Source organism: Pogoniulus pusillus, chromosome 10 (assembly GCF_015220805.1).
Source record: "Pogoniulus pusillus isolate bPogPus1 chromosome 10, bPogPus1.pri, whole genome shotgun sequence".
Taxonomy (NCBI): domain Eukaryota; kingdom Metazoa; phylum Chordata; class Aves; order Piciformes; family Lybiidae; genus Pogoniulus; species Pogoniulus pusillus.
Genome location: NC_087273.1, coordinates 4,895,300 through 5,016,646, shown reverse-complemented (window position 1 = coordinate 5,016,646; position 121,347 = coordinate 4,895,300). Strand labels below are relative to the sequence as shown.

Genomic DNA, 121,347 nt, shown 5'->3' with positions numbered 1-121,347 from the left:
TGGCTGATGTAGTGCAGCCTTTTGCCAGAGGAGCCAAAATCTTTCCTAGGGTTTTCAGTCATCAGGCACCCCCAGAAAGAGGCCAAAGTGTCAGCTTCACTCAGAGGTCACTTTCTTCTGGGCTTTTGTGTAACCACAGTGCATTTCCAGAGACCTGCTGAAAAAGACTTGTAAGCACCAAAATCATCTCTCAGGGTATTCCCTCGTGGTGTTCTCTGGGATCTGGAAGGATCAAAACGTTTCTCAGCATGTTTTAATGCTGCTCTGCACTGGAAGCAGCAGCAGTTCTTCTGCAAACATGACAGTTAGGTGGCAGCACAAATAATCTCTTAGGCACCTTAAGAGCCCAGATGTCAGTTTCAGCTGACAAGCACAAACTTAGGCTGGGTGGAGAACGGATAAGAGAGCAGTGCTCAGGAGAAGGAGCTGGGGGTACTGGGTGGAGAATGGATAAGAGAGCAGTGCTCAGGAGAAGGAGCTGGGGGTGCTGGGTGGAGAATGGATAAGAGAGCAGTGCTCAGGAGAAGGAGCTGGGGGTACTGGGTGGAGAATGGATAAGAGAGCAGTGCTCAGGAGAAGGAGCTGGGGGTGCTGGGTGGAGAATGGATAAGAGAGCAGTGCTCAGGAGAAGGAGCTGGGGGTGCTGGGTGGAGAATGGATAAGAGAGCAGTGCTCAGGAGAAGGAGCTGGGGGTGCTGGGTGGAGAATGGATAAGAGAGCAGTGCTCAGGAGAAGGAGCTGGGGGTGCTGGGTGAGGAGCAGCTCACTATGAGCTGGTAGCCAGAAACCAGCCCTATGCTGGGCTGAGCCCCAGCAGCTTGGGCAGCAGGGGCAGGGAGCAGTTCTGCATCTCTGCTCTACTCAAACCACACTTGAACTGTGTCCAGCTCTGGAATCCTGACACTAGGACGTGGAATTGTTGGTCCTGACGAGGCCATGAAGATGATCAGAGGGCTGGAGCACCTCTGCTATGAAGACAGACAGTGAGAGCCTGGTTGCTCAGCCTGGAGAAGAGAAGGTTGCAGGGAGAACTTAGTATTTGAAGGAGGCTCCAGGAGAGGTGGAGAGGGACTTGTTCCCAAGGCATGCAGTGACAGGATGAGGGGGAACAGCTTCAAACTGGAAGAAGGTGGATTTAGATCAGATGTGAGGAAGCAATTCTTCCCCATGAGGATGGTGAGACACTGGCACGGGTTGCCCTGAGGAGTTGTGGAGGCTGCAACCCTAGAAGTGGTCAAAGGCAGGTTGGATGTGAGCTTGAGTGACCTGGTGCATGGGAAGTGTCCCTGCCCGTGGCAGAGGTTTGGAACTAGGTGATGCTTCAGGTCCTTTCCACTCCAACTCATTCTGTCAATCTGTGTGGTATGGGGGAAAAGAGATTGCATTTAGAGAGACAAAAATGGAATGAAGGTTTTGGTGTGGGTTTGAAATATGTTTTTGCTGGTTTTGTGTTTCCAGTCTTGTGAGGAGGAGGAGTTGGATTTGTGGGGTTTTATTTATTCCAATATCTTGGAACAAAATCCTGGATTCCATTTGTGGATTCTGCTGTGCATCTTTCTGCTTCTCCCCTCATCACTCAAAAATAAATACAGTAAACTCTGGATTTCTGTAGCTTACCCACTCCAACATGCTGTGCTTATTGAGAGCAGTTTCTCAGCACACTCACCCTGCCCATCCTATTGCTTGTGTCTGCTGTCCAGCTGTCATGAAAGTCCCTGCTGCCCTCTGTGCCTCCTCAGGACATTGGTGGTGCTGGCATGACACAGGTGACAGTGGCAGGACATTCCCTGTACCTCTGCATGCTTCTTCACTCTGCCTCTTCCAGTCTTCTCTTAGTATAAGGCAGAGCATGGGGAGAGCTTTCTGTGGAATGGGCTGCCCAGGGAAGTTGTGGAGTTGCCATCCCTGGAGGTGTTCAAAACAGATTGGATGAGGCACTTAGTGCCATGTTCTGGTTGCTTGGGCAGGGCTGGGTGCTAGGTTGGACTGGCTGAGCTTGGAGGTCTCTTCCAACCTGGCTGGTTCTATGATTCTGTGCTGCTGGTAGAGAGATCATTGAAGGTTCCTTGGGCTCCCCTCTCAGCTGCAGTCTTTGTTCTGGACCCCCCAATACAGGAAGGACATGGAACTGTTTGAGCCTGTCCAGAGTAGGCCACGAAGATGCTCAGAGGGCTGCAGCAGCTCTGCTATGAGGACAGGCTGAGAGAGTTGGAGCTCTGCAGCCTGGAGAAGAGAAGGCTTCAAAGAGACCTTGGAGTGGCCTTGCAGTATCTGAAGGGGGCTACAGGAGGGCTGGGGAGGGACTATTGACAAGGTCTGGTAATGACAGGATGAGGAGGAGTAGGTTTGAACTGGCAGAGGGGAGATTGAAACTGGATGTTAGAAGCTCTTTGCAGTGAGGTTGGGGAGACAGTGGCACAGGTTGCCCAGGGAGGTGGTGGAGCACAGAAGCACCCAATGTGATCTTTGATCACATTGGGTGATTCTGTGCTCCACCACCTCCCTGGAGGTGTTCAAGACCAGGCTGGACGAGGCCTTGAGAGACCTGTTCTAGTGGGAGGTGTCCCTGCCTATGGCACAGGGAGGTTGGCACTGGATGATCTTTGAGGTCCCTTCCAACCTAAACCATTCCATGATTCTTACCAGCAGTAGCTGCACAGATCACTGTGCTCAGTGGCCATGAAGGACTTGTGCTGTGGTATTGTCATTGCCCTCATCCTGCACTCCCAGCTTGAGCACAACATTTAAATGACTTTACAATATCAGGGGGGATCACGGTGGGGAAATGGACACTCATGGGGATGTTGGGGAGGAGATGCTTTCTGGGGGGAGATGGACACTCATGGGGATATTGAGGAGGAGATGCTTTCTGGGGGGAGATGGACACTCATGAGGATATTGAGGAGGAGATGCTTTCTGGGGGGAGATGGACACTCATGGGGATATTGAGGAGGAGATGCTTTCTGGGGGGAGATGGACACTCATGGGGATATTGAGGAGGAGATGCTTTCTGGGGGGAGATGGACACTCATGGGGATATTGAGGAGGAGATGCTTTCTAGGGGGAGATGGGTGCTGATAGGGATTTTTTTGAGGGGAGATGGGTGCTGATGGGGATATTGGTGAGGAGATGGTTTTTGGGGGGAGATGGGTGCTGATGGGGATATTGGTGAGGAGATGGTTTTTGGGGGTGAGATGGGTGCTGATGTGGATATTGGGGAGGAGATTTTTTGGGGGGATGATGGGTGCTGATAGGGATGTTTTTTGGGGGTGAGATGGGTGCTGATGTGGATATTGGTGAGGAGATGGTTTTTGGGGGGAGATGGGTGCTGATAGGGATATTGGTGAGATGTTTTTTGGGGGGAGATGGGTGCTGATGTGGATATTGGTGAGGAGATGGTTTTTGGGGGTGAGAGGGGTGCTGATGTGGATGTTGGCGAGGACATTTTTTGGGGGAAATAGATGCTGATGGGGATATTGGGGAGGAGATTTTTTGGGGGGATGATGAGTGCTGATAGGGATGTTTTTTGGGGGGAGTTGGGTGCTGATGGGGATATTGGGCAGGAGATGGTTGCTGGGGGGGAGTTGGGTGCTGATGGGGACATTGGGCAGGAGATGGTTTTTGTGGGGAGATGGGTGCTGATGGGGATATTGGTGAGGAGATGGTTGTTGGGGGGCAGATGGGTGCTGATGGGGATATTGGGCAGGAGATGGTTTTTGGGGGCAGATGGGTGCTGATGGGGATATTGGGCAGGAGATAGTTGTTGGGGGGGAGTTGGGTGCTGATGGGGATATTGGGCAGGAGATGGTTGTTGGGGGGGAGTTGGGTGCTGATGGGGATATTGGTGAGGAGATGGTTGTTGGGGGGGAGTTGGGTGCTGATGGGGATATTGGGCAGGAGATGGTTGTTGGGGGGGAGATGGGCGCTGATGGGGACATTGGGCAGGAGATGGTTGTTGGGGGGGAGTTGGGTGCTGATAGGGATGTTTTTTGGGGGGAGTTGGGTGCTGATGGGGATATTGGGCAGGAGATGGTTTTTGGGGGGAGTTGGGTGCTGATGGGGATATTGGGGAGGAGATGGTTGTTGGGGGGGAGTTGGGTGCTGATGGGGATATTGGGCAGGAGATGGTTGTTGGGGGGGAGTTGGGTGCTGATGGGGATATTGGGCAGGAGATGGTTGTTGGGGAGGAGATGGGTGCTGATGGGGATATTGGGCAGGAGATGGTTGTTGGGGGGAAGATGGGTGCTGATGGGGATATTGGGCAGGAGATGGTTTTTGGGGGGAGTTGGGTGCTGGTGGGGATATTGGGGAGGAGATGGTTGTTGGGGAGGAGATGGGTGCTGATGGGGATATTGGGCAGGAGATGGTTGTTGGGGGGGAAGATGGGTGCTGATGGGGATATTGGGCAGGAGATGGTTGTTGGGGGGGAAGATGGGTGCTGATGGGGATATTGGGCAGGAGATGGTTTTTGGGGGGAGTTGGGTGCTGGTGGGGACATTGGGCAGGAGATGGTTTTTGGGGGGGAGTTGGGTGCTGATGGGGATATTGGGCAGGAGATGGTTGTTGGGGAGGAGATGGGTGCTGATGGGGATATTGGGCAGGAGATGGTTGTTGGGGAGGAGATGGGTGCTGATGGGGATATTGGGGAGGAGATGGTTGTTGGGGTGGAGTTGGGTGCTGATGGGGATATTGGGCAGGAGATGGTTGTTGGGGGGAGATGGGTGCTGATGGGGATATTGGGCAGGAGATGGTTTTTGGGGGGGAGTTGGGTGCTGATGGGGATATTGGGCAGGAGATGGTTGTTGGGGAGGAGATGGGTGCTGATGGGGATATTGGGGAGGAGATGGTTGCTGGGGGGGAGTTGGGTGCTGATGGGGATATTGGGCAGGAGATGGTTGTTGGGGGGGAGATGGGTGCTGATGGGGACATTGGGCAGGAGATGGTTGCTGGGGGGGAGATGGGTGCTGATGGGGACATTGGGCAGGAGATGGTTGTTGGGGGGGAGATGGGCACTGAGCTTTTCCCCCCTGGCGCAGCAGCTAAGGCAAACAAAAGAGCAGCTCCGCACCGCTGCCTGCTCTCAGTACCAACCAGCTCCTAGTGCTGCGACTGCTGCCCTGGGCTAGAGAGGACTGTTCAGCTTCCCCTTCTCAGGCTGTTCTAACCCCCCTGCTTCACCAGGAGATGCCACAAGCCGCGGCTTGCAGCTTAGACTTCTTCCTTCCCTCCCTCCCTCCCTCCCTCCCCCTGCGAGCCCTCTGCGCGCTTTGACGTCATGTGTGCTCCTTTCAGTTGCCATAGCAGCTCCAGTCCCCAAGCTCTCTGCCTGGCTCCTCTGGTAGGTTCCACAATGGTACAGCCAGCATCACGCTGCACAATGGTTTCCAGGCAGTGAAAGAGCGTGATTCAGCAAGCCACTCTTTCCCCCCCCCCCCCCCCCTTTTTTTTTTTCCTGCCCCCCCTTCTTTTATTTCATTATTATCAGACATTTTGCCTCTCCTCTTTCTGTTCTCTTTCTCTTTCCCCTCTTCCCCCAGACTTTTATTTGCTTCTTGAAAGGAAAATCAGCAACTTGACTTGAATCCAGCTGCACATCTCTTTATTCTCTTTATTTATTACCACTCTACCCACCCATCTTTTCCACCCCATCCTCAGCACCGTTTGGAATGTGATTTTTTTATTATTATTATTCTTTTTCTTTTTTAAAAAACAAAATCCCAGCCCCAAGTGGCAGTTTTGGTGGGGGGGGGAAGGTCTCTGGACAAGGAGAGACTAGCTGGCGAGCACGGAATGGTAGGTGGCTGATGCTAATGTTCTCTGACTTACTGCTTTTGCAGGGTGGGGTGGGGGAGGTTGATTGCTGCTTTAAAAGAGAGCCAGAAATGGGGCAGAAGGAGAGAGGTTAATGATGTGAGCTGCTGGCTGTTTGGTAGCCAGACAACAACCTTTGTTTGCCTGTGTTGGGGGGGGGGGGGGGGTTTGTGTGTGTGAGAGCATTTCTGTTTGGGGGCTTTTTAGTGGCTGAGAGAGCAGTGTGGAGATGTGGAGGTGCATCGTGAGCGGGAGCATGATGGTGCTTCACCAGCTAGCTCATGTAAACAGTGGTGTTTGCCTCAGCCTCCTCACCTCTAGCACTGCTTCTGGAGGGCTTTGGGGGGGAAAGGAGCTGGCTTGGCTTGCAGCATCTGCTTGATGTGGATTATCTGCTCGGTACCAAGCCGTAGGAAAATGTGAATTTGTCACCCTTTGGATTGGGTAAAATGAAAGAGATGAGGAGGGGATGATGATAAGCAGCTGGGCACAAGCCTTGGCCTTTTGCAAGGTAGCTGAATGCCAGAAAATGAGAGCTGTGTGTGGGGCAAAGAGAGCATTTGACAAACTGTGGGATGTGTGAGTGAGGGTGGTCTGTAAGCAAGCGGTCTTTAGGGTGATGGTCGCTCTTCTGCCCTGCTCCCCACTGCAAGTGAGCAGCTCAGCCCAGCAGGTCTCAGGGAAGCACCAGGAGCTTTCAGGACAAGCATTTACAGCCTGCTTGTTTTGCCTAAGAGAAGTGATCTGTGAGATGCTGCAGTGAAATCAATGTTGCTTTGCAGGGCAATCCTCTGGCAGAACCAGCTCAGGGAGAAATGCTTCTGGGTTTTGCTGCAGAGAGGCCTGGTTAGAAAGAACACAAACGGGTCCAAACGTGGCTGCAGGAATCAGGTGTTCCAGGGGGGTTTAATCAGCAGGCAGTGCTTGCAGCGAGCCATGATGGGCATGTTTGACACCATCCCTGTGCTGCCTGGCTGTAGGCTTGTTTACATGGGGCTGTCTTTGCTGCAGAGCTTCACAACAGCCCCAATGCAGCCTTCCCTTCCTCACCGTGAGTGCTGCCAGGTGCTTGTTTAAGAGGCAAAGTGATGCTGGGTGAAAATGCACATTTTTGGTGGAGGTGATGGCAGAAAGTAGACAATTTTCGGGAGGAAAATGTAAATGAGTGGAGCATAAAGGACCAGGAGAAGCCTGAAATGAGCTTTTTGGAGGACACAGGGTTTGGCATGCAAAGGCAGCTTCAGAAGAAGAGGAAGGTTAAGGTAGAACAGGATGGTGTTGGTACTGCACAGAGCTGTTTGTCTTTGCCCACACTAAGCTATCTTTGGTTCCTGTGCCTGGGGGAAAGTGGAATGTACCAAATCTCTGTATTTATGGAACAAAGCTAGAAAGGGGGAGATTCAGACTGGGTGTTAGGAAGAAGTTCTTCACCATGAGGGTGGTGAGACCCTGGAACGGGTTGTCCAGGGAGGTGGTGGAAGCCTCATCCGTGGAGGTGTTTAAGGCCAGGCTGGATGAGGCTCTGGCCAGCCTGATCTAGTGTGAGGTGCCCCTGCCCATGGCAGGGGGGGGTTGAAGCTAAACGATCCTTGTGATCCCTTCCAACCCTGATGGATTCTCTGATTTTTAACCCTCTGTCAGAACAGTGCTCTGTGGTCCCTGGCCAGGAACACTGCAACAGTGTTTTCCTGTGGTGGTTCTGCTCTGCTTCTTCTTGCTAGGAGAGGTGGCACAGAAACACCTTTTCAGTTGGCTCAACTAATGACTTTCTCTGGAGAGGACGCAGCTGTGAATGACAAAGGTGATTTGACCTCAGCCATTAACTAATGTTCTTTCTCCCTGACTCTCAGGAAACTGCTCTCCTGTGCATTGCCCTCTCCTGCTGTTTCAGAGCAGGCATAATTTGCAAGGGTCCTGTTGTAATGATCGTTCTGCTGGAGGAGTATTAGGCTTTACAGGGATGTTCCTAAAGAGGATAAGGATAAAAATCATTTAGCATGAAGAATAAGTTGCCCTCAGCTGCCTGTCTGCATGCTTGGTATGAACAAATACTCCTCTCAGGGATAGAAATGTCTGTGCACTGAAGGGGCTTTTTAGGAGCAGATTTTGGGGCTGAGTTTTGTCTCGTGTTCTTTTTCTGCTGCTGTCAGTGGTTGGCATCTTTGAGCCATTATTTAGAGATTTTGTAGTAGTGGATCAATAATTGTAAGGCAGAATATCTTGCAGTGGTGCTCCACTGCCAGAGCTGGCTGGGGAAAGCAAAGGCAGAGCTGTCAAAATTTCTCTGCCGTGGTATTTGTTGGTGAAATTCATGAAGCTCACTTGGAGTTTGCAGTCCACTGCAGAACTCATGCAGTGTAAGGAGCAGCTGCCTCCCTGCAGCTGTTCAAGGCCAGGGTGGATGGGGCCTTGAGCAAGCTGGGCCAGTGGGAGGTATCCCTGCCCATGGCAGGGGATTGCAGCTGGATGATCTTTGAGGTCTCTTCCAACCCATTCCGTGAAGGAGGAGGTAAAGCAAGCCCCGAGAAGGAGGATATTCCAGCTTTGCTTTGGCAGACACCATCACAGTTTCAGTGAGAGTTAGAGGGGTGAAGGCTGTATTTAGGGAAAGGTCCCCAGCTTTAGAAGTGGTTCTCTCTTAAACTGTGGCTCAGTTGAAGCTACCCAGCTACTATACAACAACAAAAATAAAAGTTAGAGAGAGAAGATGATGCAGACTGAAGTGTTGTTTGAGTGGGAGAGCAGTGGCATAGTCATTCCCTCCCCATTCCCCCCCCCCCAACAAAAAAGATTAAAAAAAATGAAGTCAGACAGTTTCTAACACTCAGGATATGGTGGTCAAGGTTGGCCAGGGAGGTTGTGGGTGCCTTCTCCCTGGAGATGTTCAAAATCAGGTTGGATGAAGTGTGGATGAGGTTGGACAGAGTGGCTGAGAGCAGCCAGGCAGAGAGGAGCTGAAGAGGAGGCAGCAGTGTGCCAAGGTGGGCAACAGAGCCAATGGCATCCTGGGCTGGCTCAGGAGCAGTGTGGGCAGCAGGACAAGGGAGGTTCTTCTGCCCCTGTGCTCAGCACTGCTCAGGCCACACCTTGAGTGCTGTGTCCAGTTCTGGGCTCCTCCATTGCAGAGAGATGTTGCAGTACTGGAAGGTGTCCACAGGAGGGCGCCAAAGCTGGTGAGGGGCCTGGAGCAGAGCCCTGTGAGGAGAGGCTGAGGGAGCTGGGGGTGTGCAGCCTGCAGCAGAGGAGGCTCAGGGCAGAGCTCATTGCTGTCTGCAGCTGCCTGAAGGGAGGCTGTAGCCAGGTGGGGTTGGGCTCTGCTGCCAGGCAAGCAGCAACAGAAGGGGACAGAGCCTCAAGCTGTGCCAGGGGAGGTCTAGGCTGGATGTTAGGAGGAAGTTGTTGGCAGGGAGAGTGATTGGCATTGGAATGGGCTGCCCAGGGAGGTGGTGGAGTTGCTGTGCCTGGAGGTGTTGAAGCCAAGCCTGGCTGGGGCACTTAGTGCCATGGTCTGGTTGATTGGCCAGGGCTGGGTGCTAGGTTGGGCTGGCTGAGCTTGGAGCTCTCTTCCAACCTGGCTGATTCTCTGATTCTACTGCTTGTAACTTGAACACATTATGGTGGTACCAGAAGCAAATCATACAATCATTTTGGTGCAATGTGGAAACCCCAACATTCCAGATGAGTTCATCTTTCTGTGCCTATCATAGCTGGAAACTAACTCTCAGATATTTCTTTCTCTTTTTATTTGTCTGTGCTTAGGGCTAGTATTAGAAACCTGGAGCAGCAGCAGGCCAGACTCAAGTCCCAGCCATGGCAACCCATGCATGAAGTTGATGCCTTTGAACCATTTCCTATAGATGAGACATAGCAGACACTGTGGTGAGTCAACAGTGTGTTCTTCTATCCAGTCATACTCCTCTGCAAGTAAAAACAGTGCTTAAAGCCAACATGGGTGCTGGTTATTTTCATTTAAGGGCTCTGGTTTCTTTAGAGTTTGGGTTTGTTGCTTGCTTTGGGTTTGTTGTTTGGTTTGGGGTTTGGTTTGGTTCTTTGTGTCTTGGGTTTTTTTGTTTGCTTGTGTTATTTTTGAAGGAGAGAAACCTGAAAATGACAACTTGTTGGGGAATTTTGGTACATGCAAGCACAATGCTTTGCATTCTCTAACTGCCATTTTTATGTGCATCACTGCTGGATTTATGCCTGTGGCTGTCAGGAGTGGCTCGTTGGGAGTATGGCTTTGGTGAAAGTGTGGAGGTACCTGAATAATTTTCACAGTAGCCTACATCTGCAGTGTTCTGGAGTGAATCCATGCATTGCTTTACAGCATTTTGGTGTAAATCATGTCTTGCATCTCTTTATTTGAAGTAGGGAAGTGGAAAAGTTGAATTATTTGGTTGTCTGTTGGGTTGGTTGGTTATTTATTTATGTGGTTGTTAATGTGTTTGTTTATTTATATATCAGTCTGTTTGCTTATTTGTTTTCCCCTCTGAGATGACTGAAGATGATGAGGAATCCTAAAAGAAATTGTTTTGGACATCTCTTTATACTTGGGCAGGACAGTAAATTGTGGGAGTAGTAGTGGGAAGCAGATAAGCTTTGAAAGACTTCTCTGTGGCTTTGAACGCTCTCTAAGGCTGTGGTTCACTTCCATGCATGTTTCTGACATAAGTTGTTCTGCTCCTGGGAACTTGGAATCATAGAATGGTTTAGGTTGGAAGGGACCTCAAGGATCATCCAGTTCCAACCCCACTGTGCCATAGGCAGGGACACCTCCCACTAGAACAGGTCGCTCAAGGCCTCGTCCAGCCTGGTCTTGAACACCTCCAGGGAGGTTGTGGAGCACAGAATCACAGATTGTGATCACATTGGGTGATCCACCACCTCCCTGGGCAACCTGTGCCAGTGTCTCACCACCCTCACTGCAAAGAACTTCTTCCTAACATCCACTTTCAATCTCCCCTCTGCCAGTTTAACCCCATTACCCCTTGTCCTGTCATTACCACACCTTGTCATAGTCCCTCCTCAGCTCTCCTGTAGCCCCCTTCTGATACTGAAAGGCCACTAAAAGGTCTCCTTGAAGCATTCTCTTCTCCAGGCTGCAGAGCCCCAACTTCTGTAGTCTGTCCTCATAGCAGCACTGCTCCAGCCCATTGAGATGGCTTTGTTTTTCCTTTGGAAGATGAGCAGTTGGTTTTCAGATGTCCCTTGCATCATGAATATGGAATCTTGTAGCTCTGCAAGGCAAACAATTTGCTGTTCAGAACAAGTTAATACCAATTTTTCCTTCCCCTGCCCCCCAGTGCTGCTTAGATGTTGGTCAGCTGCAGTCACCACAACCAGCATGAACTGAGAGCTAAAGCCTTCAAAAGAAGCAACAGATCCAAGCAGACTTCCAGCAGGTCTTTTTTTTGTGATTTGGCCATGTCAGATATTATTCCTGGTGGTATCACCCCAAGCAGGTGGAGGTGGAGATCACCAAAATGCTTCTGGCATTTTGCTAGGAACTAGAACTCTGCTCTTTGTAAATCAGGCAGATATAGGAACCCATAATAGATGCTGGCTGGTGGGCAGGAGTGATAGGTGGCTAATAAAACAGTCATGAAATGAGTGCTGTGGTGGCAATTTCATTTTCATTCTTGATAGAGCTGCTGAAAAACATTGAGCAAGTGAGAGTCAAGGCAGTTTGATTCTGCTCTGTAGTGAAATGGAGAGAAAAAGGCATAGCAAAGGAGCAGATCCAGAGGAGGAGAACGAAAATGATTCAGGGGTTTGGAGAACCTCTGCTATGAGGACAGGCTGAGGGAGCTGGTGATGCTCAGCCTGGAGAAGAGAAGGCTGCAGGCAGAGCTCAGAGCAGCCTGCCAGTACCTGAAGGGGCTACAAGAAGGCTGCAGAGGGACTGTTCCCACAGGCCTGCAGGGGCAGGACAAGGGACAATGGTTTGAGATGAGAGCAGAGCAGATTGAGGTTGGATGTGAGGAACAAGTTGTGCACCAGGAGGGTGCTGCAACACTGCAGCAGGTTGCCTAGGGAGGTGCTTGTGACCCCATCCCTGGAGCTCTTCAAGGTGAGGCTGGACAGGGCTGTGGGCAACCTCATCCTAGTGGAGGATGGCCTTGAACACCTCCAGAGAGGGGGCAACCACAACCTCCCTGGGCAGCCTGTGACAATGTCCCCCCACCCTCACTGCCAAGAATTTCTTCCTCATCTCCCCTCTCAATCTCCCCTCTCCCAGCTCAAAGCCATTGTCCCTGATCCTGGCACTCCCAGCCTTTGTCAAAAGTCCCTTCCCAGCTCTCCTACAGCCCCTTCAGGTACTGGCAGGATTCTCTGAGGTCTCCCTGCAGCCTTCTCTTCTCCAGGCTGCACAGCCCCAACTCTCCCAGCCTGTCCCCATAGCAGAAGTTCTGCAGCCCTCTGATCATCTTTGTGATCTCCTCTGAACCCTCTCCATTAGCTTCAAGTCCTTCTTGTGCCAGGGATGCAGTGCTGCAGGTGTGGCCTGAACAGAGCAGAGGGGCAGAATCCCCTCCCTGTGCTGCTGCTTTCCCTGCTTTGGATGCAGCCAGCACACAGCTGCCTGCTGGGCTGCCAGAGACCTTTACCAGCTCATATTCCACAAGTCTAATTTTGTGAGATAGAAATGTTTCCCTTCTGTTAACAGTTCTGCTTCCTAACCCAACATTTTCTGCTCAGCTGCTGGTTTATGACCTCTTTTTGAAGTGCTCAATATCAGAAACGAGTCCTGCCTACGCTGACCTTCATGGGGTTCTGTTTGGTTGTTTTTAAATGTGATGTCAAGTGTGGCTATTAGTCCTATACCAGGGAAAAGTCTCCTTGTATGAACTGAGTGCATAACTGCAGGGACTTTGAGAGTACTATGAAGATAAAATAGCTTCCTGATAAGAAGTTCTGATTCGCTGCAGGTAAAAAAGTCATTGCTAAAGATTATGTTTATACAGCAGGCTCTGGAGTAATTTATCCTGTCTGTAGCTTGGTGCTTGCTGTCTCAAGCCAGTTCATCCAGATCAATGCTGCTTAGAGAACCATAGAATCCATTTAGGTTGGAAAAGGTCTTTGAGATCACAGAGTGTGACGAGTTGGAAGGGTCCCCCTGAAGTCAAGTGCCAGAGCAGCACCTCCTGGAGGTGGCCACTACCTGAAAGGAAGTTGTAGCCAGGTGAGGTTGGTCTCTTCTCCCAGGAACCCAGTGATGGAACAAGAGGACACAGTCTCAAGCTGTGCCAGGGCAGGTTCAGGCTGAACGTTAGGAAAAAGTTCTTCCCAGCAAGAGTGATTGGCATTGGAATGGGCTGCCTGGGGAGGTAGTGGAGTCCCCATCCCTGGAGGTGCTCAAGAAAAGCCTGGATGAGGCACTTAGTGCCATGGGGTAGTTAATTAGAAGGGTTAGGTGATAGGTTGGACTCGATGATCTTAAAGGTCTTTTCCAACCTGCTTGATTCTGTGAACACATCCAGGAGGGTTTTGAAAGTCTCCAGAGGAGGAGACTCCACCACCTCCCTGGGCAGCCCATTCCAATGCCAATCACTCTCTATGCCAACAACTTCCTCCTAACATCCAGCCTAGACCTCCCCTGGCACAACTTGAGACTGTGTCCCCTTCTTCTGTTGCTGCTTGCCTGGCAGCAGAGCCCAACCCCACCTGGCTACAGCCTCCCTTCAGGTAGCTGCAGACAGCAATGAGGTCAGCCCTGAGCCTCCTCTTCTGCAGGCTGCACACCCCCAGCTCCCTCAGCCTCTCCTCACAGGGCTCTGCTCCAGGTCCCTCCCCAGAAATACACCTTTAAAATATACTTTATTTCTTTAACCCTTTGAAGTGTTTCTGTTCCTGGATTGATGAGGAGGCAAGCAAAAAACAATGCTGCAGTTCTCGAAATCATTAAAAAAGGAACTTTAAAAAGCCTCTCTCTGAGCTGTTTCTGAAAAAAAAAAAAAGAAACTAAGTAATTTCCATGGCTTAATTGTGAACCATAATGCTCCTTAAATGCCTGCATTAGTTTTCTGTTAGATTTCAGGCATCAGAGTGTGGATAGATGCTTTTATGGCATCATGAATGCTTGATTTGCTGTCGTGCTTCACATTAATTTCATTATCTGCCAAGCAGCTTTAAAGAGAATCTACTGAATGTCTTCTGTGGCAGGATAATGGCAGAAAAATATTTATCCCTTTGTAGCAATGGCAATGATCTATAAATCCTGCCACAGGAACAATGGGTTTAAGGTGATGTATTTAACAACCATCATCATCCAACCCTCTGCTTGCCTGTTAAGGATTCAAAGCAACAAAGGTTTGGATATCTGCTGGGTTTGGGGGGGTTTTAGGTAGTTTTTAGTGGTAATTTTTAGTTGAGCTCCTGTGTGTAGACTCTAATCCCCTGCATAGTTACACTGATTGCAGTAAGGGTGAGATGATTTACACCAGTTGAGGTTGGCACTTTGTAGGTGTGCTGCAGTGGTGGTTTTCAAGTGCCACTACAGCTGCTACAGAACATTTCTCCTCTGATTCAGTGCAGGCTGAGGTTCTGACCTGCAAACCTTTTTGTTTGCTTCACATTCCTGAGCTCTTACACCTGCTTAATATAATGTGGGAAAGGACTTGGTGCTGGTGAGGGAGAAGGTGGACAGGAGGCAGCAATGAGCGCTGGCAGCACAGAAAGCCAAGGGCAGCCTGGGCTGCACCCAAAGCAGTGTGGTCAGAGGTGGAGAGAAGGGATCCTGCCCCTGTGCTCTGGGGAGACCTCACCTGCACTGCTGTGGGACTCCAACACAAGAAGGATGTGGCCCTGCTGGAGAGGGTCCAGAGGAGGCCACAAAGAGCATCAGAGGGCTGGAGAACCTCTGCTATGAGGACAGGCTGAGAGAGCTGGGGATGTTCAGCCTGGAGAAGAGAAGGCTCCAGGCAGAGCTCAGAGCAGCCTGCCAGTACCTGAAGGAGCTACAAGAAGGCTGCAGAGGGACTGTTCCCAAAGGCCTGCAGGGACAGGATGAGGGACAATGGTTTGAGATGAGAGCAGAGCAGATTGAGATTGGATGTGAGGATTCATAGAATCAGCCAGGTTGGAAGAGAGCTCCAAGCTCATCCAGCCCAATCTAGCACCCAGCCCTCGCCAGTCAACCAGACCATGACACTAAGTGCCTCATCCAGGCTTTGCTTGAACACCTCCAGGGATGGTGACTCCAGCACCTCCCTGGGCAGCCCATTCCAATGCCAATTGCTGTCTCTGAAGAACTTCCTCCTACCATCCAGGTGTCCCTCCCATGGCAAACAGCTCTCCACAAACTTCTCCAAGTAGCATGGCTAGGTTCTGCCCTATGGTCAGGGCAATCCTCCCCCACAATCCAAACTGCTTCATGAGCCTGATCTGGCTGACCATGTCCTTGCTCACTGCAGTGGGGCTGGACTAAATGACCTCTGCAAGGTCCTTTCTAACAGAAAGCATTCTGTGAAAAGACAAGAGCAGGCTAAGAGGCTGAGGAGGGTGCAAGCTCACAGCCCTGAAGCAGGACTAATGCTCTTGTGCAGCAGCTGTCTTCATCCAGCACCCTGCCCTAGCAGCTGCAGGCTTCCCCCTTCCTCACTACTGCCTCTTACAGGACATGATGGTGCCAAGCCTCAGGTTTTTGTACCCATCCCACTGAGTTGCAAAGCTGCTCCTGATCTTGTGATGGGAGCTGCTTGTGTTCCACCACCCACTCCACTCCTTGCTGCTCCAGATAACCGCTCCTGCTGCGCCAGCTCGGCGCTTCCAGCACTCCTCTTCAGACACACTTCACAACCAGCTCAGTGCTCTTGCACACAGGGAAGTGCTGAGGGGATTCTGCTCCATCATCATCTGCAGGGACTTCTGGTCTCATGCTCTTTGTCTCTCTTCCAAGATACTCTCTTTGGATTCATGGATTCACAGAATGGGGTAGGTTGGGAGGGATCTTCAAGATCATCCAGTTCCAACCCTTCTGCCATGGGCAGAGACACCTCCCACCAGCCCAGCTTGCTCAAGGCCTCATCCAACCTGGCCTTGAACACCTCCAGGCAGGGGACAGCCACAGCCTTCCTGGGCAACCTGTGCCAGTGTCTCCCCACCTTCGCTCTGAATTTCTTCCTCATCTCCACTCTCAATCTCCCCTCTCCCATCTCAAAGCCATTGTCCCTCATCTTGACACTCCCAGCCAGCCCTTGCCCAAAGTCCCTCCCCAGCATTCCTGGAACCCCTTCAGCTACTGGCAGGCTGCTCTAAGGTCTGCCTGGACTGACTTTCTGAAGAGTCAATCCATAGATACATTACACTGTCTTCAATACCACCTACAAGTCCTCAATTGTAAGCAAGCCACTTAAGGGGTTTTTCATTGTTGATGATGAAAGGAAGAGCTGTGCTGTCTGGGATTCCTGCCTAACATGGGAATCTTCTTACAACCCTGAAGTTGCTTTGGTGACTTTGTAAGGTGATCTTGGTCAGTCAGCCTATTTGTCAGGTTTGGAGTTGTGCCTGCCACAGTCATGTGTGGAGCTTAAATTGGTGGATTGCAAAGAGAATCATTTTGTGTGGAGGCAGTGGGTGCTGTTCCCTGCAGAACCATGGAGTCATAAACTTCTTTTGGGTGGGAAAAGGCTTCTGACATCATCCAGTCCAACCACCAACCCAACACCACCATGACCATCAAACCGTGTGACCATCAGCAGGAATGAAGGCAGCCCTCAGGCTCCTCTGCTCCAAGCTCAAGAGCCTCACCTACCTCAGCCTGGCCTCAGAAGGAATTCCTGTAGTTGGAAAAGCCCTCTAAGATCTCTGGGACCAACCTTCAACCCAGCACCCCTGTGGCCACTAAACCATGTCCCCAGGTGCCATGGCCCCACCTTTCATAGGGTCATAGAATTTGTGGAACACCTCCAGGCATGGGGACTCCACCACCTCTCTGGGCAGCCTCTGCCAATCCCTGACCACTCTTGCAGCAAACAAATTTTTTCTTCATCTCTAACCTAACCCATCCCTGGCACAATTTCAGGCCATTTCCTCTCATCCTGTCACCTGAGACTAGGGAGAAGAGCTCAACCCCCACCTGGCTGCAGCCTCCTCTCAGGGAGCTGCAGAGAGCAATGAGCTCTGCCCTCAGCCTCCTCTTCTCCACGCTGCACACCCCCAGCTCCCTCAGCTGCTGTTCTCCAAGCACTGCTTGATGAGGCACTGAATTTAATTTGCTGTTTCTTCTTACCTTCAGTGTGGGGGAAAAAAACCCACAAACATAGGATTTAGGAAAGTGGGGATGACTTCTAGCAAGATGCATTTAAAATCATCTTCTGCTGGTTGAAGAGTGAGCAAGTGCTGGCTTGCAACCCAGGGTTCATTTCTCTTTTGTGCTTATGTTAACAGCTTTCTAATTAAGCTTCACTTGTAATTTTGATGATAGTTTCCTTTTCCATTCAAGCATAACAAAACACTTAAGCAAGCATTAAGAAGCCTCACATCAAGGTGGGAAAAAATAAATCTTGCTGCCCCTCTTTTATTCTTGGGCAAAACATAATAGAGGGTGAGGGAGTTTCTCTGAAGTGGCAAATGCTGCAGAGGGCACCTCCCTCTACTACAGTAGTAGCAGAAGGAATAGTTGTGGAGAGTAAACTCTCTGCTACTCCAAGCTGTATGGATCACAGTGTTCAAGTGTGGATATCTGGATAGATCCTTCCATATTAAGCTTTAATAACAGCATCACAGAACTGACCAGATTGAAAAAGACCTTCCAGGTCATCAAGTGCAACCAAACACCTTCTAGTCAACTAAGCCATGGAACCAAGTGCCTCATCCAGTCTTCTTTTAAACACCTTCATGGGTAGATTCAGATTGGATGTCAGGAAGGAGTTCTTCACCATGAGGGTGATGAGAGCCTGGAATGGGTTGCTCAGGAAGGTGGTGGAAGCCTCATGCCTGGAAGTGTTTAAGGCCAGGCTGGATGAGGCTCTGGCCAGCCTGATCTAGTGTGAGGTGTCCCTGCCTATGGCAGAGGGGGTTGGAACTGGAAGATCCTTGTGGTCCCTTCCAACCCTGACTGATTCTGTGATCTCTGAGGTCTCTTCCAACTGGATGTGTTTTGTGATTCTGTGACTGAAGTATTTGCCATCAGTTTCTTCATCACCAGCACAGCTTACCTGGTACCATCAGACACACATTTACCTGTGCAGGGTTAACAGCAGGAAGGGGTAGAGCTGCTTTCCTCATCCATGCATCAAAGCATTCGTTGCTTTGGAGAATGGAAGGGCCACTTTGGTACAGGGGCTACTCCCCTGGGATTTCTGCTCCATGAGTCTGCCAGAAGCACAGAGAGATCCTCTTTTCCTCCAGTGTCACATGGGAAGCACAGAATCGTAGCATCAACTAGGTTGGAAATGACCTTTGAGATCACCCAACACCTTCTACTTAACCCCTGGCACTAAGTGCCTCATCCAGCCTCCTTTTAAACACCTCTAGGGATGGGGACTCCACCATCTCCCTGGTAGCCCATTCCAATGCCAATCACTCTTGCTGGCAAGAACTTCTTCCTAACATCTAGCCTAGACCTCCCCTGGCACAGCTTGAGGCTGTGTCCTCTTGTTCTGTCACTGAGTGCCTGGCAGAAGAGACCAACCCCACCTGGCCACAGCCTCCTTTCAAGTAGCTGTAGACAGCAATGAGCTCTGCCCTGAGCCTCCTCTTCTCCAAACAAACCAAACCAAAGGTGTTAATAGGAGATGTTGTGGCAGGAAGTGCTGAGCTGAGATTTTGGGGGAAAAGACAAGGACTTGATGGTTTGGCCTCAAACTCTGTCAGAGGAGGTTCATGGAACAGCAAGGTACCCTCGTGGCCAAAAAGGCCAAAGGCATCCTGGGGTGTGTTAAAGAAGAGTGTGGCCAGCAGCTTACTGTCAGCAGTGTTTCAGGATCCAGCCCTATCCACAGGAGTGAAAAAGGGAGAGCTTTGACAGGATAGAATCAATCATGGTTGGAAGGCACCACAAGGATCATCCAGTTCCAACCCCCCTGCCAGGGGCAAGGACACCTCACACTAGATCAGGCTGTCCAGAGCCTCATCCAGCCTGGCCATAAACACCTCCAGGGCTGCATAATTGCATGCATACTTTATTTTGAGCACCTGAATCATCCTAACAAAGCTAACTTCACCAGACTATTAACCTTAATCAGACTAAATTCAGGTGCTTGAAGTGAAGCACAGCATAAAGAACATTGCTACATTAAGTCTGAGCTCAGAAGAACAGAATTCCCACCCAGGAGAAAAAAAAATCCAACCCCAGATTTCCACTGGCAGAACTCAGAGTACATCTCTGACAGCCTCCCACATGCACACTTGTGTCTGCATCCTGGTGTTCTTCAGCCCTAGCTATATTCAGAGAGTCACAGAATGGGCTAGATTGGAAGGGACCTTAAAGATGATCTAGTTCCAAGCCCCCTGCCAGGGCTAGGAGAACATACCACTGAACCAGGTGGCTTAAGTCCTTGTCCATCCTGGCTTTGAACACCTCCAGGGAGAGGGTGTCCACAGCCTCCCTGGATCTTGGAATGAATCAAAAGCTTTGTGACTGGCAGCACAGGGACAGGATTCTGCTCCTCTGCACTCCTGATACCTCACCTGCAGCACTCTCCAGTTCTGGTGCCCCTGGCACAAGGGGGACCTGGAGCTGCTGGAGAGGGACCAAGAGGAGGCCATGAAGATGATCAGAGGGCTGGAGAACCTCCCCTGTGGGGATGGGCTGAGAGATTTGGGGCCTGAAGAGGAGAAGGCTGCAGAGAGACCTTAGAGCAGCCTGCCAGTACTTGAAGGGGCTCCAGGAGAGCTGGAGAGGGACTTCTGACAAGAGCTTGCAGGCAGGGTGAGAGGGAACCCCAGCTATACCAGCATGTTTGTGGGCTAGAGCTGCTGAGCTTTCCAGCTCTTATTGCTCCCCAGTATTAGGAACCAAGAGTGAAATAAAAGGCCTAAGTCTGAAACAGAGCTCTCATTATTAGATAGCAGACAGCTCTAATCCCATCTGTGTAGCTCCACAGCCAGCATCTGGGTCACATGAAATGCTCCCTGCCTCCAACCAGAAGCCCTCTAATGATTATTCATGATGAGTTTTAAAGAGAGCACTGCACTGTACTGCTAAGTGAGTGTCTGCAGACTCCTTCCCACTCAGCAGCATCTCAAGCAGCCATTCCTAGAACCATCCTGACAACTCCCTGATTAATCCTCAGCCATGTGTGTCAGGTATTATTAACACTTAGCTGCTCAGGGCTCACTCTTTACTCCTCTCTGGGCCGGTTTGTTCATGCAGTGCCTGAGTGAAGCTGTCATGTGTGTCACACTGTCAGGCTGGGCTGCACAACCCATTTCCACTTGGTAATTTGTTTACTGCTTTGCTGCAGAGTGCATCTGAAAAGGTGGTGGTGGTGATCTGAGCTGCTGGTGCAAGTGTTGGTTGTTGCCTCTGCTGCTCTTTAAGTGTGCTGTTGTAGATGCCACACAGCACAGGCCGAGGTGTTCCCTGCTCCTGTAGCCCTGGTACCTTGCTGATACCTCAGTTTGCTGTGGCTGTGCTGCTGGGCACCAGTGCTCCTTAAGTGCAGGTACTCTTGACCACAGAAGGTGACTTGGCTCTCCTGTCAGGAGCATTTGTCCTTCTGGTCCTCCTGCTGAGCTGTTGTCCTGTAGCAGATGCTGCTGTGGTCAAAATAGGTATTAGCAAAAGCAGCACGGCCAGAGCTGGAGAGGAGGGATCCTGCCCCTCTGCTCTGCTGAGACCTCACCTGCACTGCTGAGGCCAGCTGTAAGGCTCCCTACACAAGAGACAGGGACCTGCTGGGGTGGGTCCAGAGGAAGCCACAAAGATGATCAGAGAGCTGGAGAAGCCATCCTGCAAGGACAGGCTGGGAGAGTTAGGCATGTCCAGCCTGGAGAAGAGAAGGCTCCAGGCAGACCTTAGAGCTGCATTTCAGTATGTGCAGGCAGGCTGGGAAGGGACTGCTCAGAAGGACCTCTGGGGATAGGATGAGGGCAATGGTTTGGAACTGGAGCAGGGCAGAGTTAGTTTGGATATCAGGAGGAAGCTCTGCAGCATGAGAGTGGTGAGACACTGGAACAGGTTGTGGTTGAGGCCCCATCCCTGTTCACATTCGAGGTCAAAGTTGATGTGTCTCAGGGCATCCTTCTCTATCTGGAGGTGTCCTTGCTGCCTGCAAGGGGGTTGGCCAAGCTGACCTTTGAGTGTCCTTCCAACCCAATGCAACCTGTGAGTCCTCTGGTATCTCCTGCAGCTGGATCTTCTGAAACACTCCCTGCAATGCCAGGTCCAAAAGGGACTTGGAATTCCCTGGCTGCATTCTGTCAGATGAGATCATAGAACCATGGAATCAGTCAGGGTTGGAAGGGACCACAAGGATCAGCCAGTTCCAACCCCCCTGCCATGCCCAGGGACACCCTACCCTACAGCAGGCTGCACACAGCCTCATCCAGCCTGGCCTTAAACACCTCCAGCCATGGGGCCTCAACCACCTCCCTGGGCAACCCATTCCAGCCTCTCACCACTCTCCTGCTCAACAACTTCCTCCTCACATCCACTCTGACTCTCCCCACCTCCAGCTTTGCTCCATTCCCCCCAGTCCTCTCACTGTCTGACAGCCTAAAAAGTCCCTCCCCAGCTTTTTTGGAGCCCCCTTCAGATCCTGGCAGGCCACAAGAAGGTCACCTGGGAGCCTCCTCTGCTCCAGCCTGTACAGCCCCAACTCTTTCAGTCTGTGCTCACAGCAGAGCTGCTGCAGCCCTCTGAGCATCAAGAGGTCCAAGTGTCCCATACATTTGTCTTCTTTCCTGGCAAGCTAAGTTTTACCAGGGCAGACCTCAGTGTTTCCTGCTTGGGCCTTTGCCATCTCTAGCTTCAATCTCTGCCTGAACTGATACTCTCCTCATGTCAGCAGCTAGGATACAAATGCTGGCAGCACCTTCAGGTTTTTCTGTGCTCATTAGCACAAATACTTTGTCAGCTGATTCGATTGCCAAAAATATGTAGATGGAAAGCACTGATTTTAGTGTTCTTCATTTCACTTTCTTCCCCCTCAGCCCTTCAAAAGGCCGTGGCTCAGGCAGCTGATTATCTGAGCTCATTTGTCAGCATCTGTAGGGATTACTAAGTGTGTTTTCAGGAATCTGGCTGTGCTGGATGTCTGGAATGAGCACTGAGGGATGCTGTCTCAGGATGGGCTTGGGGAGATGTCTGTCTGGGCCCCTCAATTCAAGGGAGATGTTGAGGTGCTGGAAGGTGTCCAGAGAAGGGCAACAAGGCTGGTGAAGGGCCTGGAACACAAACCCTATGAGGAGAGGCTGAGGGAGCTGGGGGTGTGCAGCCTGCAGAAGAGGAGGCTCAGGGCAGAGCTCATTGCTGTCTGCAGCTCCCTGCAGGGAGGCTGTAGCCAGGTGGGGTTGGGCTCTGCTGCCAGGCAAGCAGCAACAGAAGAAGGGGACAGAGTCTGAAGTTGTGTCAAGGGAGGTCTAGGCTGGATGTTAGGAGGAAGTTGTTGTCAGAGAGAGTGATTGGCATTGGAATGGGCTGCCCAGGGAGGTGGTGGAGTTGCTGTGCCTGGAGGTGTTGAAGCCAAGCCTGGCTGGGGCACTTAGTGCCATGGTCTGGTTGCTTGGCCAGGGCTGGGTGCTAGGTTGGACTGGATGAGCTTGGAGCTCTCTTCCAACCTGGGTGATTCTGTGGTTCTATGAATCCTGTTCTTGCTGCATCTCTCCAGTTTTTGTCAGGCTGTAGTGTGGGGCTGTGTGCTTCATTCTGACTCCCTCCTTTTCTTGCATGCAGACATTCCCAGACTCAGATGAAAACAAGCATTAAGGACCTTTCTTTCCTGAAGAGAGGAAATCTCTCTCCACTAATGTGCCTGCCAGCATCAGGCTTCCTCTTAGAGACAGCAGCAGAGACAAAATTTGTGAACTAGAGAAATATCAGTAGCAAATTTAAGTAGTTCTGTATTGTGTACATTTGGTGCCTGTGGGTAGAGGAGGCTGAGAGGAGACCTCACTGCCCTCTACAGCTCTCTGAAAGGAGGCTGCACTGAAGTGGAATTGGTTTCTTCTCCCCTGTATTGAGTGGTAGGATGAGCAGAAATGGCCTGAAATTGTGCCAGGAGAGGATTAGGTTGGAGATGAGGAAAAATGTCTTTGCTGCAAGAGTGGTCAGGGATTGGCAGAGGCTGCCCAGGGAGGTGGTGGAGTCCCCATGCCTGGAGGTGTTCCAGAAAGGTGTGGGTATGGCCCCTGGGGATGTGGTTTAGTGGCCATGGTGGTGCTGGGTTGCTGGTTGGACTCAATGATCTTAGAGGTCTGTGGAAGCCAACAACTGAATGATTCTCTGATTGTCTGTGGCAAGGAAAGACCTAATTTACATTTTAGTGTGAGTATTGCTGCACTCACCTTCCAGGTGCTGTTGGACTTGATGATAGTAGAGGTCAAGGCAGTCCCAGGCACAGCTCCAGGCTGGGCAGGGAGTGGCTGGAGAGCAGCCCTGAGGAGAGGGACTTGGGGGTGCTGCTGGAGGAGAAGCTCCACAGGAGCCAGCAGTGTGCACTTGCAGCCCAGAAAGCCAAGCAGAGCCTGGGCTGCAGCAGCAGAAGTGTGGCCAGCAGGGCCAGGGAGGGGATTCTGCCTCTCTGCTGTGCTCTGCTGAGACCCCACCTGGAGTCCTGCATCCAGCTCTGGAGCCCCTGGGACAAGAGGGCTGTGGAGATGCTGGAGAGTGTCCAGAGCAGGGCCAGGAGGATGCTCAGAGGCTGCAGCAGCTCTGCTGTGAGCACAGACTGAAAGAGTTGGGGCTGTGCAGGCTGGAGCAGAGGAGGCTCCCAGGTGACCTTCTTGTGGCCTTCCAGGATCTGAAGGGGGCTCCAAAAAAGCTGGGGAGGGACATTTTAGGCTGTCAGGGAGTGCCAGGACTGGGGGAATGGAGCAAAGCTGGAGGTGGGGAGAGTCAGCCTGGATGTGAGGAGGAAGTTGTTGAGCAGGAGAGTGGTGAGAGGCTGGAATGGGTTGCCCAGGGAGGTGGTTGAGGCCCCATGGCTGGAGGTGTTTGAGGCCAGGCTGGCTGAGGCTGTGTGCAGCCTGCTCTAGGGTAGGGTGTCCCTGGGCATGGCAGGGGGGTTGGAACTGGCTGATCCTTGTGGTCCCTTCCAACCCTGCCTGATTCTATGAATCTATTATTCTAAGTCTCTTCCAACCAAAGCAATTCTTTGTTCCATGGTAAGAAGCAGGAATTGCATTGCATTTCCTGCTCCTGTGTGGTTTAAATCTGGGAAGGGCTTCTGCTTTACTCTGGCAGTTGGGTTATATCCTGCAGGAGGCTGATGGATTTGCATTGTTAATAGTCTGTGTTGACAAATTATCTCTTCCTTAAGAGCATTGGAGCACAATTGCATTTTAATGTCAGAATAACCACAGCTCCATTTAGTCATCTATAAATATCCTGCATTGCTCTCGTGCAGAATGTGCATAAATCACATTTCAAACAGGAGACAATCACCAGCAGTCAGTAAAAAGAAAAGACAAGAGAGATTTCCATGGCAACAGTTGCTAAATTAACCACTGCATCAGTCCCTCCTCCCTGTTTTGGTCCAGAAGCCTCTCTGATTTTAGCTGAGATAACCTGTACCTGACTGGTGAGCAAGAGAATGATCACACCTGCTGGGAAAGAATAAACTCAGACCTAGGAAAGAATAAATTCTCCACTGTCTGTGTAAAAGGAGTTATTAGAGCCAAAATTAGCAGCAGCTGCTTACTGCTGACAGTACCTGGGCATGGCCCTTTAAAATCTTGCACAGCTCTGACTCCCCATGCCTGGAGGAGATCAAAAGACCTCTGGATGTGGCACAGGACACAAAAACATAGAATGGCCTGGGTTGGAAGGGACCTGCAAAGCTTATCCAGTCCAACCCCTCTGCACTCAGCAGGGACTTCCTCAACTAGATCAGGTTGCCCACAGCCCTGTCCAGCCTAACCTTGAATATCTCCAGGGATGGAGCCTCAACCACCTCCCTGGGCAACCTGCTGCAGTGTTCCAGAACCCTCCTGGTGCACAGCTTGTTCCTCACATCCAACCTCAATCTGCTCAGCTCTCATCTCAAACCATTGTCCCTCATCCTGTCCCTGGAGGCCTTTGGGAACAGTCCTGCAGCCTTCTTGTAGCACCTTCAGGTACTGGCAGGCTGCTCTGAGCTCTGTCTGGAACCTTCTCCAGGCTGAATACCCCCATCTCCCTCAGCCTGTCCTCATAGCAGAAGTTCTCCAGCACCCTGATGACCCTCTCCATCAGCACCATGTCCTTTCTGTATTGAGAGCTCCAGATCTGGATGCAGTAGAGCAGGAGAGGTCTCACCAGAGCAGAGTAAATCTTGGTTCATGCTCCTCTGTTTCTTTGCACTGTTTCACCCCTTTTGGTGTTTGTCAAGAGCCAGGCTTCTTGGAGGCAGTCAGTGACAGCACAGGTGCCAGAAGTGTGTTTTGCCTGTCTCTGAAAGTGTGGGTTTGCTGCAAAGACCTCATTGATATTCTTGTCAGTGATGTGATGTTGAAATGTTGAGGGATGCCTCTGAGTGCAAGCTGACCTCTTGGCCTGATGCTGATATGCTCAGTGCCTCTCTAAGGCTTAGTAATGAGCAGAAGATGAAGAGGGTAGGCAGACACTTCAGCTTTGCATGTTTGTTTGTTTCTTGGCTCCAGGGACAGGAGGCAGTGAAAGCAAATAGGTAAGTGCTAGAAAGCTGTTGTGCAGCAGAGTCATAGAATCAACCAGGTTGGAAGAGACCTCCAAGCTCAGCCAGTCCAACCAGACCATGGCACTAAGTGCCTCATCCAGGCTTTGCCTCAGCACCTCCAGGCACAGCAACTCCACCACCTCCCTGGGCAGCCCATTCCAATGCCAATCACTCTCTCTGCCAGCAGCTCCCTCCTAACATCCAGCCTAGACCTCCCCTGGCACAACTTGAGACTCTGTCCCCTTCTGTTGTTGTTTGCCTGGCAGCAGAGCCCAACCCCACCTGGCTACAGCCTCCCTTCAGGTAGTTGCAGACAGCAATGAGCTCTGCCCTGAGCCTCCTCTGCTGCAGGCTGCACACCCCCAGCTCCCTCAGCCTCTCCTCACAGGGCTCTGCTCCAGGCCCCTCCCCAGCCTTACTGCCCTTCTCCGGACACCTTCCAGCACCTCAGCATCTCTCTTGAATTGAGGAGCCCATGATCAGAGGGCTGTAGAGCCTCCTTTATGGGAACAAGCTGGGAGAGTTGGGGCTGTTCTGCCTGCAGAGGAGAAGGCTGCAGGGAGACCTTATAGCAGCCTTCCAGTACCTGAAGAGGCTCCTGGAGAGCTGGGGAGGGACTTTTGACAAGGGCTGGGAGTGCCAGGATGAGGGACAATGGCTTTGAATCACCTCAGGCTGAGGCTGGGTTGGTTTAGATTGGACATTAGGAATAAAGTTTTTCACAGAGAGAGTGGTCAGGGACTGGCATGAGCTGCCCAGGGGGGTGGTGGAGTCACCCACCCTGGCTGTGTTTAAGGGTCCTTTGGATGTGGTGCTTTGGGCTATGGTTTAAGGTGAATCTTGCAGAGTTCTAGGTTGGACTTGGTGGTCCTGAGGAGCTTTGCCATCTGGCATGTTTCTGTGATCCTGGGCTGCTGGGAGAGGTGTCCCTGCTTATGGCAGTGGGCTGGAACTGGATGACCTTTAAGATCCCTTCCAACCCAAATGATTCTCTGATTGCAATAAGAACTTTTTTTTGCCTTTGAGTGGTTAAATGTTGTTTTGCAGAGGGAGCTTGGTTTGTCCTGGAGAGCACTCAGCTGTGCAGTGTGCTGTTGGAGATGAATCTCCCTCCTGTGCCTTTTCCCCCCTTGGAACAGCTGATGATATTTAAAAGGCAGCCAGAACCGTGGTCGCCTACGGCCCTTCCAAACGAGGCTTTCTGGGTTGCACCAACAAAGTGATGCTCTCTGTGTGCAGAAAGCAAGCAGAAGGCTGATGAAACAAGGCCAGCCTGGGAGATTTGTTCTCCATTTCACAGGCTCACAGGATATCAGGGGTTGGAAGGTACTCAAAGAGATCATGGAGTCCAATCCCCTTGCCAGAGCAGGACCATACAGTCTAGCTCAGGTCACAGAGAAACACATCCAGGCAGGCCTTGAAAGACTGCAGAGAAGGAGACTTGTGTTGATTCTGGGGCAAGAAGAACAGTCCAGAGCCAAAGGAGGATGAAAGTTTTCATTGCATGATACATCAGTGCCAGAAGGAAGAAGAATTGGTAAAGCAAGCCAAATGGTGGTGGTGGAGGCATCATTACCACAAGCAAACCATGGCCTTTCAAGTAAAGAGTGCCAAGAGTGCCTCACAAAGGACAGAGGCAAATCTCTGCACCTGGGGTGTGCTGTGCCTGTAATTTTGCCACCCAGAGTCACTGTTTTCAGTGAGACTGCTTTAGACAGTTGCCTGTGAAAAAAGGCAGGACCTCATCCTGGGATCTCAGCACCATCTGTCACACCCAGTTGCTCGTTCAGATTACCCAGTGAATATCCTCTCCTCTAAAGTGCTTTCTGCCATTACGTTGTAACTAATTAATTGTAAATGGAAATCTCTAGAGGAAGGGAGGAGTCTCGGGTCAGGAGTGCACTGATGCTCTGCTTCTGGCGTACTGGCCTTGACTGCTGCAAGCCAGGAGGTTCCTAAGCCTGTGAGAAATGCCACAGCAGTGAAGGTGAGGACTGTGGGCTGTGGAGTTAAGGCACAGAGGAAATGATTTTGTTGAATCCAGAGAGACCTGGGCAGACAGAGCTGGGCACAGAGGGACCAGATGAGGCTCAGCAAGGACAAGTGCAGAGTCCTGCACCTGGGGAGGAATAATAAACTGCAGCAGTCCAGGCTGGGAGGTGACTGCTGGAGGAGCAGCCCTGAGGAGAGGGACCTGGGGGTGCTGCTGGAGAACATCCATGGCACAGCAATGTGCCCTTGTGGCCAAGAAGGCCAATGGGATCCTGAGGTGCATTAGGAAGAGTGTGTCCAGCAGATCAAGGGAGGTTCTGCTCCCCCTCTACTCTGCCCTGCTGAGACCTCATCTTGAATACTGCCTTCAGTTTTGGGCTCCCCAGTTGAAGAGGGGCAGGGATCTGCTGGAGAGGGTCCAGTGGAGGGCTGTGAGGATGCTGAGGGGACTGGAGGGCATGGCTGATGAGGAGAGGCTGAGGGACCTGGGGCTGCTTAGTCTGGAGAAGTGAAGACTGAGAGGGGATTTGATAAATGGTTATAAACATCTGAGGGCTGCCAGGAGAGGGGGAACAGGCTCTGCTCACTGCTGCCTGGGATAGGACAAGGAGCAATGGGTGTAAGCTGCAGCACAGGAGGTTCCACCTCCACACAAGGAGGAATTTCTCTGGGACCCTTACAGCAAAGCACTGGCACAGGCTGCCCAGAGAGGCTGTGGAGTCTCCTTCTCTGGAGCCTTTCAAAGCCTGTCTGGATGTATTTCTCTCTGGTCTGTATTAGATTGTGTCCTGCTCTGGTAGGGAGGTTGGACTGGGTGATCTCCTTGGGTACCTTCCAACCCCTGCCATCCTGTGAGCCTGTGAACCAGAAGAGTGCAGATAAAATTATCCTTGCAATAGGGAGTGCTGGAGCAGGCTGCCCAGAGAGGTGCTGGTATCTCCATCTCTGCAGCCATTCAAAGCCTGCCTGGATGTGTTCCTGTGTGACCTTCTCCAGGAGCAGGGAGCTGCACTCAATGATCTCTCCAGAGGTCCCACCCAACACCTACCAATCTATGACTGTGTTTTTTTGCTGGGTGTTACATTGTAGGAACCAAGAGGATACAGCAGGTACTTTGAGTGGTTTCTTGTTAAAACCCAGCAATTTCTTTTGGTAGTAGTAGCAGCAGGAATTGTGACTGACAGAGTCAGCCATGACTGGGATAGAGATTGGTCTTTTCGTAGGTGGAAAGTAAATAGAGTTTGTGTCAGCATTGCCAAGTTGTTTGTTGCTTGTGTTTCTACTCAGCTTTAGGTATCACAGAGCCTTAGAGGTTGGAAGGGACCTCCAGAGATCATCCAGTCCAACCCCCTCCTGCCAAGGCAGGGTCACCCAGAGTAGTTCACACAGGAGGGTTTGGAAAGGTTCCAGAGAAGGAGACTCCACAACCTCTCTGAGCAGCCTGCTGCAGGGCTCCAGCACCCTCACTGTAAAGAAGTTTCTCCTCATGTTGAGCTGAAACCTTCTATGTTCCAGTTTGTAGCTGTTCCTCCTTGACTTTTTGCTGCTTACCACCCAAAAGAGATTGGCCCAGTCACTTGACACCCACCCCTCAGCTATTTGTATACATTGATCAGATCTCCTCTCAGTCTTTTCCAGGCTAAACACCCTGAGGGCTCTCAGTTTCTCTTCAAAGGGGAGATGCTCAGGTCCCCCAAAGGCCTGCAGGGACAGGGTGAGGGACAATGGTTTGAGATGAGAGCAGAGCAGATTGAGATTGGATGTGAGGAACAAGTTGTGCACCAGGAGGGTGCTGGAACCCTGCAGCAGGTTGCCCAGGGAGGTGCTTGTGACCCCATCCCTGGAGATATCCAAGGTGAGGCTGGACAGGGCTGTGAGCAACCTGATCTAGTGGAGGATGCCCCTGCTGAGTGCAGAGGGGTTGGACTGGATGAGCACTGGAGGTGCATTCCAAGCCATCCCATTCCATGATGCTCAGACCTTTATCTGCAAGGTGACTCCATGGTGGGCACTGGGACTTTACCTCTGGTCTTTGTTTTTTGCCCAAGGGTGGCACCGTTTGCTGCAGCAGCACTCCCCCTGAGCACGTTAGTGCTGTAGTGGTCTGCTCCTCCTAATCCAGGCTGGCAACTCTGCCAAACATCTTGGCAGTAGTTCAGCAGGACAGCCTTTGTGTTTGAGGGAGGTGATGCATTGTGAAAGCTGTCGTGTTCTGTTGTGCTGATGGAGGAGCCAACTGGAATTAGTGAGGGAGAGCTCTCTTCAATCACTGTAACCTGGCAGTTCTGAGCTGGAAAGCTTTTTGGTTTGTTTTTCAGGTCACTGAAAATGCATCTTTAGATACTTGGGAGCAAAACATGCTGCAAGTGCTCTCAGTGCTGCCCACCAAATGTTGGATGCATTCAGATCTTTCTCTGTGCAGGAACACTTCTTAATGCCTTTTTGTACAGGAGTTTAGTACACTATGAGGACTTCTGACTTTGGGCAAAGGCTGAGAGTGCCAAGATGAGGAGCAATGGCTTTGAGCTGGGAGAGGGGAGGTTGAGAGTGGAGATGAGGAAGGAAGTCTTGAGGGTGAGGGTGGAGAGACACTGGCACAGGCTGCCCAGGGAGTCTGTGGCTATCCCTTGCCTGGAAGTCATAGAATCAGGCAGGGTTGGAAGGGACCACAAGGATCATCTAGTTTCAACCCCCCTGCCATTGGCAGGGACACCCTACCCTAGATCAGGCTGGCCAGAGCCTCATCCAGCCTGGCCTTAAACACCTCCAGGAATGGGACCTCAACCACCTGCCTGGACAGCCCATTCCAGGCTCTCACCACTCTCATGCTGAACAACTTCCTTCTCACCTCCAGTCTGAGCCTACCCATCCCTGCTTCACTCCCTTCCCCCTAGTCCTGGTGCTCCCTGAGAGCCTATAAAGTCCCTCCCCAGCTTTTTATAGGTCCCCTTCAAATACTGAAAGGCTACAACCAGTGTTGAAGGCTAGGTTAGATGAGGCCTTGAGCAAGATGTGCTGGTGGGAGGTGTCCCTCCCATGGGCAGGCAGGTTGCAACCAGATGATCTTCGAGGTTTCTTCCAGCCCAATCCATTCTGTGGTTCCATGATAAACTCAGAAAGATGGGAAGAGTTACCTGGCTAATGTTTAAGCTGATGGTATTTAGATCAAACAGTTCCATTTCTGACTGACCTGCATTTTCTTGCTGAGTGTAGTCCAACACACACTTCTTGGCTGGAGAAAATGATCTGCTTACAGCCTTGAGACCTCATTCAGTTTGTGCTGCCACCACATTTCTCAGCAGCATTTATTGTCTGCAGTCCATTGCTGTGCTTGTGTAGTTTATGTGCAGGAAATAGAAGGATTATAGGAAGTCATGGCCTGAAGTTGTGCCAGGGGAGAGTTAGGTTGGAGAGGAGGTAATATTTCTTTGCTGCCAGAGTGGTCAAGGATTGGCACAGGCTGCCCAGAGAGATGGTGGAGTCCCCATGCATGGAGGTGTCCCAGAAAGGTGTGGCTGTGGCACTTGGGGCCATAGTTTGGTGGCCATGGTGGTGCTGGGTTGCTGGTTGGACAGGATGATCTTAGAGAGCTTTTCCAACCCAAGCAACTCTGTGACTGTGTGTGGTGAGAGGCCACATTCAAGTGGCAGGTTTGAATGCAGTGGGATGAGGCTTGGGCAATGTTTAAAGTGAGGTAGGTAACTATTAGCAATTTCATTGTGTCCTCCCTGCCCACACATCTTGGATGGATGGGAACTAGGTGAGGAAAGAGCATTATGGTCAGGAGGAGGCTTGTCTGTGACTGTCCTCTTCAGTGTTCCCTGTGCACCTTAATGAGTTCATGTGCTTTGCAGTTGCACTTTGTGACAGATCACAGCAGACTTGGCTCTCCCTTGGGAAGTCTGAGCTAGCTCCATGAGCATGTCAGGAGGTGCTGAGTCACCCCAGCACAGTGCTAGCTGCTTCCCTTGCTTTTGTAGCTTTCAGAAAGCTGGGGTGTAGTAATTGGTGGGATTGGGAGTGAGCTGGGTCGTTGAGCAGCCTGAGGGGGATCTCATCAATGCTGATCCATGCTTCAAGGGTGGGTGTCAGGAGAATGGGACCAGGCTCTGTTCAGTGGTGCCCTGTGAAAGGACAAGGGACACAAACTGGAACATCAGAAGTTCCATCTGAACACAAAGAGGAAGTTCTTAATGGGTGACAGAGCCCTGGAGTAGGCTGCCCAGAATGGTGATGGAGTCTCCATCTCTGCCTGGACATGTTCCTGTGTGACCTTCTCCAGGTGACCCTGCCTTGGCACAGGGGTTGGACTGAATGATCTTCAGAGGTGTCTTCCAACTCCTACTTTTCTGTAATGCTGCAATTTCCTTACTGCTTCTATTGCCTGTGGTACACACTTCACCCTCTGAGCCCTTTGACACCTTCAGCTGTGGCAGATGAGCAAGTAGCTCAGGTGGGTTATGGCAGGTGGGTTTATTTCTTCTTGAACAGGTGTGGAATGCTTTGGGTGACCTCAAAGATCATCTTGCTTCCACCCTCCTTGCTCGGGGCCTCATCCAACCTGGCTTTCAGCACATCCAGGGCTGGAGCCTCCACAACCTCTGTGGGCAACCTGTGCCGGTGCCTTGCCGCCCTTATGGGTAAAAATTGCATCCTCATGTCTCATCTGAACCCAGCTTCTTCCAGTTTGAAGCCATCAGCTCTCATCCTGCCACTCCATGCTTTTGTAGGAGTCCCTTCCCAGCTCTTCTGTTGCCCCTTCAGATACTGGAAGTCTGCTCTCCAGTCTGGAGCCTTCTCTTCTCCAGACTGAACAGCCCCAGCTCTCTCAGCCTGTCTTCAAAGCAGAGATGCTCCAACTCCTATTTGTTGTGGCCTCCTCTGGACCCATTTTATCAGGTCCATGCCCTTCTTCTGCCAGGGCTCCAGCACTTGACCCAGAACTCCAGATGAGTTCTCAGCAGAGGGGAGCAGAATCCCCTCTCTGCCCCTGCTGCTTACACTGCTGGGGATGTCGCCCAGCACAGGGTTGGTTTCTGAGCTGTCAGCACACGTTGCTGGCTCATGTTGAGCTTCTCACTCAGCACACTCTAAGCTCTCTGTCCTTTCTCCACCCAGACAGACCTTCCAAGCATCCTTTACCTGCAAGCTGCTATTTCTCAGGCAGTTTCTGTACTGTCTTGGGCTTTCAAAGAGCTACTCCATGGAAATACCACCTTGCTGTGTAGTGCTTTGCTTCTCATTCTGCTTAAAGCCTCACTCGTTGTTTCAAGCATTAAGAAACAAATCTTGTTTGGCATGTTACAAGGTCACAGCACACCTATAAAAGCAACCCCTAAGTCAGGCAGGATTCACCTGCTAGCAGAGATCAGGTAAAAAATAACCACATCAAGAGAAGACGAGAACCAGACAGGGAAACCAACTCAGAAGAGGTCACAACTGTGGCCCGAGGTAAATGAAATACAAGCCACAAATTTCACTTAGATGTTTCAGCTTTTAGCTGTTCTGCTGCTTTTCTTATGTAAAATGACTGTTCAAAAAGCAGAGAGGAAACAGAGCTTCAGGAGCTCTGCTGCTCATTCACATTTCTCTACCCATGCTTCCTGCAGACCTTGGTTTTGAGAGGGTGAGCTAAGACCTTACCCTATCTGCTAGTGTGAGCCCTGCAGCTGCTTTTGTAGTTCCAGCTTTTATCTTCTCAAATTATTAAATGATTTTTAAGAAAGATTCCTTTGAGATGTTTGGAAGTGGCTCAGGAACACACCTGGGGAGATGGTTTAATGGCCAGGGTGGTCTTAGGTTGGTGATTGGACTCAGTGTTTTCAGATGGCTGCTCCAACTGAAGCAGTTCTGAGAGAGCTCATGGGCTGTGTGCCTGAGCTGAAGCCACAACCCCCTGAGCTTACTGAGCATTTAGTGGCAGAATGCTGCACTCATTTTGGAGCTCAGGCTTGCTCTGCAGGCTGCAGCACAGCCTGAGACCTGGCATTGGACATTGGATTCATAACATGAGTTTGCCTTCCCCTGAGATCTGAAGGCTTTCAGGTTTTGTCTCACCTTCTCCTCCCTTCTCCTCCCTTCTCCTCCCTTCTCCTCCCTTCTCCTCCCTTCTCCTCCCTTCTCCTCCCTTCTCCTCCCTTCTCCTCCCTTCTCCTCCCTTCTCCTCCCTTCTCCTCCCGTATCTGGCAGGCTGGCAGTGTGCTGCTGTGCATGCAGCAGTGGTAGTGTGCAGTCTGAATTTTAATGAGAGGTCTTTTTTGTTCTCTTCTAGTTTTTTTTCCCCCCATAAGCCCAAATGCCTCAAGAAGACAAACACCTGACAGTAGAAAGAGGTAAAGGGCATGCACCTGTGTTTGCTCACTGTCAGGGAGGTTTCAAACCTCCTTGCCATTTGGTGAGCCTCATCCCACTGCAGAGGTGGAAAAGATGTAGTTTGATGTCTAGCATGAAGGAGCCAGCAGTAGGCAGAGAGAAGGAGCTGCATTAAAGCCAGGAAAGGCATTAAAATATCTCTCCTTTTGAATCTGCTGCAAATGTTGACTGAGTTCTTACTCTGTACCTTTAAAACTTTGCAAAGGCTGCTTCTGTCGTGCTTCCATCTGTGGAAAGGTCATGGAGCCAATTAGAGGAGTTGCTGTGGCCTGCCTGCAGTCCTCTTTACCCTGATTTTGCACAGGGTGTAAAGAAAGAAGTGGTTCTGGTAAATGGGGAGGCCAGCTCTCAACTTGGCATCTCCATGTTGCCTAGAGTGGTGGTCCTGGTGCTGCTGTTTCTGTGCCTTGCTTCAGGTAGCAGTTTTGTGTCTGTCCAGGACTCTGAAGACAAGTCACAGTCTGCAGAGGTTAGGGCTTCAGCTGCTGGAAAGCAGATCTATGGAGAAGGACCTGGAAGGACCTTGCAGTGCAGGTGAACAGTAAGTTATCCACAGGACAGCAAAGTGCCCTTGTGGTCAAGAAGACCAGTGGTCTGCTGGGGTGCAGCAACAAGAGTGTGGCCTTGTATCCAGCCTGAACCTCCCCTGGTGCTGCTTGGAACCATTCCCTCTGGCCCTGTCACTTGCCACCAAGGAGCAGAGGCTGCCCCCTCCTTCCTCCAACCTCCCTTCAGGGAGCTGTGGAGAGATCTCCCTTCAGCCTTCTCTTCTCCAGGCTGAACACCCCCAGCTCCCTCAGCCCCTTCTTGTAGCCTAGGTGCTCCAAGCCCTTCTCCAGCCTTGCTGCCCTTCTCTGGACACTCTCCGGCCCCTCAATGTCCTTCCTGGAGTGAGTGGCCCAGAACTGAGCACAGCACTTGAGGTGTGGCCTCACTTGTGCAAAGGAGTGAAACGTTTGCTTTGCTGAGAGTTGTTCATTGTCACACCAAGGCTCTGCTGCTCTGCTGGTAAATCCTGTGGACTTGAGGTGCTCACATTCCTCTTCTACTTCCCCTCACCCCTTCTCCCCTTCCAGCTCAAAGCAGACTTCTTGCAAACTCCGTTTCCATGCTGTCAGCAGTGGCTTTGTGCTCTGCTGACTCTGCATGTCTTTGAGGGGCTGAGCTTCAGAGATGCTCTTCCGTTGCCAGTCGTGGAAGTGCTCCTGCTGTGGAGCTGCTGCGGCACAGGAGCCAGGTTATTTTTATCCTCATGGAAATGCCCCCGGGAGTAGGCACTAAAATAGCTCAGTCACAGAGTGGCAGGGGCTGGGAGGCACCTCCAAAGCCCATCCAGTCCAACCCCCCTGCCAGAGCAGGGTCACCTACAGCAGATCACACAGGAACACATCCAGGCAGGTGTTGAATATCTCCAGAGAGGAAGACTCCACAACCCCCCTGAGCAGCCTGTGCCAGGCTTCTGTCAGCCTCACAGGGGAAAAAGTAACTTTCCTCATGCTTCTGTGGAACTTTCTATGCCTCATTCTGCCCAGGGCAGTGCTGGAGTCATTGTCTCTGGAGGTGTTCAAGCAGTGTGTGGACCTGGTGCTTATGGACATAGTTCAGTGCTAACCTGTCAGTGCTGGATTGAGGGTTGGACTGGATGAACTCTGTGCTTCTGTGACATTTCCACTCTTGGGTCCCCAGGATGTCATTTTAAGGTGATCTGCAGTGAAATAATGCTTGAGTGGTTACATATTCTTGTCACAAGGAAGAGCTCTGAAGCTCTGGCCCCACACACATCTCAGAATGTTTTGAAACTTCCAGCAGCAGTAAGTGTGCAGGTGACACCGAGCTAGGAGCAGCTGTGGAGCTGTTGGAGGGTAGGAGAGCCCTGCAGAGGGACCTGGCCAGGCTGGATGGGTGGGCAGAGGCCAATGGGATGAGACTGAACAAGGCCAAGGGCAGGGTTCTACACTTTGGCCACAACAACCCCAAGCAGCACTACAGGCTGGGGACAGAGTGGCTGAGAGCAGCCAGGCAGAGAGGGAGCTGGGGGTGCTGGGAGAGAGGAGCTGAAGATGAGGCAGCAGTGCCCAGGTGGGCAGCAGAGCCAATGGCATCCTGGGCTGGCTCAGGAGCAGTGTGGGCAGCAGGACAAGGGAGGTTCTTGTGCTCCTGTGCTCAGCACTGCTCAGGCCACCCCTGGAGTGCTGTGTCCAGTTCTGGGCTCCTCAAGAGAGATGTTGAGGTGCTGGAAGGTGTCCACAGGAGGGCGCCAAAGCTGGTGAGGGGCCTGGAGCAGAGCCCTGTGAGGAGAGGCTGAGGGAGCTGGGGGTGTGCAGCCTGCAGCAGAGGAGGCTCAGGGCAGAGCTCATTGCTGCCTGCAACTCTCTGAAGGGAGGCTGTAGCCAGGTGGGGTTGGGCTCTGCTGCCAGGCAAGCAGCAACAGAAGAAGGGGACACAGTGTGAAGTTGTGCCAGGGGAGGTCTAGGCTGGATGTTAGGAGGAAGTTGTTGTCAGAGAGAGTGATTGGCATTGGAATGGGCTGCCCAGGGAGGTGGTGGAGTTGCTGTGCCTGGAGGTGTTGAAGCCAAGCCTGGCTGGGGCACTTAGTGCCATGGTCTGGTTGCTTGGCCAGGGCTGGGTGCTAGGTTGGCCTGGCTGAGCTTGGAGCTCTCTTTCAACCTGCTGGATTCTGTGAGTTTCTTTGTGCTCTGTCTCTGAGGATGTAGAGGGCAGCTCAGCACAGGAGCACTTTGAGCACGCAGCTCTGGGTGCTGAGATCTTGGCGTTCAGAGGCTCGTGCCCGTTTCACATCTGTCAGCCTGCTGAGCCTGTTCCCTTCAGTTCCTGAATTTTCAGTGCTGCTTGATGTGTAAAATTACCCAGGCAAAATGTAATGCTGTTCCCTGGGTCATCTTCTCTTCAGAGATAGCCTCTCCAGCTGTAAATTACAAACACTACCTGGTGACAAAATGTTGGTGTGAATTAGAAAGCCTGGGAGACTGTGAAAGAGAACTGATCCCAGACCGAGCTTGGATGTGAGGAACAAGTTGTGCACCTGGAGGGTGCTGGAACGCTGCAACAGGTTGCCCAGGGAAGTGGTTTTGGCCTCATTCCTGGAGAGCTTCAAGGTGAGGCTGCACAGGCCTCTGGGCAACATGGTCTAGTGGAGGATGCCCCTGCTGAGTGCAGAGGGGTTGAACTGGATGAGCTTTGGAGGTCCTTTCCAACCCAGCCCATTCTGTGCTCAGATGGGGCTGGAGTAGGATGCCTCTGGTGCATCACAGCTCACTGTAATGGACTGGAACAATTCTCTCTGGTTGCTTCAGGGAATGTGTTTCACTTGAGTCACCCCAAGGCAAGCAAAGTAAAGGCAGCAGGCACACAGGATTCATCCTGACACTGGTGTTGTACAGCAGAGATACAGTGCAAGTTAGAGACACAGGCTAGAGCCAGGAGGAGCAGGACAGGCCATCTCTCCTGCTGTTCTGCTGCTTGAGTCTTGGTTTGGGAAAGTGAATCCTTTTATTTATGGTGCATTACTGCACGAATCTGTGTGTGCAGGGGCAATCAATAAAGGCTTTGAACTGCCTGGGTGGTGGGAATTAGGGCTGGAATGCTTTTAGAACGTCCTGTCTCGCCGCTCGTCTGCTGCAGTGGGTTTGCTGGGGCCATGAAGCATCCTGGAGGATGAGATGCCTGTGAACTCAATCCAGCAACACTTCAAGACTGGAAAAACTTGGTGTGCTCACTGTTTCTGCCCCCTTGATTAATTACAGTGTCAAAAGATAATCAATCCTGAATGGTGCATTAAGGAGAGTGTGGGCAGCAGGTTGAGGGGGGTTCTTCTTCCCCTCTGCTGTGCCCTGGTGGGGACTCACCTGGTGTATTGTGTTCAATTCCGGGTTACTCAATTCAAGAGTGACAGAGAATTGCTGGAGAGAGTGCAAGGGAGACTCCAAAGATGCTGAGCATCTCCCTGGGGAGGAAAGGCTGAGAGTCCTGTGGCTGTTGAGCAGCCTGAGAAGGGATATTCTCAATGCTGATCAGTATCTGAAGGCTGGGAGTCAAGAGGATGGGGACAGGCTCTTCAGTGGTGCCCAGTGGTAGGGCAAGGGGCAACAGACACACACTGGAACCAGGGAGGTTTTGCTTAAATCTGAGGAGAAACTTGTTTGGTGTGAGGGGAGTGGAGCCCTGGAACAGGCTGCCCAGAGAGGTTGTGGATTCTCCTTCTCTGTAGACTTTCAAAACCTGCCTGGATGTTGTGATCCTGGGCAAGCTGCTCTGCCTGACCCCATTTTAGCAAGAGGTTGGACTGGATGATCTTTAGAGGTCCCTTCTAAGCCCTTCCATGCTGGGATTCTGGGATTCTGTGAACAGCCAAGCTTTATTCCAGCAGGAAAACCAACCATAAAGCTTTCCACCTGCCATGACAGGGATTTGCATCCTGCTTGACAACGTCTGTCAGAGTTTACCTTGGGATGCTGCAGGACAAAAACTGCCTCAGTGTGCCCTGCTCCTGGTGATGAGCAGCTGCAGGTAGCCTTCACTGGAAATGCAGTGGTTGGTTGTGGCATCTTTCAGGTGTGCTGATGTTCTGATGCTGCAAGGCTGAAAACCAGGCTTGTGTGAGTCCCAGAGGGTTGGTTAGGCAGAAGAAGTCAAAGTCTGGAGCAAGAAAACAGCAGTGATGGTTAGCTAGATCTCAACCATGCCATGGTAACCAGAGTGTCCAGTTCTCATCTCCTTTTGTAACTACCATTAAACAGGATTGCATCAATTAAAGAGAAGCCTGGATGGGGCACTCAGTGCCATGGTCTGGTTGCTTGGATAGGGCTGGGTGCTAGGTTGGGCTGCATGAGCTTGCAGGTCTCTTCCAACCTGCTTGATTCTGTGATAGAGTCACACAATCATGGGCTCATAGGATGGGTTGGATTGGAAGGGACCTTAAAGATCATCTAGCTCAAACCTCTCTGCCACAGGCAGGGACATATGGGTCAGGTTGCTCAAGGTGCCATCCAGCCTGGCCTTCAACACTCCCAGACAAGGGGCAGCCACAACCTCTCTGGGCAGCCTGTGCCAGTGTCTCCCCATCCTCACTCAACAGTTTCTTCCTCATCTTCACTCTCAATCTCCCCTGTCTCAGCTCAAAGCCATTGTCCCTCATCCTGGTGCTCCCACCCCTTGTCAAAAGTCCCTTCTCAGCTCTCCTGGAGCCCTGTCAGGTACTGAGATCTCCCTGGAACCTCTTCTCCAGGCTACTCTTGTAGCCTTCTCCACAGGGCAGCTTCTCCAGCCCTTGGATCATCTTCATGGCTGCAGAGGGACTTTTCATAAGGGTGTCTAGAGACAGGATAAGGGGGAATGGTTTGAAGCTCACAGAGAACAGTTTTAGATTGGATTTTAGGAAGAAGTTCTTCAGTATGAGGGTGGTGAGACTCTAGAATATGCTGCCCAGGGAGGTCATGGATTCCTCCTCCCTGGGAGTGTTCAAGCCCAGGTTGGTGAGGCCTTGAGCAGCTAAGTCTAGTTGAGAGATGCCCCTGCCCATGGCAGAGAGGTTGGAAGTAGCTATCTCTAAAGTCCAACCTGAGCTGTTCTGTGATTATTGATTCACAGAACCATGAAGCCTCTTCTCTGTGAAGAAGTTCTTCCCATCTCTTTAGGGTTTAAATCAATGCAACCCAGAAAGTGTCACTATGTTGTCTGTGTTGATGGTGAGACTCAGTGCAGTGAGTCCTGCTTCTGCCCCTGAGCTGAGCAGTCCCAGCAGCAATTTTGTGATGGGAATAATTAACATTTTACAAATGTCAAAGCTTAGGAAGGGGAAAAGCTTTTCAGAAGGGAAGGGATCTGGACTTGAGCTGTTGGGGAAATAAGCTGCAGAGTTTGCAGTAATCTGCTCATGGGCACAGGCTCCTGCTCCACAGCTAAGCCTCTTAGGTTTGTGTGGTGGTAACAGTGCTCTTGGCTGTGTAGTTGCTGTGTTCATGTGGAAATGCAGACTGAGGCAGGGACTGAGCATCCTGACTCTGCAAGCTATGGAAGCAGCTCTCCTTGCTTTGAGCAGGGAGGTGGGGAAGGGAGGCTGTAGCCAGGTGGGGTTGGGCTCTTCTGCTCCCAGGCACCTGGCTACAGAATAAGGAGACAGTCTGAAGTTGTGCCAGGGGAGGTCTAGGCTGGATGTTAGGAGGAAGTTGTTGGCAGAGAGAGTGATTGGCATTGGAATGGGCTGCCCAGGGAGGTGGTGGAGTCGCCGTCCCTGGAGGTGTTGAAGCCAAGGCTGGCTGGGGCACTTAGTGCCATGGTCTGGTTGGTTGGCCAGGGCTGGGTGCTAGGTTGGACTGGCTGAGCTTGGAGGTCTTTTCCAACCTGCTTGAATCTATGAAACAGTTCCTAAGATCCCTCCAAATGGAAGAGGTTCTGTGGGTGGCTGAGGTGCATGCCTGAGTAATTCTGAGGTGTAGGGAAGGGATTGTGCCCCTGGACTCAGCGCTGCTGAGGCTGCACTTCAACTACTGGGTTCAGTTTGGGCCCCACACTACAGGAAAGATATTGAGGGGCTGGAGCAGGTGCAGAGAAGGGCAAGAAAGCTGGGGAAGGGTCTGGAGAAGAGGGTTGGGGAGGAGCAGCTGAAGGAGCTGAGAGTGTGCAGTGTGGAGAAGAGGAAGCTGAGGGCAGAGCTGATTGCTCTCTACAGCTCCCTGAGAGGAGGCTGCAGTCAGGTGGAGGTTGGGCTCTGCTCCCTAGTCTTGAAAGCAGAGCTTGGAAGGATCATTGAGCCCAACCCCTCTGCCAAAGCAGCATCACCTAGAACAGGTAACACAGGAGCTCATCCAGACAAGTCTTGAAAGCAAAGCTTGGAAGGATCACTGAGTCCAACTCCTCTGCCAAAGCAGCATCACCTAGAACAGGTAACACAGGAGCTCATCCAGACAGGTCTTGAAAGCAGAGCTTGGAAGGATCACTGAGTCCAACTCCTCTGCCAAAGCAGCATCACCTGGAACAGGTAACTTAGGAGCTCATCCAGACAGGTCTTGAAAGCAGAGCTTGGAAGGATCACTGAGTCCAACTCCTCTGCCAAAGCAGCATCACCTGGAACAGGTAACACAGGAGCTCATCCAGACAGGTCTTGAAAGCAGAGCTTGGAAGGATCACTGAGTCCAACTCCTCTGCCAAATCAGCATCACCTAGAACAGGTAACACAGGAGCTCATCCAGACAGGTCTTGAAAGCAGAGCTTGGAAGGATCACTGAGTCCAACTCCTCTGCCAAAGCAGCATCACCTGGAACAGGTAACATAGGAGCTCATCCAGACAGGTCTTGAAAGCAGAGCTTGGAAGGATCACTGAGTCCAACTCCTCTGCCAAAGCAGCATCACCTGGAACAGGTAACATAGGAGCTCATCCAGACAGGTCTTGAAAGCAGAGCTTGGAAGGATCACTGAGTCCAACTCCTCTGCCAAAGCAGCATCACCTAGAACAGGTAACACAGGAGCTCATCCAGACAGGTCTTGAAAGCAGAGCTTGGAAGGATCACTGAGTCCAACTCCTCTGCCAAAGCAGCATCACCTTAGAACAGGTAACACAGGAGCTCATTCAGACAGGTCTTGAGAGTCTCTGGAGAAGCAGACTCCACAACCTCTGGGCAGCCTGCTCCAGGGCTGTGCCCCCCCTACAGTAAAGTAGCTTTTCCTCAGCCTATTGATGCTTGTTTCATGCTATCTTGCATGTGAGCTGTGATCAGCAGAAAAACCTGCTTGGCCCTGCCCTACCTGGGCACCTGGCAGTGCCCTGCCTGCCCTACCTGGGCACTTGGCAGTGCCCTGCCTGCCCAGTTTCTCTGCTCTTTGCTCTTTCTTCTGTATCTCCTCTACAGACCTGTTCAGTGCCCCTCCTAAATTCTTTCATCTCTTTCTTTTCCCTCCCAGCACTTCAGCTTTAGAGCAGCTTGCAGGATGCTGGTGATGTTTTTTTGCCTCCCATCGCTTCTGATCCCGGTGGAAGATGATCTGCCTCTGCTGGGCTATAACCTTATTAATCACTCTGCTCACACCATTGATTTCCCCAGTTATTGCAAGAATAATTAAAAGGAGAGCACAGACACAACAGAGAGGCTCTCTCCCTCAGCAGAAGCACTCTCTTTATCTATTATTAATCCACTTGCAAATTTCACTTCGTCTTTAGCCTCTTGTCAGGCCTCAAAGCCTCTTGCCAAGCAGTGGCTCTCATGGAAGCTGCTCTTTTGTTGCTGCAGTGCTCTGAAGGAGATGTGGAGAGAAAAATAAAACAAGAAAGTAACCTTCTATACAAGTTGCTGCTCAGCCTAAAGGTCTGCTCTTTGCAGGCCACTTGGATGGGGTGGTTTGGGCTAGTGGGAAGTGTCCTTGCCCATGGCAGGGGGTTGGATCTGGATGGTCTTTGAGGGCCCTTCCAACCCTGACAATTCTGTGACAGGAGTTGTGAGACAATTAGTATCTTAGAATGATGGAATCAGTCAAGGTTGGAAGGGACCACAAGGATCTTCCAGTTCCAACCTCTCTGCTTTGGGCAGGGACACCTCCCACTGGATCAGGCTGGCCAGAGCCTCATCCAGCCTGGCCTTAAACACCTCCAGAATGAGGCTTCCACCACTTCCCTGGGCAACCCATTGCAGGCCTCACTACCTTCATGCTGAAGAACAACTTCCTAACATCTAATCTAAATCTCCCCTCCTCTAGCTTGGATCCATTCCCCCCAGCCCTGTCACTACCTGACACCTTGAAAAGTCCTTCCCCAGCTTTCTTGTAGCCCCCTTCAGATATTGAATGGCCACAATAAGGTCACCTCAGAGCCTTCTCCAGACTGAACAGCCCCAACTTTGTAAGTCTGTCCTCACAACAAATCATTCCCAACCCTCTGATCATCCTCGTGGCCCTTCTCTGGATGCCTTCCAGCACATCCACATCCCTCTTGTAACAGTGGCTCCAGAACTGGATGCAGTACTCCAGGCAGCATCTCACCAGTGTGGAGCAGGGTGGAAGGATCACTTCCCTCGCCCTGCTCAGCATCAGGCCACTTCTTTATGTGCTTTACACCAAGAGCTCTTCGGTGCCTGTAGTGAGGTGGTATCAGCTGGCAGCAGAGGAGGTGTTTATGGGCTGGGAATGAATGTTTCCTGCCTGAAGAAATCAGCAGTTGCATCCATGTGTGGTTATTTATGGAGCACCAAAGGAAGGGATTCATAGGAATTCTGTCTGCTAAGGTGTGCACTGCATGAAACATGAGCTGCAGTCTGCTCTGCCATGGCTCTCACAGACCTCTGTGCCACAGTGAGGGTCTTTAGGAGGCTGGGGAAGGGTCTGGAGAGCAGGGCTGGGGAGGAGCAGCTGAGGGAATTGTTCGTTCTGGAGAAGAGGAGGCTGAGGGCAGAGCTCATTGCTCTCTACAGCTCCCTGAGAGGAGGCTGGAGGCAGGTGAGGGTTGAGCTCTTCTCCCTAGCAGCAAACCATGGGAAGAGAGAAAATGGCCTCAGGGTGCCTCAGGGGAGGTTTAGGTTGGACAACAGAAGGAACTTCTTGGCTGAAGAGGCTCTCAAAGGCTGGCACAGGCTGCCCAGGGAGGTGGTTGAACGCCCACCCTGGAGGGGTTTGCAGTGAGGTGAAAAGGCTCTCAAAGGCTGGCCCAGGCTGCCCAGGGAGGTGGTTGAACGCCCACCCTGGAGGGGTTTGCAGTGAGGTGAAAAGGCTCTCAAAGGCTGGCACAGGCTGCCCAGGGAGGTGGTTGAATGCCCACCCTGGAGGGGTTTGCAGTGAGGTGAAAAGGCTCTCAAAGGCTGGCCCAGGCTGCCCAGGGAGGTGGTTGAACGCCCACCCTGGAGGGGTTTGCAGTGAGGTGAAAAGGCTCTCAAAGGCTGGCACAGGCTGCCCAGGGAGGTGGTTGAATGCCCACCCTGGAGGGGTTTGCAGTGAGGTGAAAAGGCTCTCAAAGGCTGGCCCAGGCTGCCCAGGGAGGTGGTTGAACGCCCACCCTGGAGGGGTTTGCAGTGAGGTGAGGGTGAGCCCGAGCTGGCCTCCTGTGCTTGTGTGAGTTTGGGTTGGTAACTGCAGTGCAACTCTTTGATTGCAGGTATTTATGAGCCGCCACTTCTTGTATTATTGTGGTGAACCTACTCTGGATGTGAAGATTGCCTTTTGTCAGGTGTGTGTTCCTTACAGGTAAAACAAGGTACAGTATGAGCTTGTACTTCCTTCTTCTAGTTCAATCCATAGAGAGAGAGGGAAAAGAGAAGTGAATCTTAGCAGCTCACTGCAGGGAACTTGTTCTCAGCTGAGAGTAAATAGAAAGAGAGAAAAGAATGCACCACCAAAAAAAAATTGCCTTTCCAAGTGCTTTGCCACTCAGATTGTAGTTTGTCCTCAGTCATTTCCATTTTGCCTAATGATGACATCACTTAGCCTTCTGAGGTGGTGCAGTCGCTGTCCCCGGGGGTGTTGAAGCCAAGCCTGGCTGGGGCACTTAGTGCCATGCTCAGGTTGCTTGGCCAGGGCTGGGTGCTAGGTTGGGCTGGATCAGCTCAGAGGTCTCTTCCAACCTGCTTGATTCTATGGTTCTATTAGCTGAGTTTACAACAAGAAACAGAATCACAGAATGGGTTGGCTTGGAAGGGAACTCAGAGGTCATTCTGTGCCAACCTCCATGCCATGGGCAGGGACACCTCCCACCAGCCCAGCTTGCTTGAGGCCTCATCCAACCTGGCTTTGAACACCTCCAGGGAGAGGGCATCCAGAGCCTCCCTGGGCAACCTGTACCTGTTTCTCACCACCCTGCCTCTCAGACTCCCACCCCGTTCCAGTCTCCCTTCATGGAGATGCAGAGAGCCTACCCTGAGCCTCCTCTTTGGAGGCCATAGCCACACCTTTATTGAACACCACCAGGGATGGGGACTCCACTAACTTCCTGGGCAGCCTCTTCCAATCCCTGAACACTCTTGCAGCAAAGACATTTTTCCACATCTCCAACCTAACCTTCCCCTGGCACAATTTCAAGACTTCTCCTCTCCTCCTGTCACCTGGGACCAGCGAGCAGAGCCCAACCCCACCTCACTGCAACCTCCTCTCAGAGCAATGAGCTCTACCCTCAGCCTCCTCTTCTCCACACTAAACACCCCCAGTTCTCTCATCTGCTCCTCCCCAGACCTCTTCTCCAGACCCTTCCTCAGCTTTGTTGCCCTTCTCTGGACCTACTCCAGCCTCTCAATGTCCTTATTGGCTCTGTCACCCTCACTCTAAAGAAGTTTCTCTTCATGTGGAGGTGAAACCTTCTCTGTTCCAGTTTGTATCCATTGCTCCTTGGCTTATTGCTGCTGAGCACCAAGAAGAGCTTGGCCCTCTCCACTTGACACCTACCCCTCAGATATTTGTACACACTGCTCAGGTCCCCTCTCAGCCCTCTCCAGACCGAACAGCTCCACAATCATAGAATCAACCAGGTTGGAAGAGACCTCCAAGATCATCCAGTCCAACCTAGCACCCAGCCCTGTCCAGTCAACCAGACTAAGTGCCTCATCCAGGCTTGTCTTGAACATCTCCAGGGACAGTGACTCCACCACCTCCCTGGGCAGCCCATTCCAATGCCAATCACTCTCTCTGCCATCAGCTTCCTCCTAACATCCAGCCTAGACCTCCCCTGGCACAGCTTGAGGCTCTGTCCCCTTCTTCTGTTGCTGGGTGCCTGGGAGCAGCAGAGCCCAACCCCACCTGGCTACAGCCTCCCTTCAGGTAGTTGCAGACAGCAATGAGCTCTGCCCTGAGCCTCCTCTGCTGCAGGCTGCACACCCCCAGCTCCCTCAGCCTCTCCTCACAGGGTTTGTGTTCCAGGCCTTTCACCAGCTTTGTTGCCCTTCTCTGGGCATGTTCCAGCACCTCAACATCTCTCTTGCATTGAGGGGATCCCGAGGGAATGAAAGGCACCCACCTCTGCTAAGGGGCTGTCCTCCAGAGCAGTCCTTTGTCTGAAATGAAGTGGAGGCCTGGAAGCTTCTGAGGAGCCATCAATGTTGCTAGCTCAAAGCATCCTCCCTTCTGCATCCTGCCTATCTGTGGGCACTGAGCCAACTGCAAATTAGGACTCAGCCTTTCAGTCTCCTTTTCCTTGCCCATATCCCCATATTTGGAGGCATTTAACTGGTTTCTGTAGCCTTGAGTAGAAGGGTCCTTGAAAGCTGAGGTGTGTTCCTGTGGGTATTTCTGTGTGTAGAGGGGGGGAAGGCTGCTCCTGCTGAGGGGAACCTCAGCTGGTGCCTGCTAAAAGACACTGTGACAGCTCTCATTGTCTTGGGAATGTGAAGGGGAGAGCAAATTAGCTGAAGCTGCCATTAGCACAGCCTGGATTTCTGCCAGCTGAGGTGTGTGACAACCTGAGCTGCAAGAAAGGGTGGCAATTTAGGCTCAGCAGTAATAGGAGGAGTGGTGCTCAGAAACAGAACTCTGCCAGTGGAATGTAATAAATACAGCTCTTTCTTGAGACAGAAAGCACAAACCCAGGCTGAGTGAGAAGTCTGGAGGAGAAGGGACTTGGGAGTGTCAGTTGGTGACAAACTCCCCATGGGCCAGCACTGGCAGCCCAGAAGGCAGCTGTGTGCTGGGCTGCATCAGCAAGGTGGATTTGAAGACCATGAGAAGAGCCTTTTCATTAGGGTTTGAAACTAAAACTGCCCCTGACATGCTCTGTTGGAAGAGCTTTCTTTCAGCTTCGTTTGAGAGTGAAACCAAGCTGCCATTTCCTTCTCCTCTGGCAAGTGGCTGCTTGATCAAGCTGGAGATGGTTGGTGGCTTGATGACTTGTCATCTCGTGTGAGGGTCTGCTAATGTGGTGAATCCAATACTGTTGTGAAGTCATGGAGTTAGGGGGGTGATTGAAATTTCAGTCCTGGCAAGGACAAAGTGATTCATCTCCTGGTAGTATAGAATCACAGAATGGACTGGGTTGGAAGGGACCTCTAAAAGAGGTGGCTGGGATTAAGCAAAGCTGTCCAGTGACAGTGGTCCTTCCAGTGAGATGGTGCACAGGGAAAGAATAGTCATTGTCCTACAGCAAACCTCAGGATGCAAGTTCTCAGCGAGGTCACTTACCTGTTTGTGGTGAGCAGCTTTGGGGAACACATGAATGATGTCACAGGCTCACAGGATGGCAGAGGTTGGAAGGGACCCAAAGAAATCATCCAGTCCAACCCCCCTGCCAGAGCAGGACCAGACAATCTAACACAGATCACAGAGGAACACATCCAGACAGGCCTTGAAAGGCTCCACAACCTCTCTGGGCAGCCTGTGCCAGTGCTCTGAGACCCTTACAGGAAAGAAGTTACCCCTTGTGTTGAGCTGGAACCTCCTGTGCTGCAGCTTACACCCATTGCTCCTTGTCCTGTCCTAGGGAGCAGTGAGCAGAGCCTGTGCCCCTCTCCTGACCCCCAGCCCTCAGATATTTACAGACATTTAAATCCCCTCTCAGTCTTCTCCTCTCCAGACTAAGCAGCCCCAGGTCCCTCAGCCTCTCCTCATCAGGCAGTCCCCTAATCATCCTCCTAGCCCTCCACTGGATCCTCTCCAGCAGATCCCTGTCCCTCTTCAACTGGGGAGCCCAAAACTGAACACAGTACTCAAGATGAGGTCTCAGCAGGGCAGAGCAGAATGGGAGGAGAACCTCCCTTGATCTGCTGGACACACTCTTCCTAATGCACCCCAGAATCCCGTGGGTCCTCTTGGCCACAAGGGCACATTGCTGTGCCATGGATGTTCTCCAGCAGCACCCCCAGGTCCCTCTCCTCAGGGCTGCTCTCCATCAGACACCTCCCAGCCTGTACTGGTGGAGTTTGTTATTCTTCCCCAGATGCAGGACTCTGCACTTGTCCTTGTTGAACCTCACTTGGTTCCTCTGTGCCCAGCTCTATCTGCCCAGTTCTCTCTGGATGGCTGCACAGCCTTCAGCTGGATCAGCCAAGCCTCCCAGTTTGGTGTCATCAGCAGACTTGCTGAGCAGACCCTGTCTGTCTGTCCCCTCATCAATGCCATTGATGAAGATGCTGAACAGCACTGAATCCAGCACTGATCCCTGGGGGACTCCACTGGTTGCAGCTCTCCACCTGGACCTAGCACCATCGATGTCCTCTTAGATAGCAAAAGTAAGGTACTCCAAATCAGCTTTACATCACTCCCAAAGCTCACTGTAGTTGTCCATAGTCTTGTAAGGGGGTTGATTGTTCAGGCTCACTTGGGGGGAGCACTGGCAGTAAATGCAGAGGCAGAGAGAGCTAAGTCTGGGGGCTGCTTCAGCTTACAGAAAGCATTTGGAAAAGCCTTGACTCCTGCTTTGCTCTCCTGAGAGGAGGCTACAGTGAGGTGGGGGTTGGGCTCTTCTTCCAAGGATCAGGTGATAGGAGGAGAGGAAATGGCCTGAAATTGTGGAAATTGGGAAACAGTTCCCAAGATCCCTGCAAATGGAAGAGGTCTGTGGGTGGCTGAGGCACATTCCTGGGTAATTCTGAGGTGTAAGGTTTGGGAAAGGGAGGAGGCCCCATCCCAGGTGTTTAAGGCCATGCTGGGTGAGGCTGTGGCCAGGCTGATCTAGGGTAGGGTGTCTCTTCCCATGGCAGGGGGATTGGAAGGAGATGATCCTTGTGGTCCCTGACTGATTCTGTGATTCTATGATCCCTGTGAATGGAAGAGGTTCTGTGGGTGGCTGAGGTGCATGCCTGAGTAATTCTGAGGTGTAAGGTGTAGGGAAGGGATTGTGCCCCTGGACTCAGTGCTGCTGAGGCTGCACTTCAGCTGCTGGGTTCAGTTTGGGCCCCATGCTACAGGAAGGACATTGAGGGGCTGGAGCAGGTGCAGAGAAGGGTAATAAAGCTGGGGAAGGGTCTGGAGAAGAGGGCTGGGGAGGAGCAGCTGAAGGAGCTGGAGGGGTTTAGCATGGAGAAGAGGAGGCTGAGGGCAGAGCTCATTGCTCTCTACAGTGCCCTGAAAGGAGGCTGCAGCGAGGTGGGGGCTGGGCTCTTCTGCCTGGTACCAGCTAATAGAAGGAGAGGAAATGTCCTGAAATTCAGTCAGGGGATAGTTTAGATTGGAGATGAGGAGCAACTTCTTTGCTGCAGGAGTGTTCAGGGGTTGGAAGAGGTTGCCCATCAAGCAGTGGAGTCCCCATCCCTGGAGGGGTTCAAGAAATATGTGGCCATGACCCTTGGGGCTGGGGCCATGGTTTAGTGGCAATGGTGGTCTTAACTTGGCAGCTGGACTCGATGATCTTTGAGGTCTTTTCCAACCACAGCAGCAGTTCTATGGTTCCATAAGTGAATAGTCACCTACTTGAAGACAGATCTGTTGTAGCATGCTGGACTTTCACATCCCGTGCTCAGCATCACAGGTGGCAGAGAGCTAAGTTACAGATGCTGAACTCTGGCTTTGATCTCAGATTGCTGTGTGCTTGCTCCATATTTTCAGGGACTTGATCCCACCAGGAGCCATAAAATGGTCAGAAAGCAACCTTCTGCATAGTAATTCCACAAGTTTGGATGCTTCAGGGCCAAGCATAAAATGTTTGCATTAACCTGGCTCTGTGCCATGAACACCAGCCTTTGCTTAGGACTTTTGTCACCTCCTGAGGGCAACTCTCCTGTCCTTTGGAACCCAGAAGATTGAGCCTCTGAATAATCCCCCAGCTTGTCTCAGAACCTGCTCTGTTTGTTTCACAACTCCTACTGAGATGTTCTTTAGGCCTTAGAAGGGAGAGTTTTGGTGCCCACCTGAGCAGACTTATTTGGTCTATCTGCCCCCTGACCATAAGCCTAATCCCTGTGTCTCTTAAGAAAGCTGGGGAAGGACTTTTTAGCATGTCAGGTAGTGATAGGACTGGGGGGAGTGGAGCAAAGCTAGAAATGGGGAGATTCAGAGTGGATGTTAGGAAGAAGTTCTTCACCATGGGGGTGGTGAGAGCCTGGCACAGGTTGCCCAGGGAAGTGGTGGAAGCCTCATGTCTGGAGGTGTTTAAGGCCAGGCTGGATGAGGCTCTGGGCAACCTGGTCTAAGGTGAGGTGTCCCTGCCCATGTCGGGGGGATTGGAACTGGATAATCTTTGTGGTCCCTTCTAGCCCTGACAGTTCTATGATTCTCTTAAACTCTTTGGGCAGAGCCTGTCCCTGAGTGGCTGCACTCCAGCCCGCAGCAATGCTGAGCAGCCACCTCAGCATGTGACAGCTCTCTGGGCTCAGGGGGGCTCTGGCCAGCCTGATCTAGGGTAGGGTGTCCCTGCCCATGACAGGGGGGCTGGAACTGGGTGATCCTTGTGATCCCTTCCAACCCTGACTGATTTTCTGATTCTGCTGCTACACTGATGCAAGTCTTCTCCTGTTGCAATAAAGATAGGTACTGCAACACCAGCGAGGGCAGAGTCAGCAGGAATGCACACACCAGCACTCCAAAGCAGGAGTAACAACAAGCAGAGAGCAGCAGTGGAGAGGAACTGTGCCACAAAGAGCAGCTGGAGAACTCAGCAGCTTGCTTTAATCAGTGCCTTTTTGTGTTTGCTTCCTGGGTGAAGGAGGGTTTGATCCCCAGCCTGTGAGAGCAGTGCTGTAGAGCTGTGATGATGAGCTTAAAATAGCTAAGAATTCATAGCGGAAAATTAGGCTGCTTTAATGTTCTTCTGATGTTCCACCAGCTTTGCTTTCTGTGTTTTTAACTCTCCCTTCCCCTCTTCTGCCCCACAGGGATTTGGGAAACAAGTGGATGTGTCATATATTGCCAAACATTACAACATGAGCAAAAGCAAAGTGGACAACCAGTTCTACAGCGTGGAAGTAGGTGACTCGACCTTCACAGTCCTCAAACGCTACCAGAACTTGAAACCCATTGGCTCTGGGGCTCAGGGAATAGTTTGGTGAGTATCAGCAGTTTCTCTGCTGCTTTTAAACAGGATTTGCCTTTCTGCATTCCTTCACAGTTTGCTAGCCACAGATGTTGTCTGAAATTGCAGAAATAGCAGGCAAGCAACAGACATCCTGAGGCAGAAGCAGCCTAGAGGTTTGCTAATCAATTCTGCTGCTGGTGAGGAGGAGAGCACTGAGTCTGCTTCTCCAAGCTGCAAAATGGAACTAGGAAGAAAGCAGGAGGCAGATCTTATCCTCGTTGACAAGTGTGGCACTGCTTCCAGAGGCAGTGCAAGTATTATCCCAAGCAAGCCCTGTAATTATAGGGCTTTGTGCAGGAAAAGGCACAGAGAGCCATTAAAGAGACTTGTCACATCCCATAGCATCCTGGAGTAGTTGGAATGGAGGCCTTTGGAATGGAGGTAACTGCTGCTGTTTGCCTCTTTAAAGAGACCTTGCAGTGGTGTGAAGAATGCAAACAAAAGGCTGAAAATCATATTGAAATCATAGAATCACAGAATGGGTTTGGGTTGGAAGGGATCTAAAGATCATCCAGTTCCAACCCCCTGCCATGGGCAGGGACACCTCTAGCCCAGGTTGTTCAAGGCCTCGTTCAGCCTGGCCATGAACACCTCCAGGCAGGGGACGTCCACAACCTCCCTGAGCAACCTGTGCCAGTGTCTCCTTATCCTCACTCTGAAGAATTTCTTCCTCATCTCCACTCTCAATCTCCCCTCTCCCAGCTCAAAGGCATTGTCCCTCATCCTGGAGCTCCCAGCCCTTGTCAGAAGTCCTTCCCCAGCTCTCCTGGAGCTCTTTCAGGCACTGGAAGGCTGCTCTAAGGTCTCCCTGCAGCCTTCTCCATTGCAGTCTGACTTTCTGAAGAGTCAATGCATAGATACATTAGAACAATGAACCAAAATGTGCTGTTCCACGTGGGGCTGTGGCTGCCCCCTCCCTGGAGCTGTTGAAGGCCAGGTTGGATGATGCCTTGAGCAAGCTGGGCTGGTGGGAGGTGTCCCTGCCCATGGAGTGGGGTATTTGAGCTGGATGATCTTTAAGGTCCCTTCCAACCCAAACCATTCTGTGATTCCATGCTTCTATGACTTCCCCAGTTTTGTTTGGAATCTGCATCACCAGCACAGGAGCTTGAAGGTACTGAGACAGTGCCAGTGGGAAGAGCAAAGGCTGAGTTCCTCTGTTTCACAGAATCACAGAGTGTCAGGGGCTGGAAGGCATCTCCAAAGCTCATGTAGTCCAATCTCCCTGCCAGAGCAGGATCACCTAGAGCAGATCACACAGGAACACATCCAGCAGGTTTTGAGTATCTCCAGAGAGGAAGACTCCACAACCCCCTGGACAGCCTCTTCCAGTGTTTCTTTGAGCTGCAGTGTTTGTTTGAGTGAGGTTGGTCAGATATGTCTCCCTTAGGGTGATCTGATTAGGATTGGGATAGTAACACATGCTGAGAGAGAGCCTGCTTGGAGAAGGAGTGGGAAGAGGAGGCAGTGTCTAGCAGTGCTCTTGCTGATGACTCAGTGTGGATGTGGAGGAAGCTGCTGTTAGGATGACAGAGAGCAGCTGCCATATGTCAGCTAACGTGTCTGGAAGAGGAGAGATGTTAATTGTCTTTAAGAATAAGCAGTCTCCACTCCTTCTACCTGCTCCCAGTATCTTCCTTATAACTGGGAAAGAAGCAAAAACAAAAGGTGTGCATCTAGCAGCAGTGCACAAAGGTAGCTGAGCAGGATGAAGACCTGAGCAAGAATTCCTGGGATCACATTGCTGTCTACAGCTACCTGAAGGGACGTTGTGGAGAGGCTGCTGCTGGGCTCTTCTCACAGGTAGTCAGAGACAGAACAAGGGAGAACGGCCTCAAGCTGAGGCTGGGGAGGTTGAGATTGGACATTAGTAAAAAGTCTTTCATGGAGAGAGTGGTCAGGGTCTGGAATGAGCTGCCCAGCAAAAGCCCCTCAGGAGCACCAAGCCCAACCTAGAACCCTGCTCTGCAAGATTCACCTTAAACCATAGCCCTAAACACCACAGCCAAAGGACCCTTAAACACAGCCAGGGTGGGTGACTCCACCACATCCCTGGGCAGCTCATGCCAGTCCCTGACCACTCTCTGCATGAAAAAACTTCTTCCTGATGTCCAATCTAAATCTCCTCAGCCTCAGCTTGAGGCCATTCCCCCTTGTTCTGTCTCCAGCTACCTGTGAGAAGATCCCAGAAGCAGCCTCTCCACAATGTCCCCTCAGGTAAGTTGCAGACAGCAGTGAGGTCTAAACTCATTTTGTGCAGCACAATCACCTCCTGGCTTAGCTGTGAGGTTCTAAAGCAGTATTGCAAAGGGAATTGCTAATGATAGGACAAGAGGAAGTGGCCTCAAGTTGCATCAGGGGAGGTTTAGGTTGGCTGTTGGGAGGAACTTCTTTACTGAGCAGGTGGTTAGGCACTGGAACAGGCTGCCCAGGGAGGTGCTGGAGTTGCCATCCCTGGAGGTGTTTAAGAGGAGAATGGATGTGGTGCTTGAGGCTATGGTCTGGTGATGAAGGATGCTGGGATGAAGGTTGGACTGGCTGATCCTGGTGGTCCTTTCCAGCCCTAGCGATTCCTAGTGATGAGATGTTGTGCTGAGGGCTTTGGTTTAGTCAGGGACTTGTCAGTGTGAAACTAATGCTTGGACTCCATGGGCTTGAAGGTCTTTTCCAGTCTAAGTGATTCTGTGAGAAGCCACAGGAGAGAGGAGCTGTAACCTTCTAGGGATAACATTTTTAACCTGACCATTTTTCCCCCCTTCCATGATGATGACATTGCCAATGCTTGGCTTTGCTGCCAAGATGCTTTCTAGTGCTGGGATGGATTTTGATTTTGTTAAAAAGTCATTTGAGACATGCAGCAAGAAAGGCTGGGAAATAATGTTCCTTCCTCTGCCAGCTGACAGCTTTTGTTCTGTTTGTCAGGCAGGCCAGCAAGCCTGTGAAATTCTGACTGCAAGAAGGTAGCTGCTTTCTGTTTCAGTTTGGAGATCCAAAAATAACAGCTTTGTCGTGGGGCTGACAGTCTGGATGTGCTGGGTGCTCAGCTTCTGCCAGCTGCACAGACTCTGCTTGGTGTCTGTTTCCTCAGCCTTGGGCTTGCTTCCTGGTTTAAGGGCAGGGACTTACTGGAAAGGGTACAGCAAAGGGCTGCAAAGATGCTGAGGGCACTGGAACAGCTCTGTGAGGAGAGGCTTGAGAGAGTTGGGGCTGATAGCCTGGAAAAGAGCAGCCTGAGAGGGGTCTCATCAGTGCTGATCAATACTTCAAGGGTGGGTGTCAGGAGGATGGGGCCAGGCTGTTTGCAGTGGTGCCCAGTGACAGGACAAGGGACCATGGGCACAAACAGGAACATTAGAAGTTCCATCTGAACATGAGTCATAGAATCAAGCAGGTTGGAAGAGAGCTCCAAGCTCATCCAGTCCAACCTAGCACCCAGCCCTATCCACTCAACCAGACCATGGCACCAAGTGCCTCAGCCAGGCTTTTCTTGAACACCTCCAGGGACAGTGACTCCACCACCTCCCTGGGCAGCCCACTCCAATGGCAAATCACTCCCTCTGGCAGGAACTTCCTCCTAACATCCAGCCCAGACCTCTCCTGGCACAGCTTGAGACTGTGTCTCCTTGTTCTGTTGCAACACAATTGGGCTGGTTCTTGTGCATTCATTGCATGATGGAGGGATGAGTGTGCCACAGGTGGGTGGTAGAGTTCAGAGTGTTTGGTTGGGACTGGGGAAAGTAATGCAGTAGTAAAGGTGAAGGAAATTGGTATTGCAGGTGGTTTGGTTAGCCACATCTGGAGCACTGTGTCCACTTCTGGGCTCCCCACTTCAAGGACAGGAGAAGGCACAGCAAAGGGCAACCAAAGATGCTGAGGGCACTGGAACAGCTCTGTGAGGAAAGGCTGAGAGAGTTTGGGCTGCTAGCCTGGAAAAGGGCACAGGTGTTGAAGCAAAGCCTGGCTGGGGCACTTAGTGCCATGGTCTGGTTGATTGGACAGGGCTGGGTGCTAGGTTGGACTGGCTGAGCTTGGAGGTCCCTTCCAAACTGCTTGATTGATTCCATGGTTAAAATTGTTGCTGAATACAAGAAAAGGAGATTTGGGTCCTGGCATTCCTTTAAAAAGACTTCTTTAGGAAGTGCAGTAGTGGAAGCTACCTGAATCCAAGGGCATGGAGTCTGAAGTCAGAGAAATTGCTGTGCAAAGGGGTTTTGTGTGCTTCTCTCTGTGTGTGTGCACATGCAGTTAGATGTGTGTCTCTGTGTGCACAGAGAGCAACTTCTGCTCCATCTAGCAGCTGGGCTTGTTGAGGATGGCCTAGCACTGGCATCCTTGTTAAAGGTGACTTTGAAAGTTACCAACTCCCTCCTCTGCTGGGGACCTCAGCACTAAGCCCCCAGGGTGATGTGCTTGGTTTAAGAAGATCAGTGTCAGGTTTCTGCCCTCTTGCAGTGCTGGGATGAAGGAAACAGGGAAAATGCTAACGTCAGTGGCAGAAGTACCTGGGGTAGAAGGATTGAGTCATGCAGATATAAATAGCAGTGAGTTCCTCACAAAGAGTGGCAGCTGGAACCCTTCTGGAGGAAGGCAAAGAGGGCTGAAGTTTGTCTCTTTAGAAAGTAGGTGTAATGGTAAGTTAGCTTTGCAGAGGGATTTTCATACAATCATAGAAGAGTTGGGGCTGGAAAACATCTTGGGATCATGGAATTGTGGAATTGTTTCTCCTGGAAGGGACACTAAGGTCACTGAGTCCAACCAAAAACCCAGCACCACCTTGGCCACCAAATCATGTCTCCAAGTGCCATGGCCACACCTCTCTGGAACACCTCCAGGGATGGGGACTCCACCACCTCCCTGGGCAGCCTGTGCCAATCCCTGACCACTCTTGCAGCAAACATTTTTTTCCTCATCTCCTATCTAACCCTCCTCTGGCACAATTTCAGGCCATTTCCTCTCCTTCTGTTGCCTGAAACTAGGGAGAAGAGACCAACCTCCACCTGGCTCCAGCTTCCTCTCAGGGAGCTGTAGAGAGCAATGAGCTCTGCCCTCAGCCTCCTCTTCTCCCCTTGTTAAACTTCATGCAATTTACCTTAGCTCAACCAACCATCCTGTCCAGATCCCTTTGCAGAGCCTTCCTACCTTCAAGCAGATCAATGTTCCCACCTGATTTAGATCAGAGTCCAACCAGTCTCTTAACTTTGTTAAGGCTGGGGCTAAGCCATGGTCCTCAGCACCACATCTCTGCCTCTTGGAAACACCTCCAAGGATGGGCATTCAGCCACCTCCCTGGGCAGCCTGTGCCAGTCTCGGACATTTGCCACAGTGCAGAGGTGTAGTGATAGGTAAGAAGAAGGTTTGGTGTCCCTTGGCTTACTACAACATGCATTGAAGAAGCTTTCTAAATACAGAAGGCTGCTGAGCTTGCTGACAGGCTCCATTTCACTACCTGCCCTGGGATGCTGGTGGCTGGGAGCTTCTCTTCCTCTATTCAGCTTCCATTGTGTCTTCTGAGAGCTAATAAAAGCACTTTAATGGAGTAGTGGCTTGGGAAAGGGTAAGCATCTTGCAAAGGATGTGTGTGCCCCATCCAAAGGAACTTGAGATCAAAGGCTGGCAGAGATTGCTCTTTCAGGTGTTCACTTGGTGTCTGCTGAGAGAGAAACTTGGACACAAACCCACCTTTCTGCTTTGCTGTTCGAGATAGGTATAAGAAAGGATGCCTGATCCTTCAGCTGGCTGATAATAGAGCATTGCTCTGGATCTGCCTCTCTGCTCTGCTCAGACCTCCCCTGCAGCACTGCCTCCAGTTCAGGTGCCCCCAGCACAAGAAGGACCTGGAACTGCTGGAGAGGGTCCAGAGGAGGCCTTAAATATAATCAGAAGCTGAAGAATGTCCCCTCTGGGGACAGGCTGGGAGAGTTGGGGCTGTGCAGCCTGGAGAAGAGAAGGCTGCAGGGAGACCTTAGAGAAGCCTGCCAGTACCTGAAGGGGCTCCAGGAGAGCTGGGGAGAGATTTTTGATTAGGGCTGGGAGTGTCAGGATGAGGGACAATGGCTTTGAGCTGGGAAAGAGGAGATTGAGAGTGGAGATGAGGAAGGAATTGTTGAGAGTGATGGTGGGGAGAGACTGGCACAGATTGCCCAGGGAGGTTGTGGCTGCCCCCTGCCTGGAGGTGTTGAAGGCCAGGTTGGATGGGACCTTGGTCAAGCTGGGCTGGTGGGAGGAGTCCCTGCCCATGGCAGTGGGGCTGGAATTGGTTCACCTTGAAGGTCCCTTCCAACCCAGCTCATTCTATCCATCTCCAAGTCACTACAGCCTGCACTGGCACACATATTAGTGGTGCCTGATGGTCTGGGTTGGTGCAAATCAGCCTAGCATGAGGTTCATATATTTCCTTTTCTCTCTCTCTTTCTTCTTTTCCCCCCTGATGAAGTCATCAAAGCTCTTTGTTAACCAGCTGTAATTGCATGCATCTCTTGGTAGCCATGAATCCCTCTTTGCATCTGCCTTGTATTATTCATCTCTGCTAAACAGGTTTGTTTCAGCTGATTTACAGTTTTAAAAGGCCTTTTTTTCCCCCACATGCTAACTTTGCCTGTGCCAAGCTAGCCATGAACAGAATTTATAGGAGAAGACTTTATTTACTGTGTTCTTGGGTCTGTTCAGCTGTCAGACATGGTAGTAAACTTGGAGGATTTTACTGAGCTCATGTTGCAGTAAAACCTCTCATTTTATCCCCAGCCCAGGGGTGAATTACAGCCTCTGCTACTAAAAGAGGGCCACTCTATAAATTCAAAAGCAAATTCTCAGTTGCTCAAGAGGTGTTGTGGTAGAGTTTCCAGAGAAAGAAGCAGAAGCTTTTAGATGCAAATGCAGCCTCTCACTGGAGAGCTTGGAGTTGACTTTCAGGCTCAAGCTTTTCTTAGCAGTTCTCAGACACTCATTGCTCACTGGGCAGGGAGCAGGCAGTGTGAGCTCGCAGCTCAGAAGGTCAATGGCAGCCTGGGCTGCATCCAGAGCAGTGTGGCCAGAGATGGAGAGAGGAGATCCTGCTCCTCTGCTCTGGAGAGACCTCACCTGCAGCACTGGGTCCAGCCCTCAATGTGGGAAGGACATGGATCTGATGGAGCAGGTCCAGAGGAGGCCATGAAAATGGTCAGAGGGTTGGAGCAGCTCTGCTGTGAGGACAGGCTGAGGAGCTGAAGAAGAGATCAGCCTGGAGAAGAGAGGGCTCTAGGGAGACCTAATAGCAGCAATCCAGTAGCTGAAGGGGGCTACAAGAAGGCTACAGAGGCAAAAGCCTGTAGGGACAGCACAAGGGCAGTGGCTACAAACTAGAGCAGAGCAGGTTTGGATGTGAGGAACAAGTTCTGCACCAAGAGGGTACTGGAACACTGCAGCAGGTTGCCAAGGGAGGTGGTTGTGGCTCCATCCCTGGAGATATTCAAGGTGAGGCTGGACAGGGCTGTGGGCAGCCAGGAGGATGTCCCTGCTGACTGCAGAGGGGTTGGACTGGATGAGCTTTGGAGGTCCCTTCCAGCTCAGCCCATTCTGTGGTTCTCTGATTGCTCTGTCTCTTATCCCTGTCCCCCTGGTCACCTCTTTATTACAATCACTCTTCTACCACTGACTGAGGTTGGTCTTAAGGCTGCTACATCGTCAGTACTGACCCTGGTGTGTTCCAAGACAAGGAGCTTGTGTGGCAAGGACCAGAGAGAGGACCTGTGTGTGCTATCTGTCATTTTGTGGTAGCCAAATGCATAGTTGGCTGTCTGCAAACAAAAGCTTCTCTCTGGTGAACAGACAAAAACCCAGCATCAGTGTTACCAATTTACTCACTGCAATCAATTCACCTATTGACTTCTTGAAGTGGTTGGAAGTCTCCCATCTGATGGAAGACTCTAACAGAGCTGCTGTCAGGACCATGTTGAGATGCTGGAACATGTCCAGGGAAAGGCAACAAAACTGGTGAAGGGCCTGGAAAACAAACCCTATGAGGAGAGGCTGAGGGAGCTGGGGGTGTGCAGCCTGCAGAAGAGGAGGCTCAGGGCAGAGCTCATTGCTGTCTGCAGCTCCCTGAAGGGAGGCTGTAGCCAGGTGGGGTTGGGCTCTGCTGCCAGGCACCCAGCAATAGAAGAAGGGGACAGAGTCTCAAGTTGTGTCAGGGCAGGTCTAGGCTGGATGTTGTTAGGAAGTTGTTGTCAGAGAGAGTGATTGGCATTGGAATGGGCTGCCCAGGGAGGTGATGGAGTCACTGTGCCTGGAGGTGTTGAAGCCAAGCCTGGCTGGGGCACTTAGTGCCATGGTCTGGTTGCTTGGCCAGGGCTGGGTGCTAGGTTGGGCTGGCTGAGCTTGGAGGTCTCTTCCAACCTGCTTGATTCTATGTTCCTGTAGGAGGTTTGCTTTCTGCTACAGGCTATAGGTGGAGAGGAGTCACAGCAGGCAGCAGCACAGGTTGGGGCTGCCCTGCTGGAAAGCAGCTCCACAGAGAAAGACCTCACAGTGCTGGTGGGCAGCAAGTTCTGTGGGTCAGCAGTGTGCCCTTGTGGCCAAGAGAGCCAAGGGCATCCTGGGGTGCAGCAAGAACAGTGTGGCCAGCAGGGCTAGGGAGGTTCTTCTCCCTCTCTGATCTGCCCTGCTGAGAGCACAGCTGCAATACTGTGTCCAGTTCTGGGCTCCCCAGATCAGCAGAGACAGAGACCTGCTGGAGAGAGCCCAAGGGAGAGCCACGAGGGTGAGTGGGGGACTTGAGCATCTCCCCCGTGGAGAGAGACTGAGAGCCCTGGGGCTGTTGAGTCTGGAGAGGAGAAGGCTGAGAGGGGATCTGCTCAGTGTCTGTCACAGTCTGAGGGGTGGGTGTGCAGTGGAGGAGGCAAATCTCCTTTTGGTGGTGCACAGCAGTAAGCCAAGGAGCAATGGATACAAACTGGGACAGAGAAGGACTCAGCTCAACGTGAGGAGAAAGTTCTCTGGTGTGAGGGTGCTGGAGGGCTGGAGCAGGCTGCCCAGAGAGGTTGTGGAGTCTCCTTCTCTGGAGCCTTTCCAGCCCCTCCTGGCTGCATTCCTGTGTGGACTGCCCTGGGTGACCCTGCCTTGGCAGGGGTGGGTTGGACTGGCTGAGCTGTGGAGGTGCCCTCCAACCCTTAACGTCCTGTGGAGATTCTGTGCATGTGCCATGAGAAGGGCAGGATGTCCTCTGAGCTGCACAACCTCTGTCTCTGTCCTTGCTGCAGTGCTGCCTACGACGCCGTTCTCGACAGAAATGTGGCCATTAAGAAGCTCAGCAGACCATTCCAGAACCAAACCCATGCCAAGAGAGCTTACAGGGAGCTGGTCCTCATGAAGTGTGTGAATCACAAAAATGTAAGTTTTCAGGAGGCAGCTGGAGCAAGTGGTAGGTACATTGCTTTGTCAGGAGAAGATGCTTCTGGAGGGGGCTCCCGTGGGATGGAAGAGGGAAAAGGCAGTTATACTCAAAGGCTGCAGTCCTGTGTCCTCCTGAGAGAGGGGGAAGCTTCCATGTGCTTATTCAAAAGTTAGCCCAAACAGGGGTGCTGCTATAGAGTGATAAAAGGAGAGAGAGCAAGACTGTAAAGGCTGTGCCAAGCAGGGCTGCTGCTGCAGGGACAAGGCAGAGAGCAGGATGTGTGCTTGTTTAAAGGCTGTGCCAAGCAGGGCTGCTGCTGCCTAGGGACAGGGCAGAGAGCAGGATGTGTGCTTGTGTAAAGGCTGTGCCAAGCAGGGCTGCTGCTGCAGGGACAGGGCAGAGAGCAGGATGTGTGCTTGTGTAAAGGCTGTGCCAAGCAGGGCTGCTGCTGCAGGGACAGGGCAGAGAGCAGGATGTGTGCTTGTGTAAAGGCTGTGCCAAGCAGGGCTGCTGCTGCAGGGACAGGGCAGAGAGCAGGATGTGTGCTTGTGTAAAGGCTGTGCCAAGCAGAGCTGCTGCTACCTAGGGACAGGGCAGAGAGCAGGATGTGTGCTTGTGTAAAGGCTGTGCCAAGCAGGGCTGCTGCTGCAGGGACAGGGCAGAGAGCAGGATGTGTGCTTGTGTAAAGGCTGTGCCAAGCAGGGCTGCTGCTGCAGGGACAGGGCAGAGAGCAGGATGTGTGCTTGTGTAAAGGCTGTGCCAAGCAGGGCTGCTGCTGCAGGGACAGGGCAGAGAGCAGGATGTGTGCTTGTTTAAAGGCTGTGCCAAGCAGGGCTGCTGCTGCAGGGACAGGGCAGAGAGCAGGATGTGTGCTTGTTTAAAGGCTGTGCCAAGCAGGGCTGCTGCTGCTATGGGGACAGGGCAGAGAGCAGGATGTGTGCTTGTTTAAAGGCTGTGCCAAGCAGGGCTGCTGCTGCAGGGACAGGGCAGAGAGCAGGATGTGTGCTTGTTTAAAGGCTGTGCCAAGCAGAGCTGCTGCTGCCTAGGGACAGGGCAGAGAGCAGGATGTGTGCTTGTTTAAAGGCTGTGCCAAGCAGAGCTGCTGCTGCTGCAGGGACAGGGCAGAGAGCAGGATGTGTGCTTGTGTAAAGGCTGTGCCAAGCAGGGCTGCTGCTGCAGGGACAGGGCAGAGAGCAGGATGTGTGCTTGTGTAAAGGCTGTGCCAAGCAGGGCTGCTGCTGCAGGGACAGGGCAGAGAGCAGGATGTGTGCTTGTGTAAAGGCTGTGCCAAGCAGGGCTGCTGCTGCAGGGACAGGGCAGAGAGCAGGATGTGTGCTTGTTTAAAGGCTGTGCCAAGCAGGGCTGCTGCTGCAGGGACAGGGCAGCAAGGGCTTCTCTCTGGTTTTGATAAGGCAGTCCTTCATCATTTGTCTCTGCAGATGAACTTTCTTTATAGACAAGTCCTGCCTGGCTCCAGGACAGGGTCTGCTCTGCTGAGACTGAGATGAAATTGCTCTTTGAACCTGGAAGCTCAAAATTCAGAGGGCTGCCTCACCCTAGCCTTTGGGTTTGTCACTGATCATCACTAATCCTTCTCTCAGAAACTATTTCAAGCACACCTAGAAGAAATCTTCGAGGTCTGTGCTGTTCTCTTTGGAAGGTTGACAGCTTTTTTTCCTGCCCTACAAAGCGAGAGGTGTTAATGTAAATGGAACAGTGAAGAAACAGAGTTTGTGCTTTAACACACACACACACAAACACTTCAAAATGGGCTTCACTGCTTGTGTTTATCACTTCTCTTCATCCCTTTGTCTTACTTTGCCTTTCAGATTATCAGTTTATTAAACGTCTTCACACCACAGAAGTCTCTGGAGGAGTTCCAGGATGTGTAAGTAAAGCAGGCATTAATTAAGCTCAAGCTTCAGAGACCATGTGGGGCACCACAGAGTGCTTCCCACGCAGTAACTCCACAAAAGGTGGTTGTAAGCCCCTCAAAACAAAGAAGAGATCAGGTGTAAGCCACGCTGTGGGCAGGTAGATGTTCTGCACCCCCACCTTGGAAGCACTTTTGACACTGACAGGGTGGCAGTAGCACTGTAGCAGTGCTGGCTCTTCTGCAGAGGCTCGGTGCCTTTGGAGTCACTGCCTTCACATGTAGAGGAAAGGGTGTGAATGGTTACAAGGCTCAGCTTTTCTGTTCTTAGCTTGCCTGGGAAATGCTGGCTGTTCTGTGACCCCCCCCAGCTGGGAAGTTTGGCACTGTGGCACTTCCTTCTGGACTCATTTCCCATAAAAGAGCCATTTCTTCATTGTGGGTTGGGTATAACCTTTGGCAGTGTGGATCAGCTTGCCTGGGGAGCCAGTGGTAGGTGCAGAGGCCAACCAGCATCTCTGCTGAGTGTTGCCCTCTACTGTGCTTTGCACAGGCTTGGAAACTGGAGATAGTTTGTGGTTTAGGGAGTTGAGCTCCTTGTCTCTTTCAGTCTTCCCCATGGCCTCTCCTGAGTAGGTGGAAATGCATTCCCCTTCTGCTGTACTCCGCTGTCAGGAGTGGCAGCAGGGGGGTCAGGAGGGAGAAGAGGAAGACAGCAATGGCTGAAGCAAGATGACTGCTGCTCTGCCTTTGGTGCCTTGGATTCCCACATAATATTGTCACTGCCCACTGGTGTCCCCTCCCTGGAGGTGTTCAGGGCCAGTCTGGATGTGACCTTGAGCAGCCTGGGCTAGTGGAAGGTGACTTTGCCTGTGGCAGTGGGGCTGGAGTTGGATGACCTTGAAGGTCCCTTCCAACCCAGCCCATTCTCTGGATGTGTGGTAGAGGAGATGAGTAGGGCTGGAGAGAAGACATGCAGCATGCATTAGAGATGGAGAGCTGGGGCTTTCCCACGTTGAGAGTGCTTGAATGTGGTGTTACAGCTGTGAGTCAGCTGTGCTCCTAAGTGAGCCTTTAACAACCTAACTGCCCACTGGAGGGGGGTCGAGTCAGTGTCCTGCTGAGGCTGCCAGTGAAGCCCCTCTGTCAGAAGCACAAGATCAGTTCGTTGTGGTGAGAACTGTGTGAGTCATGCAATCGCAGGAGGATTCTTTTGGGAGACATTGGAGCTTCTCAAGCATCTCTCCTGCTCTCCAGTTCCTACACAACCTGTGGTAGGTGTTCCTCATAACTGGCAAGGGCCAAGCAGCTGTCGTTCAGTGCTTGTGGCTGTGTTTTGCACCTTTCACTGCTGTGGTGCCCCTTCACCCCCAGAGGATATGGTTCCTGTCACAGAAGGGCCAGCAGTGCACTTGCTTTGCTGGGGCACTGAAGGAATGGTGCCCTTGCAACGAGGAGCAAGCACCACACCCATACCATCTTTGGCTGCATTACTCCCAGTCCTCAGCAGTAAAGTGGATTTGGAAGCAAGAAAAGGCTTTTTTCCTCGCTTGAGCTGATGCTGTGGTTCCTCTTCAACACAGACAATAACCTCATGGCTTTGCTTTCTCATTCAGTTACCTGGTAATGGAGCTAATGGATGCCAATCTGTGCCAGGTCATTCAGATGGAGCTAGACCATGAGCGAATGTCCTATCTCCTGTACCAGATGCTCTGTGGTATCAAGCATCTGCACTCTGCAGGAATAATTCACAGGGTAAGTGGCCTTAAAACATAGGGCAGCATGTGACATCACAGCCCAGGGAGGCTGTGGCTGCTCCCTCCCTGGAGGTGTTCAAGGCCAGCTTGGATGAGGCCTTGAGCAACCTGTTCTGGTGGGAGGTGTCCCTGCCTATGGCACAGGAGGGTTGGAACTGGGTGAGCTTTGAGGTCCCTTCCAAACAAAACCATTCTGTGATTCTATGAACAACCACTTGAGCTTCATGTGTGCAGTGGATCAGAGCTCTGCCTGCCAGTAAAATGACTCTCAACTTCTTCTAGATTATCCCTTCAGCAGAGCAGCCTCACACCCTGTGCTAGGAAGGAGATTATTTGTGAGCTTGATCAGACAAAATGGGTAATGTGATTGGGAAAAATAAGTTAGGACCCAAATAATCAGCTCTGGAAGTCACCAAAGTGGTTGTGATCTCTGAAATGGGTAGATAAAAGTCACTTCTGCTGAAAGTGCAGGAGGAGTGTGGTGCCATCTGCTGCTGCTGCTGACCGTCAGACGTACTGAGCTGATGCTGTAGTGGGGGCCAGGTATTGCCTGCTGAGGAGCCACAGGAGTCAGGAGGTGTGGAATTGATATTTCATGGAATCAGTCAGGATTGGAAGGGACCACAAGGATCAGCCAGTGCCAACCCCCCTGCCATGCCCAGGGACACCCTACTCTAGAGCAGGCTGCCCACAGCCTCAGCCAGCCTGGCCTTAAACACCTCCAGGGACAGGGCCTCAACCACCTCCCTGGGCAGCCCATTCCAGGCTCTCACCACTCCCTTGGTGAAGGACTTCCTCCCCACTGTTTAGATGATTCCTATTCAGATGGTTGGTGTGTGCTAAATGAGTGCAAAGCCTGCAGAGGCTGTGTTCAGTGCATCCTCTGGTTGTGCTTTGCTGTGCCAGCCTGCTCTGTACCAGAAAGCTGCTGTACCCAGCTGTGAGTGCCAGAGGTCTCACTGCCTGGGATTCTGGCAACTGAGGGAAGTGTTCTTGTGACTGTGAGTAGAAGGACTTAGCACTGGACCACTGCAACAGGTTGCCCAAGGAGGTGGCTGAGGCCCCATCCCTGGAGGTATCCAAGGTGAGGCTGGACAGGGCTGATCTGGTGGAGGATGTCCGTGCTGAGTGCAGGGGGTTGGACTGGAGGAGCTTTGGAGATCCCTTCCAACCCAAACCATTCTGTGATTCTGTAATCTTCCAGAAGAACCACAAAATGGCTTAGGTTGGAAGTGGCCTTAAAGATAATCTAATTCCAACCTCCTAGCCATGGGCAAGGACACTTCCCATTAGAGCAGCTTGCTTTGGCCCTCACCTAGCCTGATCTTGAACACATCCAGGAGTGAGGCATCCACTACTCCTATGGACAACCCATTCCAGTGCCTCCCCAAGAGCTTGCTAGAGAGACAGCATCAAGGTTTTGCTTTGTATTGACAAGTATTTCTGACAACAAATGCAACTTGGGCTAGTGGGAGGTGTCCCTGCCTGCAGCAGGGCAGCTTGGAACTAGATGATCTTGGAGGTCCCTTCCAACCCAGCCCATTCTACATATCAGAAGAGTAAAACAACATCTGAAGGGTGAGCTAAACCATCAGTCATTGTCACCACATTCTGAAGGGCAGTCAGATGTTTCTTCACTCTTGTTTTGTTGTTGCAGGACTTAAAACCCAGTAATATTGTGGTAAAATCTGACTGCACCTTGAAGATTCTGGACTTTGGCCTGGCCAGGACTGCAGGCACCAGCTTCATGATGACTCCCTACGTGGTGACACGTTACTACAGGGCACCAGAGGTCATCTTGGGCATGGGCTACAAGGAGAACGGTAGGGCTGTGGTTTTGTGGCAGGTACAGTGTGGCCTGAGGTGTAGAAGCTGCCTCTGGGCATGAGGGAGAAAAGCAACTGGTAGTGGGAAGTGGCATCTCAGGTATTAAAGGCAGCTCCTTCAGAGCAGTTCCTCACCTTGCAGCTACAGATGCCATGCTGGGGGATTTATCAGGGTGGGACTGCAGGGCTGTGAGAAACTTGTTCTTACTTTTGGGTGTATTTAAATGGAGTTCACTCCTTCTGACCAGAATGGCTTTGGCTTCTGTGCCTGGGAACCAGCCTTGGAACCACTGGAATTGCTGTCTTCTAAAACAGAGTCTCTGGGGCTCTGAAGGGTCTGAGGGCAGAAGAAAAGGTACCAGCTGCACTGGGGAATCCTAACTCTCCCAGAATTTCTCCACATCCAGAGCTGCATTTCAGGAATGGTTTCTGCCTTTGTGACAGACTTAACCAAAGTCCCACATTTTGATGACAGGTTTCATGTAGACAAGATCTGGGGATGGATTTTGCACTTTGAGTCTATTCTTTTTTTTTCCCATGGAAAGCAGATTTGGAGAGAAGAGGGAAAAGCAGAAGCTAAAAAGCTATGGAATCTAATTTGTGTGTAATCTCCCTTGAGGTAAATAGGATTGTACTCTGAACAGGCTTTTGAGGGACCTGGATATCTCTTAGTCCCTGGAAAGGTGGTGGAAAGCAGGCTGTAGATAAGCAACTCCAGAAGAATTCACATTTTGCAAGGGATTTAGGGAGAACTTTCTAAGTGATTCTCATTTTGTAACAAACCTGAAAACTACATCTGAGAGGCAGGCAGAAGACACAGGGAAGAAGGAAGGGAAGCAGCCTAGAGTGGGAGCAATCCACTGTGACTTGGATTTTGCTGTCACTTGTCTGATAAGGAAAGGGAGGCTGTGGATGCCCTCTCCTTGGAAGTGCTGAAGGCCAAGTTGGATGAGGTTTCACAGGATGTTAGGGGTTGGAAGTGACCCAAGGAGATCATCAAGTCCAACCCCCCTGCCAGAGCAGGACCACACAATCTAACACAGATCACAGAGGAACACATCCAGACAGGCCTTGAAAGGCTCCAGAGAAAGAGACTCCCCAACCACCCTGAGGAGCCTGTTCAGTGCTCTGCGACCTTTACAGTAAAGAAGTTCCCTCTTGTGTTGAGCTGGAACCTCCTGTGCTGTAGCTTACACCTATTGCTGCTTGTCCTATCCCAGGCAGCAGTGAGCAGAGCCTGTGCCCCCCTCCTGGCAGCCTTCAGATGTTTATAAACATTTATCAAATCCCCTCTCAAGTCTTCTCCAGACTAAGCAGCCCCAGGTCCCTCAGCCTCTCCTCATCAGCCATGCCCTCCAGTCCCCTCATCATCCTCATAGTCCTCTGCTGGACCCTCTCCAGCAGATCCCTGTCCCTCTTCAACTGGGGAGCCCAAAACTGAACACAGTACTCAAGATGAGGTCTCAGCAGGGCAGAGTAGAGGGGGAGCAGAACCTCCCTTGATCTGCTGGACACATTCTTCCTGATGCACCCCAGTATCCCATTGGTCTTCTTGGCCACAAGGGCACATTGCTGTGCCATGGATGTTCTCCAGCAGCACCCCCAGGTCCCTCTCCTCAGGGCTGCTCTCCAGCAGTCACCTCCCAGCCTGTACTACTGCAGTTTATTATTCCTCCCCAGGTGCAGGACTCTGCACTTGTCCTTGCTGAACCTCATCTGGTTCCTCTGTGCCCAGCTCTGTCTGCCCAGGTCTCTCTGGATGGCTGCACAGCCTTCAGCTGGATCAGCCAAGCCTCCCAGCTTGGTGTCATCAGCAAACCTGCTGAGCAGACACTCTGTGCCCTCATCAATGCCATTGATGAGGATGTTGAAACAGATGTTTTGAGCAAGCTGGGCTAGAGGGAGGTGTCCCTGCCCACAGCAAGAGGATTGGTACTGAATGATCTTTGAGGTCCCTTCCAACCCAACCCATTCTCTGAATCCATGAGAGTTTTTGATGACAAATACATCAAAACTAGGAATTCAATGACAATTCTCTTGCTTCATTTCCACTGAAGAGTTAAGCTAACCTGCATGAGAACCTTTCCTAAGAGCCAACTGTAAATGGCAGTGAGACTGATTAGGGAGGCTGCTTCCATGACTTAAGCCAGAACAAAGCCCTGCCCATGCCACCTCTCCCAGAATGAACAAACCCCTGCCTCGATTCTTTGTCATGTTTAGGAATTTACAGTGCACATTTTAATAAGGAAATCTAAAAAGGAGAGAATTCTTAAGTAGAGTCTACATAAACAGGAGAAAAAAAGGAGGAAAAATCTACCTTATCTTATAGACTGATGTTTTTGCTATGCACTAATAGAAATCCAAGTCAGGCTCAGCAGGCTTTGGAGAGTTCCTCAGTCAACACCCACAGTTCCAGCTGCTGTGAAGTGAATTCTTTTGCCTTCTTTTTCTTTCTCCCCAGATGTTTAAGTAGATGATTGCCATTATTGCTGTTCTTGTCCCTGCAAGGACAGAGAAAGCACTTGCTTGTCACATGGTTAAAGTGGCACCAAGGAAAAGTTAGACACGCCTGAAGTATGCAGCTGGAAGGTACTAAAGAACCTTTGCCACCTCCCAAAGGCCCACTGAAGTTAACACTCAGACTTCCTTTGACTTCCCTGGGCAAGGAGTCTGATTCAAAATGAATGATCTCAACCAAACCCAGAAAAAAAAGGAGGATACAAAACCATAAAGAGAAAGAAAACCAAACTGTGTGCAAATGAAGGTCAGCTGCCTGAGGAGCTGCTCTGCTTGGAGGCTCTGATCCAGCTCCCAAGGAAGTCAACAGAAAGGGTTGTTCTTTGCTTCCCTCCTCCACATTACTGAAGCTCCCCTACTTTTTCCTCCCACCCCCACCCCACCCTTACTCTGTCTAAGGACTGTTCACTGCTTTCATTTTCTTTCTGCACTTGGTTGGCTAAAAGATGCATAATTATCACCAGTTTGCTGCACATCTGTGGAAGCTCCCAAAACTCTCACTCTGAAGAAAGCCCTGCCACTGCCTCAGGCATGCTTTTGCTGTTCCATGCCCCTGGTACCTGCTCCTATCCTTTTTCCCAAATGGAATATTTGGCTTCCATCTTTGTTTCCCAAGAAATGAGTTGGTTGTTTGTTTCTTTGCTTCATCTTGGGTTGCTTTGGAAGGACGAAAAGGGGGCAGAGAAAAGAGAAGAAGCTGAGTTGTGTAGGTCAGGTATGAGCACAAAAGGCTAGCAGAGGTCTCTGAATGCATTTACACCACACAAGCCTGGCAGAGGTCTCTGAATGCATTTACACCACACAAGGCTGGCAGAGATCTGTTAAAGCATTTGCACCACACAAGGCTGGCAGAGGTTTGTTAAAGCATTTGCACCACACAAGGCTGGCAGAGATCTGTTAAAGCATTTGTACCACACAAGGCTGGCAGAGATCTGTTAAAGCATTTGCACCACACAAGGCTGGCAGAGATCTGTTAAAGCATTTGCACCACACAAGGCTGGCAGAGATCTGTTAAAGCATTTGTACCACACAAGGCTGGCAGAGGTTTGTTAAAGCATTTGTACCACACAAGCCTGGCAGAGGTTTGTTAAAGCATTTGTACCACACAAGCCTGGCAGAGGTTTGTTAAAGCATTTACACCACACAAGCCTGGCAGAGGTCTCTGAATGCATTTACATCACACAAGCCTGGCAGAGGTTTGTTAAAGCATTTGCACCACACAAGCCTGGCAGAGGTTTGTTAAAGCATTTGCACCACACAAGCCTGGCAGAGGTTTGTTAAAGCATTTGTACCACACAAGGCTGGCAGAGATTTGTTAAAGCATTTGCACCACACAAGGCTGGCAGAGGTTTGTTAAAGCATTTGCACCACACAAGCCTGGCAGAGATTTGTTAAAGCATTTGCACCACACAAGCCTGGCAGAGGTTTGTTAAAGCATTTGCACCACACAAGCCTGGCAGAGATTTGTTAAAGCATTTGCACCACACAAGGCTGGCAGAGGTCTGTTAAAGCATTTGCACCACACAAGGCTGGCAGAGGTTTGTTAAAGCATTTGTACCACACAAGCCTGGCAGAGGTTTGTTAAAGCATTTGCACCACACAAGCCTGGCAGAGATTTGTTAAAGCATTTGCACCACACAAGGCTGGCAGAGATCTGTTAAAGCATTTGCACCACACAAGGCTGGCAGAGGTCTGTTAAAGCATTTGTACCACACAAGGCTGGCAGAGGTTTGTTAAAGCATTTGCACCACACAAGGCTGGCAGAGGTCTGTTAAAGCATTTGCACCACACAAGGCTGGCAGAGGTTTGTTAAAGCATTTGCACCACACAAGCCTGGCAGAGATTTGTTAAAGCATTTGTACCACACAAGCCTGGCAGAGGTTTGTTAAAGCATTTGTACCACACAAGGCTGGCAGAGGTTTGTTAAAGCATTTGTACCACACAAGGCTGGCAGAGGTCTGTTAAAGCATTTGTACCACACAAGGCTGGCAGAGGTCTGTGAATGCATTTACAGCACACAAGGCTGGCAGAGGTCTGTGAATGCATTTACACCACACAAGGCTGGCACAGGTCTGTGAATGCATTTACAGCACACAAGGCTGGCAGAGGTCTGTGAATGCATTTACAGCACACAAGGCTGGCACAGGTCTGTGAATGCATTTACAGCACACAAGGCTGGCACAGGTCTGTGAATGCATTTACAGCACACAAGGCTGGCACAGGTCTGTGAATGCATTTACAGCACACAAGGCTGGCACAGGTCTGTGAATGCATTTATAGCACACAACGCTGGCACAGGTCTGTGAATGCATTTACAGCACACAAGGCTGGCAAAGGTCTGTGAATGCATTTACAGCACACAAGCCTGGCAGAGGTCTGTGAATGCATTTACAGCACACAAGGCTGGCAGAGGTCTGTTAAAGCATTTGTACCACACAAGGCTGGCAGAGGTCTGTGAATGCATTTACAGCACACAAGGCTGGCACAGGTCTGTGAATGCACTTACAGCACACAAGCCTGGCAGAGGTCTGTGAATGCATTTACAGCACACAAGCCTGGCAGAGGTCTGTGAATGCATTTACAGCACACAAGGCTGGCAGAGGTCTGTGAAAGCATTTGCAAACAGGTTATTTTTCCCCCCTTCACATGGAGAACAGGAACTTTCCTCTCTGCACTTAACTGTGGCATCATCTATCTTTTTGGTTTGATTTAAACTGGAAGGGCAAAATAAAATGATAGCCAAAGCCACCCACATCAAGCAGATAACCTAACTCTGTGTGTTGGCTGAAGGCAGGATCAGGAAGATCAGAGATGCTCTTAGGCTTGTCAGCACTCGTCCTGGGAGATGTTTGGGATAGCTTTTATCTGGAGTAGCTACACAGTGCAAAGCAGACTCCACACAGCTCACACTCCCCAGTTCTTTCCCATTGGTGTGTAGGCACAGCCAGACAGGAGGTAGGTGCAGGTCCTGAGGCAGCAGTTTTACATAAGCCTGAAGGGTGGAATTTATCCATACAGCCTTCACCCACTGCAAGCAGTGCCACTTGGAACCTCTCAGGTGTTGCTTACAGAGAGACTCAGTCCTGCAGGGCAAAGCCTGGCTGTGAGCAAGACTTACTCCAGATGAGCATTGTCTGGGTTTGGGTTTTGTTTGCTGGTTGTTGTTTTGGGGGGTAGGGGATTGGGAGGTTGTTCTGTTGTTGTTTTGGGAGGCTGTTGTTTTGGGAGGCTGTTCTGTTGTTGTTTTGGGAGGCTGTTCTGTTGTTGTTTTGGGAGGTTGTTCTGTTGTTGTTTTGGGAGGCTGTTCTGTTGTTGTTTTGGGAGGCTGTTCTGTTGTTGTTTTGGGAGGCTGTTCTGTTGTTGTTTTGGGAGGCTGTTCTGTTGTTGTTTTGGGAGGCTGTTCTGTTGTTGTTTGGGAGGTTGTTCTGTTGTTGTTTTGGGAGGTTGTTCTGTTGTTGTTTTGGGAGGCTGTTCTGTTGTTGTTTTGGGAGGCTGTTCTGTTGTTTTGGGAGGCTGTTCTGTTGTTGCTTTGGGAGGCTGTTCTGTTGTTGTTTGGGGAGGCTGTTCTGTTGTTTTGGGAGGCTGTTCTGTTGTTGTTTTGGGAGGTTGTTCTGTTGTTGTTTTGGGAGGCTGTTCTGTTGTTTGGGGAGGCTGTTCTGTTGTTGTTTGGGGAGGCTGTTCTGTTGTTGTTTGGGGAGGCTGTTCTGTTGTTGTTTTGGGAGGCTGTTCTGTTGTTGTTTTGGGAGGCTGTTCTGTTGTTGTTTTGGGAGGCTGTTCTGTTGTTGTTTGGGGAGGCTGTTCTGTTGTTGTTTTGGGAGGCTGTTCTGTTGTTGTTTTGGGAGGCTGTTCTGTTGTTGTTTTGGGAGGCTGTTCTGTTGTTGTTTTGGGAGGCTGTTCTGTTGTTGTTTGGGGAGGTTGTTCTGTTGTTGTTTGGGGAGGCTGTTCTGTTGTTGTTTTGGGAGGCTGTTCTGTTGTTGCTTTGGGAGGCTGTTCTGTTGTTGCTTTGGGAGGCTGTTCTGTTGTTGTTTGGGGAGGCTGTTCTGTTGTTTTGGGAGGCTGTTCTGTTGTTGTTTTGGGAGGTTGTTCTGTTGTTGTTTTGGGAGGCTGTTCTGTTGTTTGGGGAGGCTGTTCTGTTGTTGTTTTGGGAGGCTGTTCTGTTGTTGTTTGGGGAGGCTGTTCTGTTGTTGTTTTGGGAGGCTGTTCTGTTGTTGTTTTGGGAGGCTGTTCTGTTGTTGTTTTGGGAGGCTGTTCTGTTGTTGTTTGGGGAGGCTGTTCTGTTGTTGTTTTGGGAGGCTGTTCTGTTGTTGTTTTGGGAGGCTGTTCTGTTGTTGTTTGGGGAGGCTGTTCTGTTGTTGTTTGGGGAGGTTGTTCTGTTGTTGTTTGGGGAGGCTGTTCTGTTGTTGTTTTGGGAGGCTGTTCTGTTGTTGCTTTGGGAGGCTGTTCTGTTGTTGCTTTGGGAGGCTGTTCTGTTGTTGTTTGGGGAGGCTGTTCTGTTGTTTTGGGAGGCTGTTCTGTTGTTGTTTTGGGAGGTTGTTTTGTTGTTTTGGGAGGCTGTTCTGTTGTTGTTTTGGGAGGCTGTTCTGTTGTTGCTTTGGGAGGCTGTTCTGTTGTTGTTTTGGGAGGCTGTTCTGTTGTTGTTTTGGGAGGCTGTTCTGTTGTTGTTTTGGGAGGCTGTTCTGTTGTTGTTTTGGGAGGCTGTTCTGTTGTTGTTTTGGGAGGCTGTTCTGTTGTTTTGGGAGGCTGTTCTGTTGTTGTTTTGGGAGGCTGTTCTGTTGTTTTGGGAGGCTGTTCTGTTGTTTGGGGAGGCTGTTCTGTTGTTGTTTGGGGAGGCTGTTCTGTTGTTGTTTGGGGAGGTTGTTCTGTTGTTGATTTGGGAGGCTGTTCTGTTGTTGCTTTGGGAGGCTGTTCTGTTGTTGTTTTGGGAGGCTGTTCTGTTGTTGTTTTGGGAGGCTGTTCTGTTGTTGTTTTGGGAGGTTGTTCTGTTGTTGTTTTGGGTGGTTGTTCTGTTGTTGTTTTGGGAGGTTGTTCTGTTGTTGTTTTGGGAGGCTGTTCTGTTGTTGTTTTGGGAGGCTGTTCTGTTGTTGTTTTGGGAGGTTGTTCTGTTGTTGTTTTGGGAGGCTGTTCTGTTGTTGTTTTGGGAGGCTGTTCTGTTGTTGTTTTGGGAGGCTGTTCTGTTGTTGTTTTGGGAGGCTGTTCTGTTGTTGTTTTGGGAGGCTGTTCTGTTGTTGTTTGGGAGGTTGTTCTGTTGTTGTTTTGGGAGGTTGTTCTGTTGTTGTTTTGGGAGGCTGTTCTGTTGTTGTTTTGGGAGGCTGTTCTGTTGTTTTGGGAGGCTGTTCTGTTGTTGCTTTGGGAGGCTGTTCTGTTGTTGTTTGGGGAGGCTGTTCTGTTGTTTTGGGAGGCTGTTCTGTTGTTGTTTTGGGAGGTTGTTCTGTTGTTGTTTTGGGAGGCTGTTCTGTTGTTTGGGGAGGCTGTTCTGTTGTTGTTTGGGGAGGCTGTTCTGTTGTTGTTTGGGGAGGCTGTTCTGTTGTTGTTTTGGGAGGCTGTTCTGTTGTTGTTTTGGGAGGCTGTTCTGTTGTTGTTTTGGGAGGCTGTTCTGTTGTTGTTTGGGGAGGCTGTTCTGTTGTTGTTTTGGGAGGCTGTTCTGTTGTTGTTTTGGGAGGCTGTTCTGTTGTTGTTTTGGGAGGCTGTTCTGTTGTTGTTTTGGGAGGCTGTTCTGTTGTTGTTTGGGGAGGTTGTTCTGTTGTTGTTTGGGGAGGCTGTTCTGTTGTTGTTTTGGGAGGCTGTTCTGTTGTTGCTTTGGGAGGCTGTTCTGTTGTTGTTTTGGGAGGCTGTTCTGTTGTTGTTTGGGGAGGCTGTTCTGTTGTTTTGGGAGGCTGTTCTGTTGTTGTTTTGGGAGGTTGTTCTGTTGTTGTTTTGGGAGGCTGTTCTGTTGTTTGGGGAGGCTGTTCTGTTGTTGTTTTGGGAGGCTGTTCTGTTGTTGTTTGGGGAGGCTGTTCTGTTGTTGTTTTGGGAGGCTGTTCTGTTGTTGTTTTGGGAGGCTGTTCTGTTGTTGTTTTGGGAGGCTGTTCTGTTGTTGTTTGGGGAGGCTGTTCTGTTGTTGTTTTGGGAGGCTGTTCTGTTGTTGTTTTGGGAGGCTGTTCTGTTGTTGTTTGGGGAGGCTGTTCTGTTGTTGTTTGGGGAGGTTGTTCTGTTGTTGTTTGGGGAGGCTGTTCTGTTGTTGTTTTGGGAGGCTGTTCTGTTGTTGCTTTGGGAGGCTGTTCTGTTGTTGCTTTGGGAGGCTGTTCTGTTGTTGTTTGGGGAGGCTGTTCTGTTGTTTTGGGAGGCTGTTCTGTTGTTGTTTTGGGAGGTTGTTTTGTTGTTTTGGGAGGCTGTTCTGTTGTTGTTTTGGGAGGCTGTTCTGTTGTTGCTTTGGGAGGCTGTTCTGTTGTTGTTTTGGGAGGCTGTTCTGTTGTTGTTTTGGGAGGCTGTTCTGTTGTTGTTTTGGGAGGCTGTTCTGTTGTTGTTTTGGGAGGCTGTTCTGTTGTTGTTTTGGGAGGCTGTTCTGTTGTTTTGGGAGGCTGTTCTGTTGTTGTTTTGGGAGGCTGTTCTGTTGTTTTGGGAGGCTGTTCTGTTGTTTGGGGAGGCTGTTCTGTTGTTGTTTGGGGAGGCTGTTCTGTTGTTGTTTGGGGAGGTTGTTCTGTTGTTGATTTGGGAGGCTGTTCTGTTGTTGCTTTGGGAGGCTGTTCTGTTGTTGTTTTGGGAGGCTGTTCTGTTGTTGTTTTGGGAGGCTGTTCTGTTGTTGTTTGGGAGGCTGTTCTGTTGTTGTTTTGGGAGGCTGTTCTGTTGTTGTTTGGGGAGGTTGTTCTGTTGTTGATTTGGGAGGCTGTTCTGTTGTTGCTTTGGGAGGCTGTTCTGTTGTTGCTTTGGGAGGCTGTTCTGTTGTTGTTTGGGAGGCTGTTCTGTTGTTGTTTTGGGAGGCTGTTCTGTTGTTGTTTTGGGAGGTTGTTCTGTTGTTGTTTTGGGAGGTTGTTCTGTTGTTGTTTTGGGAGGCTGTTCTGTTGTTGTTTTGGGAGGCTGTTCTGTTGTTTTGGGAGGCTGTTCTGTTGTTGTTTTGGGAGGCTGTTCTGTTGTTTTGGGAGGCTGTTCTGTTGTTGTTTTGGGAGGCTGTTCTGTTGTTGTTTTGGGAGGTTGTTCTGTTGTTGTTTTGGGAGGCTGTTCTGTTGTTGCTTTGGGAGGCTGTTCTGTTGTTGTTTGGGGAGGCTGTTCTGTTGTTGTTTTGGGAGGCTGTTCTGTTGTTGTTTTGGGAGGTTGTTCTGTTGTTGTTTTGGGAGGTTGTTCTGTTGTTGTTTTGGGAGGCTGTTCTGTTGTTGTTTTGGGAGGCTGTTCTGTTGTTTTGGGAGGCTGTTCTGTTGTTGTTTTGGGAGGCTGTTCTGTTGTTTTGGGAGGCTGTTCTGTTGTTGTTTTGGGAGGCTGTTCTGTTGTTTTGGGAGGCTGTTCTGTTGTTGTTTTGGGAGGCTGTTCTGTTGTTGTTTTGGGGAGGTTGTTCTGTTGTTGCTTTTTGATGTTTTTATGTTTTTTTTTTCACCATAAACTCTGTGTGCAGTTGGGACTTGATCTTTACTTGCTAGCTCTGTGGGCCTTTTCCCCAAATCCTGGCTTTTTAAACCTTTTTTTCCCCCCACCCACCCTTGCTACTAACTATAGCATTGAGCTGACTCGACACAGCTTCTGCTGCTTTACTGATTGAGTTGACTTTTGGTGAGCCACAGGAGAGGGGGGGGATAAAAAGGGAAGGAAAAAAAGAGAAGACAACAAGCAGCCAACAAAACCACAAACCAAGCTGTACTGTTCTGATCAACCTGCTCTTTTTTCCCCTCCTTTAGGAGTGAAATGTCGTAGTTAACTTTGCTTTGTTGTTTTTTCCCTCCCCATCCCTCCCTCCCTCCTCCTTTACTTCCCTGTCTCTGCTGTTCTAGTGGATATATGGTCTGTGGGATGCATTATGGGAGAAATGGTTCGCCACAAAATCCTCTTTCCAGGAAGGGACTGTATCCTTGTGCCATTTGCTGCAGCTTCACCTCTTATCTGTTCCTCTCCTCTCCCCCTGCATCCCTCTTTTTGTTTCTTTGTTGTTTGGGTTTGGTGTGGTTTTTTTTTCTTGCCCTATGATGTCTGGTAGCAAGAGTGTAAAGATAGAAGCAAAAAGTTGAGTCTCAGAGGTATGAGCAAATGAGAAGAGCATGCTGCTTTTTGTTCAGCAACATGGACAGTGAAAAACAGATGGACACAATTCCTGCAAAGAACAGAACAGGTTGCCCAGAGAGGTTGTGGATGCCCCCTCCCTGGAGGTGTTCACAGCCGGGTTGGATGAAGCTTTGAGCAAGCTGAGCTGGAGGGAGGTGTCCCTGATCATGGCAAGGGGGTTGTGGAACTGGATGATCTTTCAGCTCCCTTCCAACCCAAAGCATTCTGTGAATCTGTGGACTCCTTTTGAAACTTACAATCGTTCTGTTTGATGTAGCAGCAAAGTGAGACAGAGAACAAGCCTGGGGGTTGCAGATTGGGCAGCTTTACATATTATTCTTCCAAGGGGAGAATGGAAAACAGGGGAGAAAAGGGATAAAAACATCCTAGCTTGGCTCATCTGATCCCTGTAAATCTGTTTTTCTGCTTTGATGTTTTGGAAGCACTGACTCCATAACGTTTGTGGTGACATCATAACCTTTTACTTGCTAATGCATCACGTCTTTGGAGCCATCCCAATGCTGCATGGGCTCAGCATTGAGTCAATGCAACATTGGTTATGGGTTGGGATATTTTTTTTGCCTTTCAAACATACTGAAGAATTTGACTCACCCAGTTGAAGGTAAACCATTCAGCTGCTGTGCTTTCCATATTGGCCTGAAATCAGATTCTCCTTGGTGTAAAGAACAGACTTTGCCTTCACTTGCATGAGGTCTGTGTGGTCAATGAAGCTGTATTTCCCTCCCACCTTGTTCCCCTCATCTCAGGTGATAATATTTTTTGCCACTTCTAAGGTGGTGAAAGCAATGTTAGAAAATGAAAACAGAAGCAGGAGGTTGTCTGCTTAGACCTTGGGGTCAGCAGAATAAAACACAACAGCACCACTTCTCTTCCCCTTTCAGAAAGGAAGAGGCATGTTCATCTCAGCAGGCTGCCAGAAAGGCACCATGAAAAGCTGGCATCAACAGACACTTGGCAGCTGGTGTGGAGCAAACCCAGCTTCTTCTACAGACACGTAGTTCTGGAAGTCCTTACTGCTTTTTGCTGGCTCTGGGCTGATTCCTCTAGTGTTTGTCAGAGTTAGGTCCTGCCTGTCCTGCTTTCAGAGCTCTGCCAGCTTTCTGTGGCAAGAGTTCTGCTTGGCAGCCAGGTGAAGGTGCAGTTGTGCTGTACTCAAGGGGCAGTGGGGAGACTGCAGCTGTCTGGAGGAAGCAGAGACAATCCACTGGCTGCCAGCCTCACAGGGGGCTGGACTGGGAAGTCCCCAGAAGCCAAACGTGACAATGAAGTAAGAAGGATGGGGTTTGCTAGTCAGGGGTAGCTTTGGGATGGCATTCCATAGGTGCTGAGCTTTTCCTGCAGCGTGGAGCAGGCTCCACACCCAACTAACACTGTAACCTCAACGTGCAGGGCAGCCCCCAGCGTTCTTGGAGTGTCCACACCTAGAGCATTTGCTTCAGGTTGGGGCCCTCCCTCCAAGAGAGACACTGAGGTGCTGGGGTGAGTCCCAAGAAGGGCAATGAAGATGGAGAAGGGTCTGGAGAACAGGGTTGGTGAGGAGCAACTGAGGGACCTGGAGTTGTTTACTCTACAGGCTGAGGGGTGACCTGAAAGGGCTCTCAAAGCCTGGCCCAGGCTGCCCAGGGAGATGGCTGAATACCCATCCCTGGAGGTGTTGCAGAGAGGCAAAGATGTGGTGCTGAGGGCCATGGTTTGGCCCCAGCCTTGGCAGAGTTAGAGAATGGTGGGACCAGGTGAGCTTAAAGGAGCTTTCCCAACTGAAGTGATTCTGTGATTGAAGAGACTTTGAATTCACTGAGTTCAGTTGTGTCATTATTCAGTAGAATGTCTGCTGTGTGCACTTGCTGTGGGTATGAGACACTTAGTGGTTTCTAGCCTGGAGTAAGAACATTCATGTGTGGCACAGTGCTACATCTAAGGGAAATTTCACTGCTGCTGCCAAGTTCTAGGGAAGGGAAGCTGTAAAATAATTAACCTTCACTAACCCACCAGGCTGAGATACTGCTGCACTTAGCTGCTGCTGACTGGAAATGAAACAAAATTCAGGTTTTCAGTCTTCATGGACATTAAAACAGGGAGAAGGTTAATTTAGGCTGGCAGATAGTGATAGGGCTGGGGGCAATGGAACAGAGCTAGGAATGGGCAGATGCAGACTGGATGTTAGGAAGAAGTTCTTCACCGTGAGACCCTGGTGAGGGTTGCCCTGGGAAGTGGTGGAAACCTCATCCCTGGAGGTGTTTAAGGCCAGGCTGGGTGAGGTTCTTGGACAGCCTGATCTAGTGTGAGGTGTCCCTGCCCATGTCAGGGGGGTTGGAACTGGATGATCCTTATGGTCCCTTCCAACCCTGACTGGTTCTGTGATTCTCTAACTTCAGAGCATTTCATCTGCATGAACAGGAAACTCTCTCTAACTGACTGTAGGAATGTTCTGAACACTACAGGCAGAGGCTGCAGGCAGCAGTATGTGGTAACTGTCCCAGTTAGGAGAAATCTACCTTAGGGGTTTGCCAAAACATCAAATGGTTTTGGTGAGGGAGAGACCTTGGCTCCAGTCATGAAAATCTTTCTGTTCCCTAACTTTAGTAAGACGTTTTCTGAACACATCTTGAGTTGACTTCTCTTTTCAGTGCCTGAAAGCCAAGCAGTACCTTGAAACCACTGCCTTGTGAATGTTGGTGAGGTGTTTAAGTGACCTACCAGGACACCTGAGATGTAGCAGGGCTAGAGGACTGATCCATCCCAGTGCAGAACAATGAGAACATCCTCCAGGCTCCTGCAGAGCCTCAGGTAGAAACTGCACAGCAGAGACTTTCTCCCTTGTTACTTACCTAAAGCAGATTTCCTTGGACACCAGGAAGCAATTCTTCCTCTCGAGGGTGGGGAGGCACTGGGAAAGTGTGAACAGAGAAGTTGTGAAGGCTCCAAGTCTGGAAGTGTTGAAAGCCAGGTTGGATGGGGTCCTGAACAAGGTGGGCTAGTAGGAGGTGTCCCTGCCCATGGGGGTAGTAAACCAGGACAGGGAGGTCCTAATGGAGAGGGAGAGCATCAAGTGCTACCTACATCTCTGCAGTATCACTTCAGAGGACTGTGAGAAGTTGTAGGTTTAATTCCTTAACACTGTTTCATATGATCCTAAAACATCAGGGCAAACAGTTGCTAAACTACAGCTTTACCTAGTGTCATGCAGAGGTCTCTGTGGCTGTAGATTAGCCTGCAGCTGATGACAGTTTAGGGATATTCCCTGCAGTGAGCATTGCCAGTCTGGGAGTATCTTGCATTTGGGAATGAAATCCTGCACCAAAGGTAGCTTTTCAGTCCTTTGGAGCCGAGTGCAGCTTGTGGTTGGTTCATTTGTTTGCTTTCCTGGTGAAATCACTCAGGTTACACTTGGGTTGATGTGGGACTAAGTGAATTTGAGGGCTGAGGCTTAGGTGTCTGTACTGCAGTTCCTAGTGGAGCTTTGCTCAAGTCTTGGTGTCTTAACTGGGGCTTCTGACAGCTGCTGCTCTACGTACTGAAACTCCTGCCCCCCTCAGCTATCTTCTTTTCTTAGACATGCCATAAGACTGGGGTCCACTTTGGCTTATTCCTACCTAGCTCAGGAGGAGAAAAAGAGGCAGCAGCCAGGAAGGCACAAGGTTTTGTCTCTTTGGATGCTGGTTATATTCAGATGTCATCTTTGCTCCTGATGCCAAGGCACCCTCTCTGTTTTACACAGCTCATAGCTTGATAAGGCACTGGTTCAGCTTCTGTGTCTCTGCTCTCAAGCACAGCACAGAGCTGCAATGTCAGAAAGCAGCCTCTGAAAAATGATTAAAACCAAAAGAGTTGGTGAGGATGAACAAACAACTGCTTGCTCTATCTTTTCCTGATACTTTGCATGCCATTTAGCTTGTGATGAAAGCAGCAATAATTTGCATCTCTAGGTTTGCTTATTGCTTCCTAACAAGTACCCCTCTCTTGATTTCCTTTGGTGTTTCTTTGGTTATTTCTTGGGCAGTGATGCAGCTTTGCATAATGATAAATAAAGCAAGAGGGGACCTTAGGCCCAGGCATGTAGAGATCCCCACAGATAGGATGTTTGCCTCCAAAGTTAAATCCACTTAAAAGCATTGCTCAGTATGAAATGATGAGTAAATGTAAGCCATCAGGGTGACACTTCCATTCACCCCACACACACACAGAGTTTCTAGCCCTGAGAGCCCAGTCTGTCCCTCGGACTTATGACAGAGAAAGGAGAGCAGATGTAATGTGGTTTCGTGGTGGTGGTGTGGAAAAGGCCACCTTAATCCCACACGGGATCTAGAGAGCCTGGTTTGCACCTGGTGCTGCAGTGTGAGTGGTGGTTAGCTTTGTCTGACTGCACTCAGGGTGAGCAGGATCTAGAGAGCCTGGTTTGCACCTGGTGCTGCAGTGTGAGTGGTGGTTAGCTTTGTCTGACTGCACTCAGGTGAGCAGGATCTAGAGAGCCTGGTTTGCACCTGGTGCTGCAGTGTGAGTGGTGGTTAGCTTTGTCTGACTGCACTCAGGTGAGCAGGATCTAGAGAGCCTGGTTTGCACCTGGTGCTGCAGTGTGAGTGGTGGTTAGCTTTGTCTGACTGCATGCAGGGTGAGCAGGGTCTAGAGAGCCTGGTTTGCACCTGCTGCTGCAGTGTGAGTGGTGGTTAGCTTTGTCTGGCTCCACTCAGGGTGAGCAGGATCTAGAGAGCCTGGTTTGCACCTGGTGCTGCAGTGTGAGTGGTGGTTAGCTTTGTCTGACTCCACTCAGGGTGAGCAGGGTCTAGAGAGCCTGGTTTGCACCTGGTGCTGCAGTGTGAGTGGTGGTTAGCTTTGTCTGACTCCACTCAGGGTGAGCAGGGTCTAGAGAGCCTGGTTTGCACCTGGTGCTGCAGTGTGAGTGGTGGTTAGCTTTGTCTGACTGCACTCAGGGTGAGCAGGGTCTAGAGAGCCTGGTTTGCACCTGCTGCTGCAGTGTGAGTGGTGGTTAGCTTTGTCTGACTGCACTCAGGTGAGCAGGATCTAGAGAGCCTGGTTTGCACCTGGTGCTGCAGTGTGAGTGGTGGTTAGCTTTGTCTGACTGCACTCAGGGTGAGCAGGATCTAGAGAGCCTGGTTTGCACCTGCTGCTGCAGTGTGAGTGGTGGTTAGCTTTGTCTGACTGCACTCAGGGTGAGCAGGGTCTAGAGAGCCTGGTTTGCACCTGCTGCTGCAGTGTGAGTGGTGGTTAGCTTTGTCTGAGTCCACTCAGGGTGAGCAGGATCTAGAGAGCCTGGTTTGCACCTGGTGCTGCAGTGTGAGTGGTGGTTAGCTTTGTCTGACTCCACTCAGGGTGAGCAGGGTCTAGAGAGCCTGGTTTGCACCTGGTGCTGCAGTGTGAGTGGTGGTTAGCTTTGTCTGACTCCACTCAGGGTGAGCAGGGTCTAGAGAGCCTGGTTTGCACCTGCTGCTGCAGTGTGAGTGGTGGTTAGCTTTGTCTGAGTCCACTCAGGGTGAGCAGGATCTAGAGAGCCTGGTTTGCACCTGCTGCTGCAGTGTGAGTGGTGGTTAGCTTTGTCTGACTCCTCTCATGGTGAGCAGGGTCTAGAGAGCCTGGTTTGCACCTGCTGCTGCAGTGTGAGTGGTGGTTAGCTTTGTCTGACTCCACTCAGGGTGAGCAGGGTCTAGAGAGCCTGGTTTGCACCTGGTGCTGCAGTGTGAGTGGTGGTTAGCTTTGTCTGACTGCACTCAGGTGAGCAGGATCTAGAGAGCCTGGTTTGCACCTGCTGCTGCAGTGTGAGTGGTGGTTAGCTTTGTCTGACTGCATGCAGGGTGAGCAGGGTGTAGAGAGCCTGGTTTGCACCTGCTGCTGCAGTGTGAGTGGTGGTTAGCTTTGTCTGACTCCACTCAGGGTGAGCAGGATCTAGAGAGCCTGGTTTGCACCTGCTGCTGCAGTGTGAGTGGTGGTTAGCTTTGTCTGACTGCATGCAGGGTGAGCAGGATCTAGAGAGCCTGGTTTGCACCTGGTGCTGCAGTGTGAGTGGTGGTTAGCTTTGTCTGACTGCATGCAGGGTGAGCAGGATCTAGAGAGCCTGGTTTGCACCTGGTGCTGCAGTGTGAGTGGTGGTTAGCTTTGTCTGACTGCACTCAGGGTGAGCAGGATCTAGAGAGCCTGGTTTGCACCTGGTGCTTCAGTGTGAGTGGTGGTTAGCTTTGTCTGACTCCACTCAGGGTGAGCAGGATCTAGAGAGCCTGGTTTGCACCTGGTGCTGCAGTGTGAGTGGTGGTTAGCTTTGTCTGACTGCATGCAGGGTGAGCAGGATCTAGAGAGCCTGGTTTGCACCTGGTGCTTCAGTGTGAGTGGTGGTTAGCTTTGTCTGACTCCACTCAGGGTGAGTAGGGTCTAGAGAGCCTGGTTTGCACCTGGTGCTGCAGTGTGAGTGGTGGTTAGCTTTGTCTGACTCCACTCAGGGTGAGTAGGGTCTAGAGAGCCTGGTTTGCACCTGGTGCTGCAGTGTGAGTGGTGGTTAGCTTTGTCTGACTCCACTCAGGGTGAGTAGGGTCTAGAGAGCCTGGTTTGCACCTGGTGCTGCAGTGTGAGTGGTGGTTAGCTTTGACTGCACTCAGGGTGAGCAGGATCTAGAGAGCCTGGTTTGCACCTGGTGCTGCAGTGTGAGTGGTGGTTAGCTTTGTCTGACTCCACTCAGGTGAGCAGGATCTAGAGAGCCTGGTTTGCACCTGGTGCTGCAGTGTGAGTGGTGGTTAGCTTTGTCTGACTCCACTCAGGTGAGCAGCACCCTGAGTTTCGATGCAGAAGGTACTTCTGTGCCTCACCTCACATCACCACTTGCTGTGATGGAAACCCTAGAAGACCCATCCCATAGGAGATTCTCAAGACCCTGCTGGCATCACTGAGGCACAGTGCAGGTGAGCCAGCAGGCTCTAAAGCAAGTTTACTGCCACCACATCATCATGTCAACGAATTCTATTCATGGTAGCCTGGAGATGCCTTCCCAAGGACCTGAGCTCCTTTGCTGGCTCCTGGCAATTCGGCTCATGAAAACATGCCTGGATCTCTGGTAACCGAAGGGAGAAAGGAAATGCCATTTGCATATCCCCCCTGAATAGGCGAGCAGCATTCATTAGCATCACAAAGCTGCGTGGGTCTAGGGAAGGAACGCAGAGGAACACTTGGATAGGCAAACGTCAGTTAGTGAATTTGAATCAGGGCGCTGCATTTTGACACAGCAGCCAGCCACGGGGCTCGCTTGGGGTTCTGTGCTTAACACTCTCGTCTTTCATCCACGCTGGGCTAAAGAAAACTCTTGGCGTCGTTTATTTCTCCGAGCTGCTGTGGTGATGCTTGCAGGCTCAGGAGAGCATCTGCAGGGAGCAGAGGGGCAGGCCTGGGTGCGGGCTGCAGGCTGGGCGCTGCTGCGGTGTGCTGGCAGAAGCCTCCTCGTTTGTTTGTTGTTGTGTTGCTGTTTTCCTTGTTTACCTTCATTTCGTTTTTGTTTTCAGTCGACATGTGGTCAGTAGGGTGCATCATGGGCGAAATGATTAAAGGTGCTGTGTTGTTCCCTGGCACCGATCGTATCCTTCCTAGCAGCTGCTTTGGCCTCAGTAGGTACCTCAGCCTCTCTCCCCTCCTGCCCCTTCCCGCTAGGCTACAGCTGGCTCACATTTGTGCTGCACCCAGAGAGCTGGATGAAGCCTCCCTGCCAACCAAAGTGCCAGTAACCCATTACTGCCTCTCAGTAAAAGCCTCGGGTGGACCCTGCGGCGACCACAGTGCGAGGAGATGGAGAGTGACCTCCCCATGCTTCATCAGAGCTGCTTGCTGCAGCCAGTGAGCTCTTGTTTTCAGCTGGCTCTAGATTCATCTGGGCAGGGGCACCTCTGTGTGTTTCATAACTGGCAGGCTTAAGTCGTAGCCTGGTAGGCACGTTGCTTGCCTCAGGATGGCATGCAGCAGGCTCTGCAGCTTAGGAGGAAGGTTCTGCACCTGGGCCTGAACAACCTGCTCTATAAATACAGGCTGGGGCAGGAGGAGATGGAAAACAGCCCTGAGGAAAAGGACTTGGGGGTGAGGCAGTGTGAGCTTGCAGCATAGAAGGCCAATGGCAGTCTGGGCTGCATCTAAAGCGGTGTGGCCAGAGCTGGAGAGAGGGGTTCCTGCTCCTCTGCTCTGGAGAGACCTCACCTGCAGTGCCTGGGCCAGCACAGGAGCCCTTAACATAGGAAAGACATGCACCTGATGGAGAGGGTCTAGAGGAGACCACAAAACTGATCAGAGGGTTGGAGCAGCTCTGCTATGAGGACAGGCAGAGGAAGCTGGGGGTGTTCAGCCTAGAGAAGAGAGGGCTCCAAGGAGACCTCAGAGCAGCCTTCCAGTACCTGAAGGGGCTAAGAGAAGGCTGCAGAGGGACTGATCCCAAAGGCCTGCAGGGACAGGACCAGGGACAAAGGTTTGAAATGAGAGCAAAGCAGATTGAGGTTGGATGTGAGGAACAAGTTGTGCAGCAGGAGGGTGATGCAACACTGCAGCAGGTTGCCCAGGGAGGTGGTTGAGGCTCCATCCCTGGAGATATTCAAGGTGAGGCTGGACAGGGCTGTAGCCAGCTCAGGTCCAGCTCTCCTCGCTGATCCAAACTGCTGGCAGCCTGCAGCCCATGGCTGGCTAAGGGTTTGTCCTAGGCCAATGTCATACACAGTGCTTCAAAACCTGGTCTCTTTGAGAGAGCCGAGTAGTGGTTACACAGGAATCAGGCGGAGTTAACCCCTTGTGTGCTGGTGGTGAGTTCAGGAAGCTCACAGGAGCCAGCACTGCCAGCTGCTGGTGTCTGCAGGCTCCTTCTGTCCTGGAGTTCACCTTCTTCAACTGTATTAACAGCTCCTTGCTGAATTTAGACTGTGTTTAATGCACCACTCTGCTTTCCTTCTGCTGTTCCACGAGTGCCTGTCCTGTCAACAGAAAACGATGCAGCTGCTGTCTCTGAGGCTGCTGAGAACCTCTCACAGCTACATCTGCTCCAAATCCACAGCCCCATACAGCTCCCCACTGGCGGGGCTCAGTACTGCTTGCTTCTGTGCCTGTCTCTGAAGCTCAGAACCAGTCAGAAAGCTGCAAGGGCAGCCCTAGCCTGCTCTCATGGATGACCTCCATAAACCTGCATAGAAAATGCTTAGTTTCTGTTAATAAAAACCCCAAAGATTATTACTTCAGGTTGTGATGAAGGCAGGCAGCTGTGTGGTTCCACCAGCAGGGACTGTGAGCCCTAAGAGCTTGAGGGTAGCATAATTAAGGCTGTATTTAAGTGTAGAAGGAGCAAGATAAATGAAGAATCTGTTTCTTTGGGGGGGAGGAGGAAAGAAAAGGGGGAGAAAAAGCCTCCCTTGACATAAAATGAGTTAAGATTGGCACTGTACCAGAATTTGTTATCAGCAATTTTTTCTCCACAGGCAGCAGTTGGTTTCACAAGCACACTGTTATCTGAAGAGTATTTAATACCCACATTTGTGTCCTTTTTTAATGTATAAATAACTGTGAAGAGCAGTTTTTGAAAGTGGAAGCTTGAATATTCATGAGAAAGGCTCTTGTCAGTCATGCATGTGACTACAATGTTCACTGTCTGTCATTCTCCAGCAGTTAAGGAGTGTAGGTCACTTGGGGCTGTTCAGCCTGGAGAAGAGAAGGCTGCAGGGAGAGCTTAGAGCAGCCTGACAGTGCCTGAAGGGGCTGCAGGAGAGCTGGGGAGGGGCTTTTGACAAGGACTATGAGTGCCAGGACAATGCCTTTGAGCTGGGAGAGGGGAGATTGAGAGTGGAGATGAGGAATTGTTGAGAGTGAGGGTGGGGAGAGACTGGCACAGGCTGCCCAAGGAGGCTGTGGCTGCCCCCTGCTTGGAGGTGTTGAAGGCCAGGTTGGATGGGACCTTGATCGAGCTGGGCTGGTGGGAGGTGTCCCTGCCCATGGCAGTGGGGTTGGAAAAGGATCCTCTTTAAGTTGCCTTCCAACCCAAACCATTCTGTGAATCTATCAATCTGCATTGCCCAGGGAACTTGTGGAGGCTCCAAGCCTGGGGTTGTCCCAAGCTAGGTGGCATGGAGCCTTCAGAAACCTGCTCTAGCAGAAGCTGTCCCTGCCTGTGGTAGGGAGTTAGGACCAGATGACCTTTGAGGTCCCTTCCAAGCCATCCCATTCTATGATTCTGTGATCAGTATGTAAATTATGGGACTGTGGGGAAAAAAAGTCTCTTATCTGCTGTCTCTCCCTGCTTGGTAGCTGAATGGTTTGGCTTTGGTGCAAGGCAGAGCTGCAGAGGCTCCAGTGCTGCTTTCCTGCAGAGCAAGGCGAGTCAGGAAGCGGAATGTGTTGGGTCTGTCAGCTCCCTTGGCTTTGCCTCTTGTCTCTGCACTGATGACTCAGAAAGTTTCCTCCATCCCTTGAAATCTTCCTGCTGTGGGTGGTTGTCTGTTTTCTCCTAGTGAGGGCTTTGCCATCCCTTCAGAAGAAATGTGAGCAGTGGGCACTGTCCCACTGTCTGAGGATGCTTTCTGCCCTCTCCATCACTGCTGACGCTGAGTTCCCCCTTGCAGGCCCTGTTCTGGGAGCCTTTTTTACACCCACCCACAGCATCTCACTAACTCTTCCCTCTCAACGTGTCCAGGTCCCAAAGTTCTCTCTTTTGGCCTTCTTTAAATGCCTGAGAGATGATTCACCTGCTCTCTGCAAGCTTCTGACCTCTGCTTTGAAGCAAGTCCTGTATTTGGCCCTCCCTGTTCATCAGGTGGCCTTGCCTCAGTCTGCACAGCTCAAGCTTTGACAGCAGCACCTTCGATTCTCTATTCTCTGTTCCTCACTGCAGAGCATTTCCAAACTCTTCATTTTCAAGCTCCTCAGGGGAACTTGCTTCTGCAACAGCTCAGCCAGCAAACAGTGCAATGTCTGAACCTGACATCAAGTTCCAGTTGTCACACTTTGGTTTCCAATCTACTCAGGCTGCATGTTCAGTCTTGGAGTTATCTTCATTGGTGTTGCAATTCTTCAGTTTTTCTGTTGAGGGAAAAATAGATCTATATCTTTCTAGTGGTCAACACAAGATAGAAACCACCCACAGAGTGTGTGCAGGGTGTGTGGGGGTTGTTCTGCTTCAACCTTTGGTTTAGGTTCAGAAATTGAAGTTACTCAGGCTACGAAACCAAATCTTTCCACCCCCCTGCTGCTTCTAACAACCTTTCACAGCTGAAATCCAAACCATTCATAGAATAGAATAGAATCAACCAGGTTGGAAGAGACCTCCAAGCTCAGCCAGGCCAACCTAGCACTCAGCCCTGGCCAATCAACCAGACCATGGCACCAAGTGCCCCAGCCAGGCTTGGCTTCAACACTCCCAGGGAGGGCGACTCCACCACCTCCCTGGGCAGCCCATTCCAGTGCCAATCACTCTCTCTGACAACAACTTCCTCCTAACATCCAGCCTAGACCTCCCCTGCCACAGCTTGAGGCTCTGTCCCCTTGTTCTGTTGCTGCTTGCCTGGCAGAAGAGCCCAACCCCACCTGGCTACAGCCTCCCTTCAGGTAGCTGCAGACAGCAATGAGCTCTGCCCTGAGCCTCCTCTTCTGCAGGCTGCACCCCCCAGCTCCCTCAGCCTCTCCTCACAGGGCTGTGCTCCAGGCCCCTCGCCAGCCTTGCTGCCCTTCTCTCAACATCTTCCAGCACCTCAGCATCTCTCTGCAATGGAGGAGCCCAGAACTGGACACAGCACTCAAGGTGTGGCCTGAGCAGTGCTGAGCACAGGGGCAGAAGAACCTCTGCTGTCCTGCTGCCCACACTGCTCCTGTGAGAACAGTGTTCCAAACACTGTTTTAGCCTTCTTAAAGCAAATGTTTGGATTGTTCCTTTAAATGCTGTGGAATAGCAAAGCTACAATTTTGGATTGGATTTGGTTTTGTTGTTGTTGAAATAGGAGAGTTCAGCTGCACCCAGATTAAGTCTGCCCTGAATTTCCAAGGTATGTGAAAGTGTCCCTAAACTAAACCACTTTTTTTAGGGGGGGGGGGAGGACCTGAAGTTGCCACAGCACCAAGAAGCTGTGTTTTGCCTGACTGCTTGCTGACTTCATTCTGCTGACTTGGTTGTTCTCCTAGATTGTGAGGAGCTCTCTTGAGTATCTGGGAAACTCCTCCACACTTCTGACTCTTGTGACAGCAATAACTTAAAAGAATGGGTTTTATACAGCTCTCTGTGCTGAAATGCTTCCAATGTTTGTCTTTAAAAGCTTTTTGTTTCCAGTGTGTTCTCAAGGAAACTGCCTCCATTACATCTCCTGGCATCATTGTACCCATGGCTGCGTGTCCTCTGCTGGGGTTGGGCTTTTCTCTTCTCTTCAGATTCTGCTGCACTGAGAGGGAGCTGGGGGCAGCCCCAAGAGGGAGTATGATGCAGAGAGGGAACTGATTTTACAGACACAGTGTGGCTGGCAGAGCTGCAGAACACCTGTCAGAGGTCTAATTGCTGTCTCAAGAAAGCACCAAAACAGCTAGGGAGAAGCTGAATGCAAACTGCCTCCAACTGAATTTGAGTTTAAGAATGGGGTTCTGTCTCTTGTTAGTGGGTGACAGGCTACAAATGTCAGGAAAGCATAATTTGCCTATAGAAAATCAGTCCCAGTGCATGCTTGCAAAAGTCAAATTGCTTTTGAGGGAGTGCTGGCTGAGTGGGGTTGGCAAAATGAGCGCCAGGTCCACAAAGCTGATCAGAGAGCTGGAGAACTCCCCCTGTGGGGACAGGCTGGGAGAGCTGAGGCTGTTCAGCCTGGAGAAGAGAAGGCTGCAGGGAGACCTTAGAGCAGCCTGCCAGTACCTGAAAAGGGGCTCCAGGAGAGCTGGGGGAGGACTTATGACAAGGAATAGGAGTGCCAGGATGAGGGACAGTGGCTTTGAGTTGGGAGAGGGGAGATTGAGAGTGGAGATGAGGAAGAAGTTACTGAAAGTGAGGATGGGGAGAGACTGGCACAAGTTGCCCAGAGAGGTGTTCAAGGTCAGGCTGGATGAGACCTTGGTCAAGCTGGGCTGGTGGGAGGTGTCCCTGCCCATGGCAGTGGGGTTGGAACAGGATGATCTTTAAGACCCCTTCCCACCCAACCCATTCTATGCATCTATTCTGTGAATATACTGGAAAGAGTAAACATGGAAGTGCAAAGCAGATGAGGTGAGGATGACTTCTGCAGAAGTCCTTTGAGCCATCTAAGCCTCACTTTGCACAGAGTGGAGCAGCAAGTGCAGGTGACTCTGTTCTGTTTTGCTGCTCCCTGCTGTGCCAGTGCAGCCCAGGAGCCATGGAGGCAATCATCTGTGTGTAAGAAGATGAAATGCAGGTCAAACACAGAGATGGTGACAAGTGGTGACCCAGCCAGAGGAGCTGCTTGTTTTCAGTGGTGGTGCTGGGTTTAGGGTTGCTTAATGCCCTCAAGTAAGTAGTTTAGTGTGGAGAAGAGGAACATTAGGATCTTAGGAACAATTAGTTTGCTGCAGGAGTAGTCAGGGATTGGCACAGGCTGCCCAGTGAGGAGGTGAAGTCCCCATCCTTGGAGGTGTTTCAGACTCATGTAGATGTGGTGCTGAGGGATGTGGCTTATACAAGGACCTGTCAGTGTTGGGCCAATGACTGCTGGGCAAAAGTGGTCAGGGATTGGCACAGGCTGGTGCAGTCCCCATCCCTGGAGGTGTTTCAGAGTCATGTAGATGTGGTGCTGAGGATTGTGGCTTAGACAAGGACCTGTCAGCGTTGGGCCAAGGACTATTGGGCAAAAGTGGTCAGGGATTAGCACAGGCTGCCCAGGCAGGTGGTGCAGTCCCCATCCTTGGAGGTGTTTCAGAGTCATGTAGATGTGGTGCTGAGGGTTGTGGCTTAGACAAGGACCTGTCAGTGTTGGGCCAAGGACTGTTGGGCAGAAGTGGTCAGGGATTGGCACAGGCTGGTGCATTCCCCATCCTTGGAGGTGTTTCAGAGTCGTGTAGATGTGGTGCTGAGGGTTTTGGCTTAGACAAGGACCTGTCAGTGTTGGGCCAAGGACTGTTGGGCAAAAGTGGTCAGGGATTAGCACAGGCTGCCCAGGCAGGTGGTGCAGTCCCCATCCTTGGAGGTGTTTCAGAGTCATGTAGATGTGGTGCTGAGGATTGTGGCTTAGACAAGGACCTGTCAGTGTTGGGCCAAGGACTGTTGGGCAAAAGTGGTCAGGGATTGGCACAGGGTGGTGCATTCCCCATCCTTGGAGGTGTTTCAGAGTCATGTAGATGTGGTGCTGAGGGTTTTGGCTTAGACAAGGACCTGTCAGTGTTGGGCCAAGGACTGTTGGGCAAAAGTGGTCAGGGATTGGCACAGGCTGCCCAGTGAGGAGGTGAAGTCCTCATCCTTAGAGGTGTTTCAGAGTCATGTAGATGTGGTGCTGAGGATTGTGGCTTAGACAAGGACCTGTCAGTGTTGGGCCAAGGACTGTTGGGCAAAAGTGGTCAGGGATTGACACAGGCTGCCCAGTGAGGTGGTGCAGTCCTCATCCTTGGAGGTGTTTAAGAAATCTGTGGCCATGGCACCGATGGTGATGGTGGTACTGGGTTGATGGTTGGAGCCTGGAGGTCTTTTCCAGCCAAAGCAGTGCTGTGGTTCTGTGCTGGTGAGAGAGTTTGCCCTTTGCAGGCGTAACGCTGACGGAGCGCAGTGAGCGCAGCGGTGTTCTGAGGGGAGCCAGAGGACGCTCCAAGAGGAGTGCCAGGGGTTTGCCTTCTGTTTGCCTTAACTGCTGCTGTGCAGATATCGATCAGTGGAACAAAGTTATCGAGCAGCTGGGAACCCCCTGTCCAGAGTTCATGAAGAAGCTGCAGCCCACGGTGCGGAACTACGTGGAGAACAGACCCAAGTACGCTGGCCTCACCTTCCCCAAGCTCTTCCCAGACTCTCTCTTCCCGGCTGACTCTGAACACAACAAACTCAAAGGTAGGTGTGCCAAGGGCAGGTGCTTCGCCTGCCAACGGCTGCAGGGCACCCAAGGGGCAGGTCTGCTTTGCCTCTCCCCGGTTGTGCTCCCCGTTAAGGCAGGGAGCTGTGGAGGTGAGTGCCCATGTGGGTTCTGGGGCACCTTCTGGCGATGGCTGCTGGGCACTGCTGCTGGGGCAGCCAGGGCAATGTTCCCTCTCGCTGATGCATTCATGTGGGCTGTGTCACAGTATCACAGTCTCACAGCATCACCAAGGTTGGAAGAGACCTCACAGATCATCAAGTCCAACCCTTTACCATAGAGCTCAAGGCCAGACCATGGCACCAAGTGCCACGTCCAATCCTGCCTTGAACAGCTCCAGGGACGGCGACTCCACCACCGCCCCGGGCAGCCCATTCCAGTGTCCAATGACTCTCTCAGTGAAGAACTTTCTCCTCACCTCCAGCCTAAATCTCCCTTGGTGCAGCCTGAGGCTGTGTCCTCTTGTTCTGGTGCTGGCCACCTGAGAGAAGAGAGCAACCTCCTCCTGGCCACAACCTCCCCTCAGGTAGTTGTAGACAGCAATAAGGTCACCCCTGAGCCTCCTCTTCTCCAGGCTAACCAATCCCAGCTCCCTCAGCCTCTCCTCGTAGGGCTGTGCTCAAGACCTCTCCCCAGCCTCGTCGCCCTTCTCTGGACACGCTCAAGCATCTCAATGTCCCTCCTAAACTGGGGGGCCCAGAACTGAACACAGGACTCAAGGTGAGGTCTAACCAGTGCAGAGTACAGGGGCAGAATGACCTCCCTGCTCCTGCCTGGCCCACCAGGCACTCTTTCACTCTGAAACTTGTAACACAAAGGAACAGCAGAACTTAGAGTGGGAAATTTCAGCTCTTGTGCCACCTTGGTTCAGGCACCAAGCCCCTGCTCAGCCCCATGCCCCCTAGCACCCACTCAGCCCCATGCTCCCAAGCCCCTGCTGAGCCCCATACCCCCTAGCACCCACTCAGCCCCATGCTCCCAAGCCCCTGCTGAGCCCCATACCCCCTAGCACCCACTCAGCCCCATGCTCCCTAGCACCCACTCAGCCCTGCTCCCCCAAGTCCCTGCTCAGCCCCATGCCCCCAAGTCCCTGCTCAGCCCCATGCCCCCATGCCTCTGCTCAGCCCCATGCCCCCAAGTACCCAGTCAGCCCCATGCCCCCAAGCCCCTGCTCAGCCCCAAGCCCCTGCTAAACCCCACACCCCCAGGCACCTGCTCAGCCCCACACCTGCCTCGTGGCTCTGCGTGTTCTGTGATAAAGATATTAGCAACCTCAGCCACAGTGGCACTGAGGGTTAAGGTCTGCTGTGGGTGGATTTGTCCTTGTGGCAAAGGCCCTGGGTCGGTTTGGCTGTGTGAAGTGGAGCACTGCCTTGCACTGTGACCCTGGCAAAGCAGGGTGCTGTGATTTGACTCCCATATTGGAGTTTGGGGTTACTTGGCCATGGCCCCTCAATGGGGAGAAATGCTTGGTGTGGAGAGAGTTTCTTGCCAGGGCTCTGCAGCCCCTGCAGCTTACTGGGAATGTGTTCTGCACCACTGAAGTACTTAGGGCCACTTCCTGCAGCAGCCTTGAATGGTTTCCAGTGGCTTGCCATCTGCATGGCATTCATGCCAGTGCCCAGAGCACTGCCAATTAACAGCTCTTTCATGCTGCCTCAGCTCCAGGAGCAAAGTGAAAAGCCTGAGCAGATGCTGTGGGATGCATGGAATTTTATACTCCTCCTGCAATTCAAACCCCGTCATGGACTTTGGTTGGGTTTGGAGCTAATGAACACATCTGGCTGCCAGAGAGTGCTGTCAGCCTTTGGCTGCAGGCAGCAGGTGCATCTGAGCACACTGAATGCCAGGTTTTAGGATGGAATCACAGAACAAGAAACAGTGCATGGACAAAACTCTGGTCCTGCACCACTCTGGCACCCCATGCCCTGCCTGAACGTGATGGCAAGGATTAAATTGGGTGCTGCTTTTAGTCACCCTGCTCTAGTAAGAGATGTCCCTGCCTGTGGCAGGGGGTTGGAACTAGATGATCTTTGAGGTCCCTTCCAACCTAAACCATTCTATCATTCTGTGTCTGGTGAGGTACCTGCCCCTGTCTCTGCACTGCTATCTCTTTCCATTCCTTCCCCTTTCATTTTCATTCTCATTTACACAGGATAATAATCTTGAGCATGGAAGAGCTTAGGACACTCCATTGGTACTGACACTAGAAGTGGATTTTGTTATATATATATATATATGTATTTTACATGGGTTTAGGTTTTGCTGCCCATACTGAATAAGAATAAGACTTTGGGTAATGGCAGGCTGAGTTTGTGCTGTGATGGGCACAGTTTTGCTCTCAGGTAAAAGAAATCAGTGATGCAACAAAACCTTCCTTGTCCATGCAGGGGGTTGCATCTCTGTACTGGTTTAAACTTGATTATCTGTGGGACAAAGCAGGCTGCAGCAGTTCCCAGGCACTTCCAAACTGTTATGTGTTGATGCCAGGCTACAGATTTGGCTTTATCACTTCGAATGGAGTGCCCTGGAGATAAGCCTGGTACCTGCCCCTCATGTAATGCCTCCCAGAAGGCTAGGTGGAAAACTGTAAAGCCTACCAAAAGGTTGGGATGTTTTTCTTCCCTGAGCCACTGTAAGAGCAGATGTAAGTTTCAGGCTTTGATTTAGTGATGCCATGGTTTCAGACTCCATTCTGTGGCCTTTTGTTGGCTGAACCTGCCAATAATGCAGGTAGCTCAAGCACAGTTTTCTTGGACATACGACTCAGGGATCTGCCTACAACATGTAACACCTCACTGAGGCTTGACAGGGGGGTTCTGGTGTGCAGCCCTGAGCTTAGCACCTTCCTAAGGAGTTTGGAACCTTCCTAATGGGTCTGATGTCAAATGATTACTGAAGAACTCTTGCTGCACCAGGGCAGAGGTACAGGCAGTCCCTAAGGGGGTTGGGTCATTGTTCCTCTCCTAACCGAATGAAGTCTCTCCAGAGGCAGTGCCTGGTGGTACTGATGCTGTGTTTGTCTCTGTTCCTTGTTCTAGCCAGCCAAGCCAGGGACCTTTTATCCAAGATGCTGGTCATTGACCCTGCCAAAAGAATATCAGTAGATGAAGCCTTACAGCACCCATACATAAACGTCTGGTATGACCCAGCAGAAGTGGAGGCGGTAAGTGAGGCCTGGCTCTGTTCTACAGGCTGCTAACTGCAGAGGGCATTCAAGGCTCCTGCTGCTTGACAGCAGCTTGGTAACCAGCATGGCATCAGGGAACAGCAGTGTGGGGTTGAGGGTGGGCTTGGGATTTACCTGCAAGGAGATCACAGGATGTTAGGGGTTGGAAGGGACCTCTGGAGATCTTCAGGTCCAGTCTGCCTGTCAGAGGACCAGAGAATCCAGCACAGGTGCACAGGAACACATCCAGGCAGGGCTGGAAAGGGTCCAGAGAAGGAGACTCCACAGCCTCTCTGGGCAGCCTGTGCCAGGGCTCTGGGACCCTTACAGTCAAGAAGTTCTTCCTCATGTTGAGGTGGAACTTCCTGTGCTGCAGCTTCCATCCATTGCCCTTGTCCTGTGCCAGGGCACAAGTGAGCAGAAGCTGTCCCTGTCCCTCCCTTCCTGACCCCCAGCCCTCAGATAGTTACAGACACTGATCAGATCCCCTCTCAGTCCTCTCCATGTATCTTTGTTGGATCAACTCACAAAAGATTTAGAAGGGATTGCAGTGATAGGATGAGAGGTTTGAAACTGGAGCAGGATAGATTTAGATTGGACATCAGGAAGAAGCTCTGTGAGACACTGGAACAGGTTGCCCAGGGATGTGGTTTAGGCCCCATCAGTGGAGTCCTCTGGACACCCTCCTGCAGTTCCATGTCCTTCTTGTGCTGGAAGCCCCAGAACTGGAGGCTGTGCAGCAGAGCAGAGGGGCAGAATCCCCTCCCACATCTTGTTGGTGACAGCAGACTCACTGACGTTTGGCCACCTCCAGCTGAGCGAGCTTTGCTCATGTCAGTGAGAAGTGGTGGCTGGAGAAGGAGGAGCCATTTCTTGGCTGCTTTTTCTTTTCTACACTGACACTTCTCCCAGCTGGCTGCTGCCTGTGTCTGCAAGCTGTTCAGTCCTCTGCCTGCAGCCAGGTAACCTTGGCTCCTGCTGCATGCTGTCCTCACGGTCCAGCTGCTCAGAACCAGCTCAGACCACGTTTCTTTGCGTGGAGTTTTCTAAAAGGCTCTGCCAAGAGTCCAAGGGCACAGAGGCACCTCTCCTTCCATGGCCACAGCTGACATCATGTCCAGCTCACTGTGGAGCTCCTGGGCAGCACAGCATGAAATCCAAGGGCCTTTTCACTTTCCTTTGTAGCTGAGTGCTTGAAAGAGTCCAGTGCAGAGCCATGGAGTGGAACATCTTCCTTCTGAGGAGAGCCTGAGGGAGCTGGGGCTCTGCTGCCTGGAGAGGAGGAGCATGAGGGCTGCCCTCATTTATGGAGCTAAAGATGTGCAGGGTGAGTGCCCAGAGGCTGCAGCCAGGCTCTGCTGGGTGATGCCCAATGACAGGACAAGGAGCGATGGTGGAAGTTGTGGCATAGGAAGCTCCATGGGAACATGAGGAAAGATTTTTTTCCCTATGAGGGTGACAGAACCCTGGTACAGGCTGCCCAGGGGGGCTGTGGAGTCTCCCTGTCTGGAGACATTCAAGACTTGCTTGGATGTGTTCCTGTGTGACCTGTCTAGGTGATCCTGCCCTGGCAGGGGGGGTTGGCCTGGATGACCTTTTGAGGTCCCTTCCAGCCCCTGACACTGTGATTCTGCAAAGAGGCCTGAAATCATCTGGTGAGAGCAGATGGCTGGTCACAGTCTCACAGTATCATCAGGGTTGGAAGAGACCTCACAGATCATCAAGTCCAACCCTTTACCACAGAGCTCAAGGCTAGACCATGGCACCAAGTGCCATGTCCAATCCTGCCTTGAACAGCCCCAGGGACGGCGACTCCACCACCTCCCCGGGCAGCCCATTCCAGTGCCCAATGACTCTCTCAGTGAAGAACTTTCTCCTCACCTCCAGCCTAAATCTCCCCTGGCGCAGCCTGAGGCTGTGTCCTCTTGTTCTGGTGCTGGCCACCTGAGAGAAGAGAGCAACCTCCCCCTGGCCACAACCACCCCTCAGGTAGTTGTAGACAGCAATAAGGTCACCCCTGAGCCTCCTCTTCTCCAGGCTAACCAATCCCAGCTCCCTCAGCCTCTCCTCGTAGGGCTGTGCTCAAGACCTCTCCCCAGCCTCGTCGCCCTTCTCTGGACACGCTCAAGCATCTCAATGTCCCTCCTAAACTGGGGGGCCCAGAACTGAACACAATACTCAAGGTGTGGTCTAAGCAGTGCAGAGTGCAGGGGCAGAATGACCTCCCTGCTCCTGCTGACCACACCATTCCTGATGCAGGCCAGGATGCCACTGGCTCTCTTGGCCACCTGGGCACACTGCTGGCTCATGGTCCTTGCCTTGCACTGCAGAAAGAGGTATCAGGAGCACAGTCTAGGCTGTAGCAAAGCACAAAGGAATGTTTCTTCACCTGTTCTAAGGATCTAAGCCATTTCATGAATGGTTTCACCTCCCATCATTGGTTTTCCAGCCTCCAGTGCTTCTGTTGTTGGCTCAATCCGTCACTGCCTCGCACACCGCTCTGCAGCCAGCCCCTGCAGTGCTGGGAGCAGATGCAGAGGCAGGCCCTGCTCCTGCCAAGCCTTCTCAAAACAGCTCACCCCAAGGTCTCCACGATGCTGGCACTAGCTCTGCACAGGCAGGGACAGAGATGGCAGGATCTGGCTGTAAGCTCCAGCCCACTCCCTTTGCTTTCTCTCGGTGGCACACAAAAACCCTTCCCTGTTGCTCTGGGCACGTGAGAATGCATCAACCTCAACATATCACAGAGTGGCTCAGGTTGGAAGGGACCTCACAGATCATCTACTACAACCCCCTGCCATGGGCAGGGACACTTCTCAACTAGGCTCAGCTGCTCAAGGGCTCATACAACCTGGCCTTCAACATCTCCAGGCAGGAGGCATCCACAGCCTCCCTGGGCAGCCTATTCCAGAGTCTCACCACCCTCCTACTGAAGAACTTCTTGCTCAGCTCCAGTCTAAGCCTGCTCTGCCTCAGCTTCAAACCATTCCCCCTGGTCCTGTCTCTAGACACCCTCAGGAAAAGTCCCTTTGCAGCCTTCCTGTATCCTCCTTCAGGTACTGGAAGGTCTCACTGGAGTTTTCTCTTCTCCAGGCTGAACAACCCTCAGCCTGTGCCCATAGGAGAGGTTCTCCAACCCTCTGATCATCTTCTTGTTGATATTGTTTAGTCCTTTGAGGTTTTGGGTTGTTTTTTCCTCTGATCCAGGAGGTCTGTGTGGGTATTTGGGGGCTGTAGCAGTGGTAATTCTTCTTGTATTTAGTGCCTGTTAAATTGAATGCAAGCATTCTTTCCAAATGCAACTGTCAGATGGAAAAGCCAAGAAGAATGTTATTTCAGTATCCACCAAAAAAGACTTTATTTGCTCCTTCTCTTCCAAATTCAACACCAGATTCCCTTCTTTGTTATCCTCACCAATGGAATTGCTTCCAATTCCATCTGATTTGCAGACTCCAATGGCTGGTTTAAACTGCAGGTAGCTGCTGCCACCCATAGGCCTGCACCACACTCTGCTCTGATTTCCCTCCCCACCTTGCATAGAATCAGGCAGGTTGGAAGAGACCTCCAAGCTCAGCCAGGCCAACCTAGCACCCAGCCCTATCCAGTCATCTAGACCATGGCACTAAGTGCCCCAGCCAGGCTTTGCTTCAACACCTCCAGGCACAGCAACTCCACCACCTCCCTGGGCAGCCCATTCCAATGCCAATCACTCTCTCTGACAACAACTTCCTCCTCACATCCAGCCTAGACCTCCCCTGGCACAGCTTGAGACTGTGTCCCCTTCTTCTGTTGCTGCTTGCCTGGCAGCAGAGCCCAACCCCACCTGGCTACAGCCTCCCTTCAGAGAGTTGCAGGCAGCAATGAGCTCTGCCCTGAGCCTCCTCTGCTGCAGGCTGCACACCCCCAGCTCCCTCAGCCTCTCCTCACAGGGCTCTGCCCCAGGCCCCTCACCAGCTTTGGCGCCCTCCTGTGGACACCTTCCAGTACTGCAACATCTCTCTGCAATGGAGGAGCCCAGAACTGGACACAGCACTCCAGGGGTGGCCTGAGCAGTGCTGAGCACAGGAGCACAAGAACCTCCCTTGTCCTGCTGCCCACACTGCTCCTGAGCCAGCCCAGGATGCCATTGGCTCTGCTGTCCACCTGGGCACTGCTGCCTCAGATTCAGCTCCCTCTCTGCCTGGCTGCTCTCAGCCACTCTGTCTCCAGCCTGTAGTGCTGCTTGGGGTTGTTGTGGCCAAAGTGTAGAACCCTGCACTTGGCCTTGAACAATCTCATCCCATTTGCCTCTGCCCACCCATCCAACCTGGCCAGGTCCCTCTGCAGGGCTCTCCTACCCTCCAACAGCTCCACAGCTGCTCCTGGCTTGGTGTCATCTGCAAACTTACTGATGCTGGACTCAATCCCCTCATCTAGATCATTAGTAAAGATACTGAACAGGACTGTGCCCAGCACTGATCCTTGGGGAACACCACTAGTGTCTTGCTGTCCTTCTCTGGACCTGCTTCCAGCTTCTCTATGTCCTTCTTGAAGTGAACCCCCAAAACTGAACCCAGCATTCAAGGTGTGGCCATGCCAGTGCTGAGAACAAGGGGACAATCACTTCCTAACTCCTGCTGGCCACACCACTGCTGATCCAGACCTTTCTTTCCTCTGATTCTTAGGAACTAGTCAAAACCCTCTCAAAACAAACAGGTTAGCAGCAAAGAGGCAGGCAGCCTTGAAGGGATCCTCTAGGTTGGTGTCAACATACTAAGCTTTGTGGCTCTTGGTAAGGCTGGTTAAGGACCATGGGCAAATTAATTCTTGAAACATTAATAGAATCACAAAATTGGTTTGGTTGGAAAAGCCCTTTGAGATCATCCACTCCAACCCTTCTCTGCCTCTGCCAAGGTAGGGCTAAACCATGGCCCTCAGCAGCACAGCTCTGCCTCTCTCAAACACCTCCAGGGATGGGCATTCAACCACCTCCCTGGGCAGCCTGTGCCAGGCTTTGGAAACCCTTTCAGGGAAGGAGTTTCTTCTGATGTCCAACCTAAACCTCCCCTGGGGCAACTTGAGGCCATTTCCTCTAGTCCTTGTTCCTAAGGAGAAGAGATCAACTCCCAACTGCCTCCAACCTCCTTTCAGGTAATTGTTAGGAGCAATGAGGGCTGCTCAGCCTCCTCTTCTCTACACTGAACCCCTCCAGCTCCCTCAGCTGCTCCTCCCCAGCTCTCTTCTCCAGACCCTTCCCCACCTTTCTTGCCTTTCTTTGCACCTGCTCCAGCCCCTCAATGTCCTTCTTGCAGTGAGTGACCCAAAACTGAACCCAGCACTCAAGCTGTGGTCTCCCCAGTGCTGAGTCCAAGGGGAAAATCCTCCTATCACTTGTTAATTGGTTGAACAGCCCAACCCCCACCTCACTCCAGCCTCCTCTCAGGTAGTTTGTGGTAGCCAAAGCTCTGCTCAGTGCCTCGAAGCAATGAAAGTTTTGCCCTACTGCTCATTTCCTTAGAGCAGGGAATTTGGATGGGAAAGGTTTTCTCCTCCCAGCATGAGAGCAGCCTCCCAGCTGGATGATCTTGGAGGTCTCTTCCAACCTGGTTGATTCTATGATTCTATGATTTACACAGCACCATGCACGGTTCCTTGTGCAGAGGAGGGATTAATTCATGTCACTATCACACTGAGTATTTGTCACCCTTGGCCCTCACCTTCCTGCCAGCAGCCACCTTTGACTGCTGTGGGTTCTGGCAGCTCACACTGAAGGTCTGCAGTGCAGACACTGCTGCAGCAGGAGAGGGCTGTGCAGGTGCAGTTCCTGACCCTCAGTGCAGTGTGAAGCACACAGTTGGGTTGCTCTCCCTGGGTTGCCTTTGCAGCCAAACTGGAGTTTGCTAACAAATGAAATGGTTCTGGGCTCTCTTCCTTTCCAGAAGGTGTTCATCTGGGAAATGATTCCTGCTGCTTTTCTTGGTGTCTAGTGGCAAATTGCAGAAAGAAATTAGAAGGGACATAAGGCCAAGATTGTGTGGTTGTGTGAGCTGAGGACAGGAATCTCTATTTGATCACTTGTTCCTTTGGGTTCTCTAATTCCTTCCTGGGAAGTGAAGTAGTGAAGGAGTCTGCCTGGAGGAGAAATAACCTGGTAAATCCTTTTACTACTCATAGGTTTGCTTGTAGAGGATGAGTAAGAGAGAGAGAGAGATAAAAGGATCTCTTTTCTTAAATAAATGCTCCTAATTCTTTGCACTGTAAGAGGCACTCAGTTAAAAGAGCTTCCTTTCTCTCCTGCAGCCTCCTCCTCAGATCTATGACAAACAGCTGGATGAAAGGGAACACACAATCGAGGAATGGAAAGGTAACCACACTTTGCTCTTCTGGAGGAAAAGGTTAGTTCAGTGGCAAAGCAGCCACCTGCCCCCACCAAGTGTGTGTGTATGAATCAAAGAGTCCCTCTGAGGTGGAGCATTGGCACTAGCCCTGCAAACCACTCCTTTGGCAGGGAAAGGTGAGGGGTGTCTGACCACTGCCTACCTAGGGCAGTGTTAACAGGGGAGCTGCAGAGACCAGTGCCTCTCTGAAACCTCAGGCATACTACCTGGAGAACAGAGGGTGATCAGCAGGTGGATGAGGAGGATTTTACCCCCAGTAAAGAGCTCTGCTTTACACTGCTGCCCTACCTCTAGGCAGTGCACCATTAACCAGTTCATAGCCTCTACCCAGACCCTATTTTCTGAATTCAGCTCCAAAAAGAGAGGAGGGAGTGGAAGGGAAGCCCTAGGCAGGTGGAGCTCTCAGGGTTGTGCAGACAAAGGCAGAGCTAGGGAGCTCATGGGGGGGCTACCCTCACCGTGTTTCAGGAGCCTGTCCTCGCTCACAGGCAACTGGTTGCTGTTTGTAACTGCTGCACTCCTCTCTTGCAGAACTCATCTACAAAGAAGTAATGAATTCTGAAGAAAAGACTAAAAATGGAGTAGTAAAAGGCCAGCCTTCTCCTTCAGGTACTCAGCCCCAGTGAATACCTTTGGTGTGTTTCTTTGTGCTGACAAGAAGAGAATGCAGAGAGCTGAAGCACTTAGGCTACACTTGCAGTTGTGCACGGCCAGGGAAGAACTGTTAATGCACTCCAGTGCTTCTACTGGCTTGGCCAAGTGCACTGGCTAAGCTGGGCCCCTATCTAGGGCTAAAGGTGACCTTCTTGTGGCCTTCCAGGGTCCAAAGGGGGGCTACAAAAAAGCTGGGGAGGGACTTTTCAAGATATCAGATAGTGACAGGACTAGGAGGAATGGAGCAAAGCTGGAGGTGGGGAGAGTCAGCCTGGAGGTGAGGAGGAAGTTGTTGAGCAGGAGAGTGGCTGGAGGTGTTTAAGGCCAGGCTGGCTGAGGCTGTGGGCAGCCTGCTCTAGGGTAGGGTGTCCCTGGGCATGGCAGGGGGATTGGAACTGGCTGATCCTTGTGGTCCCTTCCAACCCTGCCTGATTCTGTGATTTTAAACTGCAGCAGTCGATCTAGCACCTGATGATCCTTTCTCCAGCTGAGAAGGGGATGTGGGGAAAGGAGAGAAAAGCATTGGGTTAAAGTGCAAATGTTTTTATGGAGCAGCAGAAATTAACACCCATGGCAATATAAAGTACATGGAGTTATACTTAGCCCAGCAGAGGGATGGTGGTCACAGGAAATGGCAAGGTAGTCCTCAGGAGCAGGAGTGGGAAGAGGGGCAGGTGGAATCTGAGCTAGAGCAGGAGCCTCCCTTTATGCATTGTGCCGTGGCCTCACTGCAGGAAAGAATTTGAGGGGCTGGAGCAGGTCCAGAGGAGGGCAGTAAAGCTGGAGAAGGGTCTGGAGAGGAGCAGCTGAAGGAGCTGGGGTGTGCAGTGTGGAGAAGAGGAGGCTGAGGGCAGAGCTCATTGCTCCTCAGCTCCCTTAGAGGAGGCTGCAATGAGGTGGGGGTTTGGCTCTTCTGCCTAGTCTCAGATGATAGGAGAGCAAACAGCCTCAAGCTGCCCCAGGAGAGGTTTAGGTTGGGCATTAGAAGGAACTTATTCCCCTCAAAGCCTGGCCCAGGCTGCTTGGGGAGGTGGTTGTTTCCAGGAGGCAGAGCTGTGGTGCTGAGGGCCATGGCTCAGCCCCAGCCTTGGCAGAGTCAGAGTGGTTGGGCTGGGTGAGACACAAAGCTTCTTTTGGAAATAGCAAAAGCTGTGGCTCTCCTTTCAGCTTTCTTTCTCTCCCCTAATCCGTATCACTTCACAGCTGAGGTCTTAAAGACACTTCCATAGGTGCTAATTAAACAGGGCCTTGCAGGAGTCCTCCGAGGAAGGAATCCCTGCTCACCAGCAGGGCAGCTGATGTGTGGCTTCTCAGAGTAGCTGTCAAGTGCATGGCAAGGCCAGGAACAGATCCCAGGAGCTGTTTCTCACCGTTTGCTCTTGACTGCAGCAACACCCTGCAGTCAGTGACAAGCTTCCTGCCAAACAGCAGCTCCAGAGATGAGGCTTTTTCTTCTCTTTTGAATACTGCTCTGTCTTTTCTGCACTTCCACCTGCCACCCATCCCTGCAGGAGCAAGCCCTTGGTAGCAGCAGGCAGGTGCTGAGCACAAAAACTGAAGCATTCTTATTGAGCAGGACAGCTTTGGGCTGGGTTTCTGAGTGGTGCTGCAGAAGGGCTGTTGTGTGCTGCTGGATTCTTTCATGCTGCCTGTGTGGTTTGGTTTGGGGTGGGGGTTTTGTGAGCATGAGTGCTTTGGGGCTGCAACAGCAGCTCTCAGGCATGTGTCGTGGAGGATTGTGCTGATTTACCACACATATGCATTTTACAGCAACTTAGGGGCTGGGGGGCTGAGGGGAGACCTCACTGCTCTCTACAGCTCCAGGAAAGGAGGCTGGAGCCAGGTGGGGGTTGGGCTCTTCTTCCTAGTAAGTAGTGATAGGAGGAGAGGAAAGGGCCTCAAGATGCCCTGGGCAAAGTTTCCGTTGGGCATTACAAGAAACTTCTTCCCTTCTCTGACGTGGCACTTGGTGCCATGGTCTGGCCTTGAGCTCTGTGGTAAAGGGTTGGACTTGATGATCTGTGAGATCTCTTCCAACCCTGATGATACTGTGATACTGTTACTCAAAGGCTGGCACAGGCTGCCCAGGGAGGTGGTTGAATGCCCATCCCTGGAGGTGTTTCCAAGAGGCAGAGCTGTGGTGCTGAGGGCCATGGCTCAGCCCCAGCCTTGGCACAGTCAGAGAATGGTTGGGCTGGATGAGACACAAAGCTTTTGGAAATGGCAAACGCTGTGGCTCTCCTTTCAGCTTTCTTACCCTCTCCTAATCCATATCACTTGAAAGCCCATCCCTGGAGGTGTTTGAAAGAGGCAGAGCTGTGGTGCTGAGGGCCATGGCTCAGCCCCAGCCTTGGCACAGTCAGAGAGTGATTGGGCTGGATGAGACACAAAGCTTTTGGAAATGGCAAACTCTGTGGCTCTCCTTTCAGCTTTCTCGCCCTCTCCTAATCCATATCACTTGAAAGGCCATCCCTGCAGGTGTTTGAAAGAGGCAGAGCTGTGGTGCTGAGGGCCATGGCTCAGCCCCAGCCTTGGCACAGTCAGAGAATGATTGGGCTGGATGAGACACAAAGCTTTTGGAAATGGCAAACGCTGTGGCTCTCCTTTCAGCTTTCTTGCCCTCTCCTAATCCATATCACTTGAAAGGCCATCCCTGGAGGTGTTTGAAAGAGGCAGAGCTGTGGTGCTGAGGGCCACGGCTTAGCTCTACCATGGCAGAGGCAGAGAAGGGTTGGAGGCGCAGCTCTCCGCAGTCCTTTCCGCCCCAAGCCCCCGTGCGGCTCTGCGACCCTGCGTGCTGGAGTTTCAGGTTTAATCACGTTGGTGTTGGTTTTCGTAGCACAGGTGCAGCAGTGAACAGCAGTGAAAGCCTCCCTCCATCCTCATCTGTCAACGACATCTCCTCCATGTCCACGGATCAAACCCTGGCGTCTGACACGGACAGCAGCCTGGAAGCTTCTGCAGGACCCCTCGGTTGTTGCAGGTGACTAGCCGCCTGCCTGCGAAACCCAGCGTTCTTCAGAGGGTGATGTGAGCCAGCAGGGCAAAGCTAACAGAGGTGACAAGGAAGAGAAACAAAACCCACAGCGATTTCAAGCAGACCAACCCACCCACCAACCCTCTTCAGCCTGCTTTCTCCTACAGACTTAACCTAACGCAGCTAAGCTCGAGTGTATATTTAAATGATAGTCGCTCTGCTTTGGTCTCCTTCCAGTAATGCTTCCTGGGGGAGGCAGAGAGGAAAGGGGCAAAAAGGAAAAAGGAACTGAAAAAACTCTGTTCTTTTTTTCCCTTTCCCAACCCTCTTCCCAGAAGATGTAAAATGAATGGCTGCAAAACCAGCAACCTGCAACTGTCCTCTTCACACGGACATGACAAGGTGTGCAGTAGCCACTCTCCATCCTGTGTCTGCCTTGGCTCTCTGCTCCTCTGCCCCTCTGCCCAGGCAGGCAGGTGCAGGCTGGCCATGCATTATTCTCCATTCACAAAGAGCATCCCCACACCCCCTCAGGCTGGGCAGCTGTGCTCAGTGTGCCCCCAACACACACACACACTAAGTGGCCCATTTCAGATGAGCTCCATGACCGCATTCATGACGTTCCCAGTAGAGGTCCCATTAGTCTGTTGGCTGAGGAGGTTGTGTATCTTGGATGAGGGCTTGTGGAAGTGTAAATAACCACATCCAACTGTGGCTCCCTCAGACACTTGAAGATGTAGCACCCAAATTTCTGCTGAGAGTTGTGTATATATATTTTGAACCGATAAGCAGTTTGTATTGAAAGAAGAAGCCAGGGAGCTTCGTAGGGAAACTCTGTGTTTGTGAGTGTTCAGACTTGTTGTTCTCATCTGTAGAGCAGCTACAGAGCAAGCCAAGCCCAGGTTAGAAGGAAGCACATGTGTCCTTGCAAGCTCCAGGGAACAAGAATGGAGGGGTTGGGAGCATGGCTAAGCCCAGATTGCTCAATAAGCAGCTCTTCCTGACGATGAGATGTGAGTCCCCACCTTAGTTCCTAGGCTCATGGGCAGGGGTCAGAGCAGAGATTGTGATCCAAAGGCCATGCAGCATTTAGGAAGTTAGTTGGTTGAGGGTTGGTTTCTTAGCCTAGGTCTTTAGCAGGTTAACTAGAGAAAGGACATTTGCAGCCTGCTCCCTCTGTGTGTGTCCTTGAGGCTTCAAGGTTGCTTTCCCTTTAAGTCATTCCCTTGCAGGGATCTCTGCAGCAGAGAAGGGGAAGAGCCCTTCCCTGGGAGCTTTTGGCTGTCCACTTGCTTGTGACAAAGGTCCTGACTCCCCAGGAAGTTTTATCAGCTGTGTTGTGTGGAAAAGAATCACCTGGGTCTAGTGCTCCTGGCCTCTGGTGGCAGGGAGCATCAGTCAGCTAGTGCCCTGGGCTGGAAGGGTCTCCAGCAAGAGTCAGTTTGCATAAGTTCTGGAGAATCCAGCAGTGACTATCAAATTGTTTTGACCAGATAAGAGCACAGAGGAGTCCCAGTGGTAAGTGGCAGCAAGCAGAGAATGGCAGAACTTCACACAGAACCTCAGAGCAAGGCAATGTTTCTCCAGCCAAAACCACACTTAGCTCTTTCCACTCACTCATTACCTGAGTTGGGAAGCTAACCAAAATCTGAGTCATTTCTCCCTCCCACCCAAGAGTGCTGTGTAAACTGAAATCATCTTCTAATGGTTTCCCAAACTGCTTAGAACAGATTACTGCCTGTTTTAAATGCATTCATTCTCACTCAACTCACTACCAGAACAGGACCCTGCTGTTAGGTGGCTCCCAAGCCTGTCATGCTGGGCTAGGAATCAAAAGTGAGCATCAAAGTCATACTTTGTTCAAAGGGAAGAGAGCAAAGAACAAAAAAAAGTTACCTGCAGAGTGAGGAGTAAGTAGGGGAGATAAAAATGGAGCAGATGATAGAAAATAACTTAGGGCTTGGTAAGTCTGAGCTGTTTCAAAATTGCCACAGGAAAAGTTTGGGGTTTATTTTTCCCTTCTCCCCAGGTAAATCTTTTTGAGACTAAAATTAGGCTGAGAACATTCTAAAACCTCAGAGCAGCAATTGTGAAAGCAATAATTCACTCCTGCTAAAAACATTTAGCAATATTCTCTCTTTAAGCCATGATCTGTCAAGTCATTGTTGAGTGCTGCAACTCTCACTTCACAGCCAAGGACCGCAGAAGTATCGAAAGGTGACCTCTGTAGGTCCAAAGGCAATAACACCCAGGGTGACTTCTTAGCAATAATGAAATGGATCACCTCCAGACTGAGCTCACCCCAGCTGTGTATTCCTCAGGTTCAGGTAACTGGTGTCTGCCTGTCATTCCTTAGCCTGCACCCCTACTGCAACAAACCAAACCCAAGTGCCTCAGAGAGGCAAAGCTGCGTGGCAGAGAAGCTGCCAAGCCGCTGCAAGCGTAGGCTGTAGGAACTTGGAGTAGTCACAGCTGGTTGGCAGGGGCGTGGTGGAGATGTGGCACAGGTCACTGACAGCAGACAGATGCTGGCAGGTCTCCCCTTTTTCATCTCTCACAGCCCAAACCCTTGCTGCTCTTCGTGCCATGCTGTAACGCAGCCTCCCTTGGGTTCACGAGTGCCAAGTGGACAACCAGTGACCAGAGCAGGTGTCCTAGTGAGGGGCACTGAATGACCCCACACCATTCCACAGCTTTATTCCCAGAAGCCCTGATTCCACTAAGCACCAGGGCTTGCACCAACACGTGCTGGAGAGCAGAGGGATGCAGACACAGCTGCCACCACCAGCGTGTGCCTTTGTCCTTTGCCCAGCAGCATGTGCTTAAGTGCCTTGCTGAAACGAGGCCTCAAATCACTGCACCTCTTTTTTGTCCTCACCTTAGTCAGTCTCCTTCCTGAGAAGCTCTGTCTGAGGAGACCTGGGGCTGTCCACATTGGACTCTAGAGAAAAAGCCATCAGTGAAGCAAAACAATAGTTCTGTAGTGTTGGTCCTTGCCTGTCCCAGCTGGCAGCGAGCGCTCAGCAGCAGTGGTACCCTTGGTCTTGCTTTGTGTCAGGCAGGTGGTGCTGGCAGCTGATCCCTTCCAGGACTGCATGGCCTCTGGAACAAAGGACTGCAGTGATGATGGTCTGTAGCTCTGCTAAGGTAAAGAAGGTTTTTCTTTGAGATGCTACAAGTTTTGGTAGCCTTCTCTTCAAGTCTCTGTTCCCATACCCTGTTCAGTCTGACAACCACAGATGCTTTTCTGATTTCTTTTCTTGCCAGTGACCTTCTCAATCTACCTCTGTTTAAAACATTACTAAATGCTACTTGAGTAACGATTTTCACCTCGTTCTCTGAGGTTTGCAGCTGAAAGCAGAATTGGCAGCACTGCAGAGATGCAGGAAACTTAAGAAGCTGGAGGTCTGTGACAGGTATTTAGGCACTAAAGGGGCGATCAGAGGAAAGGAAGATCAGAGAGCTGGAGTGCCTCTCCTGTGAACCAGGCTGAGTTTGGGCTGTTCAGCCTGCAGAAGAGAAGGCTCCAGGGAGACCTTAGAGCTGCATTTCACTATCTGAAGGTGAGCTACAGGAACATTGGGGAGGGGCTGCTCAGAAGGGCCTGTGGGGGTAGGACAAGTGGCAATGGTTTGAAACTGTAGCAGGGGAGAGTTAGGTTGGACATCAGGAGGAAGTTCTGCACTGTGAGGGTGGTGAGACAGTGGAACGGGTTGCTGAGAGATGTGGTTGAAGCCCCATCCCTGGAGACATTCAAGATCAGAATTGAAGTGGCTGTGGGCAGCCTGCTTTAGTTGGAGGTGTCCTTGCTGCCTGCATGGGGGGATTGGACAAGATGTCCTTGGAGGGTCCCTTCCCAGCCAGTGCAACCTGTGACTCTGAATCTGTGACTTCATCCAGGTGAAGGGCACTGGGCACCTGTTTGAAAATATGCCCAAGAGCCCAGTGGGATCTTCAGTGCCTGGATACCTGATGAAGTTCTGTCCCTAGTGGCTGCCTTAAGTCACACAGAGAACCATCAGCAGGCTGAGGAGAGCTGCAGAAGCATCACAACCGCCGGTGGCTCTCGGAGGACTGGCCGCGAAGAATAGCACTGAGAAGGTAGAACCTTGCTATGAAACACTGCTGCTTTCTGCTCAGGTGGAGCTCTTCTGGATGGTGTGAGAAAGTGGAGACCCCCAGAAAAGGCAAAATGGCTTTTAAAAAACCCTGCCTCTCTTTTCCTTCTCACTAACTTCTCCAGGATTTGAAGGGGGCTACGGGAGGGCTGGAGAGAGGCTTTTAACCCCTCTCCAGCTGAACGTGGAGTGACAGGAGAAGGGGTGATGGCTTCACACTCGAAGAAGCTGGACTGAGATGAGACATGAGGAAGAAATTCTTCCCCATGAGGGTTGTGAAGCACTGACACAGGCTGCCCAGATAGGTTGTGGAGGCTTCCAAGCCTGGAACTGTTGAAAGTCAGGTTGGATGGGGCCTTGAGCAAGCTGGTGGGGCAGGAGGTGTCCCTGCCCATGGCAGGCGATTTGGAGCTGGATGGCTTTAAGGTTCCTTCCAACCCAAACCATTCTAGGGTTACATGATAATGAGTTTGAATGAGGAGGTGTTTGAGGCCAGGCTGGGTGAGGCTCTAGACAGCCTAATCTAGTGTGAGGTGTCCCTGCCCATGGCAGGGGGGTTGGAACTAGATCCTTGTGGTCCCTTCCAACCCCGACTGATTCTATGAGTTTAAATGAGGATTCACTTCAAGATTAAGCACATTTGGAATCCAAAATGTCTTCTGTGTCTTCAGCTGATGACTGTTTGGAATCCAAATGTCTCTGTGTCTTCAGGTGATGTCTTGGAGCTGGAACAGAACCTTGTGAGTTTGGACAAACATCCTTTGAAACGTAGCAGATCTTGAGAGAGTTCAGGTGTTTGAGTTGGTCAGACACTGCTTGGTGCAAAGGGAATTGTGGCTGAAAATCCTCCCACACAATCCAGAGTTAGATGGCACAGATAGGTTCAGCAGCCTTAGCAAGCTTGCATGATAGAAAGCAGAGCTTAAACTGGAGTTTGAGTATGGAAATGTGTTCAGAAGACTCAACAAAAGAAACCTCCAGAAAGCCTGAGCAGATACTGCTGTAACACACTGCTGGGGCTCCTCCAGAAATCCCCAGTTCTTGGGTGCTGTTGGCCTCCAGAGGTCACACAAGACAGATGTTGGTGTCACTGCATCACTCTTCTGAACTGCTACCCAAGAACAGAAGCATAGGGATGGATTTATCTCCTTACCTCCTGCTTTCCCTTCAGTCCTTGGGCTAAGTGTACTGAAGAAGTGGCTGCAGTGCCTTGAGGAGGTTTCCCAAAGTCCTGCTCTTTATCTGATTTAGAGTCTGGGAATGAGCACCAGTGATTTCTTTTCCACTAACAACTTCTCTTGTTAAATTTATACTAACAGTCAATTTTAAAACTGCCTGAGAGAGTCAGGATCAGCAAAAAATGTCACCACTCTCCTGTTAGACCAAAAACAAGTAGAAGAAATGAGATTTGAATGTCTGGAAATGCTGTAAAATGGAATTGGAATATTTTAATTCACAGTAACTTTAATCACCAATGGAGTCCTAGGTCCAGTTCAAGAGACAGGGAACTACTGGAGAGAGTTCAGTGGAGGCTGCAAAGCTGCTGAGGGGCCTGGGGCAGCTCTGTGAGGAGCAAAGGCTCAGAGCCCTGGGGCTGAGAGCCTAGAGAAGAGCAGCCCCAGAGGGGATCTGAGCAATGCTCAGCAAGAGCTAAAAGGTGGGAGATAAGAGACCAGACTATCAGTGGTGCCCAGTGGCAGGACAAGGGGCAATGGGCACAAACTGGAACCCAGGAGGTTCCATCTGAACTTGTTTGGTGTGAGAGTGCTGGAGCTCTGGAGCAGGCTGCCCAGAGAGGTTGTGGAGTCTCCTGTGGAGAACTTCCAACACCCCCTGGCCAATGTGATCCTGGGCTTGCTACTGTGGGTGACCCTGCTGGAGCAGTAGGGTTGGACTGGATGACCTCCAGAGGTCCCCTCCAACCCCCACGGTGCTGGGACTCTGTGGTTCTGTGGAATGTTAGCTTATTCTATCCCAGACTTTGCAGCATTTCAGAGGCTCAGGAAATTAGTTGAGTTTCAGCTCTATCTGCATTTCTTAGTGCTTATTCAGCTGTTTAAACTTTGTGTGAAGTCAAGCAAGCAAAAACCAACCAAAAAACCAACCAAAAAAGGTACTTTTTTTTTTGGTGTGTGCTTCCAGGGAGGGCAATAAGCAAGAAAACCTGCAGGGAAAAAAAAACCTTTTCTTTAAAAACTAAAAGAGTTAAGGGTTGACTTCCAGTTCAGGCTTTTGGTTTTCCCTTTGCTTCTGTATGTGTGTGTAAGAAAGAGAGGGAGTGCATCTGGAGGTGACCTTTGGAAGCTGTCTCTCATTCATATTTAATGGCCATGGTGGTGTTGGGTTGATGGTTGGGCTCAGTGAGCTTAGAGGTCTGGATTCAGTGAGCTTAGAGGTCTGGATTCAGTGAGCTTAGAGGTCTTTCCCAACCCAACCAGTTCTGTGATTCTGTGCTCCATGCCAGTTCCCAGCATGGATAAAGAGCTGTAACTTAACCACACATCTTCAAGAATCTGATGGCTGTGCTTATTTGAACTTCCACCACTTCACAAAGGACACAGCAAGCTCAGAGTGATCTTCCTCCCCCCCCACACAAAAAGAATTCAAATGGTTGTGCAGTAGGCTCCAGTATTCCACAAATCTGCAGGTGTCCTCACGAGTAAGATGCTCAGGGGCTGGTGAAGAAGTGGTGGATGCCATCCTCACCAGTGAGCTGCAGAACAGACCTGCCCAGTGGAACTCAGAGGAATGTGCTCGGTGTAGTAGGAACTTGTCAGTGTGGCCTGGTTTGCTTTCCTCTCCCTTTTGTATTGTGTTTTTAAATGATCTGTTGAATGCAAGAGGTGAATGGTTTCTGGTCAGGCTCATTGCCCCGCAGCAATTTTGGCTTTTAAAGAGGGTTTGCTTCCACAAAAGAATGTTGAGAACCTTCAGCTGAGGCTAATGGTGCCTTTTTACCTGGGAGGGGAGAACTGAAAAGCACATATTGGAGGAAGACAGAGTCAGTTGGAGAAAGAAATGTCTGCCTACCATGCTCAGGACAGTCAGTTGGGGAAGGAGATGTCTGCCTACCATGCTCAAGATAGAGTCAGTTGGAGAAAGAAATGTCTGCCTACCATGCTCAGGACAGTCAGTTGGGGAAGGAGATGTCTGCCTACCATGCTCAGGACAGTCAGTTGGGGAAGGAAATGTCTGCCTACCATGCTCAAGGCAGAGTCAGTTGGGGAAGGAAATGTCTGCCTACCATGCTCAAGACAGTCAGTTGGGGAAGGAAATGTCTGCCTACCATGCTCAGGATAGAGTCAGTTGGAGAAGGAAGTGTCTGCCTACCGTGCTCAAGGCAGAGTCAGTTGGGGAAGGAGATGTCTGCCTACCATGCTGAAGGCAGAGTCAGTTAGGGAAGGAAATGTCTGCCTACCATGCTCAAGATAGAGTCAGTTGAAGAAAGAAATGTCTGCCTACCATGCTCAAGATAGAGTCAGTTGGAGAAGGAGATGTCTGCCTACCATGCTCAAGGCAGAGTCAGTTGGGGAAAGAAATGTCTGCTTACCATGCTCAAGACAGTCAGTTGGGGAAGGAGATGTCTGCCTACCATGCTCAGGACAGAGTCAGTTGGGGAAGGAGATGTCTGCCTACCATGCTCAGGACAGAGTCAGTTGGGGAAGGAAATGTCTGCCTACCATGCTCAAGACAGTCAGTTGGGGAAGGAGATGTCTGCCTACCATGCTCAAGGCAGAGTCAGTTGGAGAAGGAAATGTCTGCCTACCATGCTCAAGATAGAGTCAGTTGGGGAAGGAGATGTCTGCCTACCATGCTCAAGGCAGAGTCAGTTGGAGAAGGAAATGTCTGCCTACCATGCTCAGGACAGAGTCAGTTGGGGAAGGAGATGTCTGCCTACCATGCTCAAGGCAGAGTCAGTTGGAGAAGGAAATGTCTGCCTACCATGCTCAGGACAGAGTCAGTTGGGGAAGGAGATGTCTGCCTACCATGCTCAAGATAGAGTCAGTTGGGGAAGGAAATGTCTGCCTACCATGCTCAGGATAGAGTCAGTTGGAGAAGGAAGTGTCTGCCTACCGTGCTCAAGGCAGAGTCAGTTGGGGAAGGAGATGTCTGCCTACCATACTGAAGGCAGAGTCAGTTAGGGAAGGAAATGTCTGCCTACCATGCTCAAGATAGAGTCAGTTGAAGAAAGAAATGTCTGCCTACCATGCTCAAGATAGAGTCAGTTGGGGAAGGAGATGTCTGCCTACCATGCTCAAGGCAGAGTCAGTTGGGGAAAGAAATGTCTGCTTACCATGCTCAAGACAGTCAGTTGGGGAAGGAGATGTCTGCCTACCATGCTCAGGACAGAGTCAGTTGGGGAAGGAGATGTCTGCCTACCATGCTGAAGGCAGAGTCAGTTGGGGAAAGAAATGTCTGCCTACCATGCTCAGGACAGAGTCAGTTGGGGAAGGAGATGTCTGCCTACCATGCTCAGGACAGAGTCAGTTGGGGAAGGAAATGTCTGCCTACCATGCTGAAGGCAGAGTCAGTTGGGGAAAGAAATGTCTGCCTACCATGCTCAGGACAGAGTCAGTTGGGGAAGGAGATGTCTGCCTACCATGCTGAAGGCAGAGTCAGTTGGGGAAAGAAATGTCTGCCTACCATGCTCAAGACAGTCAGTTGGGGAAGGAGATGTCTGCCTACCATGCTCAAGGCAGAGTCAGTTGGAGAAGGAAATGTCTGCCTACCATGCTCAAGATAGAGTCAGTTGGGGAAGGAAATGTCTGCCTACCATGCTCAAGGCAGAGTCAGTTGGAGAAGGAAATGTCTGCCTACCATGCTCAGGACAGAGTCAGCTGGGGAAGGAAATGTCTGCCTACCATGCTCAAGATAGAGTCAGTTGGGGAAGGAAATGTCTGCCTACCATGCTCAAGATAGAGTCAGTTGGGGAAGGAAATGTCTGCCTACCATGCTCAAGATAGAGTCAGTTGGAGAAGGAAATGTCTGCCTACCATGCTCAAGGCAGAGTCAGTTGGGGAAGGAGATGTCTGCCTACCATGCTCAAGGCAGAGTCAGTTGGGGAAGGAGATGTCTGCCTACCATGCTCAAGGCAGAGTCAGTTGGGGAAGGAAATGTCTGCCTACCATGCTCAAGATAGAGTCAGTTGGGGAAGGAAATGTCTGCCTACCATGCTCAAGATAGAGTCAGTTGGAGAAGGAAATGTCTGCCTACCATGCTCAAGGCAGAGTCAGTTGGGGAAGGAGATGTCTGCCTACCATGCTCAAGACAGTCAGTTGGGGAAGGAAATGTCTGCTTACCACACTCACCACTTCAGGCAGCAAAGCCTGCCTCTGTAGCTAACTTTCACTGAGCAGGGCCATTCTTGTCTTCTGGAAAGCAAGAGATTTCTCATGTAAATAGCTCTATTGATCCTTATTTTATTTGCCCTTCCTCTGTAACCAACCTGTACTAACCCCATGCCCCCCTTTCTGTTTAAACCTTTTACAACAAGGCTGTTGGATGCCTAACTATGGTCGGCCTCTGACCCGCTCCTAAGTCAGCCTACAACGCTGAGGAGGAGGAGGAGGGTGCTGGAGGTCTCAGTGTACATATAGAACCTTGTATATTTAGTAACTCAAGTAAGTGGGACTGATGGCCAGTATACATTAAGCCACAACAGTTAAAACCAAGCTCCAGCTCTTAAGTCTAGCCAAACCAACTGTTCACCTTGCCATGTCCATCCTGTAATAAGATCTAAGTTGCACCTGCCTGTAGTTCTGCATGATCAGACTTCAAAAGTATAACTACCAAGATCTGTAATGTATCAGTGTTGATAAACATAGATGTAAAAAAAAAAAAAAGAAAAAACCCAAAAAAAAAAGGAAAAAAAAAAACCCCAACCCTCCCCAAACTTCACCACCAGAAGAAAATCAACAACAGCAACAGGTCAAGACCAGAAGCTGAGACATGTCCGATTGTGTTGTGCAGTCATAGCTGGAAAGAACAAGCAGCCTCAGTCAGGATGAGTGGACTGCAGCAGTGACATTTGTTAAGGACCCACCCAACCTTGTTGCCATTTTGGTTCGTTCCTACCCCCCCCTTTGTCCCTCTGGCCAGCTGCTGTCCCCTGTGTGTGCTGCAGGGCAGAGCAGGGCCGGGGCCATCGGCGCGCTCTGGGTCGATGCGGCATCGATGAGTTCTGCTTTGCGTTCGTTTCAGCTGGGAATCTCCTGTGCTCCCAAAGGAATCCTGGCAGAGCTTCCTCACGAGGGTACTCTTCTCACTGCTGTCTTGACTCCTGTCGGCTGCATGAGCTTGGCAGCATTCCCAGCATGGAGCAGGCTGTGCGCTGCTGGGGGGGCTCCAAGTCAGGCAGGGACAGGACTCAACGGAAACACGGTCGCGTACTCTGTGCATGACGCCTACATGACACCTTTCTGCCCTTAGAGTGGTAAAACTGCTGATCTTCACAGGTGTGGATTTGGACCATCTCTTCTTGGGTTTAGTTTGTTCCTGGAGGAAAGGTGTAGTGAACCTCAGTCCTTACCCCACCAACCACTCGCTCCTCTCCCGAGCAGCGAAGTGGAAGCGGTGCGAGGGCCTCCCGTGGGGCCGTGCTTGGGGGAGGGGGTGAATTTCATGCTGTTTGAATGTGACCTTGCCAAAAAAAACCAACAAACCCAAGCCTGTATGTCTAGCAGGAGAGACTGTGACTGTTCTATAAGGAGTGTTTGTGTTGTTTACTTTAAAAGAAGCTTTGCTAATTAAAATAGTGTATTCCGGAGTCCTATTTGACTGGCATCCAGGGTGTCAATGGAGAAGAGGCAAAGCCTGCTCCCACAGCTCTCCTGCTGCCTTCTTTCCTTTCCTCCAACTCTCACTAGGGCACAGAGAGGAAGGTGTCGGTGTGTGGAAGTTGCCAGGATTACAGAATCCAACCCAGAGCTCCTCCTGAGGTGTTGGCAGGCTCAAGCCCATGCACCACTGCTGCTTCCAGAAGCACCGCACAGAAGCGTACAGGGAAGTTCATGGGCACCAGGCCTTGGCCTTTGAGTAACTTCAGCATGCAGAAGAGTGTGGGCAGCAGATCCAGGGAGGTTCTTCTCCTCCTCTACTCTGCCCTGCTGAGGCCCCACCTGGAATATTGCATCCAGTTCTGGGCACCCCAGTTCAAGAGGGACAGGGATCTGCTGGAGAGAGTCCAAGGGAGGGCTGCAAGGATGCTGAAGGGACTGCAGCACTGCCTGGTGAGGAGAGGCTGAGAGCCCTGGGGCTGCTTAGTCTGCAGAGGAGAAGGCTGAGAGGGGATCTGAGCAATGTGTAAATATTTGAGGGCTGGGGGTCAGGAAGGGAGGCACAAGGACAGCCTCTGCTCACTTGTGCCCGGCAATAGGACAAGGGGCAAGGGATGGAAACTGCAGCACAGGAAGTTGCACCTCAACATGAGGTCCCAGAGGCCTGGCACAAGGCTGCCCAGAGAGGCTGTAGAGTCTCCTCTGGAGCCTTTCCATCCCTGCCTGGATGTGTCCCTGTGCGACCTATGCTGGATTCTCTGGTCCTGCTCTGGCAGGAAGACTGGACACGAAGATCTGCAGAGGTCCCTCCCAACCCCTAACCTCCTGTGACCCTGTGAGGGTCTCTCCAAAATACTTGGGGAAGAATGACCCCATGACTGGACAGACTGAAGAACTGTTCCTAGTCCCTCTCCCATCTCTTCCCCCATTGAACAATGTAAAACAAAGTCATACCAAGAGCACCAAACTCCTTCATTCCCAAAACAAAACAGCAAAGCCCCAAACCACCATGGTCTGGTTGATTGGACAGGGCTGGGTGATAGGTTGGACTGGATGATCTTGGATGTCTCTCTTCCAACCTGGTTCATTCTATGACCAGCTGCAGCTGAACACGCTTCAAGTGCACGAAGAAGGTAAAGGAGAGAGGTGCTTAGGAATTCCCCCCCTGGCATGATTGGAAGTCAATGGCAATGATTGGAAGTCAAGGGCAATGATTGGAAGTCAAGGGCAATCCAGGCCTCATTAAGCTTTTTTTGTCACTTGGGACATGGTGTAGCAGTCACAGATGTGTTGGACTTGATGATCTTAGAGGTCTTTTCCAACCTTAAGGATGCTCTGATTGCTTTTGGAAAGCACTGCTGCTTCTCTCACTTCTAGCCCATTCTATTTCCAAGCAAGTCAAACCACAAGATGCAGAGAGGACCTTTTGATCTTTAGGTTTATCCTGTGTAGAGAAGAAATGAAAAGTCACCAACAGCTTGAAGGACAGGAGCTGTGGGAAATAATGAAGAGAAGCAGCTTCTAGGCACTGTGAAGAAAGACATTCTCACAGCTGTGGGTAGTTCTCATTGTGGGTAGCCCCTTCCTGGAGATGTTGAAGGTCAGGCTGGATGGGGCCTTGAGCAAGCTGGGCTAGTGGGAGGTGTCCCTGCCCATGGCAGTGGGGTTGGAACTGGATGGTCTTTAAGGTCCCTTCCAACCCAACCTGTTCTGTAAGTCTGTGATATCAAACATTCTGTGCAGAGCTGCTGCTCTTGCTCTGACTTGCTGGAACAGGACCAATTTCAAGGGCTGTTCTTCTCCCACATGCAGAGACTGGCTGAGCTCTAACACCTGAGACCCCAGTGGCCAGAGAATTTTGGCTTTGTGATTCTGACTGCAAATTGGGAAGGGTAAGGACCAGTTTCTTTGGTTTACTGGGTCCCTTTTGGGGACCCAGGTTTGCCTCATCTTTTACTGAGACATTTCCCCTTCACAGGAGTCAGGATTCTTATGCCTGTATTCAGTGATTTACACCTCACTGAATTCAGATCTGAAGCTGTGACAGCTTCAAATAACCCTGAGCCCTTAATGTGAGGTTGGATTGAATGAGATGAGTCTATCTCCTGTAATTCTGCTTGGTATTCCATGGAAGTACCTATGATAGCAGCAGACCAGCCTTGGAATTTGGCCCAGCCATCTCCCCTTTGGGCTGTGCTGCACACTGCTGAGCTGTAGCAAGCCAATGGGATCAGCTGTGCTGGAGCAGAGTTGGAAGAAGGAGCTCAGAGCACCTCTACAAGACTCCTCCTCCTTCTTCACCTGAGGCCAATCAGTGAGATGAAGGTCAGTGAACAACCTTTGTGCTCAAACCGATGGACATTCAACTTAGGTCATTTGTATGAGGTCCAACAAGGCCAGGGGCTGGGTCCTGCACTTGGGTCACAGCAGCCCCAGGAGTGCTGCAGGCTTGGGGTGAAGTGGCTGGAAAGTGCCCAGCAGAGAAAGGCCTGGGGGTGCTGGGTGACAGCAGCTGGAGGTGAGCCAGGGGGTGCCCAGGTGGGCAAGAAGGGCAGCAGCAGCCTGGCCTGCATCAGCAGTGGTGTGGGCAGCAGGAGCAGGGCAGGGATTGTGCCCCTGGACTCAGCACTGGGGAGGCCACAGCTTGAGTGCTGGGCTCAGTTTTGGGTTCTCACTGCAAGAAGGACATTGAGGGGCTGGAGCAGGTGCAGAGAAGGGCAAGGAAAGTGGGGAAGGGTCTGGAGAAGAGGGCTGGGGAGGGGCAGCTGAGGGAGCTGGGGGTGTTTGGTGTGGAGGAGAAGAGGCTGAGGGCAGAGCTCATCAGTCTCTGCAGCTCCCTGAGAGGAGGTTGCAGTGAAGCCAGTGTTGGTCTCTTCTCCCTGGTCTCAGGTGATAGGAGAGGAAATGTCCTGCAATTATGCCAGGGAAGGTTTAGGTTGGAGATGAGGAAAAATTCTTTGCTGCAGGAGTGGTCAGGGATTGGCACAGGCTGCCCAGGGAGGTGGTGGAGTCCCCATGCCAGGAGGTGTTCAAGGAACGAGTAGATTAGGCACTTGGGGACAAGGTCTGGTGGTCATGCAGGTGTTGGATAGAAGGTTGGACTCGATGACCTTAGTGCTCTTTTCCAACCAGAATGAATCCATGAATCTCTTGCTGAGGGCCATTTAAACTCCCTGAGGCCAGCTGCCAGTCCCCACGCAGGAGCTGTGGTGGTTGTGCTCTGCATGGGGCAGTCACTTTCTAGTTGGATGGCTGGGCTGATGTTTCACTTGCCCTGTGGAACCCTCTGCTGGAGGCTGCTCAGTTTTGGCTCTGTCTCTCTGCATGTGAAGGAAGCTTAAGATGCTTCTGATGCCTAGAAAGCAACAATCCTGCAGGCTCCAATCACTACCCCCTGGCCAGTACACACAGACAAGCCCCAAGCTTATCTTGCTTTTCAGCTTGCTCCCCCAAACCCTCTGTTGAGGCCATAGCTTGGAGACTGAATTGCAAATCAGCTGTGCCTCCAACCAAACATCAGCAGCAGGATACTGTAAGGAGCCAGGGAAGAAGTGGAGCTGGTTCAATTAATTCTCATTTCCTAATGAGTTTGTCTTGGTTTGGAATCGACTGGTGGGAAGGAGCAAGGGCTGGCTGTCTCCCGATGGGCATTCCAGGAGCACTTGTATGTGGGAGAGTAATTAGGGTGCTGGAGAAAACAGTCCTCTTCCTGAAGATGTCTGCTTGATGGCCAGACTGGGGCTTTTCTCGAGGAAGGCCCAGGATGGGGAGTGGCTGCCTGTGGTTGTCTGGAAGATTTTAGCCTTTCATGCATCACAAGCCTGGAACTGACAGTGGGAGCATTGAACACTTGCCCAGGCTAGCTCTGAGATGTGTGCAGTGATTGCCACTTCTGCTTCCTTTGCTGGGGAGGGGGCTGGAGCACAGCCCTGTGAGGAGAGGCTGAGGGAGCTGGGGGTGTGCAGCCTGCAGAAGAGGAGGCTCAGGGCAGAGCTCATTGCTCTCTGAAGGGAGGTTGTGGCCAGGTGAGGTTGGTCGCTTCTGCCAGGCACTCAGTGACAGAACAAGAGGACACAGCCTCAAGCTGTGCTAGGGGAGGTCCAGGCTGGATGTTAGGAAGAAATTCTTGCCAGAGAGAGTGATTGGCATTGGAATGGGCTGCCCAGGGAGGTGGTGTAGTCCCCATCCCTGGAAGTGTTTGAAAGGAGGCTGGATGAGGCACTTAGTGCCAGGGGTTAGTTAAGTAGAAGGTGTTCAGTGATAGGTCGGACTGGATGATCTCAAAGGTCATTTCCAACCTGGTTGATGCTATGATTCTGTGCTTCCCATGTGACACTGGAGGAGAAGAGGATCTCTGTGTGCTTCTGGCAGACTCATGGAGCAGAAATCCCAGGGGAGTAGCCCCTGTACCAAAGTGGCCCTTCCATTCTCCAGAGCAACGAATGCTTTGATGCATGGATGAGGAAAGCAGCTCTACCCCTTCCTGCTGTTAACCCTGCACAGGTAAATGTGTGTCTGATGGTACCAGGTAAGCTGTGCTGGTGATGAAGAAACTGATGGCAAATACACCCTGGAGGTGTTTAAGAAAAGCCTGGATGAGGCACTTAGTGCCATGGTCTAGTTGACTGGATAGGGCTGGGGGCTAGGTTGGACTGGCTGAGCTTGGAGGTCTCTTCCAGCCTGCTTGATTCTCTGATTCTACTGCTTATGGCACCTAGTGACAGAACAAGAGGACATACTATCAGTCACAGAATCACAGAACACATCCAGTTGGAAGAGACCTCAGAGATCATCCACTGAACCCTTGACCCAGTACTGAAGGTGCTTTACCATGAGGGTGGTGGAACACTGGAACAGGTTGCTCAGGGAGGTGGCTGAGGCTCCATCCCTGGAGATATTCAGGGTGAGGCTGGACAGGGCTCTGGACTACCTGATCTAGTGGAGGATGTCCCTGATGAGTGCAGAGACCCTTCATAGAATCCTAGAATGTTCTGGGTTGGAAGGGACTGCCAAAGCTCGTCCAGTCCAAGCCCCTGCAGTCAGCAGGGACATCCTCCACTAGATGAGGTCACCCAAAGCCCTGTCCAGCCTTACCTTGGATATCTGCAGGCATGGGGCCTCAACCACCTCTCCAGGCAGACACCGTGCAGGTGAAGATTGCCACCTAAAGGCAAAAGCGTGATGGAGCAAGAGCAAAACCGAGACTGCAAATCCTCTGCTGCTCGCATTCCTACTCCAGGCAGGCTGCCCCTGGGCAGTTCACGGGACACAAAATGCTCTGCAGTGTTTCTTGGACAAAACACAGTCCTAGGTTTTCAGTGTTTCTTCATTTTTCCTCGTTTTCCAGGGAATTTTGTGTGTGGATGTGTCCAGATCACTCCACACAGTGCAGGGGATGACAATGAGGGTGAACAGAGCTGAGGGGTAGATAATGGCAGTGCTAAACTAATTTGGGGGAGAGGAGGTGGATTTTACCACTCTCAATCTTATCAAAACTCTTTGGACTCCTGGAAATAAAAGGGCACAAAGAATTTAGGGAATTTGCTTTCACACATCTTCCTGGGATGCATCCAAAGCAGTGAGAGCAGCAGGACAGTGAGGGAATTCTGCCCCTCTGCTCTGCTGAGACCTCACCTGCAGCACTGCCTCCAGATCTGCTGCACCCAGCACAAGAAGGACCTGGTGCTGCTGGAGAGGGTCCAGAGGAGGCCATGAAGGTGATCAGAAGGCTGGAGAACCTCTGCTACAAAGGCAGGCTGAGGGAACTGGAATTGTTCAGCCTGGAAAAGAGAAGGCTCAAGAGGGACCTTAGAGCTGCCTGC

General features: G+C 51.3%; 1 protein-coding gene across 6 annotated transcripts; it reads left to right on the top strand.

Annotated features, from left to right (window-relative positions):
• The first annotated feature begins 5,324 nt into the window (after window positions 1-5,324).
• MAPK10 (mitogen-activated protein kinase 10) lies at window positions 5,325-115,521 on the top strand. Of its 6 annotated transcripts, XR_010303629.1 has the most exons (15): window positions 5,325-5,793; window positions 9,571-9,690; window positions 44,047-44,118; window positions 50,678-50,847; window positions 60,111-60,240; window positions 62,074-62,132; window positions 63,734-63,872; window positions 65,532-65,697; window positions 76,173-76,244; window positions 91,250-91,432; window positions 94,496-94,620; window positions 100,903-100,966; window positions 101,532-101,609; window positions 104,499-112,481; window positions 113,054-115,521. XR_010303629.1 is itself a non-coding variant. In XM_064149582.1 (14 exons), the coding sequence occupies exons 3-14, from the start codon at window positions 44,053-44,055 to the stop codon at window positions 104,639-104,641; spliced, it is 1,395 nt and encodes a 464-aa protein (XP_064005652.1). In that variant the 5' UTR covers window positions 5,325-5,793; window positions 9,571-9,690; window positions 44,047-44,052; the 3' UTR covers window positions 104,642-115,521. The 6 variants fall into 6 exon arrangements, 5 of the variants coding, with proteins under 5 accessions (XP_064005652.1, XP_064005655.1, XP_064005653.1 ...); XM_064149582.1 differs by having other exon boundaries at window positions 104,499-115,521; XM_064149585.1 differs by lacking the exon at window positions 113,054-115,521 and having other exon boundaries at window positions 104,494-104,591.
• The last annotated feature ends 5,826 nt before the right edge of the window (window positions 115,522-121,347 follow it).

What these genes read in the sequence shown, in the direction of transcription:
- MAPK10 (XM_064149582.1), top strand. Translation starts at nt 44,053, where the DNA reads ATGAGCCGCCACTTCTTGTATTATTGTGGTGAACCTACTCTGGATGTG. An exon ending in ACCCAGCAGAAGTGGAGGCG is followed by an intron (nt 94,621 to 100,902) that starts GTAAGTGAGGCC and finishes TCTCTCCTGCAG; the next exon opens with CCTCCTCCTCAGATCTATGA. An exon ending in AGGCCAGCCTTCTCCTTCAG is followed by an intron (nt 101,610 to 104,498) that starts GTACTCAGCCCC and finishes TTCGTAGCACAG; the next exon opens with GTGCAGCAGTGAACAGCAGT.